The 134,233-nt window shown below is 32.2% G+C and overlaps 8 protein-coding genes and 3 long non-coding RNA genes across 18 annotated transcripts; 5 read left to right on the top strand and 6 right to left on the bottom strand.

Moving 5' to 3' along the window:
- Positions 1 to 19,332: 19,332 nt before the first annotated feature.
- Positions 19,333 to 32,121, bottom strand: LOC143073527 (proteasome subunit alpha type-4-like). Its single transcript, XM_076249150.1, has 9 exons — positions 32,046 to 32,121; positions 28,957 to 28,999; positions 28,477 to 28,639; positions 27,959 to 28,036; positions 26,857 to 26,945; positions 25,416 to 25,546; positions 24,714 to 24,837; positions 20,228 to 20,374; positions 19,333 to 19,465 (listed from the first exon to the last, which is right to left on the bottom strand). The coding sequence occupies exons 1-8, from the start codon at positions 32,046 to 32,048 to the stop codon at positions 20,235 to 20,237; spliced, it is 771 nt and encodes a 256-aa protein (XP_076105265.1). The 5' UTR covers positions 32,049 to 32,121; the 3' UTR covers positions 19,333 to 19,465; positions 20,228 to 20,234.
- A 4,634-nt stretch (positions 32,122 to 36,755) lies between these two features.
- Positions 36,756 to 37,830, bottom strand: LOC143070867 (uncharacterized). Its single transcript, XR_012976748.1, has 2 exons — positions 37,630 to 37,830; positions 36,756 to 37,144 (listed from the first exon to the last, which is right to left on the bottom strand). It is a non-coding gene; the product is annotated as an uncharacterized LOC143070867 (long non-coding RNA).
- Positions 37,831 to 38,687: 857 nt separating this feature from the next.
- On the bottom strand, positions 38,688 to 40,043 carry LOC143073794 (uncharacterized). The gene has a single exon (XM_076249553.1). It carries the CDS (start codon positions 40,041 to 40,043, stop codon positions 38,688 to 38,690), a length of 1,356 nt encoding a protein of 451 aa, XP_076105668.1.
- A 9,567-nt stretch (positions 40,044 to 49,610) lies between these two features.
- LOC143073524 (protein mono-ADP-ribosyltransferase PARP16-like) lies at positions 49,611 to 56,660 on the bottom strand. Its single transcript, XM_076249148.1, has 6 exons — positions 56,462 to 56,660; positions 54,096 to 54,227; positions 53,368 to 53,571; positions 52,773 to 52,941; positions 50,704 to 50,839; positions 49,611 to 49,905 (listed from the first exon to the last, which is right to left on the bottom strand). Exons 1-6 carry the CDS (start codon positions 56,645 to 56,647, stop codon positions 49,758 to 49,760), a joined length of 975 nt encoding a protein of 324 aa, XP_076105263.1. The 5' UTR covers positions 56,648 to 56,660; the 3' UTR covers positions 49,611 to 49,757.
- A 1,460-nt stretch (positions 56,661 to 58,120) lies between these two features.
- LOC143073525 (adenylate kinase isoenzyme 6-like) lies at positions 58,121 to 61,988 on the top strand. The gene is made up of 4 exons (XM_076249149.1): positions 58,121 to 58,272; positions 59,465 to 59,616; positions 60,142 to 60,287; positions 61,458 to 61,988. The coding sequence occupies exons 1-4, from the start codon at positions 58,206 to 58,208 to the stop codon at positions 61,642 to 61,644; spliced, it is 552 nt and encodes a 183-aa protein (XP_076105264.1). The 5' UTR covers positions 58,121 to 58,205; the 3' UTR covers positions 61,645 to 61,988.
- A 5,996-nt stretch (positions 61,989 to 67,984) lies between these two features.
- On the top strand, positions 67,985 to 75,601 carry LOC143073523 (uncharacterized). Its single transcript, XM_076249147.1, has 4 exons — positions 67,985 to 68,051; positions 68,891 to 69,030; positions 73,532 to 73,751; positions 75,253 to 75,601. The coding sequence occupies exons 1-4, from the start codon at positions 68,028 to 68,030 to the stop codon at positions 75,370 to 75,372; spliced, it is 504 nt and encodes a 167-aa protein (XP_076105262.1). The 5' UTR covers positions 67,985 to 68,027; the 3' UTR covers positions 75,373 to 75,601.
- A 4,125-nt stretch (positions 75,602 to 79,726) lies between these two features.
- On the bottom strand, positions 79,727 to 95,152 carry LOC143073520 (nicotinamide riboside kinase 1-like). 5 transcript variants are annotated; one of them, XM_076249138.1, is made up of 8 exons: positions 94,862 to 95,152; positions 90,511 to 90,562; positions 89,265 to 89,355; positions 85,349 to 85,406; positions 83,227 to 83,353; positions 82,747 to 82,818; positions 81,332 to 81,435; positions 79,727 to 80,043 (listed from the first exon to the last, which is right to left on the bottom strand). In XM_076249138.1, the coding sequence occupies exons 1-8, from the start codon at positions 95,112 to 95,114 to the stop codon at positions 79,961 to 79,963; spliced, it is 840 nt and encodes a 279-aa protein (XP_076105253.1). In that variant the 5' UTR covers positions 95,115 to 95,152; the 3' UTR covers positions 79,727 to 79,960. The 5 variants fall into 5 exon arrangements, with proteins under 5 accessions (XP_076105253.1, XP_076105255.1, XP_076105256.1 ...); XM_076249140.1 differs by having other exon boundaries at positions 89,265 to 89,386; positions 94,862 to 94,996; XM_076249141.1 differs by having other exon boundaries at positions 89,265 to 89,386; positions 94,843 to 94,980.
- LOC143073522 (coiled-coil domain-containing protein 124-A-like) lies at positions 93,121 to 105,305 on the top strand. 4 transcript variants are annotated; one of them, XM_076249144.1, is made up of 6 exons: positions 93,124 to 93,197; positions 95,467 to 95,594; positions 96,787 to 96,980; positions 97,811 to 97,979; positions 98,871 to 98,988; positions 99,469 to 105,305. In XM_076249144.1, the coding sequence occupies exons 3-6, from the start codon at positions 96,822 to 96,824 to the stop codon at positions 99,659 to 99,661; spliced, it is 639 nt and encodes a 212-aa protein (XP_076105259.1). In that variant the 5' UTR covers positions 93,124 to 93,197; positions 95,467 to 95,594; positions 96,787 to 96,821; the 3' UTR covers positions 99,662 to 105,305. The 4 variants fall into 4 exon arrangements, with proteins under 4 accessions (XP_076105260.1, XP_076105259.1, XP_076105258.1 ...); XM_076249145.1 differs by lacking the exon at positions 95,467 to 95,594 and having other exon boundaries at positions 93,121 to 93,197; XM_076249143.1 differs by lacking the exons at positions 93,124 to 93,197; positions 95,467 to 95,594 and adding an exon at positions 95,311 to 95,403.
- Positions 105,306 to 108,272: 2,967 nt separating this feature from the next.
- Positions 108,273 to 112,896, bottom strand: LOC143073516 (uncharacterized). The gene is made up of 2 exons (XM_076249125.1): positions 112,774 to 112,896; positions 108,273 to 111,532 (listed from the first exon to the last, which is right to left on the bottom strand). Exon 2 carries the CDS (start codon positions 111,514 to 111,516, stop codon positions 109,420 to 109,422), a length of 2,097 nt encoding a protein of 698 aa, XP_076105240.1. The 5' UTR covers positions 111,517 to 111,532; positions 112,774 to 112,896; the 3' UTR covers positions 108,273 to 109,419.
- A 5,558-nt stretch (positions 112,897 to 118,454) lies between these two features.
- Positions 118,455 to 125,042, top strand: LOC143070864 (uncharacterized). Its single transcript, XR_012976747.1, has 3 exons — positions 118,455 to 118,617; positions 121,573 to 121,687; positions 124,446 to 125,042. It is a non-coding gene; the product is annotated as an uncharacterized LOC143070864 (long non-coding RNA).
- A 5,630-nt stretch (positions 125,043 to 130,672) lies between these two features.
- On the top strand, positions 130,673 to 133,039 carry LOC143070863 (uncharacterized). Its single transcript, XR_012976746.1, has 3 exons — positions 130,673 to 130,784; positions 132,136 to 132,250; positions 132,852 to 133,039. It is a non-coding gene; the product is annotated as an uncharacterized LOC143070863 (long non-coding RNA).
- The last annotated feature ends 1,194 nt before the right edge of the window (positions 133,040 to 134,233 follow it).

The raw sequence follows: 134,233 nt of genomic DNA, 5'->3' as shown, positions 1-134,233 counted from the left end.
ACGTAAGGAACATATCCGATATCAATTGTGAAACGGTTATTCCATAACGATCAACCAACTCGTGATGGCGTCCGTAAAATTTACGAAGGGATGCATGATTTCAACTTCACCGTTTGGAACTCTTGGTTTAATAGCTTCCTTGTGAGCAGCAACCCTCTATCAAGAAAATAATGATAGGAAATGCAAGCACGGGAATATCGTATCAATTGGGAGATAAATACCCCGTATGCAGATGCTGTTGGAATGTTGCTACTTAGAAATGGAAAGTTCACAATTGGAGAGCTGAAATCATCTCTTTTGTCGTAAAGTTTTATTTTCAACCGACCCTCATTGTCAATTTCTAGATGTAAGTCAAGATATGAGGCCGACTTAACTGTATCTGTTGTATCCTTTATCTCTAGCTCGATGGGATAGATGCGTTCCACATAGTCACCAAATTTTGAATTATTTAGTGAAAGAACATCATCTATATAGCGGAAAGTAGAGTTAAAGGATATTGCTAACTTCTTATCTTTCCTCCTAAGAAGTTCCTGCATGAAGTCAGCCTCATAATAATAAAGAAACAAGTCGGCAAGTAGAGGGGCACAGTTTGTTTCCATTGGAATGCCGACAGTCTGTTGAAAAACACGTCCTCCGAAAGTAACAAATATGTTGTCAATCAAGAAATCAAGCATCTTGATAATATCAGTTTCAGAGAATATTTTGTTTGAATCAGAGTGGTCCTATTAATGATGCACCAATTCTTAACGGTAAAATATATCTAACATATGGGCTCTTAATTCTTATACATTTAAACTGACACAACTACTGAATGCATAGGAAGGAAATATCTGATCCAATAACCTTTATTTATATATGATTCACGTTTGCTGGATAATCAACTGTGACTTCACAACATGTGAGTATGTAAAAACCAAAGGGACAGCGATAAGTATATACCATAAGATATTCATTATCTTTGTATTCATCTATTTTTATGGCAAGCCGTTCTCGTCAAAACTATGTTTAAACCCTTTTTTCGAAAAAAAAATACACACTGAGAATTAAAAACATAAAATAACACACTGAGAAATCGAAATTACACACTGAGATTTAAAAAAATAAAAAACACACACTGAGAATTCAAAATTACACACTGAGATTTTAAAAAGACACACTGAGATGAAATAAATTGAAAAACACACACTGAGAATTGTTAATTACACACTGAGATTTCAAAAATACGCACTGAGATTAATATGCAAATTACTAATGAATATTCATGAGATGAATAATTCAACAGATTTATATCTTGATCTCAAGAACTCTTGTCATTATAATGAAATGCGATTCCTTCAACCAACATTCGTAATTAATTTCAAGACTTAACATCGCTCATATTCATAAGTTTGTTGCCTTTAATTCAGATCATTACTACCAGTAATTAAACATGTGTCCCTTTTCAAAGTCTTCCAACTGTTTCCCTGATTTCGCTAGTTAATCTTTTATAGTTTTGTTACGTTTATATGCTATAATAGACACTTGAGTAAAAATTTCACTGCATTCTTTTGCAGATTGTTTCAATGTTTTCTTATAATTTTAATAAAGTATTTCACCATTTGGTTATATTTCGTAATAAGAGTAAGTGGGTATTTTTCTTGTTCTTGTATTTCTAAAGTTTTTTTTATTAATAATTTGAAACCAAATCGAAGGACTAACGAGTTTTGTCCCCTTGTTGTTTTAAGCTTGTAATAGATTCAGATTAAGTATGCTAATAAGTTATGTGCGCATAAAAAGTGCGCACAAATCTCAGTGTGTAATTTTAAATTCTCAGTGTGTAATTTTAAATTCTCAGTGTGTAATTTCTAATTCTCAGTGTGTGTTTTCAGTTTATTTATTCTCAGTGTGTCTTTTTGAAATCTCAGTGTGTAATTTTCAATTCTCAGTGTGTAATTTTCAATTTTCAGTGTGTAATTTTCAATTCTCAGTGTGCGTTTTTCTTTTTTGAAATCTCAGTGCGTCTTTATGAAATCTCAGTGTGTAATTTTTAATTCTCAGTGTGTAATTTTCAATTCTCAGTGTGTAATTCTCAATTCTCAATGTGCGTTTTGATGTTTTTAAATCTCAGTGTGCTTTGTTGTAATTCTCAGTGTGTAAATTTTTCGAAAAATGGTTTAAACATAGTTTTGACGAGAACGGCTTGCCATATATTTTCATATTATTCATATTCATTTGTATCAACCCATTGTGGGCGATCTTTGGCATATTCATATGCTCTTACTTTTAATGAACTTTTAATTTGATATTGGAATCAATTGTTAGTTCTTGCATTTTTAATACTTTATTTCTACTTTTCTGGTTTCTAATGAAATAGGTGAAATAACATAATGCAGATATATTGTTGATTCCTGTAATTTTCTACTTTTCTTTCTCCGTATTTTATGGAAATGTAACGGCATGTTTATTCATTTGTCAGAACACTGTTATGACGTCATTAAATGTTAATCAGCATAGTTAAAATAATTTCATCAATTTTGAACTATTGAATATTGAACATTTAAAACTTTAAGAATATAGATTTCATCGACATATTGACAACAGTGTACACTCATTTTAAAATACCTGTAAAACGTGTTGCTTATATTTTTTAAAAAACCTATATAAATCTAAACTGAATATTGACAATGCGTTCGTTCACCCTATAAATGTTACAAAACTACTTTGCTTAGAATAATAGTATAACACATATACCAAATAGGACCATAGTCAATTAGAGGTACTGATATAAAATCATAACTATTTGATAGAAAGAGTCATGTTCACCATAAGCCGATACCGAAACCGAAACCGATACCGATACCGATACCGTAACCAAACATAGTAGTGCGGTAAATAATTATTGCCTTAATTAAATCAACCCCTTTACTTGTATATTGTTTGAAAGTTGAATACACTAGATGGAGTTATACTTCAATTCATCAGTTCACACGAATCTATCAAAAAGCAAAGTTAAATTCAACCATTATTAAATACACTGATGAAAGTAATATACAATTTAAGGACATCTACATAAATTTTTACCCATTTTTGGGCTTTTTTCGTGGAAAAACTTTTACTCGTACCTCATATAAAGATAAAGTGGACCAGTCTAAATAAATTTTGCTTAAAAAAGCTATAGGTAGGTGGTTAGAAAGTTTTGTCCTATTTTTATGCTTTTTCGTGTCAAATTGTCCATGCTTTCAGTTTTGTAAATTTGTGATTTCTCTGTTTTAAGAACACATTGCATATTATTTCAACTTCATTGTCGTAAATGATTGAAATGATACATATCGAAAAAAAATTGAAACGAAATAGTGATATTGGATGCACATGTTTCTGGGAAAATCATTTCTTGGACCCCTCACCCATTTTCTAAAAGTTTTGGCTAAAAAAAAATCTTGATTGGTAATAAAAGAAAATACTCAAAACCACTTATTGTTAATACACAATTGTTTTACAGAGTTAAGTTTAATTGTGATATTAAATAAATTCATTGATGTTTTCCACTTTTATCACATGTTTTGGAAACAATTCCAGAACGAGATTTCAACAATACTGAAACGTCAGGAGAATACTCTTAAGACATTGATATACTTTATTTATTATGTACATTAATCATGGACAGGTTTCATCGTAGGAAAAGAGCTGCACATAGTTCTACAGTAGGTGCAATATCGTTCCGACTATGTCTATAAAGAGAACCTATTATTTCATAAATTTTCATTCGCCTTATGGAATGTTTCTCATAAACTCTTCTTGCACGAATCTTTTCATTGACAAATTTGCGTTGATCACAGATTATTACATTTTGATTGCCTAAAAAGTTATCAAAGGTACCAGGATTATAATTTATGCCTCGTTCACACGTACATTTAATTTGAATTGAATTCGAATCGAAAGCGAATCGAATTCGCTAATCGCGTTCACACACTCTTCTTCTTTAATTCGAATTGATTCGAATTGGTTATTTCGAATTAGCCAATTCGCATTACGTGTGAACTTCAGCATCAATACACCAGACGCTCATTTCGTCTACATAAGACTCCTCTGTGACTGTGACGCTCAGATCAAAATAGTAAGAAAGCCATACAAGTACAAAGTTGAAGAGCATTGAAGACCCAAAATTCCAAAAGGTTGTGACAAATACGGCTAAGGTAATCTACTCCTGGGATAAGAAAACCCTTAGTTTTTCGAAAAATTCAAAGTTTGTAAATAGTTATCAAAGGTGCCATGATTATAATTTAGTACGCCAGACGCGCGTTTCTTCGTTCGTAAATAGGAAACTTATCAAAATGACCATATAATTGATATTCATATCAACATCGAAGTGCTGACTACTGGGCTGGTGATACCCTCGGGGACGAAACGTCCACCAGCAGTGACTTCGACCCAGTGGTATAAGAAGTTATCAAAGGTACCAGGATTATAATTTAATGCGCCAGACGCGCGTTTTGTCTATATCAGACTCAGCAGTGACGCTCAGATTAAAATAGTTAGAAAGTCAAACAAGTACAATGTTGAAGACCATTGAGGACCCAAAATTCCAAAAGGTGTGCCAAATACGGCCAAAGTAATCTACTCTAACTGTCATACAGTATATGGTGTTGCATTAGGATGTTCATATTGATATATTATATCGCCAACTAAGTAACAATCACGTGGAAACGATTATATCTCGTGTGGACCGATTACATCCATCAATCTGCAAGTTATCGGTTCATTGTTACGACCTAGGAAACCAGATTTGATGTAACTAATTTTTCTTTTCTGTGTCAATTATGACTGGCGTTTTAACACAATGTATATGACAATGCCTGGTTTTCGGTTGAGCAATTTATTCTATGGTAGGTGTCATCAATAGATCCCACTGCGTCTTCAAATTCTGGACACTCATCCTTCATAGATTCCCCATTTTTCAGCTGAAGGCCATGTTATCATTGATATGAAAACTGGATGGAGAATCCGCCAAATTTCATGGATAGCTTTGTGAACTAATGCTGCGAACATTAAACACCAAGCCGTTTGATCAAATGTATCATAACATCTTAACCAAATCAAAACCATCAAACGTGTGTTTTGCCAGCTTATAAGAACCGCTCCTTTATTCCTTTGTCTTGTTCTGTTTAGCACTCTCACGCGAATCATAATTAATATACTTCATTTTAACCATCTACTATTTCACCTATAATTCCAAAGAAGTTGAATTCATGTCTTATACATTTTCTGGTAAATGTCATTTTCTTGATATGGGTATAAACTTTCACAAGATGGTAACTCTTTTCTGCATCAAATGTTATATATGTTGCTGTTCTTCTCGTTGGTGGTCAAACAGCATCACATACATTGTTTTCTTTGTCTCTATAATATTTTGAAAATCGAATATACTATAAGAAATAAATATAAACATTACTGCAATTCACATTCGATATTTCCGATATAGCTTTTTATAAACATGTACCATTTACCATTTACCTCACTACTATATTTGGTTTCGGTTTCGGTTTCGGTTTCGGTATCGGCTTACGGTGAACATGTCTACGATGAAGCCAGCAAATCTGGAAGGTTAATGCTTCTACTACATCTTCCAAAATTCAACCGTATGTTTTAGATCGTTAGCCTGATTTTTTTTTCGTGTTCGGTTGTTCAATGTCTAACTGTAGATCTGAACTCATAGTTTATTGTCGAAATTCGCATCTGGTGCAGGAAAATTGGTACCGTTAATGTTATTCAAATGACTGTGATTGATGATTGTTTCACCTGAAATGAAATTTGTGTCCTTAAACTCTGGTGGATTGTCTCATTGGCAATCAAACTATACATCTCCTTATTTTTTTTATTTTTGTACGTCTGTCTAGAGTTTGGTCTAGGATTAGATTTTGATCTAATAAAACTGGAGCATCACTTGCAGTCATTTATATTTCATACCTTGCTTACATTTTTCAGGGTATTAGTTTCATGTAAGTATGTAACAGAGAATAACGGTAATCAAGTCTTGCATTATAAATGACTTTAAGTGATGCGCAAGTCTTATTAAACCAAACTCGAGTCCTCTGAAGATCAAACCGAGTCCTACGTAGACCGAACCCGAGTCATACGTATTCAAACTTGAGACTTGCGTACTAATATGAAAATAAAGAAATGTGGTTTGATTGTCAATGGGACTCTCCACCACAGTTTAAAGGACATTTGTGTCAGTCTGATTAAAATTAAACCTCTAAGCGCTCCCGTTTCTGATATGTCGCGAGGGTCATATCAGAAACGGGAGCGCTGAGAGGTTTGATCTTAATCAGACTGCATTGATGTAAGCTTAGGCCGTGTTCACATTGACTTAAACTCGATGTTGTGTTAGTGTAACTCACACATAAACTAAACATAAATACGTTCCCATTCATTAAACTCAATGTTTACATGTAGTTTAAATCATGTTTTGTCTACATGCAGTGGATAGTCGACGTAGGCCTTGTGTAGGTTAAGTGTACACAAAACTAGGCATTCAGAACTTTAATTTTCTTATGTATATTTCAAAAAGAAACGATGTTTATATAAAATTGATACTTAATAACACTTATTAATAAAGTTCTTGACAGATTTTTTGTCTTAACTTGATATATTTATTTGTTATAAAAACACTTTACGTAGCCTTATTAACCCCTTATCAAGACTTATTCATCATCATTGCGGATCACATAATTCATTTTAAAAGGTCTTCCCGAATCGACTGGACGTACACACTGACAGAAATATTTGCCACTGGTCTTTACTCAAACAACGATTCACATATAAATGAATTCCTGAAAAAGGGTGATGTTAATTGTTTGTTTGTGTAGTATCTCAGATCCGTTGAAATACAATTAGAAATAAAAAAAAACACCTTACCCCTCCCTTTGCCAAATACCTCTTGGAGAAAAAATACCATTTGAAACAAACAGAAAAGATAGAAATGTAGTGATCCTTCACATCGCAATTCTTTTCCTTCGTGTGTAAGCATGCTGATACAGTCTACGTTTTTAATACGTAATCGAGACATCTTTAAACTACTCCAAATCATCCAAAACGACTTTCTTAAAGGAGCAACAGCTTTACTTAAAAAAAAGGGGGTGGGGTTCTGAGTCAGAATTTTTTCTCGCGCGAAAGTTTATATTTAGTTTTTTTTTCTATAGTACCAATTCACTATTTAACACTATATGGGAAAACTATGGATTCAGAATATTTGTTCATTCAAATCATCTTTGGCCTGATTTTTTTTTTTATCAAATTGTGGAAAAAATCATCCCACCTTTTTTTTAAAGTCAAATGGTCGTTCCCTAACTGCCAGAAAAGTTGTTCGAAAATTTGAATTCGGTTCTACGTAATGAACATTTAAATGACATATAGTTTACAAGTGTGAACAAATCTTATGTACAGGTATCTAAACAAGGTGTATAGATGTGAACAAATTTAATGTGAAACTAGTGTACATTACATTAAACCAAATGTAAACATGTTTACTGTACACGGCGTTTGGTGTGAACACGGCCTTAGTCTCCTTTTAAAAGTAATGACCTTTTCGAATTACAGATAAAATAAAAATGTCTAGTACAGAAGACCAAGAAAGAGAATATTGCACTCTTGTTTGCTGGCTAATAATGACAGTAGGTAAAGACATAGTACGACATAAACTAGATGGACTTTATCTACCTGGTATTGGAGTTGGAACGCTACATCAAAAACTTAATCGTCGTAGTACAGTTTCTAAACTTAACAACTTAAAGGTGTTCAATAATTTAGATTTAAGTAGACTTTACCCATCAACTGGGGTTCTTGTGTGTTCAAAAGACTTTGATATTAGTCTTTTGATTAAATTACTGAGTAATATTTGCTCATTGCCAAAGCCTAACAATGGATGGGATAATTTACCAGTACCAGTGGACATATCATTGTCTGATGACTTAGCAAGAATCAAGTATTACAGAAATAAAATAGCTCACCATGAATCGTTCAGATTATCAGTAGACGATTTCGACACATATTGGAAAGAACTCTCTGGGGCGTTCATACGATTAGGTGGACCATCTATTAAGAACAATATTGATAAGCTTTTGAAGGAACCTTTAACCGATTATGCAAATGAAGCAAAACAAGAACTTAACCAGTAGTTTTTAAAAGATTTAGATGTGAACATGAAATTTGATAGAAAATTAGAAAAGCTTGAAGAAATGTGCAAAAGAATGGACGAAAATCGTGAAAACAATGATTCTGTACGAGAGATTCGAGATCTTTATAAACTTCTGGCAAATGAAAGCGCAATGACTGCTGATGCAATGTCAATTGAACAGAACGAAATTCACCAAATGCATATGCATTCTGTAGAAGAATAGGGGAACGAATACACAAGATGGAGAAATCTTTGGCCGAAAGTAGACGAATGAGAGGAAACAGTTTCCTTGTCTGTCCTATTTTGATGTTATCTTTATGTGCTGTAGTACCAGTCTTTTGTTTCGAGTATAGTCTAAAACAGATCCTGCTCATGTCTGTTTATATAATTATTGGAATGTTTGTAATTTTTGTAATTATTGGATGCATTAATCGGTTCAGCTTTAGACAGTTATCTCTAGGTACTGTTAATGTACATTTCAATTTTAGCAATCACAAATACCACAATTGTACACACAAACTGTTTACTAATAAGCATTTATCAAGACCTCGAATGCTATACACTTCTGAGATCAACACAAAGGTCTAATAAAGGACGACTGCATTGACGTTGTAAATCAAATAATATATAGAGATAGGTGTTTCCTTTTAAAAAATATTCTTAATACGGACTGTTATAGTCGCACATGCGTCAGGTGACAGTATTGCAATTTTTTTATTGAGTAGACGCAGTTATTAGTTCAAAATGGCATACTACTAGTATATCAAAATAAATCGCACACAACAACCTATAAAAAATATTACACTTTATTTCATTTCAATTGCAAAAGTCGATTGTATATATAACCTTTGCGATTGTGTGTAAGAACATTATCTCATGACAATTTATGTAAGAAAACATGGTTGTCAATAAATTTTTGTAACAAAAGACAATCTTTACATCATTAATAAGCTTTTCAAACATTAAATGTGAGACAAGGCCAATAATTTGGTTTTACTTTGCAATAGTTTTCTTTTTCGTTGAAAAAGGTTAATAACTTAATATAAATCAACGTTCCTTTTTCTCAAACCATACTCCAAATCATCAACAGTGTCGTACGTTAAAACTTATATCTGGTGATTCAACCATTGCTAGACAGTGTTATTCAATACATGGCCAGATGAACAATATTTGTTCTTTTTAGAGTCTCTGTTTTGTTAATGACTGCCTTACTTTCCAAGATATACACAATGAGAAAATACAATTAGTCCATGATTGTCTTATAAACTTGACCAGTATATCATGATCCAAATGCAGGACAACAGGTCGAATTAAGAGTTTGGTTTATAAAAAAAGAAGTTATACAATAAGCGTTGTTGGCCTAACTTACATTTTTCTTTGTGTTACACAATGAATATATTTAATTATACTAATTTACAATGATTGTATTCCTAATAAATATTAAATTGATAATTTTAGGGGAGAGACATATGGCAATTCGACCATCTTTTCGACCTCTCATTGATAAATTCATCGGTAGAAACGAAGATATTAGTAAAATAAGAGAAAGTCTACAAAGAAAGAAGCTGGTGGTTGTTCGTGCACAATACGGATTTGGGACGTCTGAAGTTGTTGTTGCTGTAGGACATCTGTTTAATGCTACCTCTGTTGTACATGCTGATATGTGCGACATGGGTCACACACTGTTTGGTCAGCTTATCACACTTCTAGAATTAAATCCATTACCAGACATAATTGCCCAGCTTAAATCAGTTTGTAATCACTTGAAAGATACTTTATTTATTATAGACAACATCGATTATATTATTGGCAAAGAAGATTCAAAATCAGACTTCGAAAGTACAGTAAGAGTATTAACTGATGACAGTATATGCAAAAACGTCAAAGTTTTATGTGCAACGTCGAAGAGTTTTAGTGTATTGAGGGAATTAGGAATTGAGTACAGACTCAATTCTCTAAGTAATGAAAATTCAATAAAGTTGCTGCTTAAACTTTGCACAAAACTTAGTTCGAAGGATGCGAAAGAACTGACAACCGCTTCTATGGGGATTCCTCTTGCCATTCATCTTATACACGACTTATACACATCTGGACATAAGCCAGGTATTATTTAGTCTGGGATAGAAGAGGATATATGCAATATAGAGGCAGTTGTTGGTCTTGAAGAAAAGAAACAACTAATAGCTATTAGCTTACAATACATCAGAAGACAGGAACCGAAAGTACAGGATGCATTAAAAACACTTTCGTATGTTTTCAGTGGGACTTTTGATGAATTTGCAGCAAGAGCGCTTATAACAGGAACGAAATTTACAAAACATGACTTATTATCTAGACTAAACGGAAGCTCGCTTCTAAACTTTGATCATGTACAAAACCGGTTTTCAATTCATCCTTTTTATAGAAGACTTGTTAACGAAAAGGAAATGATATCATCGGAAATAAAGCATAAATAATAAAATGACTTCTTTTAACAGACATGCAGAATACTTTATTCAGCTGATACACACAGCTTCTAATCTCTGGTTTTCAAAAAACTCTTCAAATTCAATAAAACTTTTAAGATGTGAGCATCATAACATTCTCAATTTATTTGAGATGACCATACAGAGTAATGCATATGGAATTGGCAGACCTAGTATGATGTTGCTGTCAGACACATCTGTTGTCAATACATTGTACGAATTCTTTAAAGGAGATGTTCTTTTGAAATTCTATCAAAAGATACAAAATACAGTCGAGCTCAAAGATGATAACGTATCATCTGCGAGATATTTGAATTTAGTTCTTAGCGAATGCTTAGCCCATCTTCACATAAAAGAAGGACATTATGATAAAGCTGAGTTGGCTTTACAGACTTTTGACTTTGACGACATTGTTAACTCTCTTCCGATGGAGCAAGCGATAAGATTTTTTCTTGATAAGTCTAGATTATTTACCTACAGATATAACTTGATTGAAAGTGCAAGGACATTGAGCTCCATCTTCACTTTACTGAATCAAAATATGCTACATAAATCTGCAGACAGCCTGGTCATATGTCTCGGAGAATGCCTATTTGAAGTTTTATTCTTATTTTATACATTTTTTAACAATATCAACTTAAAACACAAAAATTATTCGAAAGAAAAGGATATTTCAAGGATGAAAGAAATGCAAGAGGTAAAGGAAATGAACATGCTCATTAATCAGCTTGAGATAATACGCATACCGTTAGAATGCAAGAGTCCCGTAGAAAAAGTTATTGGTAAAGCATTTTGTAGAAGTGGTAATTTACAGAACTGTTTAAATCAACTCCTCGATGTTGCTATCGAAGCACAAAGTAAATCATTGGCCATCTCTATTCATTTGTTAGGTGATGAGCACACACTAACTGGTAACCGTTATGACCGCCTTGCATTTCTTCTTCATAACCGTAAAAAATATGAAAAATCAATAATGTTTCGCAACAAAGCAACTACAGTCAGAAAAGCCATTTTAGATGGATATCATCCAGATATAGCTTGGTCCCTTTATGGTCTAGGCAATTCATTAGAACAATTAGGAAAATTTAATGAAGCCTTGGATGCGTATCAACAATCACTTGAATTTCGTAGGTCGTATTTAGGAAATCATTATTTGACTGCCCATTCTTATTTCAAAGAAGGCCAATTATACCAGAAACTGAAACAACTTGAAGCATTAGATGCCTATTCTGCAACTGTTGAGATAAGAAAAGTAATAAACGATCATCCAGAATCAATAGCTCGTGCTTTGTGTGCATATGGAGATTTGTTGGTGTCTTCTAATGACAAAGGGCTACTGAAGGAAGCTGAAAAAGCCTACCAAGAGGAACATATATATCGTATGAAAATACCATATGATGATGCGAAGACACCACTATATTTACATGAAGATGAAAGGACCGGGCAAGGTTCACATGGCTGGGGCCATCAAGTTTTGGATACTGGTGATTTAGAACGAGACGAAAAACGTTATTTATTCATCCGCATGCAACATTCTTCGCAGGGTAAAATCATCAGTCAATGTTTTTTTTCAAATTTAGAACATGGTATAGATGGAGTACTTGATGAGTTATTGATGGGCGTCAAGTTGGTTACCTATTCCCTATTCCCTATTCGTTACCTATTCCCTATTCCCTATTCGTTGCCTATTCGTTACCTATTCCCTATTCCCTATTCGTTACCTATTCGTTACCTATTCCCTATTCCCTATTCGTTACCTATTCCCTATTCCCTATTCGTTACCTATTCGTTACCTATTCCCTATTCCCTATTCGTTACCTATTCGTTACCTATTCCCTATTCCCTATTCGTTACCTATTCCCTATTCCCTATTCGTTACCTATTCCCTATTCCCTATTCGTTACCTATTCGAACAAAGTTTGGAGACTTATTGTTTTTGCTCAGTTCTTATTATTTTTATTATTCTTCTTCTTCCTCTTCCTCTTCGTCCTCTTCTTCCTCTTCTTCCTCTTCTTCTTCCGCCACTTTAAAAATGAACTTGTCCGCAGCATTTCTCCAAAACTACTTGTCAGATTTACTTAGGGTTTCATAAAATGTTAGAATAATATGTCTAGGTGAGCCATCAATCGTTCATTTGTGCATTGGGGTCTATTAAGGGGTATTAAGGGGTATTTTGGGGGGCAGAAAGAAGGGAGGGGTTTACTATAGAACCCTATGGGATTTTATTTTCTAAAATTTCCAAATGAATATAACTTGAAAACTGTAAGTGATAGATACATGCAGTCTTCAGAAATGATTAAAGGACAATAAAACAAATCACATAAAATATAGGGGAGTCCCTGGGGGTCATCCCTATCCCCTTTCAATTCGAGAATATGCTTTTAACTTGTAAACGGTCCAGATCCCCACCCCTAAACCATATATATTCTTGTATGGGACAATAAAACTAATCAAATGAAATTAAATAAAAGTTCCTGGGGGTCATCCCCATCCCGTTCAATTTGAGAATGTACTATTATCTTGTAAACGGTTCAGATCCCCACCCCTAAACCATATATATTCTTGAATAGGACGATAAAACAAATCAAATGAAATTAAATGGAAGTCCCTGGGGGTCATCCCCATCGCGTTCAATTTTAGAATGTGCTATTATCTTGTAAACGGTCCAGATCCCCACCCCTAAACCATATATATTCTTGTAGGGAACAATAAAAATAATCAAATGAAATTAAATGGAAGTTCCTGGGGGTCACCCCACCCCGTTCAATTTGAGAATGTACTATTATCTTGTAAATGGTCCAGATCCCTACCCCTAAACCATATATTGTCTTGTAGGGGACAATAAAACAAATGAAATGAAATAAAGGGAAAGTCCCTAGGGGGTCACCCCACCCCCTCTTGTTTGAAAACTTATAAACGGTCAACATCCCCACCCCTAAACTATATATATTCTTGTAAGGGACAATAAAACTAATCAAATGAAATTAAATGGAAGTTCCTTGGGGTCAACCCCACCCCGTTCAATTTGAGAATGTACTATTATCTTGTAAATGGTCCAGATCCCCACCCCTAAACCATATATGTTCTTGTAGGGGACAATAAAACAAATAAAATGAGATAAAAAGGAAGTCCTGAGGGGGTCATCCCACCCCCTCTTGTTTGAAAACTTGTAAACGGTCAACATCCCCACCCCTAAACCATATATATTCTTGTAGGGGACAATAAAACAAATAAAATGAAATGTAGGTAAAGTCCCTGGGGGTCATCACCACCCCCTCCTGTTTGAATACTTGTAAATGGTGGAGATCCAAAAAGCAACGTTACTTAAAAATCATAACGAACCAATAACGTTTTTATTTTACGAATCTCGCTTTATTACATGAAGAAAAGTCCCGAAACGAAGTAATTATCTACGAAACAAAATATTTTCATTAACAAAATTATTCTTGGGCTGATGCAAACTTAAAATTCTATTGTATTTTTTGTTGTTGAAATTTAGAGGTTCGAGCGCATCTGATGAAACTTAAGATCGACATCTTTTGTGTTTAGATGTCGCACCGTCTCCTAGCGTTCATCATGGTAATACATGTTCTATACTGATCATAAACTTTATTTTATGACCTAAAACATTATTGATTTTCGACAAAATAATAGTTATCAAAAATATGCACATGACGGCTTTGTTTTAAGTTTTATTTAAAAAAAAATATTTCTTCAGAACGGACGCCTAACGGATGAAAATAAAAGTTGTCTGTTGACAAAATTGTTATCCGTTGGGAGTCCTTTGATGTACTGACCAAATAAAACGGACGCGTAACGAATGCATAACGGACACACACCGGATATGCAACATACGAGAAACGAAAACGTACCGGACAGAACGGACGTCGAACGTACAGAACATCCAACGGACGAGTACCACATAAAACGGACACCTAACGGAAGCGTACCGAAAGAAACGGATGAACAAGATATACGGAAAAATTAAAGGCGACAATGATAATACATGTAAATCGGATAAATATTCCAAATGTTTCTGTGTAACTGGTTTTGGTTTGTTCTTCAAAATGACGCTAAAGGGCAGTGTCTGGCCTGAATATTAAGAGCTGCTTGATTGTGGAGACGTGCCCTTACTGAATAATAAGAATTCACGAACCTCAAGAAATCTGACATACCAATAATTGTCATTTTCTACGCGAAATTTTCAATTGGCATTTATTCGTTTCAGATCTGTTCATCATCCGTTTTATCCATTATACGTCGGGTAGAAGTACTTTTCACATTCGTTCAACATCCTTTTCCGTTAGAGGTCCGTTAAACGTCCGTTGGTGAATTTATCTGCCAGACCTCCAACGGATGTATAACGGACACGTTACGGATACAAAACGGAAACGGAACGGACGAGTATCGTACAAAACGGACGCCTACCGGACGTTCAACGGACATTTCATCCGTTGGACGTCCGTTCAAAGTTTTGAACATGCTCAAAATTTCCCACCGGACGAAACGGACGTCGACGGATAAAACGGACATGCAACGGATATGGACGGACGTCTAACAGATAAGAACAGACGTCTAACGGACATGAACAGATTGAAAAAAAGTTATCCGTTATGCATCCGTTTGAGCTATCGGTTAAGGTGTGACCGAGGCTTTAGAGATCGGTATTTTTGTTATTTGATTTTTTAGTGACCAGAAGCCGTATTTGATGTAAATGTATTTTTAGAATGAAATTCAAAACAGTGTGGCTGTGGCCATTGATTGACACATTAAATTCATCCATTGACTGGGACAATTTACGTGAACGTTCGTCTGTAACGACCACTGTTCGCGACGTACCAACTATAGACATTTAAACTGTGGGGTCAAAGGTTTCTTAACGCCTTTAATTATAAAATAATTCGAAAAATTAATCAGGAATAACCTTTATGTTTTGATTTATATAATTGATATAAATCAAAACATCGTGTTATTTCTGATTAATTTTTCGAATTACTTTATTAAGGTGTTGAGAACCTTTAGTGACCCCATAGTTTAAGTTTCTTTAAAAAGTACATAGTGAGCAGTGGTCGTTACATACAAACGTTCACCTACATTGTCCCAGTCAATGGATGAATTTAATGTGTCAATCAATGGCCACAGCCACACTGTTTTGAATTTCATTCTATAACCAATCACTACGTTAAATTGCCAGACAAACTTATGTCTATAGTTAAATACACTATCAATTCTAGGATAAAATTCAGGTCGTAGCTAACGATTTTGACAGTCAAAAGTACACGGAATAGTTGCCTACCGACTAGTTCAATAAACGTAACAAGAGCGTGGGCTCCACCTGTTGATAGACAACTTTTTTCTATATATTTATGACCTGACCAAATGACCAGATTAATTTTACTACACATACTAAGTTTCTCCATTTTACACACATCGAACTGTCTACTGGCTCTTACTGTATTTATTTATATAGTTTATTGATGTGTATAAGTCATTTTAAATATTCATTAATTTAACTTTTAACTTATTTTGTTAGAATTTATCTCAATACACATTTATAAAACCAGTATATACATCCAAACAAAACTTTCTTTTCATAATGCTCCTAAGTGCTGACTACTGGGCTGGTGATACCCTCGGGGACGAAACGTCCACCCGCAGTCTCATCGACCCAGTGGTGTAAATAATTATCAAAGCTACCAGTATTAAAATTTAATACGCCAGACGCGCGTTTCGTCTACATAAGACACATCAGTGATGCTCAGATCAAAATAGTAGTAAATCCAAGCATGTACAAAGTGGAAGAGCATTGAGGACCCAAAATTCTAAAAGGTAGTGCCAAATACGGCTTAGGTAATCTACTCCTGGGATAAGAAATTCCGTTTTTACCAAACTATAACTGTTCGTGGCCAAATGTGACAAAACTTACGTATTCGTATCAAACAAAATCTAGATCTTTAGTTGGAAAATTATGTAATTATTTGAAAGCTGTCTGGCAGATTATTCACATCTAATAAGTAGATTATGTGTCTATTGTAATATCTTATTATATTGCTCTCTGTTTTTTTATTGTGTGTCACAATGTAAATATGTTTGTGTTGCTATAGCATGTAACTACTGCTTTGCAAATAAAGAATTCATTCATTCATTCAAGAAAATCTTTAGTTTTTTTTTTTTAAATTCAAAGTTTTGTAATAGGAAACGTATAAAAATGACCATATAATTGATAGTCATGTCAACACCGAAGTGCTCACTACTGGGCAGCGCTGGTGATGCCCTCGGGGACGAAACGTCCACCAGCAGTGGCATCGACCCAGTGGTGTAAATTGATGTGATAATTTAAAAGGACCATTGGACAAGACATTGACTGATGCAAGAATCAAGACCAGTATCGATAGATTGTTTTTTTAATTTGAGAAACCTTTCACCGAATCTACAGAGGAAGGTAACAATGTAATATGAATTACTTGATAAAGATTAGATGAACTCAATAAGCTTCAAGAAATGAGTAAAAGTATGAAAGAAAATTGAAACAACAAATTTAACACCAGAGCTCAGAGACCATTATAACCTTTTAGCCTATGAAAGCGACAAAACTAACGATTCAATGTAAAGTGACCAGAACGAAATCTATCAGCAACATTTGCAAGTCTCAGATAAAATTTGGAGTATTTACAAAAGATGGGAAAATCTATGACTATGAATAGAAAACTGTTGTAAACAGCTCTACAAAATGACTGGTATCAGGTTACAGATGTTTCTTATTTTTCATTAAGTTTGTGCAGTAGTTTATTCAGATTTGATGAATCAACATAATCTTATGAAAAATAACAAACAAACATATTATTTATATGACTATTTTTTTTTTCAAAAGCCAAACATTAAATCAATGATTAACCATTTAACATTATCCGTTCGACCTAAACATGCACGAACTGATTGCCACAGGATGTTAAGCAACGAAAAGTCAACCAATCTTAACATTATTTGTGAAACAAGATTAACAACTGTGATTTCCAAAGCACTTAAAAAATCATCAAATATAACAGGCTTATAATTTTGTGTGCAAGACAAGAACATCCTCTACAAAATACTCATCAGTGACACTCATATAATAAAAGTTATAAGAAAAGATAAAGTATGGTGTTGAAGAACAATTAAGGGCAAAGGATACCAAAAGGTGCAAATGTAGTCTATTCCTATGGTAGAAAATCCAAAGCCCACAAACATAAATGCCAAAAATAAAAGTCATTGCCAGGTGTTGAAAAATATTGCACAACCCTTTCCATAAAGCCAGTGGTCCAGAAACATCAATGGATGTTTATTCATAGAACCAAAAACACATATCAAACCAATCCCATCACTATACTCTTTTTAATTACATAAATGATTATAAACAATTATATCATGCTTACAAGGGGTATTTGCCAAAAATACCGGTTGAGAGGAACAAATTTCCAGAGCCGATAGGTGAGGGAAATTTGATGACCTCGAAACCAGTATTTTTGGCAAATACCCCTTGTAAGCATGATATAATTGTTTAATTCCACCAAATGTTCCACCTCAGTAAGTTTATTATAATCAGGTTTTATATGGAATTTCTACTTGAATGTATAATTTTTGTATACACTGCAGCTGTGCTATTTGCGCAGTCAAATTGCAATGACCGTATAATCATTTCTTATTATTTTTTATGTACAGTCACTAGCTGACCTTTTTATGATAATATGCTGGTTCTCGGCTCGCTACTACACTTAGTTCATCAGTTTGAGTGAAGCGTAATACAAGTGGATTCCAGTTTTATGTGACTGGCATGCGGTTGACAATTCATTTCTGTTGAGTTTTATTTATGACGTCATTAAAAGTACAGGTTCACGGAATTTTTACGTCATTCAATAATGATGCTTTTTATCATTAAAATTTCATCTGGAACCGTATATTTAGAATGACCATGAATTTGTCATATTAGAATAGAAATAATTCATTGAGTTATTTTTAAACATGGTATTCCCCATCTGCCATGGTATTTGATAGCAAATACTCAGGCACATGAAATTCCCTAATGACAAATACCCCGACAGAGAAAAGAAAATCTCAATACATAGAAATTGGTAAAAAATACCATGTCTCTCATCCAATCAAAATACAGCATTATTACATAAGGTGGAATAAGATGTTACCAGAAACACTCCCATATCAACTAACAGAAAATGTACACCTTATAATGGAACATCACTATCAGGCAATGTTTTAGTCTACTAATAGTTTTGAATATTAAGGTAAGCAATTAATAATTTTCAGTAGCGATGCTTTTTAAAACAAGTTTGAACAAAATTAATATTTAAAACAACTGTCTTGTGCAAACTCAAATATAATACTAGCATTTTTCTAATGTTTGCACTTATTTAGATATATATGTACTTTTGCTGTATCAATTTCAATATGAAACATATTTTTAATAGTTTCTTATGTCTGTTGATTTGGTTTGTTTGTTGATTTACTTGTGTGAATACCATACAAACTTTACTCAGTCAGTGGTCATCTTGTTACTCTGAGAGAAATTGACATGACAAAAAAAAACATTTTCAAAGCTGTCACTGCAGCCTTAAAATGAAACCAAGAACAATGGACAGCATGACAGACAGAAAGTTTGAAACAATTTATTTTTAGTTCAATATTGAACTGAGGGTATAATAAGCAATATCATCAACATAATCAAAGATTTACAAAACAAAATTTAATGTAGTATTTATGAACATTCATGTTGTAAATAAACATATGTTAAAGTCTAATAGCACTTAAAAGGTCACTATGTTATTTTCATCGTGTTCATTTTCTGTTTCTGATGTATCTGAAAAACAAAAAAAAATATTTGTTAAAACATTTCATCACACTGAATTAATGCCCATACATCAATCAAGTAATAAGAACACAATAATTAATTCTCAACTAATTTCTATTTGTAGAATGAAGTCATTTTGCACAGCTTTTCATGAAACTTTCAATTTTGAAAGAATTATCTTGTAAATAATGTAAACTTAAGCTTTCACATTTATATACCATTTTTTATGAACATGAAAACACTGAAATGTCTTTTTACCTGCCTTCCCCCAAAAAATAGATAAATTATATGTTGAAATTCCTTGGGATGCAGGGCTTGCACTGGTTTTAATTTAAAACATTGATTACTGAACCAAGAAAAGTAGTTCAAGATACCTTGAATTGTGTAAGAATGTATTTTTGTGTCCTGATTTTTATTGTATTTTCTTTATGTCAGTTCACAGATTAAGATTAAAAGACAGAGGGGTTGAGATATCAAACAAGAGTAAACATAAACTGTCTTGCTCACTTAACATGTATACTGTGCAAATTATTTCTTCTAAAAATTGTCATTTCATAGTAACTGAACGGAAAATGTGATATAAAAGTTATGAATCATCTAGCTTTTTTATCTTCCATAATATAAAATTTTATACAGATAGTTTATACTGCTGACTGATTATGCAGCATTTGTCACAGGTGAATCAAATATTTTTTTTTACACTATACAATTAATACATATTTGTTATCAGTGGAATGGCCTAGATATAATTTGTTGTAAACAAAATCTTACAATGTGACTATGACTTCTCTTTCTTTTTCTCTGCCTCAACCTTTGCTTCCTCAGCTTCATGGATTTTAATCAAATCTTCTACCTGTGCAGCAGGTAAGATTGTTATCTGTGTTTTGTTGTTCACTCTGGTCAATGTGGCAATTTCAACTGTTATGAGAAAAGATAACATCTTGGTTAAAGAAAAGATAATATGGTATATCAAAATAATAAATCAATGATTGTATAATGGAATGTTATACACATTTTTGGGTAGGCATGAAATGGTTTATTCAATGTCATGTTTTGCTTCTGTTATTTTTTTTTATATCTTTTCTGCATGTAATAGGGGGATATTTTAAATGTACCCATGAAAACAAACTCTGTCCAATCTAACCTCCTTCAAATAGTTAAACAGACAGAAAGTCACAGGACATAAAGTCACAAATTTGGTAGGACAAAAAGTCACAGGACAAAAATCACAAATAATCTGTTGACAACTGTTTGAATATGTAAGAGAAATATCTTGAAATATTTACTTTTTTATACATACATTTATATTAAAATTTAGGAAATGTGTCATTATACTTGAAAAATAAAGATTTATTTAATTTTAATCGTGCAAAAGAAAGAGTTCTTGGCACTATGAAGCCATTTATAAGTGCCAAGCCACTTTGACATTTTGTTTTTTTAACAATTATTTAATTATCTTTGATAAATTTTATTTACAAAGTTGGTTTATGTACAATAGTTCAAGAAAAATACAAAAATATTTTTGTAGAAATAAGCGTTTTTTATTCAAAGAAAATAATCAGAAAAAATGAACTGTGACTTTTTGTCCTGTGACTTTCTGTCCTACATTCTTCAAATACTGTGGATACCATTGTACCCAAACCGATTTCCAAGAAACTTTATGGGTAAGGTGGGACAACATGTTTAAATGTTCAATGAATTACAATTTTTTTGTAGGAACATACACAGACTATGTTACTACCAAAAAATTAAATACATACAAAAAAGCAAAATTCTTCAATACAATCAAAGCGCTGTAAGCGCTGAAGGCAGTTAACCAAAAACCAAGGCAACCGTTATTATGAAAACTGTTGCAATGTTGCCTCAACATTAAACATTCATGTTTATCTAATGATTTATTTATTAAGGCAAATAAATAAAGGCAACAGTAGTATACCGCTGTTCAAAACTCATAAATCCAGGGACAAAAAACAAAATCGGGGTAACAAACTAAAACCGAGGGAAACGCATTAAATATAAGAGGAGAACAACGACATAACACCGAAACGTAACACACACAGAAACGGACCAAGCATCAGACAAAACACCACGAGAATAACAAATATAACAAGAAAACCAAATACATGAATTTGGGATAGACAAGTACCGTGCCACGTCTGATCTCAATATCTCAAAAATAAGAGAAAACACAAACGACTCAACGTTAAAATGCATAAATAATTTATATGTTATCAAGGTTTCAAAAGCAATGCATATATCAATGTATATTTTTTATGGTGAGTCTGCAGTGGTACAAGTTCCCAATGATTGCAGTTGTTCTACTTGGTAGTTAACCTTGGTTTTATTTGACTGCTAGAAGTTCAATTTGACTTAGTATGAACATGTAATAGTATGAATGGACTGGTTTCCCTGGAAAGAAAACTGAGTTTGTGTTCTATAGTACAAAAGTTATGAGACACGAATCAGACAAATGTTCACTACAACAGGGATCAAAGGTGAGGTCTGACTGACCTGCCCATAGTAAATGTAAATGATTTGTTATTTTGTCCCATACATATGAGTATATATAATTTAGGGGCGGGGATCTCAACGGTTTTCAAGTTCTCAAACAGGTAGGGGTAGGCAGAGGATTTAGGGGGGCAGGGGGCCTGGCCCCCCTTTTTTGGGAAAAAAATTGGTTGCTTATATAGGGAATCACTGAAGCGTGACTGGAGGGGGCCCCTCTTAGGTCAGTCAGTGGGCCCCACTTATGAAAATTTCTGGATCCGCCACTGGGGGTAGGGTGACCCTAGGGACTTCCCCTACATTTCATTTTATTTGTTATATTGTCCCATACACGAATATATATGGTTTAGGGGTGGGGATCTCATTGGTTTTCAAGTTCTCAAACAGGAGGGGTAGGGTGACCCCAGGGACTCCCCCTATATTTCATTTAATTAGTTATATTGTCCCATACATGAATATATATTGTTTTGGTGTGGGGATCTCGACCGTTTCCAAGTTTTCAAACAGGAGGGTTGGGATGACCACAGGGACTTCCCCTATATTTCATTTGATTTGTTATATTGTCCCATACATGAGTATATATGGTTTAGGGGTAAGGATCTTGACCATTTCCAAGTTCTCAAACAGGAGGGTGAACAGTGACCTCAGGGACTCCCCCTATCTTTCATTTGAATTGTTATATTGTCCCGTACATGAATATATATGGTTAAGGGGTGGCGATCTCAATGGGTTTCAAATTCTCAAACAGGAGGGGGTGGGGTGACCCAAGGGACTCCCCCTATATATCATCTGATTTGTTATATTGTCATACATGAATATATATGGTTTAGGGATGGGGATCTCGACCATTTTTAAATTCTAAAACAGGAGGGTTGGGGTGACCCCTAGCGACTCTTCCTATATTTCATTTGATTTTTTATATTGTCAAAAACATGAATATATATGGTTAAGGGGTGTGGATCTCGACTGTTTCCAAGTTCTCAAACAGGAGAGGTGGGGTAACTCCAGGGACTCCCCCTATATTTCATTTTTTATTTATTATATTGTCCTATACTTGAATATATGCAGGGGCGGATTCAGACGGGGGAGGGTTGCAGGCTTGCACCCCCTTAAATTTGCAAAGCATGGGTTGTTCTCAGCTTGATAAAGAATATTCCGATAATTTTACCTAAATTTTTTTTAGCCTCGCTCTCCTCGTCGAAAATTTAAGTTTGCGCCCCTCTTAACCTAAAATCCTAGATCTGCCCCTCATATGGTTTAGGGGTGGGGAGCTGGACCGTTTCCAAGTTATCAAACAGGAGGGGGTAGAGTGGCCCAAAGAATGCCACCTATATATCATATGATTTACTTACATTAAGGTATATATAATATAGTTGCATTATTTGTGAAAATAAAGAAAGAAACTTTCAGCTACTTTAATTGACCCTTCAAAATTGAGAAAAAACAAATAACCCCTCGAAATTGCAGTAATATGTTTACACTTTAAAAGCATCTCACATGCATTATCATCATTTATCATTTATAAAGAAAATTTAGACTGTGACCATGACCATGTATATTGTTAGATATACTGTTCCATGCTGTCACGTTGTATTGGATTTTTAAATCAAAATTTGTCAAAAAGTAATTTTGAGTTTCTGAATAAAATATTTTTCTGCTTTTTCTTTCTTTTACATATATCTTTTGGTTTACAATACTAGTGTTTATATTCATTTACCATGCATAGATGTATTTTTTACACCTGCTTGGATTTATTTTGAAAATGATCGCCAAACCCGGAATTACCCTTATCCGCTTCCGGAATCAGATCCGATTTTGTAAAATTTTGTCTTCACGGCCGCCATTGTTATGTGTTTACAATGTTGTTTTTGTCAATCAGATACGATTTTACTCGAATTTATACAATATTTGTCGGCGATTTTCTATATAAAGCTAGCGGTTGAACAAAATGAACATCGCCGTCATGAATAATAATGATAAAAATAAGTTTTAGCTCGTTTAATTGGAGACTTTGGTGAACATGGTGAAAAGGTTTGCAAAGTAATTTCTTATTTTCTTTCAAATGGAAGGTGACTACGTACGTCGGTCGTAGCTAAATGTAGAAACCAACTATCCTAGTCGAAATTCCGCTTGCAAAAGTGGAAGGTCGCGGACCTCGGACCACCGCTAATTTGAACACCTGCCTCCAAATTGAAAAGCTACGAAAATGTCTTTTTCTAATTTGAAATTGCCGCCAACAGCATGAACAGTTGAACTTATTATATAATAGACTACTGACGTAGTTGTACTACGTATTGATGACAAACAATATTCCTACGACTTTTGTCATTTGGGAAATCTAAACTACTTGTCTTAAGAGATTTTCGGCGATTAAATATTTCATACAATTGTTCTTTGACATCTTAGCTAAAAGCACAAGTCCTAATGAACTACACAAGGATTCTTAAAAAGCACTACTTCCTATGTGTAACTTTAAAACTTTTGGATAAATCGACGATCATTTAAGGTTTTTCTGGTAATTTTTTTTGTAATCCAGAATAAAAAGTATTAAAAAAGTGTTCAATTAGTTATATATAATATAGTAGCAAGCTAGATAATAACAATGGCAAATATTTCAGGATTTATTGGGTAGAACACAAATCTAGGGTGCTCGCATAATGCAGCTTAACTGCATAAAAATGGTACCGATGAAAACAAATAAATTGGCAGTAGTTTATACATGAGATTATTTAGGTTGATGAATGAATGTTACCTTTCTCAGCTGTCAGTTTAGTCATATCTAGAGTTTTACTCAGAATTTTTATAGCTAAATTGAGGGCATCTTTTAGTTTAACTTCTCCTTCTTTATATTCTTGTTTCAACATTGATACAGCATTCTGAAATTAAACAAATACACAAACACTTTACTTTCCTAGTTCTAAATATATCCATTTATGACTATAAAAAAACATATATAAATGACAATTGCTTCAGGCTTTCAACTCTTGTTTAATAATATTTAAACCTGTTTGCTTTTGCCTAGAAAATGCATTTACAAGTTTTGCTCATCAACTTTTATTTCTAATATCTAAAAATAAATCATAGTATCACAAATCACAAAATATTCTGATTTTTCATTTTAGATTTTCCATCCATTAAACATACATTTTTTCTAAAAAAACAGATATTCCTTTCTGCCAAAAGTATCATTTCAAATGCTTGTACATTTATCTAAATATTTGTATAAATATTTAATGCAATGCACCGCATATTGTTAATTGCATGGTTCTTGCAACTTGATTTGACCAACTTCAACCTATCAATTCAGAAATTGACCAAAATTTTCAAAACATGGGGACAACTTTTATATAAATGGGCTTTTGCAGTCTGATTAGCAAATCCAAATAAACTAACTTATAATGAATCCAATATCTATTATTTTTTTTTAATTACAACATGATTTCTGATGACTTACAGCACTGTTATTTCCTATACATGTGGCTTTCCATCCACCATAATTACCACTGGGATCACTCTGATATAACTGGAATCCATAATGTTTGTCCCATCCTACATACAGTAACGATACACCAAAGGGTCGTTTACCTGAAATAAAACACATACAGTAAGCCTACACCAAAGGGTTGTTTACCTGTAATAAAACACATACAGTAACGATACACCAAAGGGTTGTTTATCTGTAATAAAACACATACAGTAACGATACACCAAAGGGTCGTTTACCTGAAATATAACACATACAGTAAAGATACACCAAAGAGTCGTTTACCTGTAATAAAACACATATAGTAACGATACACCAGAGTCGTTTACCTGTAATAAAACACATATAGTAACGATACACCAGAGTCGTTTACCTGTAATAAAACACATATAGTAACGATACACCAGAGTCGTTTACCTGTAATAAAACACATATAGTAACGATACACCAGAGTCGTTTACCTGTAATAAAACACATATAGTAACGATACTCCAAATGGTTGTTTACCTGTAATAAAACACATACAGTAAGCCTACACCAAAGGGTTGTTTACCTGAAATAAAACACATACAGTAACGATACACTAAATGGTCGTTTACCTGTAATAAAACACATACAGTAACGATACACCAAAGGGTTGTTTACCTGAAATAAAACACTTACAGTAAGGATACACCAATGGTCGTTTACCTGTAACAAAACACATATAGAATGACACCAAATGGTCGTTTACCTGTAATAAAACACATATAGTAAGGATACATCAAATGGTCTTTTACCTGTAATAAAACACATACAGTAACGATACACCAAATGGTCTTTTACCTGTAATAAAACACATGCATTTACAGTAAGGATACACTAAACAGTCATTTACATGTATAAATCATACCCATACAGGAACAATACACCAAATATTCTTTTACCTGGAATAAAACACATACAGTAACGATACACCAAATACCTGTAATAAAATATCATACAGTAAGGATATACTATATGGTCGTTTACATGATATACAAAAACAATCCAGTTACATTTAACTTGAAACAATATATGATTTTACCTGTTATACTTAAACCTCTATCATGGTCTTCAGTATGGTGTTTATAAATATTAAATCTTCCCTTCTATCAAACAGAATCATAGTGCATTTTAAATTCATTATTTATTTGTGAATCAAAATCTCTGTAATTTATATGACAAGTGAAGTCCTGAATACATATCTCAAAATTTTGCAGTCTACTGTATACTAGTACACCATATACTTAAAAACTTTAATATGTCCTTACTCAACTTAAGTTTAGGACTCCTCAATGTAAGTGTAAGGATCTCTGTAATTTGTGATATATGAATTTGTAAAACACACCTAGTGAGCTTGAAACTGTGTAATACAATACAAGTTATTTACCTCCAAACTGTGTATAAGCCTGTTTGATATCACATAATGTACTAACAAGCTGTTCACATGGTATTGGTTCTTGGTACTGTAATAAATATCTGTAATGACAAAAACAACATATTTAAGTATAAAGTGCCTGTTGTTACTTCAGTTCATCACCTTGATTGTAAATTTCATAGTCTAAGTACAAAATGTACTATTACTTACATATTATGCTAGTGACCTAATATGATATATACGGGGTCAGTAAATTCCATATGGGGTTCGAGCTTTGCTCTCTTCCCATATGAAATTTACTGACACCGTATATATCATATTGGAAGAAAGCAAAGCTTGAACCCCATATGGAATTTACTGACCCCGTATATATCATATTAGGTCACTAGCATAATATGTAACGAATTTATCTTACTGACTCTTTATTTGTTGAATTTAGATTAGAGTTTAACACATCTTCTTATTTCTACCTTAAAGTGTTCAAGTGTTCAATTTTAAGAACCTTCTTCAATTGGTCTGCACTAAAAAAAACTATTTATAATCAACAACCTTGATATAACAATATTAAACAGAACTTTCAATACTTTTAAATAATCAAACAGTGCCAAAGTTGTAAATCCACTACTAACCATGTATTGAATTAAGCCCCGCCTCCCTACTAACCTAAAATTTAATATACACGGTCTCCATGCAGATGCTTTTAATCAATCATATTCCTAGAAATGTATAGGAGGTAAGATAAATATAATTACATGGTATACTTCCAATAACAGATCAGTGAATACCATGGTCATTTCACTTGTTTGTCTTTTGAAAATTATAGATATTTCAAGTCTGTATGTAAATAAAAAGAGACAAAGGGGTATATATAAAAGAGACAACAACCCAAGGAAAAAAATTACCTCAAGACATTCAGAGGACAAAATACAGTCTTCCAAATAAAGGAACTCTTATATATAGATCAAATATTTTCATGTCAAGTCTTAAATCTCCTTGTGAATTTATTTAAACAGAAAATCTAAAATCTCCCATTACCACCCAACCTATACCATGTATACCTTATTTACTGGATACACTAAATAAATGTAAACATGTTCCAGTTGAATAGTCTTACCTCTGTGCTATAAGTCGTAGTTCATTGGTCAATACATTTGCATCTGATGTTATTCCTGCTACGCTACAGGCCATATCACTGTCAAATATAATCAAACATATGTTTGTTCATGCTTTACTTTCTTATTCCCTATTTCATGTAAAATCTAATTACAAAACACTGAAAGATTTTAAGTTCAATCACAACTGAACTAATAATAATTATGTCAAAATGACTTCAACCATAAAAACCAGGCAAGAAATATGCAGTTATTTCTTAAATGCACATATCTAAAGGTATATAAATACTTTATTATTTCATTTTCATTTTTCAAACTCATGTCTATCTAAAAAGCTATAAAAAAAAGTCTTGTACAAAATCTTTTATTCTTTTAAAACAGGATACACAGGAGAGACCATGTGTCGGTTAGTGTATGGAAACGTTTATACTATGAAATTTTTGTCTTCATTGTTTCTATATTCTATAATCTGGTATCTTTAAGTCACAATATAATTTTTGATGTGCAGGTTAAAACTTACTCATTGAGATTATAGATTTTTTCTGAATATGAGACTTCATCCAACAATTTGTTTGTGTTTCTTCTCTCTGCGGCTAAAACCACTCCATCACTGGCTAATATCCCTAAACAAGTTCCTGCATGTCCTATAGCTTCCATGGCATACTCCACTTGGTACAACCTCCCTGTATTACATAAATACTCACATCAAATCCATTCTTTTATTAAACAAAACAAATATAAAGTATTGCTTTTTTTATGATATATGCTACATATGTACAAAATGTATGAAAACATTTGTATACGAGAGAAAAAAACAAGAAAAAATTCAGATTGCATTGACATACAATTGTTATAACTTGGTACAAAGCTAAATTTGTACATTCATCTTGCATATGTGTGCAAACAATTTAATATTCATGTACATAATTATGATAGTGCAAACAGTTTAAAATGTGTTTGATTAAATATATATGTAGTATGTTTCACTTTCTATTCTTACCTTCTGGGGAAAAAATAGTTGTTCTGGAATCATATCTCCTAGACTGAAAAGAAAGAAAGAAAATAATTACATTTGAAACTAGACTAAATTATTGCTTCTATTTTCATGAATTGAAGTTTTGCACAGGTTTGTTTTGGGCATAGTACATAATCAGGTCTTCTTGTCGATGCAGTATGAAATCTACATGTAGTTTGAAGCACAGCCAATTAAAAATTAATGTAGAATGGTATGGTTTCATATCAAGTTGATAAAAGGCTTTGAGCTTGAAGCCTTCCTTTTAATTTAAAAACTGTTAGCATTCTTTGGTACTACATGCATGTTCTATGTATTGCCTTAATATAATCATTGGTTTGTTTTATATGTTTTGTTATCTTTTAGATAGTTTAAAGTGCTTGTACTGTACTGATTTGTACCTTTTGTAACGTACATGTACATTGTACATGTATATTTTGAAGAAATATAAAACAATTATTGTTAAAAACCATTCCAAAAATGGTCTGAAAAGTTCTAATCCTGCAAAACAGGAACAAATCTTATTTTTAACAGATAAAACAGGATCACAATAAGTATTAAAGCAATTCCAGGAATAAATCAAAACATGTTTTTAATCAGAATTATTTTTTCTTTATAACAGTCACACTTTCAGATTTCATTATATATATATATATAAACACTTGTTAATTAATTATGACTGAAATATACCTTGTTCTAGATTATAAGTACTGTTCTTATAATTTTTTTGTAAGTTATTACTTTGACTGTTTAGTATTATATCTTTTTCTGTATTTTGTTTTTCGTTTTTGCTTATGTGCTTTGTTTATATGTTTGTTGACACATTTGTTTGTTTTATAGTGATTAAGGTTTGTGACCCCTTCTGTAGCCATGTGAATTATGAAATTTGAAAACTGCAATAGTATCAAAACAGTAAAAATATCTTTTGTACATATTCCAAATGCAAAGGCATTATTTATTTATTGTTTCCTTGCATTTAATCATGTTAATAGTAAAAGGAGATTTTGTGGCAAATAAAAACCAAGATTTTTCCACAGGCTCTTGGGTCTATGATACAGATTTTTTTTTGTTTTTTGTTTTTGTTTTATTAAAATATTAAGTTTTCTTTATTTATAATACATATCTATCACTTCTGTGCATGTCTCACCTAGTTTCGAGTGATTAAAACGACCCAGAGAAAATACCCAATTTTACTATCCATACTAAGAAACAAAAAGGCAACTAACTCGACGCCATTTTTCTGCTATCTATAAATAAATAGATTGACCTACCTGGATTCCCCAACGATTTCTCTGGGAAAACGTGCCTTCCTTGCTGTCAGATCGCACACATATTTATCAAATTGGTATTGTTTGTAACATTTTTAGTCCATCTCCAGCATATAATAAAAAGATTTTAACTATTTTGACTAATTTCAAATTTACGTGCCCAGAAGTTGACTGTTTTTCCCGAACTTTTGTTAAAGGGAAGTAATATTTTCCCAGACTTTTTCGGAATATCTCTCCAAGTACGTATGAAAATAACAAAGTGATACGATGACTTTCGAACTAATACTATATGTTAACAAACAGATATGATGAACAACGAACAAGATCAAGCCCCTAATTCGATTATTAGTGGTCATAATCTTTTAATTTTCAAAAATCACACAGTTTTGATTTTATGTTAGAAAGGGGAACTGCAAAATTTGGAAATATTGTCCCCCCTTTTTTTTTTTTACTTCAGTTAACATGACCCATGTTTTGTAATAATTAAAACAAAGTCAATAACATTTTTGTGGAAAGAAAATATTAGTAAATTCCCTTGCACCCCCCCCCCTTTTTCCACCAAATAAATAAAATTATCAGATCAAATGGTCAATGGCTTAATTTTTTTTTAAGTCCTCTCATAAGTCAATTTTGGGTGAGTATTTGTATATTTATAAATTATCATGAATCAATGTTTTTATGAGTAACTTCCTTTGGTTGAATTGTCATCATTTCAGACTGAATATGATGACAGATTCTTTTCCGGCAATTGGAAAGTTGCGCCTTTTTGGTAAAAGTTCGGAAATCATCGTATCACTTTATTATTTTCATACGTACTTGAAGAGATGTTCCGAAAAAGTCAGAGAAAATATTACGTCCCTTTAACAAAGGTTTGGGATAAAACAGTCAACTTCCGGGCACGTAAATTTGAAATTAGTCAAAATAGTTAAAATCTTTTTATTATATGCTGGAGATGGACTAAAAATGTTATGAACAATACCAATTTGATAAATATCAACCATGTGTGCGATCTGACGGCAAGGAAGGCACGTTTTCCCAGAGAAATCGTTGGGGAATCCAGGTAGGTCAATCTATTTATTTATAGATAGCAGAAAAATGGTGTCGAGTTAGTTGCCTTTTTGTTTCTTAGTATGGATAGTAAAATTGGGTATTTTCTCTGGGTCGTTTAAATCACTCGAAACTAGGTGAGACATGCACAGAAGTGATAGATATGTATTATAAATATAGAAAACTTAATATTTTAATAAAACAAAAAAAAAAACAAAAAAACAAAAAAAAAACAAAAATCTGTATCATAGACCCAAGCGCCTGTGGATTTTTCCTGAGACAATTTATTTTATCTTTTAATATTGATTGCGGACTTTCACATTTTGAATTTCACATTCTAAATTTTCTTCAGAACAAGGACGTATGTTAGTTATACCTCCTTGTTCAGAGTATGATATTTTTCTAATTTTTGTTATTTTTGTTATTTTACTTTTTTCTACTTCTACTACTGTTATTTTTTTTATACTTGAATGTGTATTCATGAACTACACTACTAGTCAATCATTAACATTAAAGGTTCACCCTAGCAAAAAAGCTGAAGGAGAACTCAGGAGTAAAAATTAACAAAGTTATGTCCAACCGGCATAGTCCCCCCTTTTTTTCATTTCCCGTGTTAATTTGGACCTCATATTCAGAACTCCTATAGAAATTGTATTTTAGTGAATCTCATGATCATATGCATTAGAAATTTAGAAAAAAATCACTAAATTTCTGCTAGGAAAGTGTATTTTACTTCTTTTAACGATGATAAAGCAGACCTACCATCTTTGAAATACAGAGCTGTAACGTTTAGTTTCGTATTTAAACAAGTGTAAAGTGTAGATTTCTATTGTAATGTTAGTCTCGATGCACCAGAGTTATCGTTCTTACAGCCAACAATAACGTCTGGTGTCAATTGTAGAGATGTATGTTATATTCATGAGCCTCGCACCCAATTTTTGGATTTTTTTTCTAATACGCGATTGGGTGGTATTTACATGTTGGATAATAAACTCCTCCCTTACTTCAATAACAACAACGTGGTCGAAGAGCACGTGTATCGTACTGTTTTATTTTAAAGAGGAGGGTTTTATCTTTTATTCATGTTATTTAGATGCATTTAGGAGTGATTTGTGTTAAAAGCGAGATGAACAAAATATTGTCATTGAATGTGTAAAACTCCTGTATTTAGATATAAAAGAATCTTAATAAGGATTCTATAAGTATTTCCATATAAATCCTTGGTTAAAAAATAATATATATTGTTTTTGGTATAAAAGAAACATAAATCTCGAACCCATTCTCCACCTCATCAAAAGATGAATGATTGAACCATTTATTTGAAAAAGTAAGTTTTAATTTCAGCCTATTGGTGGCACCACTCTCGTTTTTTTTTTAATGCGGAAAAAATATATGGGCTGATTATATAGGGAATAACCACAGCAGACTGCATCGGCCCCTCTGAGACAGTCAGTGAAAACTTCTAGATACGCCACTCACGGCCACTTCATGTATATTGACATACACGCTTTGTGTATTATATCAACAAAATCGGGGTTTTAATGGGGTCACGGTGGGGGTGGTACACAAATCACTGATTTGTCAGTATCAATACAATAGCGAATGTATTGTGTTTATCTTGACAACAACTGATAGTGCTTTTACTCCCCCTTCCATTTCGGAAAGATGATTGATTTGTTGTTAGGAAAATACGTTATGCATGCATTTTCCAGAGGATGCTAGCTGCATGTATATGCCAAGCAGCTATATATATATACCGATTGGTCATTATTGGTATCAAAAATAATGTTTTACCTTTGATTTATTTATTTTCTTTCTTTCAAATTTCAAGATATGTATACTTGACTGTGACGTTAAACCAAGGAGTTGTATATATATACATTATCCTTCTGGAAAATGCATGCAACAAATCAATCATCTTTCCAAAATGGAAAGGGCCTTAGTAAATAGTTAAGCCTCATAGATTTAATCATATTGACTTTATTTTGTTTTCAGTTTTGCTATTTATATCCTGACCGGTAGAAATTGGACATAACTGCTATACCTCAAATTAAACATCATGGTGCTTTTTGGGGTATATAATTAAGTAAAAATAATTCGGCTGGCCGGGGGGTGGGTTGCATTTGAAATTAATAAAATGAATATTTTTCACATTTACATATATTAAGATTTAATAAAACACTTAGAATTCAATATTGTAAATCTTCTATTTTATACGGATCTTTTTTCTAAATGCTAACATTGTCTCGCTGTTTTACACGGCTAATAGTTCCATGCGATGGTAAAGGCCCTTCTCTATATCTTCGGGAAGAAAGTGGGGGGATTTATCATCACACGAAAAAGATGCAATTGTTGCTCCTTGTTGACGGCCTCACTGGTTTTGAGAAGAAAACAGTGCTGTCCATTTGTTTGTATATGGGTGAAGTGATTATCCCCCAAAAAATAGAGAAAAAGTAAAATATGACAATGATGACCAAGAAGGCAGAGTAGGGAATTCATAAACAAGGTAAAATAAATTAGTATGACCGCTGTGGAAACTAAACTTGAAATTGATAGAAAATAGCAAATGCAAGTTATTTGTAGTATATTTTAATTCATATGACATAGAAAAACGGGAAAATTTAGAAATTTTTAGGTGAAAATTTTACGGATATTGGAAAAAGGGCTCAACTATTGCTCGGTCCACAAATATCTATGAAATGACCTTGGTTAAAGTATTGTAGTCCACCATACGACATCAACGAACAATGAGCAAAATTATTACCGTATAAGTCTAAACCAGGCCGGACATAACCAAATGAATAAAAATTTTAAAAAAAGGAAAGACCAACGGAAGAATGAATGACAAAGTAATTAACGAGAAAAAGGCATGCAGCTCACCTTAGCAAATGGCATACACAATCATGCTGTAGAATATTTCATTTTTGCACACACATAAGAGCAGAAGTCTGGACCTCTCTTACTTTGGAGCATAAACATTCTGCAAGTCATATCATCATTGATAAGTTCAAAGATTAAATTAGTGAAAATTGTTACTGTAACTAATAAGACAAGAGTGCACACGCTGAAATGTCTCGCCTTCTATACTAATCATTGATATTATGTTGATAGTCCTAAGTATAAAGCTAAGTTTTATTACAACTGTCACATAAACTTAACATTAACCAAGATAACTAAACAAAGACCAATGAACCTTGAAAATGAGGTCAAGGTCAGATGAACCATGCCAGGCAGACAAGTACAGCTAACAATGCTTCTATTCAACATATATAGTTGACCCATTACTGATAGTTTAAGAAAAATAGACCAAAACACAAAATCTTAACACTGTGCAATGAACCGTGAAAATGAGGTCACGGTCAAATAAAACCTGCGCGACTGACATAGAGATCATAAAATATTTCCATACACCAAATATAGTTGACCTATGGCATATAGTATTAGATAAAAAGACCAAAACTTTGACCACTGAACCATGAAAATGAGGTCAAGGTCACATGACATCTGCCCGCTAGACATGTATAGCTTACAATCATTCCATACAACAAATATAGTAGACCTATTGCATATAGTATGAGAAAAACAGACCAAAACACAAAAATTTAACTATAACCACTGAACCATGAAAATGAGGTCAAGGTCAGATGACACCTGCCAGTTGGATATGTACACCTTACAGTTCTTCCATAGACTGAATATGCTAGCCCTATTGCTTATAGTATCTGAGATATGGACTTGACCACCAAAACTTAACCTTGTTCACTGATTCATGAAATGAGGTCAAAGGTCAAGTGAAAACTGTCTGACAGACATGAGGACCTTACAAGGTACGCACATATCAAATATAGTTATCCTATTACTTATAATAAGAGAGAATTCAACATTACAAAAATTTGAACTTTTTTTTCAAGTAGTCACTGAACCATGAAAATAAGGTCAAGGTTATTGGACATGTGACTGACGGAAACTTCGTAACATGAAGCATCTATATACAAAGTATGAAGCATCCAGGTCTTCCACCTTCTAAAATATAAAACTTTTAAGAAGTGAGATAACACCGCCGCTGCCGCCGGATCACTATCCCTATGTCGAGCTTTCTGCAACAAAAGTTGCAGGCTCGACAAAAACCACACCAGTGTCATTTATCAGGCTTTTTTTATAGATGAAGATCAATGCATGGAAGTATGGGGCATGGACTTTGGAGGAATGCTCAGAATGTGAATTAGTAGGAGACATTGTAAATGCAGTACGAATCCAGACCTCTTTTTTTTAGACTGTTAATTACATCTTTACACTTAAATCGATTGGATGTGTGCTGATTGATACTTTAGTCTTCAGAAACAGATTTTTTACAAGTTGTTATTGACTTTGAACTAGCTGTCAGTAACTGCCTGTAAATACAATACAAGTTCAGTCCTAATCAACTGATTTTCATAGTTCAACTTCATATATGGTACTGTTAAATCTTTGTCCAAGGTTAGAAGGGACTTTGGCGCTGGCCAACATGTTTAAGCCCACAACTTTTGAATTCTGAATGTGCCTGTCCCAAGTCGAGAACCTGTACAACAGTGGCAGTATATCATATTTGTATTTAATTCATTTTTAACATAAATCAGACCAAGTTTTCTCTCTGGAATTGTTTTACATTTCTATTTTGTGGCCTTTTATAGCTCACTATGCAATATAGGTTTTTCTCATTGTTGAAAGCAATATGGTCACATTTATTGAGTTATTAAGTTCCATGTCATTTGCTCGCGTAGTGGAAAGTCGTCTCATTTGCAATTATAACCGCATCTTCTTAACTTAGTTATTTATGTATAAAAAAAAATATTGACAATTATATGTAAATGTTCACTGCAAAAACTTAAAAGACTTAATAATGAAAAGATATATTTGTAAAGTTTGCTTCAAATAATATCTTCCTTACACCAATTTTAAGCAAATCTGCCATCTTCATTCTAGGACTGTTTGACTTATTTATGCATGAACCCAAAAATGCAATCTTCATGTTTATACAAAAATTGCAAAAGACTCAGACCCTATCAGTATAATATAGCAACATGAAATAAAATATTCTGCACTGAATATCTTCTTTAATTTGATCATAAATTATTTTTTTCAAGATTTGTAAAATAAGAAATTTCACCAAGAGATTGATATCTAAAACAAGCTGAAATGTGTTTCCTGCTTAAATGATTTATATTATCAGTCTAACAGATAAAAGTTTACTACAAGTTTAAAGATATTAATGATTCATAACAATAAGGTCTGACAGATAAACCAAGCCTGACAGATTGTACACCTTACATCATTCCATAAACCAAATAGACATTTAGAGGCATTTTGTTTCTAGTATCTTAGATGAGGATCCACCATTTGAAAAGTTACACTGACTTATTAACCATGAACAAAGACAGATGATGCATGCCAGCCAGACATGTAAACTTTACAATCAATCTAAATAAAAGCATCTTTGGGGTTTATTATATTTATTTACATGTAGGTAAATGTTATCACTTTTATAAAAATTGTAAACTCAACACAGTTTTAATCATTTTATAGTTCATATTTTTTTGTTTTGCACCATTGAAAATATCTACAGCTTGTTCTTGTTCAAAGAATTAACTGTCATCGTTGTATGAATTTCATCAATGCATCCAAACTTGATTAAGTCATCATCCACAGCAAATTGCAAAAATCACTCTTAGTCCTGAATCTTCTCTTTTCTACTGTTGATAGTAGAATTAGCAAGCAACAGTTGTGTAATGTAATCTTAAGGGCTAGAGTTATAGCTCTGAAGAACATTGTAAATATCAGTTTCATGTATACACTTCATGAATGGTTCTCTGCATCTTATTTCCCTACAAAGATATGACACAAGTACAGACAACTGCTTTATTAATTGGAGACAAACATTATGTATTTAAAGAATTACTGCATGCGTTTACTCTAAAATTGTTTGATATTTGACTGTAGGGAACATTAGGTTTGATTAGACAGTTAAAAAAAGTATTTTGATACATTGTATGTTCCTTTGGTTATTCTTGTAGTTGAGTTGCTGTCTCGTTGGCATATACCCACATCTCTTCAAACAGTGTAAGCTCCATGTAATGATCTTAAAAAAGGTTCATACAAAAGCTTAAATCAAAAAGGTTATTGTGTATAAATTAAGTGCTTTATTTCTTCCAATTAAAGAAATTATAAAAATGCATTGAACAAAGTTAGATCATTATATTTTTCTTAAAAATATGTCTAAATAAAAAAGTTAATTATACTTAATGTTTTTTATGGAAACTTAAGACAAGACCATATATACATATACATAATTAGTTTCTTAAAGCCTTACAATTTCAGCATTTAAAGTCTTGAAGCATGGAAAGTCTCCTGTCCTTTGACAAATGAAATTATTCTCCTTCAGTTGTCCATAGAACCACGGTAAATTTTCGCAACTCCATATGTTAAAAAGAAGTGCTAGAAAATACAATAATGGAATAATCATTAGTTAAAAAAATATAAAATTTTATGAGTAACAATTTAAAGGTAAATTTTAATATTAAGGTCAATGTATACAATGAACAATGTCTCCAGACCTGTTTAATTTGCAGGGTTGCAAAATAATGAATAATAGAAATTATGAATAAATAAAATTATATTCACTCATAGCTAAATATGGTTGTGGTTAGAACAAAAAAAAAAGATAGCAGCTAGTATGATAATATATCTTTTAATTGATAAGATCTGAAATACAAAAAATCACTGACCAGTGAGTTGTGGAATGCATATGCTTGCAGACTAGGATGAAAAATTTTGTCCTGCATTTTTTTTAGCTGTAATCTCTGTCCTGCCTTTTTATTTTTCACTCTGTTCAGTCCTGCCTTTTTTTTTTTTAGTTTATCCTGACTTTTTTTTACCTAAATTGTCGTCCTGACTTTTTTTTTTTTGCAAGTGTCTCATCCTGCCTTTTTTTTTTTTACTCAAAACTCCTGTCCTGCCTATTTTTTTCAAATTTCATCCTAGCCCTCCCCCCCCCTCCCCCCCAAAAAAAAAAAATCAAATGGTAGCTCCCTTAAAATAAACAATTATAGATTTATCCTATGATCACTAAATTTATCAAATAAAGGCAACATGCAGTTGTATACCGCCGTTCAAACAATCTTCATTTTCAGCACTCATTAGGAATAATGTCCACTTTGCTACATTCCATTGTTTGTTTTACTTTGTCTCCAAGATGTGCAAAATTGATCTGAAAATGATCTGAAAATAAAAATTTATAAATGACAAAATTGCCTCAATCCTCAATCTTAAGGCCTGTTGGCACGAATTGTCCCAATGTACGGTTTTACTCTCTGGTGCGTTTTCCTCGATGTATTTTCTTCTCTGTGCTTTAAATTTGGTATGCGCTGGTTAAGATTGGGATTGAGGAACAGCAGTATTAAATCTGCCCGTTCTGTCAATGTAATGTGCCACTGTTTGTAATTTGGCTTTTGTCTCTTCTGTGTTTTCGCCGTCCAGTCTTGTCAGCATAGTAGCTAAATTCAAGTTTCTGACCCCGACCTCTTTGGATATTTGGTGTAGCATATCTTCTCGTTCTTTTTCATAGTAGGGACACTCCAGAAGGAAATGTTGAGGCGTTTCAGGTGCTCCACAGTTGCATGACTCTATGGCGTTGGTTTGGCCTACTCGGTTCTTGTAGTAATTCAGTTCTGTATAGCCAGTTCTTAGTTGGGCGAATATACTGAAATGTCTTTTAGTTAGGAAATCATACATAATTGAGTGTTTTGTAGTTGGTATTTTTTCATAAAGGTCCCTGCCTCTCTCAGATATTTCCCATCTTCTCTGCCATTTATTTCCTGTACTTTTGTATGCTGCTTGTTTGACGTCCTGTAGTGTTATGACGTTATTTTCCGGTGGTAATTCTTTTGCTTCCTCTGCCGCTGTTTTTGCAAGGATGTCAGCCTCATCATTACCAACTATGTTGGCATGTCCTGGTGTCCATGCTACAATTACATTGAGTCCTTTTTGCCTAAGATGTTCAATATTTTCTTTTATTTCTCTTATTACGGAGATGTAGCTGTTTGGGGCCCAGTTCAGTGTAAGTAATCCCACGGCGCTTTGACTGTCAGAGAAAATTTTGATTCTTTGTATTGCATTGTAAGTGTTTTCTGTAATGCAGTATTCTAGGACCATGAGAATTGCTATGAGTTCCGCCAGAAGGATGGATCCTCTTTGTGCCACAGGTCTATGTAATCTGGCAGCAGGTTTAATGTGTTCAGCATAGATAATTGCACCTGCTCCACAGGGTCCTGGGTTCCCTAGGCATGATCCATCTGTAAACGATATTGCTTGTTCTTGTGTGCAGTCTCCCATGAGTTGGTTAATGGTTTCCTGGCAAAGTTCCTGTTGCTCATTTGTCCTTGATTTTGAGTTGCCTAGTTGACTCCAATATAAAGGTTTTGATTGAGTCATTTGAGTTTCTCCCAGTCTGTAGGTAAACTCTGGTTCTATAAGATTGATGTTTATCTTTGTCTGTTTTTCCATTTCTGCTGCTTGGCTTAGTGCTTTGCCCATTGGTGTTGGATACTTGTCATATGCGTCATGTTCTTCATACCTCACAAGTTGCTGTTTGATTGGTTCCTGTGCAGATTTGGATTTAATCTTTGCAATCTCTTTAATGGCTATTTGTTCTAGTCTCAGGTCTATTGGCATAACTCCTGATTCCACTTCTAGTGCTTCTCTGCCAGATGTTGTAGGCATATCCATGCATAGGATAAGTGCTTTTCTCTGTACTCTGTCAAGTTTTTGCAGGTCTTTTGGTTCTGCTATTTGCCAGGCCGGACTACAATATTCCATGACTGATCTGACTAGACTGTAGTATAATTGTAATAACTTTTCTGTCTTTAAGGTTCATCATAACAAACGGACAAATATGGCTGTATTTACATGCCAAAAATTTCTCTGAGTACAGACTTACCTGTGTAGTTGGAAAAGTTTTAATGCCTGGCATCCACTAGATATAATAAAGTTAAATGCATTTTGTGTTTCAGAAAGATAAAATCTCTATTGGATTTTGATGGGCATTTTTTTTCCTTCATGCAAAAGGTCTGAAAATTGACAAAGTTGTGATACAACTATGAGATGCTCCCTCAGGTAAAAAACCGGTTTGTATTGTTTTGATTGTCCTTAATTGACATGGACAAGAGGTATCTTCACAACTACAGGTGAGATAAAGAGTTCGTCTGAGTCAGTGAGTGGACAGTATCAAAGTAATTCAGGTGTTTGTTTATTTTTACACCTTCTGCAGAAAGGAAAAAAAATGCCCAGCATAAACCAAAACAAATTTTATCTTTCTTTAACACAAAATGCATTTAACTTTTATATATCTAGTGGATGCTAGGCATTAAAACTTTCCAAACAGCACAGGTAAGTCTGTACACAGAGTAGTTTTTGAGGTGAAAATACGGCCATATTTGTCCATTTGTTATGATGAACCTTAATTTGCTGATCTGTCGCACTTCTCTGCAACTGTTAAAGGGACTGTAAATAACAAACAGACGTATCTACAAGAAAGTAATGCATGTACTTGAGTATGCAGTGTTTTATTTCTTTAGAGGTAGTTCTTATTAATAGAGTATTTGAAAGTATATTTACAAAAACAAAGCTTCAGATATAATGACCTAGCTTTACAAATTTTTCAGGCATGGTGATTGCTACTTCCTCCGTTTGTTTTCATCTAGTTTTATCGCAAATGAACGATAAGTCTAGAAACATTCCGAAAATATCCAACTCGTGTGTTTGCATATTTGGACACGCCCTCACATTACAATCATTCGAACTGATTGGATCCAGACTCTACATATGCATATGGAGCGTCTGGATTATCGAGACTATTGTAGTGTCGCAACACTGAAAATCATGTTAGATAAAAGATTCTAGTTTTTATCAATGAAATTCCACATCGCCAGTCAAGAAAATTGATGTTCACTATTATGAGATATTTTATCATATTAAAATTGATGCAATATATATTTTTACTTTTTAAAATACATACTTGTTCCTTTTAAAATAATTAAGTAACCTCATTTTAGAAAATTAATCTATAACTCTATCCTTTTATAAAAAATAGAATTATATATATATAACTACTATCACGTACTATAGACACTTATTTTGTTTTTGTACAACTTTTAAATATTGTATGTTTAAGTTTTAAAACAAAAACAAACAAAAAAAACATATATATAAGACCCTCACATGTAAATACTGCTATAGTGCACGTTTCCTTTATTATAATAAAAAAAAAATAAAATAAAAAGATACAAAATAAAACAGTCTGTATATATATATAAAAACAACTTATAAATGAAAGAAAACCTCCTACATAGTGTGCTGTACATAGTTATCTACATACAACCAGAAAAAAATCTTTCAAAATTTACCCCAAATACTCTAACCCGAATAATTCAGTCCCTCCCCGTAATCGATCTCTCCTACTTGTTAATGTAGTAAGCGGAATATAACGACTGAATTATTCGGGTTACAAATACTCTAATAATATATATATTAGAGGTGTTCCTATTTAAAGGAAGCTAATACAGAGAAGAAGAAGTTGTCTTTTTTACCCGTTGTCAGTGGCCAAAATAAGTAGCAAAAACGAGAAATGTATAAATGATGATAGTATGAGGAAGGCGCTACATTAAATGTCAGCTTTTCAAGACTATGTCCTACATTGATTACCAGTTGTTGGTTTGCTTAACGTCCAGTGGCAAATATTTCATGCATGTTCAGAACGAATGTCCTACATATAGTTTTTGACAAATATGATAAACCTAAATTGAATAATAATATTCAACCTTTTAACCCATGTGTTGCTTTTTTGTAGCATTATATATTTGTTGAACTAAACTTCCTTCTGACATGGTCCCAATCTAATTAAAATTAAATCCTTTAATTGCTCCTGTTCTGATATGTCGAGCAATTAAAGGATTTAATTTTAATTAGATTGACATGGTCCCAGAATTTAAGTACTAGATAACATTATCTTATTTTTCAATGGCAGTCTTGGAACTTCGGAACGGCATGCATCATTCGAGGCCTTACAGTGTACTCATAAATATTATATATATGCAACTTATATATATCAGAGACATATATATGTCTTTGTATATATAGAATGATAATACCAGTAATGATGTTATATCCTAATGAGCCTCCTCATAAGGATTTTCAGTTGACTGATGAGTTCAGTGGCGGATCCAAAAAGGGGGGGGGTTTCCGGGGATTGGAACTCCCCTTTTTTTGGCCGATCAATGCATTTGAATGGGAACATATAGTTGGAACACCCCCTTTGTCCAAGGTTAGGACCCCCCCCCTTTTCAAAATGACTGGATCCGCCACTGTGAGTTACTATAGAAAGTATAACAGAAGAGTGTGGCATGATTCCCAATGAGACAACTCTCCACAAGGGACCAAATTACACTGTCAGATTAACCATGTCATACAGACATCTATACACCTCACAATCATTCAATAACAAAACATAGTAGTCATATCGCTAATAGAACATGAGAAACAGGCGGCAATCCACAAAATCTTAACATTGACAAATGAAACATAAAAATGAAGACATGGTCAAATGAACCCTGCCAGACAGACATGTACACCTTACAATCATTCCATATATACACCAAATACAATTGACCATGCAGTTGCTTATCATTTATGAGAAATAGACCAAACCACATCAACTAAATATAGACGGCAATGAACCATGAAAATTAATGGGGGCAAGCCAAGGTCAAATGAACCTTGTCAGACAGACATGTTGCCATGATCTTTCAATCAGTTTCATTGAGGTCTGGAGCTGGCATGTCAGTAACTGCTAGTATAGTCCTTTGTTAATTTGTGTATCATTGTCATTTTGTTTAGTTTCTTTTGTAACCTATTCTGATATTGGACTCGGACGTCTCTTCATTTGAGTTTGACTATGCGTATTGTTGTGCATTTGTTTTTTCTACATTGGCTTTAGGTATAGGCCAAGGGGGAGGGTTGAGATCTAAAAAAAAAAACAACATGTGTAACCCCGCCGCATTTTTGCGCCTGTCCCAAGTCAGTCACTGAGACTCTGGCCTTTGTTAGTCTTGTATGATTTTTAATTTTAGCTTCTTGTGTATTATTCGAAGTTAATTTAGTATGACGTCCATTATTACTGAACTAGTAACATATTTGTTTAGAGGCCAGCTGAAGGACTTCTCCGGGTGCGGGAGTTTCACGGTGCATTGAAGACCCATTGGTGGCCTTCGGGTGTTGTCTGCTCTATGGTCGGGTTCTTGTCTCTTTGACACATTCCCATGATAGAGTAAAAGGAGAAAAGCCTGATAATTGTTCAGAGAAAACTGTGCCATTTTGGAATGATTCAGTTGTTCAATACTGTATATGACGCATTGATCGGGTAATACATGTTTTTCCTGTGGTGTAGTCCGCGGCTTCTTTTGTCGTGTTATGTATAGTCTTTTTGTCGTGTTATGTATAGTCTTTTTGTCGTGTTATGTATAGTCTTTTTGTCGTGTTATGTATAGTCTTTTTGCCTCTTTGAAATCATTTACTTTGCTCTGCAACTGTTCATTTCATATTGACTTTTGTTTTCTGTTCAGTTGCTTCCAAAATGTTGGGTCTCGACCCGCACACGCTGAAATCGGTATCGGAATGTGTTTGTAATCAATTCATGCTACAGTAGTAAAAGAAAAGCAGAAAAAGGGGCACCAGACATATCTGTTTAACTAGATACACTAGGGTAACTCTGAAACTCTCACTCAATTATAAAAAAATTGAAATTGGAAGCCAATGGTGAACAAGACATAAAACTTATGGAGCTATATATGACCAACAGGAACCTAAATTGAGTAGCCTTTATCTTTGACCAACCTTGACAGAAAGAGTTAGAACCTCAGTTATTAATCCAGCAAACAATTTAGAAAAAAACCTATAAAATTTTAATGATGTCAGTACAAAAGGGCAGACTACGGAGCCGATGTCATTATAACCTTGGAGACTAACATTCCACCAGCACCGATACCGACCTGGTAGCAGTTAATGAAAAGAACTCTGTTAGATTTCGAGTGTGGCTTCGGAGCGTTTTTCTGGATATACCTTAATCATGAAAAGCACATGGTTGTAAACTGTTTTGTGTATCGCTGAAGCACTTCCAGATGAATGCGCTGAACTTTTAGTTCACTGATTATTCATGAAAAAAGAATTCAAGACACACCAACAGTAAAAAGAAAACATTAGCCGTTTTTGTTATAACTCTCCAGAATTTTCGGTTTTAAATGCTCAAATTCCTCTTTAAAATTTTGACTTAACTTTATAGCGCCAACCGATCGAAAATTGGTATTACTGCACGAGTAAACTTATCTCGAGAAACTTATATCTGGTCTTTAATAGACTTGATTGATTCAGAATCTTGTTTTGTTGTTTAAGACATGTTTTGTATCTAATGTCTTACTTCTAAGATTTGACATCAGAAATCAAAATGAATCTCTCTTTCTATATATATCATTACTGTGGAATAAAATAGGCCAATAAAATACGTTTAAATTAGAAATGTTTAACTTAATAGCTTCAACACCTCGTCAGCTTTTATTTAATCAGTTTCGTTGCTTCCTTTACCTTCTGAAAACGTTATTTATTTTGGTCAGGCTGAGTATGCAGTGATAAAAGTTGGTATATTTCGAATTGTTTGACATCTATGAAGATAGAAAATGTGCCTTTTCGTTGATGACATGTATCAAATCTAACAAATAGAATCAGGGCCGTAACTAGGGTTCGAATTCAGGGGAGGCAGGGGTTTGGGGGCCGCCGATTGAGCCCCCTTTGTGCCCCCGCCGATTTTTTTTTCTCTCAATCATTGGCTAAAAATTACCCGTTTCCCTTCGATTTCCTTACTTTAAGAAACATCAGTATTGCTTGCACCTGGAAGCAACTTTTATGCAAAAACAAGCTGAGATTGCTGTTCGGGGTGAGCCAAGGCTAGTTCCGTCTTGAAGGCTGTACTTTGACCTATACTTGTTAACATTAAATACATTGTGACAGTGGATTTTTTTCTCAAATGATATGGCTAAAATTACCCGTTTTCCTTCGATTTCCTTACTTTAAGAAAGATCAGTTTTGCTGGATCCTTGGAGCAATTTTCATGCAAACAATTATTATCTGTATTTTCTGTATTTAAAGATATTTTTTTTAGAAACTTGTAAGTTCAAAAAACATATTAAGCAAGATTATAAAACGCAAGATATTTTTTTTTATCGAGGATCTTGAATTTCAATATTGTTGAAAGATGAACAGACATGTATATATAACTACAACCAGGGACTTTCTATACTAGTCTAGTATATACTTAGTATAGAAAGTCCCTGCTACAACGAATGGGAGTGTTTACCTACTAAGGCATTGACCATAATGTTCTCTTACGATCGGGAAACTTAAAAAAACGATCCAACAGCTGATTCAGCAGGTAACGAATTTCCGATATCTTAAAAGATTCACAATACAAAAGGAACATCCTCTGCTTAAATAATCGAGCTCCCAAATAGATGTGAATAGTTAAGTTTTTATTCAAAATTATCGAAAGCAAAGTTTCATATGTGTTCTCATACGAATACTGACCCCCTCAATACTGAATAACAGACGGACGGCCACACGATAAAAAAAAATAAAACAAATACTGAAACGTTTACTTTCGATCAAAAATCCGAAAAATGACAGACATATCACGTATCATGATAACAGTGGTTGTTTATAATATAAATTCAAGTTCTTCGTGTACATATTGTCAATATTTTATTTTTTTACTTCAAAAAAAAATTTTGGTGTAGAAAATTCAGGGAGTTGCCTCCCCTGCCTCATAGGTAGTTACGGCCCTGAGAATATAATGTTATTTAAGGGCATACGATACAGTTACAGGGAAGGTAATGACGTTGCTAACGTAAAATGTTATTTTCGCGACGTCAAACTATGAAATATCGGGAAAAGATGCATTTTTCGACTATTTTTTATCATTCAAACTGATTTAATTTGAAAACGAGTGCATGGACCCCTATTTTTTAAAACGACATTTTGTTTCATTTTGCAGGGAGATTATGTGGACCAAATTTTATTAAACTGTAAATAGAGGATTTTTTTTAATTTTGATAAATATACAGCAAAAAAATACGATTTTTTCTTAATTCATGACCATTTGATAAATATGAGTTATTTCTGAATAAAAAATGCATATTTTTTTAGGATACTTATAAAATACAAAAATTACCGATTATTTAACAAAAAAACAATTTGTGTTTATCTTTTCAAACAAAAAAGTTATGTCTTTCTTTCGAAAAAGAAAATACGGATACAAATCTGAATTTTAAGCAAATATACAAAATTTCGACCTAATTTTACTCAAAAAGTAGCACATGAAGGTATATTTTTTATTACATATTTGATTTAATCAGGTAGAAAATAGCCTACATGCAAATTTTCATCAACTTGTAAATACAGGTTCAAAACTGTATCGTATGCCCTTAAGTGCAGTAATTGCTGTTCAAAACTGTGTAAGGCTAGAACAAGGATGTCAATTCCAAGTATAAATAGCCTTCTTAACTACCTTCTCAAATAGTAACTATGTCGATTCTTTCTAAGGATAAATTTCTATCAAAACGATTTCACTGTGCTTGTTGAAGCTTGGACAATTATGGTAGAATAGTCGCAGATTGCACTTCAATACAATATGGAAGGGTGAATAAATGTTTATTTGTATTACTATTTGGGTATGTCTTCTCAACTTTTCCTATGATCCATATTCATTACAACTATTTCCCCACGAGTATGTGCTTAAGAACGGGTTATTACAATTAACAGGACCGATTCCGACTTTTTCATGAAAAGAACCATGAACTATTGTAACTTGTAACCCAGTGATAGTCTTTACTTACCTGGTATCGAGTGTCCCTGTGTAACTAAAAAATGTTGAAAAGGAACCGGTTTGTTTCCCTGATCACTCGAATTAAAGCTTAAAAAGTATAATTAATCTATCACACAACTGAGTGAAGATTTTGTCAATGAGATATTAGTCTCACTCAGGCAGTACAATTTAATGATTTTGAATATGTCTTACATGATTTCTTTAAGCCATATTAAGAAGAATTTTAAGTGTTATAAAAAAGCATCACCAGAAAACACAAACCCTAAAAACCAAATATCTTAAAATGGTCCTCAATACAAATACAAATCAAACTAAAAGAAGTATGCAAAACGAACAAGTCTTCAAATTAGAAATGATAAAAAGAAAAACAAAACAAAACAGAAAAGCAAAACGCAAATCAAACAGAAATACAAAACACAAAACGTTGTACATTTTTCAGTATAAAACTTCTCCATTTTATTAAATTTGTGTTCTAAAAATTGCACTACATTGCACTACAAGTAATATTCATTATGTTAAAATGTGAATACATAAACTAATGCAGTTAAATCCTGGGACTATTATACTTAGTATAATGTTCCCAGTTAAAACTCACATTGGCTACCAACATTTAGTCATCACATGTACAGGAATTGATTATATTAATCTCCCAATATTAAAGGTAGCAGATTTTCAATAATAAATGCATCTACCAATAACATTTATGGTACACATTTTTCTACTTAAGGTTATTTTAAATAAGGTATTTAAAGCTAATTTAAAGAGGATATATATATGCAACATTAGTTGAAATACTCCTACTCTCTTTGTAGCAAAATGGATATCTTTTAAATATCTTTAAAGTTAATGTATAATAAATGCATCTATCAAATAACATTATTGGAACATATATTACTGCACCAGATGAGCATCATAAATAAATATCTATTCAGTAAGTTATTCCAAGTTCTGTATTCTCATTAGTTCCTGTTCATACAAATTTGTTTGACTGAGAAGTATGAAGGCTGAATTGCCTCTTTATGCTAGCATATAATGTTACAGTGGCGGATCCAGGGAGCAGGTTCCGGGGTCAGAAGCCCCCTTTTTTTGTGACGATCAATGCATTTGAATAGGGACATATAGTTGGAAACCCCCCCTTTTAAATGGCTGGATCCGCCCTGTGTTATAAATAGATATGTTCTACTGAAGCTATGGTAACACCACTTAAAACAAAAATAATAATAAAAAAAAGGATTTCAAGAGAATTGAACATCTTCTTTCCACTGGAAGTCCTATTTTCACCAAAAAATCAGATATATAGGTAACAATGAAGACAATTTACTACTTTGAATCATGTTTGTGTGTAATATGCAGATTTCTTATTCTAATTCTCTTCATGCTGGTTGGCATATAAGGCTGTTACAATATTAAAACATAAACATGCACAACGTGTAATACATTTGAGTCTTGCTTATATCACAGTTTAGCTATAAATTAAAATGAACCAGTCAAAGACAAAAAATGATTATGAATTCACTGATAACCAGAACAATTGTTCTAACCATAGTATGGACATGTTAATATAATCTAGATCCAAAATGAACACAAAAATACATATCAAATATATCAGACTGATTAAAATGGGTAAAAAAGTAACCCTGCCATATTTGTTGTTGTTTATGCTGTGCTTAAATTAAACTCCTTGATTAAAACTTAGTTAAATGATTCATGAATGCTCTGCTTTCGGATAAAATTTCAACCAAGAAATACAGCTGTCTGAATAATTGAAGGTAAATTTTTTTTAAATTATATGCATCAAAAGCACTTATCATGATTTACATCAGGAATGCTCAAACCCAAAGGCAAGTATGTATAAATACCTGAATATATGAAAGGGTCATAATATAATTCCCCAACCATTTAGAGGGTTGTAAAATGATAAGATTGATAATCTATCCTTCATTTTCTGTGACCATCTGATCAGAAACCGTACAACTTTACCATGGTTTACTGTCTTGTTTGCGTCCAGGTTTAGGTTCATATCTTAACATTGTCAGCATGGTCAGATTAAGATCTACTCATTCTTACCTTCCATGTCCTTATAAAACCTCTGCAGCTTAATCGAGCATGCTTTAGTAAGCTAGTATATTATTAAATGATCTGCTACGATCAACATTAATTTTCAATGCAAAAGAAATGCTCTCTCCTATAACAAATGTAATTGTGCAAAAAATTATGATCCTTAAAGCTGAAAACAGTTCCTCTACAAACCAATTTTTAAATACAATTCAGTTTTGTTTATAGGGTAAATATGAAAAGAAAAACTTTTAGGAAATGTTGCCTCAGACAAATAAATCCCCAGCAACAGTATTCTGTCACCAGGTAAAACAATTCAAAACTGACATGATTACTACATTGCTTATGTCATATAAATGAGACTAGATAGTATTTAGGTGTTGATAAGGCACTAACAATTTTGTTTAGGATTTTTTTTTTATGCAAACAAATTATTTTGTTTTAAAGAATCATGTACTTTATTATCTTGCTTTAAAATACTTTCTGAAATAATATTTAAATGTTCGAGAATTGGCTAGTCCTACTAGTCCTAATATTAATATATACAGGAACATCATAACAGCAAACTTATGTTGATGTAACCATGACACCCAACAACTCGTCAATGACCTGGAAAACAAAATAAATTTCTGATTAATAATAAAATAAACATGTTATATAAACATGATAAATAAGGCCCTTAGTTTTCTTGTTGAAATTATTTTACATTGTCATATCAGGGCCTTTTATAGCTGACTATGCAGTATGGGCTTTGCTCATTGTTGAAGGCCGTACAGTGACCTATAGTTGTTAATGTCTGTGCCATTTTGGTCTCTTGTGGACAGTTGTCTCATTGGCAATCATACCACATCTTTTTTTTTATATGAAGCTTTCTATTTCAGAAATGATAGTACACAGCATTTTATTATCACAATGACACCAATGAAGAATTTTTTTTTTAATATTGTGACTTAACTTTTACCATTGAAAGTTCTTGCTATTTTCATGACAAAGCACTGAACCATGTACATGATTCAAGTTGTGAGACATTACTGATGGTATTTTTTAAAATCCTAAATTTGAAACCACAAAAATAAAATCATAATACCAAACTAGTCAGTAGTGTATTTATATCAATTATATTGAGTTTGCTATGCTTGAAATACCTCTCTAGACTAACACTGGTCATGAACAACCAGACAAAAGATTAATATTGATTTTGGTAAAAAAAAAATGAAAATAATTATAACATATCTGGAACTCTATCATGTTTGCTATACAAAAATGAAGCCACATTTAACCTGCAGTGGAGCAAAGGTTATATCATTGATTTGCTTATCAGACGTAACATTTTCAATAAATCATACGTCTTTCTTGGATACTTTAGAAGAAATCATTGTTCTGTATTTGTATGTAATTTCAACATACCTGGAAGGGGCAGATTTCTGTGCATAAACCAGTAAATATTTAATGCGAATAACTTCATTGTTTTGTACAACATAATATTTATCTGGAACCTCTCCAGCCATGCTTCCTGTAGCCCTTGATCTGTTCTGATTATCGTCTACAATAAAGACAATCATGATGTTCAAATGAAATTTCGTAAGTATCAAGAAATGAGTTTAGATTGTTCAGGTTGTTCATATTGTCAATTTCACTCCATTCAATAAAATGCATTTAGTATAAGCAAAAGGTGAGGCTTGATTACAATGTATTAAGTTGGACATATTTTCTTGGACAGTCAATTTTGTGGTTTTATCCAAGTCTGCATTCAACCTAATAGAAAATTTGTAATTTCGTTGTTTAAATTCATTGTTCACCTGAACTGACAAAATCCAGGAAAATTGGTATCTAACAAATAATAATGAATCCACAGTACCAAAAATATTGGACAGTACAAAAAAAAACAAATATAAAAGCTGAGACAAACAATGCAACACATGGTACAGAATGTCATTAATAGCAATTATAAACAATAATTAGATATAGGAAGATGTGGTGTGAGTGCCAATGAGACAACTCTCCATCCAAATAACAATTTAAAAAAAAAGTAAAAAATTATAGGTCAATGAATGGCCTTCAACAGGGGAGCCTTGGCTCACACCGAACAACAAGCTATAAAGGGCCCCAAAATCACTAGTGTAAAACCATTCAAACGGGAAAACCAACGGTCTAATCTATAATACATGAAAAATCTTAAAGCTTCTGTAAAAGATATTCCTTGCTTAAGGATGTTTTCTTCTGACGTTCTGAAATCTCGATCTGGAATTATTCCCAAAACAAGTGATACAAGTGGAAAATATCAGTGAATTTTGAATATATTATAATCAAACATAACTCTGTTAAAAAATTGTGTACTTACAATAAAAAGTTTTTGAGTAATCCAGTTTTTAAATTTTACAACCAATCAAGTCAGTCTTTTTCAGAGATGGGTTCCATTACTTTCAATGTAATTGATTAAATTACAATTACTTTGTCATTTGTACAATTAAATTAAATTAATGATTACATCTGATTACAATGAATTTAAAAAAAAACCAACATTTTGAATGATTTGAATGAATAATTCTTTAATATACTACAGCATTCTTAGAAAGGACTATGTTTCATATATTATAAAATGATAACTTTAAACTTCATCTATTTAATAAACCATAAAAGTTTACTACATACATGAACATTGTGTCACTGGTTTTGATTATTTTGACTTCAATTGAATATAGCTTTATAAATAGTTTGCTGTTAATAGTCTTCTAACCTCTTCCAGACTTTACTTACAGCTGATTAACGATTACAATTACCCCAAGTCTGGTCTTTTTAGCCAAAATTTTGAGAAAATGGGTGAGGGGTACAAAAAAAGATTTTTGTGAATCATATACATCCCATATCATTTTTGTCTTTTCAAGTTTCTTAGATATGTATTTTTCCAATCATGTATAACAAAAAATTGAGATAATATGCTTTTTGTACTAAAAATTAAGAAAAATCACAAATTTAGAAAATTGACAGCATGGTAAATTTGACACAAAAAAGCATCAAAATATGATAAAACTTTCTTATATTTACACCTACCTATAGTTTTTTTTAAGTTAAATTCATTCAGATTGGTCCACTTTATCTTTATTGAAAGTATGAAAAATAGTTTAATTGTGGAACTTTGATTTTTTTCATGGTTATATGCCAAAAATAGGTAAAAATTGATGAAAAATGAGAAAAATCATCAAACTGAGTATTTTTAAAGTGCCATAGCAAAAAAAGAAGTGCACCACTATATGACTTTTTCTTCACCAATTATTTTTTTACAGTATTATAAACCAAAAGATCAGGATAAGAAAAAAAAGTTTAGTTCTATAAATTTTTGGCTCCTCGTAGGTGTACATCCTTTAAATTTGATGTGGGTGAAGATGAATAACCTCTAAATAATCAACTTGACATTGTAAGTTCTATACTTGCTCTCAATGAAACAAAGATGTTCTATGGAACAGATGGAAAATTACCTGTTTTTGTTTGACATTTAACAGCTGAATCATCAATCATCTCACATAAAGCCACACAGCTGATTTTCTTCCCTAGAGTACTATGTTCCCAGCCTAAACCCATAGGACTGTAGTGTAAAGACACTGACAATTCACTGGAGAGATATGTTCCTTCACCAAATACAGAAATCTAGTTAAAAAAAAAACCAGAAAAAAACAATTGATTTATTATGTTTCAAACGTATATAAGATATTTAAAATAGAAGTATAAATAGTGTTGAGAAAACTGAATATTTAACTTTCAGTTGAAGTTAAATTTGCATAACCTTCGTCTCACCAGGAGTAATATTGCTCTTAAGTCTGTCTGATCATACCAATCATACATTCCAAATTATCTCGTATGATGATAAAACATGCTTTTAGGTAATCACTTTTTTGTCTCTAATACAAATTCCAATAGCAAATACAAGTGAAATTATGTAAGTCCACTATTCACAATTAAAAAGGGAAGGTAGAGCTCACACTAATCATAACAGACATGTGTCACACTGTGGTAACATTAAATTCTGGTGCATTTAAGTGTATCCATATTACAACTTTTTGTAAAAGGTGTTACCTTATTCATATGTGAAATCAACCCATTGTGAAGTATAGAATGAAAATTTTCAAATCTACTTCCATGATATGCATACATCAGTGCTCTCCCATCTCTTTTTGCTTCAAAGGCAGCTCTTGCTGATTCACTGGGTAAAACTTCAAATATGTAGTCTGGCTTGGTACAAGTACCTGTGTCTTTGGTTAATTTCTTCAGATCCTCAAACTACAAAATAAAAATAAGTAAAATTGAAAATCTAATCTTCAGCAATCAATCACTGTTATAAATAAGGTATAAATAACCACAATTATTTGCCATTTGAAATTAAAGCCAACTGAACAGAACAACTGCACATATGCAATTGTAGTATCTTTTAAAAAATAAAAACAGCAAAATATGTCAGACTTGGTTCATGTATGGATTAATTAAGAATCTTCATACTTTATAAATCCCTTGATTCATAAATATGTGTTTAGTATAAGCATTTTGGTGTCAGCCCATAATTTCTTGATTAGTAACATCTTTACTTATGGTGTCAAAAAGTTTTTGATAACAAAATAATAACTTTACAGATGAAATAATATTCATAATATTGATCTATGGATAATGAAAATTTTTACTAACTGAAGTTATGGCCTATCAGGTGTAATACCACCATTGATTCCCCCCTATAAGTCTTGTTAGATTTGCACTTTTCAATGTAATGCATATTAGTCTTATTTAATTTGTTCTTTATTTTGACAACTTACTCCAATATCCTGTGTAGAACATATCTGAAACTGCTTATCTAATACCCACGAGACAAGGTCTAGGATTTCTTCACAAATATCAGATTTTTTCAATAAATCTTGTAAACTGGTAACTTTATCTGCACATTGCTCCTAAAAATGTATAATTTGAATACAATACATGTACAATAGTTATCAAAGGTACCAGGATTATAATTTAGTACGCCAGATGCGCGTTTCGTCTACATAAGACTCATCAGTGACGCTCATATCAAAATATTTATAAAGCCAAACAAGTACAAAAAAAAAAAAATGTACAAAGTTGAAGAGCATTGAGGACCAAAAATTCCAAAAAGTTGTGCCAAATACGGCTAAGGTACATGTAATCTATGCCTGGGATAAGAAAATCCTTAGTTTTTCGAAAAATTTAAAGTCTTGTAAACAGGAAATTTATAAAAATGACCACATTATTGATATTCATGTCAACACCGAAATGTTGACTACTGGGCTGGTGATACCCTCGGGGACGAAACATCCACCAGCAGTGGCATCGACCCAGTGGTGTAAATAGTTTTCAAAGGTACCAGGATTATAATTTAGTACGCCAGACGCGCATTTCACATGTATAAACAAGAATGTGTACATAGTACACGGATGCCCCACTGGCAGTATAATTTTCTGTGTTTAGTGGACCGTAAAATTGAGGTAAAAACTCTAATTTGGCATTTAAATTAGAAAGATCATATCACAGGGAACATGTACATGTATACTAAGTTTCAAGTTGATTGGACTTCAACTTCATCAAAAAATACCTTGACCAAAAACTTTAACCTGAAATTTGCACTATCATTTTTGATGTTCAGTGAACCATGAAAATCGGGTCAAAACACAAATTAAGCATTTAAAGTAGAAAGATCATATCATAGGGCACATGTGTACTGAGTTTCAAGTTGATTGGACTTCAACTTCATCAAAACTACCTTGACCAAAAACTTTAACCTGAAGCATGTGAAGCGGGACGAACGGACAGAAGGACGAACGGACGCACAGACCAGAAAACATAATGCCCCTCTACTTTCGTAGGTGGTGCATAAAATGTACAATGTATATAAAATTAATTACCAATATCCAGAGTTGGCGATCTACAATGTATTTCTCTCTCATATCGCATGAATATAAGATGGTCACAGATTTTAATCTAAGGTAACTTTTCATCATTAGAAAATATTGACAATTTATCACTACAGTCATGATAGTCCTCATCATGCTCACAGTGGCGGATCCAGAAATTTTCATAAGTGGGGGCCCGCTCCAGTCACGCTTCAGTGATTCCCTATATAAGTAACCAAATTTTTTCCCAAAAAGGGGGGCCCGGGCCCCCTGCCCCCCCCCCCTAAATCCGCCTCTGGCTCATTATTATAATAAATTATTTTGACTTTGGAAAAAATGTTTATTGGGAAATAAAATATTTGAAATATTTGAAACATTTTCAGATAAAAAATATAATAATGTTAAACTTATTCAAACCTATAAATTAGACAAAAAATAAACATTCATCAAAGCAGAATGTAGAAATAGGTTTGGTCTTAACAAGCAATATTGAAATACACAAAATGTACCAAATACGTAAGAAAAAAAAAAGATTTAAAAACATCACAATCTGTGAACATGGTGAACCAATACACAATCAGATTATCATCGATGTGAATATCATAACAGATAGATTCAAGCAAATTATTCATGTGTGATGCTAAAAAAGTAAGAAAATGCAGTTGGACAATGTTTCCCGATATTCTTTACACAATGTTACTGAATATAAATAAGAAGATGTGGTATATTATGTTCTGTTTTTTCGTTTTATTTTGAACATGTTTAAAACGGGGGATGTGGATTATATAAGTCAATATCAAACCATGTGATGAGTTTGACATTTTAAACTTTTATCTTTGTAATTAAACATAATTAAATGATGCAATTAATCATCTATCTTGATCAAGTGTGTTCTCCTGTCAGCCAGTGTCAGGTATGTAGATCTACCTGTAAAAGCGATTAGCCATCTTTAGCTGGATATCCCTCAGGGCTTTAAAACTGTTACAAGGAGGACACTTTGGATTTATATAATACAAAACCCCTAAGCTATCAAATGCAATTGGTAAGAAAAATGGCGACAGCTAGAGAAACGAAAATAAAATTTGGACAAAGGTGTGGATCATTTGAGGAAGAAAGAAAATTATTTGATGATAGCGGGGTCATTTGACGTGGCTGGCGGAAGACATTTTAGAGATCCCTGACCATCGTAACAGTTAACTTAATGTCTCATGTTAAAACCCAGTCATGCACTTATATAGTATTTTGAAAAAGTATGAAAACACAATATTATGATTTACCAATCGTTTGATATCCTTTTCACCATTATCTAAACAAAATGATGGTGGGAAGGGTCGGAGCACTGTGTCGAATCTGTAGCTTTGAAGAGCACCAACAAATAAGCTCCATCGCAAGTCTGCAGAAAGTGGGTCATACTTTATTTTATCTTTCAGCAACGAGTGTTTGTCAACTGTTTCACTTGACATTTTCAATTAGGCACTGGCTACGGTTACATGGAAATGTAACAATAATAAAAATATTATTGTTACATTGGAGACTAAATGCCGGAATGCATGGTTGGGTAAGGACCTGTTTAATTACGAATGTAACAATAATTATTGAGGCTACGGTTACATTGCGTTATTGTTACATGAAAAAAAGCAATGTACGATGGGACTAGTAATATATATATGTACGAAATAATAAAAGTCGAGGACATTTATTACATACATTTATAACATACAATTTATTTACTGTAATTTTTTATTTACAATGCCAATTTCTACAAATCCAGTAAGTTGTTTTTAAAGTCCGACACATTTTTGATGAACGAAATTACGTCCTCCACGGATACGTGTATAGTATACGTACATACATAATTTCTTAGTATTTAAGTAACAGTTAGCAAACTTTGCTTTTGATTATCAATTTGCGTCAAGTTATAAAGCTGTATGAAATGTATGTCTTGATATTGTTTCAGTTTCGTTTAAAACGCATCCCAAGTTTCATTTTTATTTTCACCAGAAACAAAATTGGTCCAAAGTATAATGGCAGTAATAAGAGTAGGTGTGCAGTTACAGTTCTTCTATAAAAGCATGCAAAACAAAACATTGATCAACTTGCTTGCTAGGTTTGCTTGGTTGTTTGCAAACAATAGGTAGGCGGAGTTTCAGTCTGTTTTTATATTTACTGGGATTGATTGGACAATAAGAATTGACATGAAATGAATTTAATGTTTATTGTCCAATCATATTCCAGTAAATAGTAAACACACTGAAATAGACTACCTACCTGTTGTTTACAAACATCCAAACAAATAAAGCAAGCAAGTTAATCAATTATTTGTTTTGCATGCTTTAAAAGAAGAACTGTAAATACTTTAAAAAAGTGAAACCATTGAACTATATTTTTCGCCTTTGACAGTCACACTCCTAATCTTGAGTAGTATCTTTAAGAACATCAAAACCATTAATACGTAGTTAAACTATTCAATTTGTACACCATTGGTTGAATAATAATATTTTATTATTTATCAGTATTGAATTACAAGTATTGTTTAGTACATATGAAAGAATGAAGCAATACAACTATAGAAGATTTAAGTTTAATCAATCTAGCGTACATTGCTGTTTTTCATGTAACAATAACGTAATGTAACCGTAGCCTCAGTAATTATTGTTACATTTGTAATTAATCGGTTCCTCACCCAACTTTGCATTCCGGCAATTAGTCTCCAATGTAACAATAATATTTTTATTATTGTTACATTTCCATGTAACCGTAGCCAGTGCAGAAACATTTTTTACTGTTTACGTTTACTTCGGTCCACTTCCGGTATTCGGGTAACTTCTTGAGTTTTCCATCAAAAAGGGAAAATAAGGACCATTCAAAGTTTAAAACACGCTGGAGGACATATTTTTTCTTCATTAAATCATTCTTTATATTTATAATTATTTTACATATTTTCAATTTCTTGAAATGAATTTCATTATTCAAAATATATGAAACTGATCGGGACTGATTCCAACTTTTGTTTTTATCCCGATGCACATCGAAAAAAACAAAACAATGGCCACAGATCGGCCATGTGGTCCGAACATATTGATAACAGGTACCTAGATTATATCTAATATTTCTATTTTCAATGACTTACTAGCACCTATCTTTCAATTTTCCTCTCTTAAGAGGAAATATTCTTCTCTCCTCAAATTTTTCAAGTTATATTTTTTGTGAAATTAGTTTACAACAGCCAACAGTCAACACACATGTATACAAATTTATCAGGCTAGCATATCTATTATAGTAAACTTCTATGTCAAGTACAGGTCTTCAAAAAAGTAAACTTCTAATGACTAGAATAACAAGCACCCAGTGAGTATGTAATAGGATAACAGGCATATTACAGAGCTCCAGATAAGCTGCGTATTTGCGTAATCACGCAATACAATGCAATTGCCCATTGCAGGGTTTAATAACCCAATTCATTCACAGGAAAACCCAGTTATATGCCAAAACCATGAGTGCTCAACCCTTTTATTGGCTACCGTTTGCGTTATTTACCCCCATCTGTTTACAGTCGTCGCGTAAATCTATTTTTATAATATTTATAATTGGAGATGTCCTTTCGTTCTAAAAATAGATCATTGCATCAAGTAGCTGAAATGGGTCCCTGTTGGAATATTCCGTTGCTCAAAAGGTACACGTGTTTTTGAAAACATTTCGATCTTCTCGGCGTTTATCCAATTAGCGTGTATCATGTTGTCATATTTTTCTCAAATTGCTCGGGGTTCATCATAAGATATATTGAATTAAAACGAAAGTGAAAGTTCGGTAAAAATATTGAATAGAAGTATGTTTTCAGCTTCTTTTGAATAGCTGAGGGAAAGTTATGACGATAACAAGACTCAGCCAGTGTTTTAGGAAGCGTCCATCGAACACAAGGGCGTGTGTGTGTACCTTAACGAGAAAATTGCTAATACACACGGGGTTTCGTCAAAAAAGAAATCAGTTGGAAAAAGTGAAAGGCCAAATCAATTATGACATGTTATGTAGTTGGAAAGCATCGGAAACCAATAGTTCAAATAAGGGACAACTTAATCCAGATTTATGTAAATTGAATAAAACAAAAACATTGAAGTATAAATTAGAGTTTATTTACTATTTTTTTTTTTTCATTTTACGGTTAATAATTGAATATAAAGGTATATATGTAAAATAAATTCTGAGATGAGTGCCTGTGTATGTATAGGCCTCTTTATGGAAGCAGCACTACATCATGTTGTACATAGTAAATTTTCTTGTAGGAACTCCTGGTACAGGAAAATCAACTTTGGCAGAAGAACTAGCACAAAGGGCAAGTCTGAATTACATTAACATTGGTGATTTGGCAAAAGAAGGCAACCTGTATGAAGGATTTGACCCGCAGTACAACTGTCCAATTATAGATGAAGATAGGGTAATTTGACTTGTTGATAGAATTTAAATAAGTAAAACTTACAACAGTATTCTAGCGGACTTGTTGGTTAGATAGTTTTACAAATTAAGAAAAAAATACTTGTGAGTTTCTTGTTCAGTTATCAGTCATATGCAGTATGGATCGATATCCCCTCTTGTTATTGAATTCATATACTTCATGAGTGTATACATTATGAACCTTGTATGAAGTTATGTTATATTTATTAAAATTCTTTGTATGAAACCTAATAAAAATATTATTTTAAAACTCTGAATACATTACTGTACAATGTACATGTATCTCATTTGCATTATTGGCAATAATATTGTGAGGTCAAGGTGATTTGAAGTTACTACATTTTATTGTACATTGTTTATTGTAAAAATAATAATATTAGATATACCAAAAAGGTGATGTTTATGTATTATACATGTAGCTTCAATGTATAAGCTTTGATACTTGAAAAAGAAACCATGAGGGCTTTTTGCTTGTTGACTTAATATTAGATTTGTTTGTTTACTGCAGGTTCTAGATGAATTAGAAGATCAAATGGGACAAGGTGGTAATGTCATAGATTATCATGGTTGTGAATTTTTCCCTGAACGTTGGTTTGATATTGTGTTTGTTCTCAGGACAGATAATCCTATTCTGTATACCAGATTAGAAAGCAGGTGAGACAAAATTACACAGCTATTTCTACAAATTATCACAAGTAAATTAAAGTTGAACTGATTTTTATTGTCTCAGTTGCCAAGAAAGTTGCAGAGTATGAGACATGGGGTAACAATTTATAAACTATTTGACAGCTTTATCTTTCAGGGGATAGAGGATTTTGGATGCTTTGTACATTGTCTAATAAGATAACTATATTTGGTATATTGGATCCTTGTAAGGTCAACATGTCTGTCAGACAGGGTTACCTTGACCTGGACCATATATATTCTTGATCAGTGATCAAGAATAAGTTTTTGTGGTCAAGTCTGAAATTCAGATATTATAAGTAGTAGATCAACTATATATACACAAAAAAATGTTAAATTTGGAAATAATTGCTTTTTGTTTGACTCTTGTCTGTGACCAAAGTCTTGGATGGCAGACATATGTGTTGCTTTTAAGGCCATGATGATGGCGACAGGGTCACAATTGTTAAGTTTTCTGCTAAAGTCAATATAAAAAAGAAGATGTGGTATGATTGCCAATGACACAACTCTCCACAAGAGACCAAAATGACACAGAAATTAACAACTATAGGTTACTGTACAGCCTTCAACAATGAGCAAAGCCCATACCTCATAGTCTGTTATAAAAGGCCCGAAATGGCAATGTAAAACAATTCAAATGAGAAAACTAACGGCCTTATTTATATAAAAAAAATGATAGATCATTTGATCTTTTTTTTTTTTTTTATTTATCATATTTTATTGAAATCTGTACATTTGTAAGTTTAAAAACATCATTTGATCTTAATGATCAGTTTGATAGATCAAGGATATTTAAAAAAAAAAATGCATTACTATCATAACATATAATCTGCTCCCAAGATCATGTTCCAGCAACTTTTAATTGATGAGCAATGTTGCTGTCCATTAGATTGTCTTTTTCTGAATTATCAGTCATCAGACTTATTTCTATGTCAACACTGTTTATTTTAAGAACATACACATATGAACAAATTGTGAATTGTAACTTTTGTTGAAAAACTTTATGCAGCTATAATTACTTATTCCAAAAAAATATGTGTAATAGATAGATATTAATACCAGTTAACAAGTTAATTTTCTATCAAATGGATGATAGACAGAGATATAGCCTTAAACTAATTCTTAATATGTTTATTTCAGGGGTTATAATGGAAAGAAGTTAGAAGATAATATACAGTGTGAAATATTTCAGACAATTTTAGAGGAAGCTAGAGACTCATATAAAACAGAAATAGTGCATGAACTGGCCAGTAATACTCCAGACGATATGGAAGATAACTTAGATAAAATTCTATCATGGATAGAGCAATGGAAAAATACACACTAGCAGCAAATCATTAACATTTTTGCCTTCTGTTAATTAATTATAATACCCCTGTCAAGTATGGGGCTATATTGATCAATGTAAATGTGGGGTTGTCCGTCCACAAATGTTCTGATCTGACTGGATTGTCTTGAAACTATCATGGAATAATTAATATCTATTGGCATTTATCCTCTTTCTCTTATTTTTTTTTTTTAATATAAATTTTGGATCCTTTGCATTACAAAACTGCCATATTGATACAAAAAGGGGGATATAAATTTGCAATAGTGATATAAATTTAAGAGGATATACATTTTAAGCTCTGTTCATGTTTTTCTAGTTTATTATAATTTACATGACAATATTATTGGTTTCCCACATATAGACTAATGAAGATCCCTTTTGTGTTTATGCTGGTTTGAGCTTTACAGTAAATGTTACAAGCAAAATATTATAATTTTCAGTTTAAGACAATGATATTTTAGTGCAAACAGGTTATCTTCATAACTGTTATTATGTATTTTAAAGTGTTTTCTTGAACTTGTCAGTTTTTGCTAGTACATATAATGTGTTTTAGGATATTTTTTATTCTCTCTGCAAGGAAAGGAATTCTAATATATTGAGGAATGAGAATTAATCATTCAATTTGTTTATATAATGAGCAACATCAGATAGAAGTCAACCTTACGCAAGTGCCCCATGTATACATATACATATGTGATACTTTGATTGGCTTTGGAACATTAAAATACGAAATAAAAGGTGAATGTTGTTATATTTTGTAGGGTTTTTATGTCAACTCAATTTTCAAACAATTTCAAAATTTCCATACAGATTTTTTTCAATCCACAAAATAATTAAACAGATGTATGAATATTCATGTGCATAATGTTGATTTCTATCCTATGCTGCTCAATTGTTGTTAAAGGGACTTATTTAAGCACTTGTATTAAATTTATCCTGTTTATGAGATATGATACAAAGTATAACTATTTTTTTTAACACCTAGCCCTAGGTGTGATGTGAGGTTTTGCCATCAATTGGTAATCATTTGTCAATCTCTTTATCAAAATGATTTCCAATGAATGCAATGAGCCAAGTTGGGAAAACTTTGCCCATAATTTTCACTAAAGGAGGCTGCCTTCTTTAAAAATTCTTAACTAATAAGTTGACATGGCTTCCATGACAAAAGTAATATAAAGAGATAAATCTGACATGAAATTCAAAAGAAATCTACACAAGGCCATTAAGGGCATACGATACAGTTTTGATCCCGTATTTAAAGTTTAATGAAAATTTCCATATTGGCTATTTTTTACCTGATTAAATCAAATATGTAATAAAAAATATACCTGCATGTGCTACTTTTTGAGTGAAATGAGGTCGAAATTTTGTACATTTGCACAAAATTCGGATTTGTGGCCGTATTTCGCCTTTCGAAAGAAAGGCATAATTTTTTTGTTTTAAAAGATAAACACAAATTGTTTTTTGTTAAATAATTTGTAATTTCTGTATTTTATAAGTATCATAAAAATTTATGCATTTTTTTTTTCAGAAATAACTTATATTTATCAAATGGTCATGAATTGAGAAAAAAAAACGTCATTTTTGCTGTAGATTGATCAAAATAAAAAAAATTGCACTATTTACAGTTTTATGAAATTTGGTCAACATAATCTCCCTGCAAAATAAAACAAAATGTTGTTTTAAAAGTAGGGGTCCATGCACTCGTTTTCCAATTAAATCCGTTTGAATGATAAAAATCAGTCGAAAATGCATCTTTTACCGATATGTCACAGTTTGACGTTGCGAAAATAACATTTTACGTTAGCAACGTCATTACCTCCCCTGTAACTGTATCGTATGCCCTTAAGGTGGTACCTAACACCTTGACTAAAATTAATTTGGCTCTTTAATTTTCATAAAAATTTGACGAAATTTTTATTCCGATCATATTACAAAAAAATTTTAAATTTCAAAAAATGAACCACACATTTTGTCTGAAAAATTTCATTGGATACAAAGCAATTTGGAAAAAACTTATTTTAATCATTGAGGAGCTTTTAAATAGATTGTGTTTAAAACATTCAGCTGATTTTACAGAGTTATCTCCCTGTAGTGTTATGTACCACCTTAAAAACTAGTTTTCAGGAGATCAACAGTTTTCTCTTTTTCAATAGAGTTTGACGATTTTAATAGCAAAAGTGCTTTAAAGATGTATAACATATTAAATCTGTTTCCTGGTGAGCAGTATGATCTTTTCACCTGTTAATCAACCAATCATACAGATTTAACTTTGATCTTCTCACTGAGAATACCTTTGGATTCTGTTTACAAATCTATATTTTTTGTTGAATGAAAAACCATAAGTACAAAAAAGAACAGATGTGAAATTTTAAGAGTTCATTATGTCTGCTATTCAAAATGATAGATTGGATGTTGGGATACTATTTGTATTAAGTCTAAAATCTAGTCAAGGTTCCTCCCTGCCTCTTATTTGGATTTTTTTCAAGGGGAGGAAGGAATTAACATTTTATGAAGGTGTCTGATGTTTGATCATCGTATCAACAAACAAAGGTTGAATTTGTCGCTGTGACAGTCTGGCTGACTGCTAGTAATCTTTTGCATCTGATATTGTGACCGTAAGAATATAGGTACATTTTAGTAACTTTTCAGCACTGAGCTGTTGTCACATTCACCATTATCCAACGTCCTCCATCTTCTTTTTATTAAAATGTCAAGTTGTGTATAAGGCTTTAAAAGTATTGACATGTTTAGGTGGTTCAAACATGTATTTTAGTGCTTGACAAATATATTTTCTGTTTGACAAGTTAAGGCAGCATGCATGTTGTATTTGATGAATATCTGTTATTGATACGGTTGATAAAATAATAAATTTCTCTACAAAATATATTGTGATGTTTTTATTGTCTACCTACTAATGGCAGTATGCTTACCTGTTACATTGCTATGCCGGTGACCAAGTGATGCATGATATCAAATGTTTGTCTATCTACTCAAATTGCATTAATTGGCATCCACATGTGTTTGAAAACAAAGCAAAGGAGCCTTTCTTTATATCTATCTGTAATTCATTATTCCATGTCAGAACATTCCATTTAATTACCCTTTATACTCATAAAAAAAAGATCAGGGGAATTCTAATGGAAACAATCTTTCATTAATGATTTCTGCAAAACTGTTTGCATATTTTACTAGTTTAAGTTTGTCGTTAAGGTTAGTTGAAGGGAACCACTTATCATAAGTTATGGTATTTGGTCTACAGATTTATAAGCATTGGCATTTCTCGTGTCCATGGAGGTTATTTGGCCCTGCACATTCAGTCATAGATTCTTAGTGTTGGATGTTTTAAATGAGATATATCTTAACATTTTTTTGTGAATAAATTACCAAGATATTACTTTTTATACGACCGCAAAAATAGGAAATTTTTTGGTCGTATATTGGTATGACGTTGGCGTGGTCATCCGAAGACATTTGGTTTTTGCACTATAACTTTAGTATAAGTAAATAGAAATCTATGAAATTCAAACACAAGTTTTATGACCAGAAAAGGAAGGTTGGGATTGATTTTGGGAGTTTTGGTCCCCACAGTTTAGGAATTAGGGGCCAAAAAAAAAGGTCCCAAATAAGCATTTTTCTTGGTTTTTGCACAATAACTTTAGTATGAGTAAATAGAAATCTATGAAATTTTAACACAAGGTTTATGACCACAAAATGAAGGTTGGGATTGATTTTGGGAGTTTTGGTCCCAACATTTTAGGAATTAAGGGCCAAAACAGTCCAAAATTAAACTTTGTTTGATTTCATCAAAAAATTAATTATTGTTTTTTTTTTATATGCCAAATCTAACCGTGTATTTAGATTCTTAATTTTTGGTCCTGTTTTCAAATTGGTCTACATTAAGGTCCAAAGGGTCCAAAATTAGATTTAGTTTGATTGTAGCAAAAATTGAATTCTTGGGGTTCTTTGATATGCTGAATCTAAACATGTACTTAGATTTTTTATTATGGGCCCAGTTTTCATGTTGGTCCAAATCGGGTTCAAACAAAATTAAACTTTGTTTGATTTCAACAAAAATTGAATATATGGGGTTCTTCAATATGCTAGATCTAACCATGTATTTAGATTTTTAATATTTGGACCCGGTTATCAAATTGGTCCACATTGAGGTCTAAAGGGTCTAAAATTGAACATTATTTGATTTCATCAAAAATTGAATTCTTGGGGCTCTATAATATGCTGGTTCTTAGACCACATTCATTCTGTGTCAGAAACCTGTGTTGTGTCAACTTTTTAATCACAATCCAAATTCAGAGGTGTATCAAGCTTAAATGTTGTGTCCATACTTGCCCCAACTGTTCAGCGTTCGACCTCTGCGGTTGTATAAAGCTGCGCCCTGTGGAGCATCTGGTTAGCTCTCTTTTTCTTTCAAAAACTTCACATTCGTTAAACACTAAACTCTCTTCTAGTTAACAAAGATGATAGGACCAACCTGAACTTTAAAGAGGCAGAACCAATTTCAGATGGATTTATTATTACACCAGAACCAATCTAAATAACTCTTTGAATCTTTGTTTAATGGCCTAATCACAAGTACGAGCTTCAAAGAGTACTTTGAGCCTTACATCATTATTGTTTATATATGAACATGTGTCTAAAATATAAGGACAAATAACCTAACATATGAATCAAATGCAAAATAAATATCAACATTTTAATACGCCTAAACATACTGGTAGCAGCTGACTGGTAGATGATAGAACAAATGATTTTTTGTTTGCCTGTGTCCACATCTGCGTTTATATGGACGTCTACTGCAGCAAATTCTAAGAAAATTAATACACTATTGAATATGCATCTTGGTTGTCATAAAGATCAGTTGACACAAGTTCACGACTTTGTGGCCATATTTTGTTTGTAAGCTTCATTTATAATATATAGTTTTACGTCCGAGTTCATATCTCGTATACTAGTACTAAGGTACCTTCTTTCATATAAATGGTGTTGTAATGCATCAAAGGATGTAAAGCATATAAAAAGTAGGTAACTGTGATCTATATTTGATACTTTACTTGATTTATCTCACCTGGTTCAAAGCTAGGTCAAAGACAGCTGTATTCATCACTTGGTGTCCGTTGTCCGTTAACTTAATTACTATAAAAGGTAGAGAGAAAGTGGAAACAAAAAAAAATATATCAACGTTTCAAGGTCAATAAAAAGAGTCATGAATTATATTCTAGTCTACAGTGTAAAATATTTCCATTGTTGAAGATGCAAATAGACCTAAGTGAGCGACATATGATTTTTAAGGCCTCTAGTTGGGTTTTACTTCAAGATTTCTGAAACAAAACAAATGAAAAACTCACTTGATATATTTCAATCATCCGAAGCGCTTTTATGAGAAATGTTAAATTCGAATATTTGAAAGCCAAGGATGTTTAATAAAATCATAACTCTAGAAAAGCTTTATAACCAAAATAGACATAAAAAGACATGGTTGTCGTTTGTTTTTGTGTTTCATAAGTGTTTCTTGTTTCTCGTTTTTTATATAGATTAGGCCGTTGGTTTTCCCGTTTGAATGTTTTTGCACTAGTAGTTTTTGGGACCCCTTTTGGCTTGCAGGGACCTTGCAGTTCGGTGTCTAGCATCCGTGTTGAAGACTGTACCTTGACCTATAATGGTTTACTTTTATGACTTGAATGGACAGTTGTCTCATTGGCTCTAATACCACATCTTCCTATATATATATAAAAAAAAAAAAAAAACAACTAATCTGATGTGTATGTATACGTTGGAACAGCACTATATCTACATGAAAGAGGGTGAAAATTTCATTTATTTTTTTGGCATTGCCCTCATGAACAACGCTCAAAGAATTTGTTTGGGAAATTACAGATCTGTTTATACCCTTTTTGTACTTTGAAAGTTGCCCTGTGGAACTTCTCGGTGTTAGGCGGAACACATATACGTTGACAACATCGATAACAAATGGAAAAAGAGAACAGAGGCACAAGTCAATCTTTGGTTCTGATTAAAACTGCCATTGCCTAGAGAACTCAATTGAGTTATCTTTGCATAAATTATATGGATGTAAGATGTCTGGTAATGGAAGTACATTGACGGTCTGAGCCATTGACAACCAGGACAATAGAGTGTTAATGTGTTAACCTTTATTATATTTAAACACATCATTTAAATGGTAAACATACACGGGTTAAAGGGTTGCGTAAACTGGGTACAATGCCTCACAATTAATAACAATTAAAGATACCATCTGAAACCCAACAATGGATAAAGTATCAAATTATTAACCGTAACTTTGTTTAACTGATAGTCACTAATTGATAAGTTCAATGTTTGGCGTTTGAAAATTTTGACAAATGTTCAGTTGTTTCAGTTCCAAGGTAAGACATTTACTTAACAGTCCACAAAAAATCAACACTGGCTTAATTTGGACATCTTTCTTAATCAAAACAACTTTTTTGTGAGATATTCCGGTATAAACAAGTCAAACTTTTAGATTATCCGATTTGGCTACTTGTGCACCCACTATATTGTTAACATAATCATTGAAGGATACAGTGCAATTCAGCATAATGCCAGCATAGATAATTATACTAAATGTATGTAGAAATATTGTCATTTGCCAGCTCCCAGGACCTCTAACAAAGATTTCGGTGACTGACTATAGCGTCTTCATACAGATCTATATATAGTTTAGTGATCGTTTAGATTGCAGAGAAGCTCTATCAAAAGTATATTCCGTATACGTTGTTACTAAATTGCTTCAATTGTATCATTCAATGCAGCAAAAATGAGAGAGCTTAGAACTTCCCAGTTTTTGAGAGAGAATAAAATCCAGGTCTCAAGGAATAGATGTATTAGTGTTTAAGTAAATATAAGCCGAAGTTCGCTATAACAGTATTGGCGTGAAGACATGGGTATATCCGATTGTCTCTTTTTACTGTTTTCCTTTTTCTCTCGTTGTACATGGTTGTGTCTTGAATAGGCTTACGTTGATCCATCAGTCACCTGCTAATCTTTTCGCTCTTGCTGTCTATAGCTATACAGCTAACGACACAGAAACTATTTCTACTGTTAAAACGACACACGAGAAACATATTTCATTCCTAAACAGAAAATATCTGCAAATCTTTGACACCATTAAACATTTATAAGAAATTGAAAATATGCATACCCGAATCACGATTTTCTGAAATATCTATGTTTATGGTATTTACAGGCAATAGAAGTTACAGATTCACTATCAAGTCGTGTTACATTAGGGAACAATCCTATCTACATAGAAAGTGTAACAGATGAAAGCGTAGATGATGTAACATCACTGTTGTCCGAATGTCTGCTGAAGAGGAAATATAAAAGGTAAACATTTTCGAATAGAAATGATTATTTTTTATACACAAAACGGTGATATATATATATACTTTTAAAGCTTGTTTTTATCCGACACAGACGCTTGGATCTCAGCACTGACTCCTTTATGGGTGTTACATACATTATCAATATGATTTCATTAGATCTATTTCAGCTCATATTATTTTATTTAATGTGTTTTTCGGTTGTTCCTATTACTAACACAATGTAAAATCTTACATTTTAAATAACCTATTCTGATTAGGGACGACATAAACATGATTATAATAAATATCAACAATAAATCCTCTAACTTTCATTTTTTTATTTTTCTTTCATATCCTTTTTTTATTCAAGCGTCTCTGAGAAGTCTTTCGTGTCAGTCTGTAGACGATTTTTATCTGTTAAGTTAATTGTACATATTGGAAAAGCAGTTATAGGGAAAACGGTTGAAGGAAGTCAAATTAGGAGCGCTGTGATTGGATGTAAGGGTACAATATATTTTTTATTTATCTATGAATAACTGCAGTGTGTATATTTACAATATAAATTTTGAAACCTATTGAAATATTTTCTAGAGAATTATTCGAAAAGACTTGCAAAATTTCATAAATTTGGTGCAAAATGACGGTGGGCATGGATAACATCAACAAGCTCCGTTGGAAGTTGGTCATGATACTATTTGGCTTTAATTTTTAAAACACAATAATAAAGTACTAACATATAACTGTTTTATCCAGGTTTTTATCTTAAAAAGTGGTAAATTTAGAAAATGTTAATATTGTCGCCTATGGCAGAATAAATAGTACCGTTTTCCCTATAGTCGCATGTTTTAGCCTAAATGCAATTATTGTTGGTTTCACCGGATTCGGATACAAAACAAAACGCCCTAATCGATCTATTCAATATAAAGCTTTTACAGCTCGTCTGACTTACAAAATGTTAGTCCTAGTTGGTAGTATATCTATGGTGAGTTGATTTGACACCAAAACAGTTTCATCCTTTTAAACTTCAACTGAAGAGAGAGGATACTAGTGTTTATAAAAAAGAAGATGTGGTATGATTGCCAATGAGACAACTATAAAAAGACCAAAATGACACAGACATTAACAACTATAGGTCACCGTACGGCCTTCAACAATGAGCAAAGCCCATACCGCATAGTCAGCTATAAAAGGCCCCGATAAGACAATGTAAAACAATTCAAACGAGAAAACTAACGGCCTTATTTATGTAAAAAAAATGAACGAAAAACAAATATGTAACACATAAACAAACGACATCCACTGAATTACAGGCTCCTGACTTGGGACAGGCACATACATAAATAATGTGACGGGGTTAAACATGTTAGCGGGATCCCAACCCTTCCCCTAACCTGGGACAGTGGTATAACAGTACAACATAAGAACGAACTATAAAAATCAGTTGAAAAAGGCTTAACTCATCAGATGGACAAAAAATACAAGTGGACGTGGCCGATTACTTATACATCCCGACACAAAAAGACAATGAACAGATGATCTGAGAGTTCTCGCAGTTATCTGACAGCTAGTTAACAACTAATAAAAAAATCATGCATCTAAGACTAAACTATCAATCCGTACACATCCAACATCAAATGGATTCAGTGTAAAGACGTTTGTTGTTCACGGATTCAGAAGCCTTTCAAGTTTATCAACGTTTTTATAAATATAAAATTCATCTTTTACAATATCGAAATGATAAAAAAAATTGTTCAATAGTAGTGTTAAATGACAGTATATACAAAGAAATGCTACTGCATATTTGTTCTTATACAATTTTTGATATTTCCCTATTTTAATTGATTTTTGGTCACTGATTCTGTAGCAATTTTGGAACCTCTAAATTTAGATAGATCTACTTGATATAATATTGAATTTTAGATTGATCTGGTTCCATACAATATTTTGTTATTTTCCTGAAGAAAGTTTTTTTTTTCAATTTTATTACTCAACATCTGTTTACATTTTCATCGTACTGTTGTAGAAAATCGATTTATACAGCGGAATATATACAAATATAAGTATCATCATTACCCTAGGTCAATATACTTCTTTATACAAAGACTATATTTGTATAATATAATATTGGGGGCAGTTAAAATATGCTGATCCTCCATTCTCATTTTCATACAAATAGAGGGTCCTAATTTGTTAAATAAATTGAACATATTGAAAAAGCAGTTAACCCATCATGTTTAAGCGTAAATGCAATTGTTTTTGGTGCCACTGGATTCGGATACAAATCAAAACGCCCATATCGACTTGTGTAAACTCGAAATAAAGCTGTTATTGTCAATGTCTGCTAGGCTGATTTTTTACTTTTTTCACTTTCGGACAGGGAAGACTTTTGAAGACTTTGATTATATAAAGAACACAGTACTTAGAATTTGCACATTCTTGTCGTATTATCTGTAGAAAAAAACGTTATCAATTTTAAACATATTTGCGGAAGAATCATTCCGTCAAATGGTTATTTGGATTAAAGATATATAAAATAATACAACCTTAACAGAAAGTGAAAAGCCAAATAAAATCATTACCACATAAGATATATAGTACCTTAAGATTATACTAGGTAAACTAAAATTATCAACTATTATGATTACTTTTTTTGATCAATTTTGTTCAGTTTTGCCATATGTAAGGAACTCTACTGTATAGTACCTACAGCATATGACAGACTGACAGCAAAACTTATGTTACATAAGAATGAGAACGAATCAGAACAAGACCTATGCAGAGAGCTCGCTTATCTAACCATTTAGACACATTACAAAATCATATTGTTCGGAAGTTTAAATCTTATTTATGTTTGGTCTACGTTCCATAGAAAACCGACTTAATTTATTATTCAAAGGTGTCGTTTAAATTTTCTATATCGTAAAACTGTCATTCGTTTAAAAAGAAAGCTCGATAGCATATGAAATGAATTGCATTTACAACTTTTGTATATGAATTAAGTCATTTGTGAAGTACATGCGCAAACAAACAACAAAATCGATCAACATTTTAAATCAAACATTTTTTGGCCAGCAACGGTTGAGTGACAGGTGGATTATTTCTATGCTGGAAACTTCATGTAAAATACCAATGAATTAAATTATAGGATTTATGTTGTACTCCAAGGTAAATCTTATAAGTATACTTATATACAATAGTTAAAATTGAAAATAAATATACTATAACTGAACGGATCGTAGTTGTTTAGTCGAACCACTTGGTAAGTTCAGAATGTTTGTAAGAATATTGAGTTGAAGGATTTTTGGGTCATGTAAGAGTTTTTCTTACTTTATAATGCACATGTAGGCATATATTTGGAAAATACATTTTACATGTATGTTATTGTGTACACCATGTTCAGAAACACGTTAACATGGAAACATTTTAACTTGAAGGATACGATATTTACGTTTTTTTAAGTTTTTAATCTAAATAAAATCTTGCATATTTACTTCAGTAATCGGAACAATAATACTATATATATATTAATTGAATTTCAAAAAAGCTAGAATGAACAACATTGCCTATGAAGGAAATAATGGCATGTTTTCTGGTTCTCGAAATTCGCATTCAAAAATTATTGGAAACGCAATAAAAGCCTTACATGTACATTGTTTTATATTGAAAGATATATAAATATATATATAGATGTATTGAATTTAATCCGTGCTTATATAGATTAAAGTAAGGTAGTTGTTTCGTAGGAGTCCTCCAAATATTTATGTTGCCAGGAAATTGAAACATTACTAATGAAAAGTGACAGTAAAACACAAGTAAATTACAATTATTTACTAACAAATCAATGCAGTTCTGACGGATATTTAATGTCTTTGATAGTTTTTATCAGCTCATCTGACTGAAAATTATATTGAAAATTGTTGAACCTTCATAATCATGCCAAAGAATTAGGGGGAAATCAATATAAGCAATCGATAAGAAACAAACATGTAAAGCGCATTTACAAAATTATAAGTTCAATACTCTTCGTAGTTCTTTATCCGATTAATTGATTATGAAAAAACAAGTTGAAGGATCTACAGCTTTTCTATACAAATCTGTAATCTCAACATGTAACTTTGGAAAGTCTGTCGTCTCGTCACCATAATTGAAACATATTCTCTCTGTGATTAAAAGAAGGTAGTTATAATTTTATTGTTCCCTAAAAACAATTACAAACAAAGTATGTGTACTTTACAAAGTTATTCTTTACTTTCAATATTTTAGAATGACTGTAATAAGTCGAGGGTTTTTTATTCATCATTTTTTGTGGAGATTTAATGCAAAATTCTAACTTAAAACTTGAGCAAAGATTCGCTAACACTTCAAATATCTTCTTAAAGGAAAGAAGAGAAGAGACACATTTTCCATATGATATTAATTCAACAGTATTGTCATTCCAATTGTATTCGAAAGGTGAATTTCTCTTTCATAAAGGGACTGCTGAAAGTATTTCAGGCGTTATCTCTATTAGATCTTTATTTCAGAACATCTACAATGTCATCTCAGCGATCGTCAGTGCGTCCCCCGAAGCCTAAAATGCCATGGGGAACAATTCTAAAGCCAGAATTTGGAATGGGACATCAGAAAATGACAGATTATGAAATAGAACAAACTGTTGATAGACTTTATAAAATAAAAGAATACAAAGAAAGATACTATGAACGAACAGGAAAAAAGATGTCTGATGATGAAATATCAGAAATGGTTCGTATAAAGCACTTGTTAAAATATTGTTGGTTCATTTAGATTGCTAAAGAAAATATTTCCATACGAGGCGCAGATTTTGTATAAAATATATTGTATTTAAGGATATCCAAATATTATATCGTTCAGGATATATCCTAAAACATTTCAGGACCTCCATCATACGATTCAGAATATCCATAATTCTTTGAGGACCACCTGACATATTTCAGGACCTCCACCGTTTGATATTATGATATCTTTAAATAAACTTCAGATATTCTAAAATCGATTTCAGGATATCCTTACTGAATCGAATTATGGAGGTCCTGAAATGTTTCAGAATCTCCATTAAATAAATGCGGGCCTCATCTGAAATGTTTCAGAATCTCCATTAAATAAATGCGGGCCTCATAGTTTCAAGCAACTGTTTTTGTTTTTACCGTGAACGCTATGAAACTTTCTCTACTTCAACTATAGTTCGTATAGTTTTAAGATCTTTTAACCTATATAGCATATGTATCTGGTATGATTTTTGTGAAATGTGTATAATTAATATTTATATGCACTAAATACATTATCACGAGTTTATGCATTGTTAATTGTTTTTTTTTGAATTTTTGAAACTGGAACACCTTACGTCTAAGTGTGTTTAAAATATGAGAATTTAGGTCAAACCGGGAAATATGAATTTGACAGCTTATGATTTTGTCTATTGAAGGTGTTTAAAATACGGAACATTTATATAATTATTTAATTGATAATAGTGTTTGTTTTTCAAGACTTCTATACGGAACTAATATTTGATTCAGATATAAGCCTCCCCTGAACATTGGTTGATTTATAAAATTGTTGTTTGCCTGAACACAGTAGCAAATATTTCAAGCATATTCAGGACGAGAGCAATAATTCCTCGAGTAAATATCTACAAAGCAGGGGCATATTTTATAGCACGTCTCTAAGAAATTTAGTAAGGTGGGGGAAGTTAATTTAAAAACCAACAGAAAAGAGAATACGTTGAATTATGGCAGAAATTGTCTTCTTCTGAAAAGGCTACGGACCATTCCCATGGTTGTTTCTACGGTTTTTAAACAAGCAGAGAGCATTGCACTCTCCCACTAGACTAGAGAGATCATGTATACTGTATGGGCAAATTTATAATGGCCAGTGAGGACTGGACGTGGCTGCGAATTTATTCATCTTGCAAAACTCAAAATGGGATTTACTACAGGACGGCATGAGAATTATGGTAGCCGTACATGATTTCTTTGTCCTAGTCAACTTTTGGGTTCTTAAAAAAAAAATCCTAAGTAGTTATAAATGTTCATATCTGAATGAACATCAGGTAAACATATTATTTGTTGCAACATCCTCTTCTTTAATAAATAATTGAGTCCTCATCTTTTATGTGAGTTGTAATTTTAGAACAAGGCTCCGTGTTGAAGACCGTACTTTGACCTTAAGTGGTTTACTTTTACCAGAGACATATAATACAATTGTAATTTATTCTTGTCTTTTTCAGCTAGGAAGAATGACGAAAGTAAACAAAGAGAAAATAGTTGACAGTGACCGACGTGTTCATTCATCGATATATAAAGATATGGGAATTGTTTCCTCATATGCTTGGAAAGGATATAATTGATAACAGAGAGATTTAGGATTCAACGATCATGTTCTTCCCATATAATTATCTTAAAATGATTGAAATTCATCAACTGAAAGGACAGAAAAAAGATTCAATGCAAATGACATTATATAAGTGGAACATTTTTATTTGATTTGATCAATTTATGATTGATTAAATAAATACTTCAAATATGTACACATTAAAATTTAAAGTAATCACAGAATCTAATAAAAATGTTACATCAGCTTTTTTCAATATTTGCTGATCTGTTTTTCTATCCAATAAGTACAGAATAATATTTATTTTCTCCATAGGTGTGAAAATTGGAAATAAAGTGCTACATTGCAAAAATATCACATTTTACCAATAATATTCAGTAATGGTAATTAATACTTTTATAATAAATAATGTTAGACATTGCACAAGTGTTTGTTACACCAACAAATAATAGTAATATACTTATTACTTGTGTTGCTATTAGACATGGTGTTTGTAATTTGGAGGTTTTTTCTTTTTTCAATTTCAACAATATTCTCTACAGTATTTTAAAATAGCACTAATGTGGAAAACAACCTATCTATCTTAAATAATTCATTTATAATGAATTCAGTTATAAGACTACATGTATAGGGAAGGGTTGGGATTTCCCAAAATATGTTTAACCATGCCACATTTTTTAACCTGTCCCAGGCCAAGAAGCTCTTGCCTTTGCTAGTCTTGTGTACTTATACAATTGTTAGTTCATTTGTATCTTCAGGAGTTTAATGTGTTGTCTTTTTCACTGAACTAAGATACATTATTGTAATGGGGCTAGTTGATGCCTGCCTCTGGTTTAGGGATTTTATCATAAGAAAAGACCCATTGGTGGCCTTGGGTTGTTTTCTGTTCTCTTTGAGGCATTCACCATTCCATGTTATAAGAACTATTTAGACAGCAACATGATATAACAAATATAGCACCATTGTATCATGGTGTTATAAGCATGATCAGGTCCTGGAGGAAAACACTTTAATTATATGAAAAATGAAGAAAATAAATGGGGAATGAGTCCATGTGACTCAGATGATGCCCTCGCTTCCATACAACATGATAAAGGGACATAACTATAAAACAGTAAAATTGATACTTCCTTAATTCAACCTTAATTTCTGTGTCATTTGGTCGCATGTGGAGAGTTGTCTCATTGGCAATCATACCACATCTTTTTTATATTGCATTGTGTATTGTGGAAATAAACATTGTATATAAGATTCATAAGTTTAATTTAGACAAACTAAAGTAAGAGAAAGGAAACCAGATGCTCCGCAGGGCGCAGCTTTATACGACCGCAGAGGTTGAACCATGAACGGTTGGGGCAAGTATGGACACAACATTCAAGCTGGATTCAGCTCTAAATTTGGATTGTGATTAAATAGTTGACACAGCATAGGTTTCTGACACAGAATGAATGTGGTCTAATGAACTTAAAATACTTTTTTTTCCTTTGAGCAATTCACTATGCTGTTGAATATTAATCCTCTTAAAAAAATGTTTGAAGAAATTTTCTTTTTATTTATGAAATCTGAAATGAGAAAAATTTAACCCCCCCCCCCTCATTTTTTGTTCACATCCCCCTTTCCCTTTTTCCAAAACTGATCTCAATTCAAATTTCTAATGGAGTTTGCAACAATAACTACTCATTTAAATACATCATAAAATATTAAAATGTAACAAAAGGTGCTTGTTATCACTGAATGGTAAAGATTGTTTTAATTTATCAGTTGGTAGTTAAAGTGAATATACATTGTATATTGTATAAAACAATGATTTAAGTTGATTCAACTACTATTCTGGACAAAGAAAGATAACTCCAATCAATTGAAAATTTCTTGCTATTGCACAATATTGTGCAATTAGATATTTCTTGCTATTGCACAATACTGTGCAATTGAAAATATTTGCTATTGCACAATACTGTGCAATTGAAGATTTCTTGCTATTGTGCAATACTGTGCAATTGAAAATGTCTTGCTATTGCACAATACTGTGCAATTGAAGATTTCTTGCTATTGCTGAATACTGTGCAATTGAAAATTTCTTGCTATTGCACAATACTTAATATAATAATTTTGGATCCTGATTTGAACCAACTTGAAAACTGGGCCCATAATCAAAAATCTAAGTACATGTTTAGATTCAGCATATCAAAAAAGCTCAAGAATTCAATTTTTGTTAAAATCAAACTTAGTTTAATTTTGGACCCTTTGGACTTTAATGTAGACCAATTTGAAAACGGGACTAAAAATTAAGAATCTACATACACAGTAAGATTTGGCATATCAAAGAACCCCAATTATTCAATTTTTGATGAAATCAAACAAAGTTTAATTTGGACCCGATTTGGACCAACTTGAAAACTGGGCCAATAATCAAAAATCTAAGTACATTTTAAGATTCAGCATATCAAAGAACCCCAAGGATTCAATTTTTGTCAAAATCAAACTAAGTTTAATTTTAGACCCTTTGGACCTTAATGTAGACCAATTTGAAAACAGGACCAAAAATTAAGAATCTACATACACAGTTAGATTCGGCATATCAAAGAACCCCAATTATTCAATTTTTGATGAAATCAAACTAAGTTCAATTTTGGACCCTTTGGGCCCCTTATTCCTAAACTGTTGGGACCAAAACTCCCAAAATCAAACCAAACCTTCCTTTAGTGGTCATAAACCTTGTGTTTAAATTTCATAGATTTCTATTTACTTAAACTAAAGTTATTGTGCGAAAACCAAGAATAATGCTTACTTGGGCCCCTTTTTGGCCCCTAATTCCTAAACTGTTCAGACCTCAACTCCCAAAATCAATACCAACCTTCCTTTTGTGGTCATAAACCTTGTGTTTAAATTTCATCGATTTCTATTTACTTAAACTAAAGTTATAGTGCGAAAACCAAGAATAATGCTTATTTGGGCCCTTTTTTGGCCCCTTATTCCTAAACTGTTAGAACCAAAACTCCCAAAATCAATCCCAACCTTCCTTTTGTGGTCATAAACCTTGTGTCAAAATTTCATAGATTTCTATTTACTTAAACTTAAGTTATTGTGCGAAAACCAAGAAAATGCTTATTTGGGCCCTTTTTGGCCCCTAATTCCTAAAATGTTGGGATCAAAACTCCCAAAATCAATCCCAACCTTCCTTTTGTGGTCATAAACCTTGTGTTAAAATTTCATAGATTTCTATTCACTTTTACTAAAGTTAGAGTACGAAAACTAAAAGTATTCGGACGACGACGATGACGCAAACGACGACGCCAACGTGATAGCAATATACGACATAATATTAAAATTTTTGCGGTCGTATAAAAAACAATTCAGTAATTTTTTTCGTTTGTAAAGGGGCATACCTCTAGATTTGTAAAAGTGACGCCGCCAAAATTCAAATATGAGCTATTAAGTCTGATATGAAAAAATAAATGGGTGTTATGGGGCAAAATATTTTACATTGTATTGTATGGAAAAACACCAAGGAGTCTGAACATTTGACACAGATTTCAAAACCTCACCGAAGTACATCCTTAAGGGCTTATGAGATCTCACTTTGATTCTCTGATATATTTGGCCATATTGAACAAAGTTGCCAAAGAAAAATATCATTATAAAGGCTCACAAGTGGATAAAATGATGAAATATCAATTGTATTATACACTATATAGTATAAGGGTTTCTGTAAATTGGACCTAAAGAAAAGTAAATACATACAAGTCGACAGAATTTTTTAATCTAATGAAAAAATCATATTTGTGCGCAGGGATTCAGAAAACATTTTTAAACCTGCCTCATTCTGTATGTTCCTGTCCCAAGTGATGAGCCTGCAATTCAGGGGTTTCAGTTTTCCCCCGTAGATCTATATCATGTTTTTGTTTATCATTTTGTTCATAATATCAGGTTATCAATTTTCTCATTTGAAATGTTTTAAAAGATCTATTATTTCTAGGTCTTTCATGACTTACTATAAGTATGGGTTTTGCTCATTTTTGAAGGTTGTACAGTGATTCAGAGTGTTAACTTATACTCATTTGGTCTCTTGTGAGAGTTGTCGTATTTGCAATCCTACCATCTTACTTTACATTCAACTATGTAACTGTCAGAGTTAAAATGTATCAGATAGGCCAGACAGGCACACAAATCAGAGAAAAATAGTAAGTTGCTTTTTTCTTCTTGGCAAATTCAAAGTAGAATAAGGGAAATAACTCTGCGGTCTCCCCTTATGTCAGCAATACTTCTCAATGCTGCTAAATATTTACAGCTATTTTAAGATCAAATGGCTCAAAGGTTTGGAGGCAATAGAACAGAATACTCTTGAAAAGAGAGAGATATGATGAATAACATCAAGTGATAATAATGTTTAATACAGTCATGGTTAAGTGCATGAATAAATGAAAAAAACAACCTATGTTGTAAATGTATATAAAAATACAATACACTATCACATTGCTTCTCCTTGATGTACAACATCTGTATTCAAAGTTTGGTTTCAATAAGAAGATGATTTGACACTATTTTTTAAGAATCATGATTGACTTTGTGGACAACTACAGTACTATAGCTTAATTGTCACAGCATCATAAGGATTCCAGATAAATGTCAATGTCATTTTTTACTTGTGTAAATATTTCTTCTTTGCTCATGTCTTCTTTTATAAAATCTGAAATAGATATGACAATATTTCCAGTAACAAAGATAAAGTGCTATAATTTACATTTCAAATGCAATGTTTCAAATTTGGGTAACAAAATTTGTTGTTTCGATCTGAATAAATTAGCCTATATTTAAAAACTAGATGTGTCAAAGCGACACGAATGGCCCCGTCCCAAAAAGTTGAAAAATCTGCAATTTCAATAACACATGTGGACACAAACATGGTGGTAGTTTCACATATCAAAAATCAGCTCAAAATCTGGAGGGGTATAAAAAAAATCCGTATAACTATGATTTTCAATAATTTATCATAGTCCAAAGCCTGTAATTTCAGCAAAAATTAGTGAAGTGGAACAAAACTTATACTTGATCTGTAACTCATCATAGTTAACTTACATATCAAAAATCAGCCCAATATCTGAAGGCGTTTAGAAAAAAAGTCTGTATAACTGTGATTTTCAACAATTTCTCAAAGTCCAAAGTCTGTAATTTCGGCAAAAATTAGTGGAGCGGAACGAAACTTTAACTTGATCTGTAACTCATCATGGTTAACTTACATACCAAAAATCAGCCCAATATCTGAAGGCGTTTAAAAAAAAAACTCCATATAATGGTTTGTTGCGGAATGACAGAATGACTGAATTACGGAATTTCGGAATATCGGAATTATGGAATATGGGAATTAAGGAATATCGGAATTACGAAAAATCGGAATTTCAGACAAGGGTAAAACTATATGGCACCGACAACTTTGTTGCGGAGGCCATAAAAAATAAATATCATCATCACACAGAGGAGAGTACATTAATGATACAACAAGCATGATAATCTGCTTTATCTCCCCTTTAACCACTTTGGATGCAAAAAACAGACCTCAATTTTATTTAGAAGGCAATTGCCATTCTATTAGAATCTAACAGTATAACAAGTTTCGTGTAATTGCACGAGAAAATGTAGTGCAATGACAAGGTGTGTCCAGGACAGGGGCAACATTTCTGATTTAAATGGGCATGACTATGAAAGAGAACATCTAAATACTACAACCAATGTAGGAGGAGTTGCAATTACAAGGACAGTTCTAAAAAGGGTCAAAATTTCTATAGAGAAAGGAGCATAATTCAGAATTCTGGATAAACTAAACAGAAATCCTTCACATGAAGACGTTAGCACATTATGATCAAGTATTTAAAATAAGTTATAGTGAATAAAAAAAAAAGAAGTTATTTTGGACCGATTGACAGACAGGCTGATTTCTATTTACCCTCAAACTTTGAAAATATTTCTATTTAACTCACTTATATCATCTCTTTCCATTATTTCACTGTAAGCCTGTATATAATGAGGCCAAACAACTTTGTCAAAATATCCTGGAACATCAGGAGGATTATAATCTCTTGTTCTGCAAAAAAGAATAAAAAGGATTTTCATAGATACAAAATATGTATGCTCAACTTGATACAATTAAATATGAACAAAAACGAAAACATAATGGTAAATGATGTCCTTGTAGGTCCACAGGAAAACTGCTGTAACATGTTGCAAAGAAGGGCTTTAAGTTTTGATCCTATGAGGCCGGCAGTGAGGTGAGGACATTACCTGCTTTTAACTAGAAAATTGATTTTCCTATTCTATCTTTAAATGGTACATCACAGAGATTAATGACAGAATATTTAATCTGCTGGAGAGAGTAAAAACATTTAACGAGATCAGTGTCTTTTGACATAGAATAGTCATTAAACTTCTACTAACTTAATACAAATTTTGGTAAACCAGTGGAAAGGATGGTTGTAAATATAAATAAATTAGGAATGTGTCCAGGGGGCACAGATGATGCCCTTGATTGCATATAACTTTGTAAAGGGACATAACTCAAGAAAAGTAAAGATAACAATATAAAGTATTTGTACTTGATTTGTGTTTGGAGGTAATTAGCATTGTGTTTAAGTTTCATAAAATTTTGTTGAGGCAAACTAATGTAAGAAAACAGAAACGAAAAATTCAGCAATTTTCCCATTTGTAAGAGGTCATAACTGTAGAACATTAAAAATGACGCTACCAAAATCCAAACTTGATTGTGCTTTGAGCTAATAGGCATTGTGAATATTTTCATAACATTGGTTGAGGCACACTAAAGTAAGAACCAAAGAGCAATTTTGGAACGTAGACGAACATATGCACAAGGGTAAAACTGAATGCCCTCTATGCTACAGAGGGGGCATTAAAAACACATTTTTTATTCAAAGCTAGCACTCATTGTATCTGTCAGCAATGTAGAATCTAATTTTATGCATTGAAAACAGTACAGTATTTTGTACAAAACAATCCTTTTACTTTTACATTACAATCCTGCTTTAACTACACAATACTAAGGCCTAAATTAATATATTGCTTGTTTCCCCAATCCCGACCCTGCCAAGCTAGGTGTGGGTAGGTAGGTAGGGAGATAATTTTTTGCTGGACAAATATCGGTCGATCTGGCAAGCCTGAAAATCAGAAATGAATAAAATAATATTTGACTTAGTTTTGACAATAAAATTTATGAGTCAGATTGTTTTTGCAGGGTCTGTCGAGATTGGGGAAACAAACAGTATTTTATTTTAGGCCTAATTACAATCTAATTCTATGCTTGGAAAACAGTACAATATTTTGTATACAGCAATCCTTTTACTTTAACATTACAATCCTGCTTTAACTACAAAATACTACTTACAATCTCCTTTGTTCACATGTTTCTTTTGATGTAACAAGAAAATATCTTTTATCAAACAATTCATTTAATGGCCTAAAATAAAAGAAATATAAAACTAATTAACCTTATTACAATTATGGTATGAGATATTCTGTTTAACCATAACTAGATATAAACAAAGATTGAATTATCAAATGTTTTCACATCAGTACAGATGTTACATATCAAATAACTGTCTACAACTTGTACGTTTTCCCTTTGATTCTTTTTCTTTTAAAGTAATTGTTCCATTTATTCTTTTGGTCTTTCAAAAATGTCTAATTATTAAAAGAAAACAGACACAGATTATCTCTGTCAATTTATCAATGAAAGGCATGCTATGTCATTCATAGAACTGTAAGACTATCTAAAATCATAACTATTTGGAAAAAAAAGTGAGCTTTACCATCAAGGATGACAGTTTATCAATCTTAAACTTCACCAAATATATTATATATTTACCCATAATTAAATATAGTAAAACCTTCTACCAGTAATATAGAGGGTTTATCTTGAACTTCTTCCATCCATATTTCTTTTATTTTTTTTACATCTCTGACCATAGAATCCATGTCTAATGAAGAAAACACTGAAATGAAAGAAACATGTACATGTATTCATTTTTTTTTATAGCTTGTTATGTCAGTGATAACTATTACCTGGTATATAAAAGTACTGTACCATGACAATCAAACTTTTTGTTAGGGGTTTATTTTATGTAAAAGATTCTGGGATGACTATTCTCAACAGTAATATTTTTCCAGAATGTTTTAGAATAAGAAGACTTTTAATGCTAGAGGTAGAGTTATACTGATGTTGAACTATAGAAAAAAAAATGCAATTTTATAAGATGCTAACATTATCTACAAGGATACCATATAAAGTTTGTCTTTGCTTTCACTGTGTTTATATCTCTTACAAAATAAAGAAGTATTTATTCATACTCTAGCATCTGTGGAAAGAGTACACTGTGATCGTAGATAACATTAGATGGAAAGAGTACACTGTGATCGTAGGTAACATTAGATGGAAAGAGTACACTGTGGTCGTAGGTAACATTAGATGGAAAGAGTACACTGTGGTCGTAGGTAACATTAGATGGAAAGAGTACACTGTGGTCGTAGGTAACATTAGATGGAAAGAGTACACTGTGGTCGTAGGTAACATTAGATGGAAAGAGTACACTGTGGTCGTAGGTAACATTAGATGGAAAGAGTACACTGTGGTCGTAGGTAACATTAGATGGAAAGAGTACACTGTGGTGGTAGGTAACATTAGATGGAAAGAGTACACTGTGGTGGTAGGTAACATTAGATGGAAAGAGTACACTGTGGTGGTAGGTAACATTAGATGGAAAGAGTACACTGTGGTCGTAGGTAACATTAGATGGAAAGAGTACACTGTGGTCGTAGGTAACATTAGATGGAAAGAGTACACTGTGGTCGTAGGTAACATTAGATGGAAAGAGTACACTGTGGTCGTAGGTAACATTAGATGGATTTATTTGTGTTATTTGGCTGCTCTCACACTATCACATACCTCCAGTCACCTCTAAATACCTCTCACACTATCACATACCTCCAGTCACCTCTAAATATCTCTCACACTATCACATACCTCCAGTCACCTCTAAATATCTCTCACACTATCACATACCTCCAGTCACCTCTACATATCTCTCACACTTTCACATACCTCCAGTCACCCCTAAATATCTCTCACACTATCACATACCTCCAGTTACCTCTAAATATCTCTCACACTATCACATACCTCCAGTCACCTCTAAATACCTCTCACACTATCTCATACCTCCAGTCACCTCTAAATATCTCTCACACTATCACATACCTCCAGGTACCTCTAAATATCTCTCACACTATCACATACCTCCAGTTACCTCTAAATATCTCTCACACTATCACATACCTCCAGTCACCTCTAAATATCTCTCACTATCACATACCTCCAGTCACCTCTACATATCTCTCACACTTTCACATACCTCCAGTCACCTCTAAATATCTCTCACACTATCACATACCTCCAGTCACCTCTAAATATCTCTCACACTATCACATACGTCCAGTCACCTCTAAATATCTCTCACACTATCACATACCTCCAGTCACCTCTAAATATCTCTCACACTATCACATACCTCCAGTCACCTCTAAATATCTCTCACACTATCACATATGTCCAGCCACCTCTAAATATCTCTCACACTATCACATACCTCCAGTTACCTCTAAATATCTCTCACACTATCACATACCTCCAGTCACCTCTAAATATCTCTCACACTATCACATACCTCCAGTCACCTCTAAAAATCTCTCACACTATCACATACCTCCAGTCACCTCTAAATCTCTCTCACACACCTCCAGTCACCTCTAAATATCTCTCACACTATCACATACCTACAGTCACCTCTAAATATCTCTCACACTATCACATACCTCCAGTCACAGTCACCTCTAAATATCTCTCACACTATCACATACCTCCAGTCACCTCTTAATATGAAGGCAAGCTTTCAACTGTGGTATCAATCATGAATACTTATTAAATTACTTACCTTCCCAATTATGGTGTTGGACCTCTGGTATCCAAGTTAAACGTTTATCACCTGGAGGCTAAAACAAAAAGAAACTGACCATTAGGTAGTACAAATTTTAAGTTTTATTGGTCATTTTGTCCTTGAAATATTTTAACACTGGTATATATCATGTCATCTCTCCCTTAAATATTCTTTGGCAGTATATATTTGTTTGGTATGCTTTTCCTACAATTTGCATGTGTTTGTTAATAATTGCATTAATCTCTGAACCATAATACAAATTATTTTTGGAAGAATTATTTTCTATATCCAAGAAAGTCATGTCTAAGAAACGATCAACAGGTTGAAATACCAACCCCACAGTCAATATGTCTATCCTTAAATGTCCCTCATACTCCATCTACAGATTATACTTGCATATATTTATGTATAACTAGGAACATTGTGCTATTACAATCAAATGATACCCTTGTTATAGATACATGTATAACCTGGAACAGTGTGCTATTACAATCAAATGGTACCCTTGTTATAGATACATGTATAACCTGGAACAGTGTGCTATTACAATCAAATGATACCCTTGTTATAGATACATGTATAGCCAGGAACAGTATGCTATTACAATCAAATGATACCCTTGTTATAGATACATGTATAGCCAGGAACAGTATGCTATTACAATCAAATGATACCCTTGTTATAGATACATGTATAACCAGGAATAGTGTGCTATTACAATCAAATGATACCCTTGTTATAGATACATGTTTAGCCAGGAACAGTGTGCTATTACAATCAAATGATACCCTTGTTATAGATACATGTATAACCAGGAACAGTGTGTTATTACAATCAAATGATACCCTTGTCATAGATACATGTATCACCAGGAACAGTGTGCTATTACAATCAAATGATACCCTTGTTATAGATACATGTATAGCCAGGAACAGTGTGCTATTACAATCAAATGATACCCTTGTTATAGATACATGTATAACCAGGAATAGTGTGCTATTACAATCAAATGATACCCTTGTTATAGATACATGTATAACCTGGAACAGTGTGCTATTACAATCAAATGATACCCTTGTTATAGATACATGTATAACCAGGAACAGTGTGTTATTACAATCAAATGATACCCTTGTCATAGATACATGTATCACCCGGAACAGTGTGCTATTACAATCAAATGATACCCTTGTTATAGATACATGTATCACCAGGAACAGTGTGCTATTACAATCAAATGATACCCTTGTTATAGATACATGTATAACCAGGAACTGTGCTATTACAATCAAACGATACCCTTGTCATAGATACATGTATAGCCAGGAACAGTGTGCTATTACAATCAAATGATACCCTTGTCATAGATACATGTATAACCAGGAACTGTGTGCTATTACAATCAAATGAAACCCTTGTCATAGATACATGTATAACCAGGAACTGTGTGCTATTACAATCAAATGAAACCCTTGTCATAGATACATGTACTGTAAATTCAGAAATTATTGCGTTCATTTATTATTGCGATTTTGTCATTTTAAATTAAATGCGATTTTAATTATTACGATTTTGAGAAAAGTCATGCTTAATTCAGTTAAGATATTACAAAATGCGAGTTTTAATTATTGCGTTTACAACTCTGTCGCATTATTCGCAATAATAAAAACCTCGCAATAATTTCAGAATTTACAGTATAACCAGAAACAGTGTGTTATTACAATCAAATGATACCCTTGTTATAGATACATGTATAACCAGGAACAGTATGCTATTACAATCAAATGATACCCTTGTTATAGATACATGTATCACCAGAAACTGTGTGCTATTACAATCAAATGATACCCTTGTTATAGATACATTGTACATGTATAACCAGAAACAGTGTGCTATTACAATCAAATGATACCCTTGTTATAGATACATGTATAACCAGGAACTGTGCTATTACAAACAAATGATACCCTTGTTATAGATACATGTATAACCAGGAACTGTGTGCTATTACAATCAAATGATACCCTTGTTATAGATACATGTATAACCAGAAACTGTGTGCTATTACAATCAAATGATACCCTTGTGATAGATACATTGTACATGTATAACCAGAAACAGTGTGCTATTACAATCAAATGATACCCTTGTTATAGATACATGTATAACCAGGAACTGTGCTATTACAAACAAATGATACCCTTGTTATAGATACATGTATAACCAGGAACTGTGTGCTATTACAATCAAATGATACGCTTGTTATAGATACATGTATAACCAGGAACTGTGTGTTATTACAATCAAATGATACCCTTGTTATAGATACATGTATAACCAGGAACTGTGTGCTATTACAATCAAATGATACCCTTGTTATAGATACATGTATCAGTGGATAAGTGATGTACAGGGATCTCCATGGATGAAAATTGAACGATGGAAGAACTTTCACCATTACAAACCGTGTCTACACTGTACAGTGTAGCTTGATCGGAAGTATTTTATCCCTCCATACAAGGAATGGTGAACATGCTAATTCATTGCTTATTTTAATTATATTTATTCAGTTTTTATTATAGAATTAGAAGTATCAATATTTTCATTTATTGCCGTTTTTAACCATTCAAATGCCAAGTCTTCATGGTCCCCCCTTAGTCGAGAATGACCAAAAGCTGTCATGAAGGTCCCCATGTAGATTTCTTGTATTTTTGGTAATTATTATGGGGGTTAAAAATCATATGATGTGGAGCTTATTTTTCATGGACTCTGACAAATTCAGAACCCATTACCAGTATGGCTGATTTGCAGCAACAACAAAACGATTCGTACGGGTTAGTAAAAGGTTAAAGAGATTTGTAAAGCAAACGTTGACAAAGGAAAAGGTTTTTAATGACTTTATCTGGCAAATTGATGCTGTGCAAAATGCATCTTACAGTCTTTCGAGTCTGAATAGAAACCGGAAACACAGATGTATCAATTTGATTGTTATATACGAAAGGAATTCGGAATTACGATACGATATTTCTTTACAGGAAATATTTAAGTTTTTACTTTTAAACTTTTAAAGTAATTCTAAATTATCGTTACAGCAGTACTCGAGTTATTTGCAATGAAATAATATTTACTGTTTTGCGTCTTATTTTGTACTTCTTAAAAAAGGAGGATGCTGACTGCGTAAGTCAAAATAAAGCAGGTGTTCGACTTGTTATTAAAACTGTTTTCTTTGTAACTGGATTATTAATTTATTTATTTAATCTAAATTATCATAATCATTTGCTGAAACTTAGTTGATTAATTCAACAAATGGATCGTCTATCCTCAGATAGTATTCTCCTGTCTGGTTTGTTGATCTACCTGTACAAGCTCAGGTACAAGTGATTAGTGATCTTAATCCGGACATCCCTCAGGCTTTAGAACTGTATTGATTATAACATAAAAAGCCTAAGGGTTATGCAATTACATGCATTTGATTATAATTGATAAAAAAATGGCGTCCGGCTACAAAAATTGATGAAGTTTTGAACGATGGCGGAAGACAATTTAACGATGGCGCATGACAATTTAACAATGGCGCGAGTCATTTGATGATGGCGCAAGACATTTGAACGATGGCGGGGCGCCATCTTTAAACAGGCCATGGAGATCCCTGGATGTATGTGATAACATATCACAAGGTACATACAAATGTAGCATGTACACAAAAAGCTTGTTTCAAAATTTCCAATAGCTCTAATTTGTCGTTCCTGGGATAACTATGACAAGTATTTCATGGCAGATGAATAGACTGCAGCTGCCAGAAAAAAGAAAGGATGGTTGGATACATGTATATAAACCAGTATACCTACTCTCCTTTAAATCAGGGGTACAATAAATTTATGTTTTATTCTCATGTTAGTACTATGATTCTTACATGGAAATAGTCGTCTTGACATATATGAGCTGAACCTGGCAGTGATTTCTTTAAACAGGATGTTAATGAAGTCTTTCCACTGTTAGATGGTCTGAAACATACAATTAACACTGTTAGATGGTCTGAAACATACATCTACATGAATAGCAGATTTCAAAGGAAAAATAAACTTAGTTTACATTTTAGAGATACTCATTAGGAAAATGTTACAAATTACCATACATAGTTATCAAATATTTAAATTTAATGAAATCTGCATGTATACAATAAGCATATATCATGTATATTGTTACAATATTATTCCACAATTTGCTTATCTGAATGCAGCTAGCCTATAAAATATTAACGGAGAACGTGTCCATGTGACACTGATTATGCCCACACTTATCATTAAACCAAACAATAACAAACAGAATATTGTAATCTTAAATCATTTTGAATATTATTTTAGTAACAGTCTTCATAACGAACCACAAGTCTGAAAGCCCAGACCAGTGAAAATGTTGTTCTGTCAGTAAAATTTGCCTGAAAGAGGCATAACAAGCCATAGAAATTCAAATAAGTTCTAAGGAAGACATATTTGTAGGCTTGCAAGCCAACATGTTTTTTGAAAAGAGTTTGCACAAGGTCATGTTTTTCTCTTACGGTTTCTGACATCTTTACACTAAATCCATTGGATGTTGGGTGTGTACAGATTGATAATTTAGTCTTAGATACATGATTTTTTTATTAGTTGTTAGTGGCTTTGAACTAGCTGCCAGTTAACTGCAAGTACACTTAGATCTGTTCCTAGTGACTTTTTGTTGTTGGGATGTACAAGTACCCGGCCACGTCCACTTGTATTTTGGTCCATCTGATGAGTTAAGCCTTTTTCAACTGATTTTTATAGTTCGTTTTTATGTTGTACTGTTATACCACTGTCTCAGGTTAGGGGAGGGTTAGTTTTCTCGATTGAATTGTTTTACATTGTCATTTCAGGGCCTTTTATAGCTGACTATGAGGTATGGGCTTTACTCAATACTCATTGTTGAAAGCTGTACAGTGACCTATAGTTGTTAATTTCTGTGTCATTTTGGTCTCTTGTGGAGAGTTGTCTCATTGGCAATCATACCAAATCTTCTTTTCATATACATGTATATTTACAATCTTAATTTGTGTTTTTGGCTTACTTCCCTCATTATTTTTACCCAATTTAATATGTGTATGTCTATTTTTTCATACAATTTATAAAACTTGTTCAACTTACCCTGAGATGCCAATAATAAAAACATTTTTCAGCTTTATTCCGTTTTTAAGACCTGCAAAAACAAGTCTAATCTATAGTCTTTATAATGAGAGATTAAAAGAGAAATACAAAATGTACATGATTACATATCATTTGTTCTCAGTATAAAAGACACCAGATGTAATAATTATTTATCCCAAAGGACACTCCTTACAGTTTACAGATCTTGAAAGACAAATATTGATATCTTCTTTTTAATTATTATCTGCTTCAGGTGTATGGGATGGTAATACATTCACTTCTTCTGAACTTTGGTGGAAAGTAAATTAGTTTCTCATTTGCAATCATACCACATTCATTTATTAATTTATATAAAAGTCACGGTTAGTCCAATTCATGGTGAGTTAGCTGGTAATATATATAACTTTCTTCCAATAGATAAGATTTGCTGTTCAATGTTGTGTTCACCATTGTTCATTGAAGCTATGAAGGTCTTATGATTCGTCAAAATCTCATCCTTGATATGTTTTTGAATGTGGGATTACCTGAGTGCTAATTTGTTCTTAATTCTTTAACAAGATACATGTATCACAGTATGTTATATTATGATTTACATACAAAGACAATATTAATCATGTTAATTGAAGCTTTGTCCATCAAAACAACAACATTTTAATTTCAAGTTTTTTTTGTCTCTGAAAACAGACTTTGGTCAATCATTCACACAGACATCAACTTGAAAATGGATGAGTTGAAACAGACTTTATAAACAAACCTTGACTTGTTTGTTCATGTTATTATGAATGAATTATACTGACCGGCTTTAGAAACGCAACACTAGATTATTCTTTTCAATTTTCATTTTTAATTATGCATTTTTCTGTAATCAAACTTATGAATAGAAAGTTCTGTCATTACTTAAATTTTGAAAAAAAAATGCAGTTCGAAAGTTGAATTGATTACGTCATTTTCGATGTTCAAATATTGTGGTATACACTGAAACCCTGGTTTTCCCCTTACCAATGAACGTGTCACCGTCAAAAGCAATGACTGCCTGTAACAAACGCCAACATGATTGTCAGAAAGGTCAGCCATTTCTGTTCGGCATGTTTTTGTTTCTGTTTGCACCTTCTGATTTTGCCGTTGTTCCACCCATTACAATGTGTTTTGTCAATTATGCGGTTTAAACTTTAAGGCTCTAAATGTTTTTCGGCAGTCGATTCTTTGCCAGTTCAGTTAATGGGAAACATTTATGGCATAAATCTGTGCAAAATTTCATTCATCAATTTGGTTAGCAGTTGACGTTGCGGCCGTAGATCTGTCTCACAAATGACGTTGTCTAATCAAATTCTATCGACGTTGCATTGTCACTACATGTTGATCTAGTCTTTGATGGTCTTCAACAAATCCAGTCTACCGGTATCATTGTCGGAAGGACAGTAAGACGAGTTTCTGACGTCAATTTTTTGTGTTGCAGCACGTTCACGTTTTCCTGTTTGCAGAATTCTAATGAGTTGATTCAGCTTTTAATTCCTGAGTTTTGGCAATATGGAGATGCAACATTTTTTAAATGATTAAAGTGTGTCCAAGGATTGAACGAACTGTTTCACAAAGAAAAAAAACCGGAAAAAATCTTTTATTGGCTCGAAATTTCTCTTTCTGAAATTTCGTGCGATCTAAAAAATCTGGTATGTTCAATAACCACAGGTAAGTGAGATGTTTATTTTTCGAAAGGGAAAGACATATGATGAGCATGAATAGTAGTTGTATGAGGATCAAACATTATTTTGTGAAAAAAAATCTACAAAATGAGTGTTGCGTTTTTAAAGCCAGTCAGTATATTATGAATGATACAAATTTTTTTTTCTCATGAAAATATAACTATTTTGAAAGATACATCTTAACATCATAATGTTAAATTAAAAACATTCTCAAAACAACTATTAATTCTACCCTGGGATTCAACCATTATTTGAGTACAAACAGAACCAGACACAGGGGCTTGTTAAGTGGATCAGACGAGGTTTTACTGTCAATGGCGATCGCTATCCTATATAAAACACCTATATAGCGATCGCCATTGACAGTAAAACCTTGTCTGACCCACTAAACAAGCAAATGTGTGGCGCACAAATGTGTTTTGGGAGGGAATGGACCTAATAATGTCTAAATCTGCAGCCACTTACCAGTATCAACACTAGTCTAAAAAATTATTGTGTCTTGAAAGGCTATTATGTATTTATTTTCCTTTGGTGCCCTTTCAAGACATCCTAATTAATATGGGGATGAAGTCCCCAATAACAGTAGAAAATTCAATAAAAAAAAACTCGGGAAAATTTTCCCGATATTTTCATTGTACTAATGAACTCAAAATCGTTCAATTTTTTTTGTCGCGTTTTTGAATTTCCGGATCTGCGCTTAAATCTACTTCCGTTTCCGGTCTTGTTTGCATGAGACTTTGAATAAAATGTATATTTATCAGTCTAAGAAAGGAACTCAATACTAATTCATTTTTAAAAATTGTTTGTTATAAAAAAAAAACATTACCTGATGACAGCATTTCTTTGTTTACATTGAATATGATGTCACAACTAAAATCCCTAACAACAGAACCAAAATCAGAGTTACGTTCTTTGTTTACATTGAATATAACGTCATAACGTCACAACTAAATCTCTAACAACAGAACCAAAATCGGAAACGTTACGGTATTTCCCTTTCTCTTTTTAACATGTTTGATTTATAAAATCAAAGAGCAGATTGCTCTGAGGGATACGATTGCCGTTGTTTCATTGACACATGTACATGTATACATGTAGCTGGATAATATTATTTTCAAAACTAATTCAACTGTACGTTTAAAATAGTTACAAAATAGCCAATCACGGATAAAAGTGTATGAACAATGTAATCAGGCCTATGTTTTATTTTTGTACTATCAATTCCAAATTTACTTTCCACAGCAGTCACTGAGACTCAGACTCACAGGCACTTGTTTCTATCCATTGAAAGACCCACTATCAACATATATTTACTCGTAAATATACGTTGATAGTGGGTCTTCCAATGGATAGAAACAATTGCCTGTGCTCAGACCACAGGAGTTTGAAATCCTATCAATAAGGGGGTAAAAATATACCAAAGTCGACTATCACAGTAGAGCTTCTCTCGCTTCTCTCTTCGATGTGCTCAGACTGAGAGAAGGTATTTCACTTCGTATCTTATCACCTATTTTCCTACATTAATTCTAGGAGGAGTCCTATTCCTAACTCTTTAAATATTTAATTTCCTTTGGGTCAGTGATCATGACTCCTTTCCGTACACCTTTATCGGTTTAAAATGCGATCGTTTTTAATACAACGTTTATTGACAGAACGAGCTAATACTCAACGTGTTGTTTTGATTTAGAATTCACGGAAGTTACTTCCGGAAGGGAGACAACTCGAAACGATAATATGGAAGACTCCATTTCGTCTGAAGGGGTGTTCTACGATGAGGACAACATTTATTTTAATTTAAATGATGCATATGATTTAAAAATATGCAACAACAATAACCTTCAATAGCAGAAATACATAGAAAAGATCCCATGAGTTATAAATTAATTAATTGAGTGGAGAATCCACAGCAACCATTCAATCTAAAACCCCTTGAAGTCAAGAAAACTTTACGCATGCGCATAATTTCCAAAACAAACCCTGGAGCAAGAACGTATATTAAATGTTTATTAAACGACCTAGATGGTTCTCTGTTTCTTTATGGAAGTACAATCTCAAATATCAGTTTCATAACGGTAACATATAAGAAAAACTCCACTTCAGTTCTAACATGACGGAAATAGATTTATCGGAATTCAGAGAACTCTCGCATTTTTTCAAAACTGGGAATTCCCTCTGACGTGTTTCTAAATTTATAAAAATACAAAATATAAATACTGCTTAATTCTGATTTTCCGTGTTGTTTAAAACACGCATATAAATCAAGGGAATTATCAAACATGAAGATTATGAAAAGAACATTATAGGAAAGTTGTTGAAATTCAATCCCTTTGTTTGTTTTTATCTTTTAAAGCAAGACAATCATAAGAATCTGAGATGTTCTTTAATGTTTAGAATAAAACGATTGACGTGAGGGCAATGCTCTGAGCCACCGGTATAAGTCTACAGATTGCTTGAAAGCAATCGTATCCCAAAAAATCATACAGACTTCTTCCCCATTCACAGGTTATGCCTGCCTCATATTATTTGGACCGGTTACCCAGTATCCACACCTGCTCTGAATTGATGAAGGAATTAGGATTACTGTTAAACACCCTACTCATATCCAGAATAGGTATGATGTGAAAAAGAATACCCTGACATTTGCTTCTTACTACTGGTAATTTCATCTGTTTCATCAGTTGTTTCCACCCATTCAACATCAGTTGTCCCCCCTTCCTTGTCCTGTACGTTTTCTGTCTTCGTGTTCAATCTTTCAAGGAATGCATTTAGCAATTGTTTATTTAGATGGTCAGTTTGAGTTATTTTACGTTCAACTGCACAATTATGTGAACTATTATTGTCATTTGAGGCCAAATTCTCATTAAATTCAATCCCATTATCTATTTTCTCGTTTTCATCGTCCATGTTTAATTTTCTAGAATAAATTTATATTGAATGAAACGAAACTTACATCAAGATATATATTTCTTATTTATCTTAAATGAACAAAGATTAAACAAAATAAATGTAAAGAAAAGTAAATAATGGATGTTTTTATTTTATATTCACCCTAGAAATAATCAAAACAAAAACTTAATATTAAATTCTTTTTCTTTAACAAATTGCACAACAACTGTCAATAACCAAAATTTAGGCCTGATTCAGCTGAGCCAGATTCCTTGCACTTACAACTGATATAAACGTTGAAAACAAGGTACCACATCATAATAACATAACTAGAATTCATTATATTTACAGTATAATTAATCTATTATAGATCTAACACAAATGAAGATGACACAGAGATTTAACTATTGTAAAACTGTGACTTAATATGGAATCTGCCTGTCATTCTAGTTTCACTTCCAGATCTCATGCTTTTGAGTTGTTTCGGCGAATAACCAGGTCTGTGATGAATTGTACCGGCTATACATTAGCTAGGACTATTAAAGTTTTTTTGTCCAATTTAAGTAAATTTTGTTAATATCTGTATTCATTAATTTCATGAATAAAAAAAAATGAAAGGTACATTTAAATATATAATATATTTGTATGTGATGTGATAAAAGCTCTTTATAGGGTCATTTAATTGGAAATAAAATATTGTTTATATTCTTATATACAAACATATGACATGTATGAATAGTCTTTTCTTAATGAAGAAAAATAATATGCATCCGTCATTCTATCCCATATACATGATATAGGGTAAATGGTCTGTTCAGCTACAAAATGTAGTTCCTTTAGTTATTATATTTTTTTTTATAGCAAAAATGGTTATCTTAATGTACATTAATCATGTAAGGTGTTAGTAAATATAAACTGAAGGTGTACATTTTGTCAGGACTTTGGTTTTCTTTAAATTTCCCCAAAATGATGTGTAGTTGAACTTAAATCATTGTTTAGTATTATTAAGCACACGTACAGAGTACATGATTTGTCTGGTCAACTAATAATAATAATAAATTCATTATTTTCAGACGGTATTAAATAGTAAACACAGTTAACAAAACAGTTAATCCACCCTCTGGCCTTTTAATCTACATATAAGAATACACAATTTAAAAAAAATATTACAAAAGTGTACATGTAATGAAGCAAAAACCTAATACACTGCATAAAAGAGTACAGGTGAACAAATACCATTTACTTAATTAAGAAGACCACTGGACGTTAAGCAACAATCAATCAATCAATCTTAATTAAGAAGTATATTTATAGTAAAATTGTTACATTAAAACTACAAAAAGTTCTCTTCTCCTTGAAGAGATAATTAAGCTGGACATTTGGTTGTTAATATATATAAACATTTATACTTTTACTTTATTTCAAAGTGAAAGGCAAGGAAATCCACAACAAGGTTCCAGAATACATAAATGTTCTTTTACCCCAAGTAGTTTCATGTCTTTTAACAATTATATATTATTCTGGGAAGGTCTTAATGGGTATTTATTAACAACTGAACAACCGTAAAATACATTGTAGTTCAGATAAATATTATGGTGCTAGATTATTCATACACTAGCTTACATACCATCACTGTTCTAAGGTATCAAGATAGCAATTACACATTGTATATGCAAGTTATTATTTTCAGATATCTGTCAATATTAAAAATTTCTAGTTGAAAGAATGCCAAAGAAATTTAAAGGCGAAAACTCAAAGGCTGCTGTGGCAAAAGCAAGAAAGCAAGAAGTGAGGGATGCTGAAAATGCTAAAAAAGAAAAAGAAAAAGAAGATGAATATTGGAGAGATGATGATAAACATTGTGCCAATAAGCAAAAAAGAAAGGTTGGACTTAAAACTCATCTGTTGATATGCTATAAAAATATGAATAAAAAATCAATAAGGCTTCAACAACAAACTCAAAGAGAGGTGAGACTTTCACCTCAACTGTTGAAATGAATACAAATATGAATAAAAATCTTTAAAAAGGGAGATAAAAATCAATAAGGCAACAACAAAAAGAGGTGGTACTTTCACCTCATCTGTTGAAATGAAATAAAAATATGAATAAAAAAGGGAGGTAAAATCAATAAGGCTTCAGCAATGAAGATAGATGGGACTTAGACTTCATCTGTTGAAACGATATTCAAAATATGAACAAGAAGAGGGGAGGCAAAAATTACCAAAGCAGCAAGAAAGAGAGGTGGGACTAACCTAAAATGTTGAAATAATATGAAAGTATTGAGCATTTTGGGAAAAAATTAAAGGAAAAAGCAAAGAATTGGCAACTCAGAATGATGGGAATCTCCCTATCAGTTGAAAGGATGAAAGGATATACAAATATAAAATAAAAAGATAGGATTGAATAAAGGGAGGTAAAAAGCAATGAGGAAGTGACAAAGATAGGTGAGAATAACTTTATCTTTTGAAATGTTTTAAAAATATTTAAACAATAAAAATGGAGGTAAAAAAACAATGAGGCAGCAAATCAATTATCAATGTCTTAAAAAATAAATAGTAAGCATACATGTAGGTAGGTGGTCACATATTTTGGAAAGGTAGATTTCTTCTGACATTACTACGTTGGCAAGTAAAAGTAGCACCGCAATTTTCATTATGTCTGCATGATCATGATTACATAGATAAATCTGATGGTTAAATCTATTTTTTGATAGGAAGACAAAGAGAAGAAAAGAGTAGAACAATTGGAAAAGAAGAAAGAATTACAGAAACTTCATGATGAAGAAATGGAATCAATAAAAGTAAAAAAGCCAGCTACAGTAGACAAAATGACTAGAACACAAATTGCTGAACGGTTAGAAAAAGACAGAACAGCAGCTGCAGGTAATGTTCATTTTATAGGATTGGACATCCATATGCAAATAAAACTATATAAAAGGTACATATGATCTTTGCGCCCTATGCAACACATGGCAATAACAGGAATTTATGTAAGTAAAAGGTCAATATTTAAGATTGGATATGTAAATAATACTATATTAAAAGTACATATTTAAGGGGATACCAAGCAAATAAGAAAGTTAAGTCATTTGATGGTTTTAATGAAATTATTCCTGTAAATAAAATTGTGTGGTTCAAATTTCTTGTAATTTTTATATTTTGTCAACAAAAAGCACCCGTCCATGTGGACATATGTTCCTCTTTCCTTTCTTGTAAGAGCTCTCACACCTACAATTCTTGCCAGATTTTCTGAAAACTTCTATCAAACTAAAAAAGGTAAATATATCATCAATGTATCAGACAAACTCGAAAATCAGTGCATAATTAATTGCTTTTTATGGGAACTATATGCATTTCCCTTTAACATGTAAATTATACAGAACATAACCATATTGATAAATAGCTTTTAACTGCAATATAAAACATTCATACATTTACTTGTAAATGATTTCAATTTTCAATTCACTTCCTTATAACGCTTTAATTAATTTTTCATGTCAATTAAAACTGTATGTATATGTACTGATAGATTTATACATGTGTCAGGTTGAGTTTCCCTTCTCCCTTCAGCATCATTCATTTATAGGTACTGTTACTGAAAGGGTATGCATCTTTTATTGTTTAATTTATGGTTGTATAGATTTCACTGATATTTCTTACCTGTTGAGTAAAACTGTTTTTGTTTTGCGTTCCATTGAATACATTTCTGGGTTTTAGCAAACAAGGTTTTATATTAGTTCTCATGTAATCTTGTCATATATGTTGTTGTTTCAGCTGCAGCAGAGAAAGAGAAAGAAGAAACCCATTTGGATAAACCATTGGAGGAAAATCTAAACAAACTACAGTTAGAAGGGGAAGCAAGGAGTGTGGAAGCTGCTTTATCTGTTTTAAGGTTTGTAGTATTAAATGAATTCTAAGTGAGAATGCTGCTTAAAGGTCCAATTTGATCTCTGGAATCGTTCAAAATACAATACTGATTTTGTGATGTAAATTAAGGTCATTTATTTAAACTTTACAACTTCTTATGAAAAAAGAAACTTATTTTGTTTTAAAAGTAAAACATTCTGATTTCTGTGTCATTTGGTCTCTTGTGGAGAGTTGTCTCATTGGCAATCATACCACATCTCCTTTATTATGCTTCATAGGATAAAGTAAATTTTAACAGTTTCATTTAATCATGGAATTTTTTCCCATTTTTTTGTGACCTAAAAGGTTGCTGCATATAATTGATAAAAGAGTACTATAATAAATATAATATAATAAATTAAATAATTTCATTTCATTTTGAACATTTTTTGGACCGCATTGCAACACAATAGCACACTTATTGGCTTTTGTTTGGAAGTTATATGATTGTTGTTAATTCTTTTAGTGAAAAAGAAGCTGCAGTTGATCACCATCCAGAGAAAAGAATGAAAGCTGCCTATAAGAAATATGAAGACACTAACATACCTATCTTAAAACAGGAGAACCCAAATATGAAATTATCACAATTAAAACATATGTTGTGGAAAGATTGGATGAAGTCACCTGATAACCCACTCAACCAATCAGCAGAATCTTAGCGTTACATAATGGAAGAGAGGAATTAGTTACAAGGAACCATCATAAAGTTATACATGAAACCATCCACCTGGATATGAAATTTCAGACGGACTTGAACATGCAATTAAAAGATTTATGTGTTGCAAATGTCTGGATACTATTCAGTGTTATCCCAAAATATTTAATTTAGCATCCTGGTAAACAGTGGAAATTGAAATACCATCTTGTTTCTAAAAATTATAGCATCACATTCATAACATAATCTGTAACAAAAACATTTCAGATAGCATCACATTTAAGATTATAGCATCACATTACCATGATGCTAAAAGGCCCTGGGGAGAACACTGACTATTTTCATTGCTTTACTGTTTATAAATTATGATATCCTCTGTCATTGTATGTGTAAAAAGTCTTTTACTGTTATGAACACATTAATTGTTAATTATCAGTCAGGGGCGTTACTTAAACAAGTAACTTTTTTTTAGTTACTTATATAGGTAATTTTTGTTTTTAAAATATATAAAATTACTCAATAGAGTTATTTTAAATTTCAATATAAGCAGGTACTAAATGTAGTTTTCATGAATTTTTACATCATTTTATATCATAAATTTAAGAATTTGTAAGATTTGAGAAGAGAATAGACATAAAGGGTTACTTTAAAAATAATGACAAAAGTGTTACTTGGATAAGTTATTTTGTACATCTTTGAAAGAATTAGTAATAACACTTATTTAAGGAACATATGTAATTGTTTTGGGTTACAAATTATAAATAACTTTAAGTCTTAATTAATTCATAAGTTTCTATCTATGTATATCTGTCTACCTTCAAGATTTTGAAGGATAACGATATTTTAATAGTCCGAAGAGACCAATCTTTGACCAAGAAGCGTCGATATCAAAGATAAGTGCGTCAAAAAAGCAATTAGTGTTTCAGAAGGATTAGATTTTATATTTCATGGGAAAAATAACCAGATGACTGTAAAAATTTGTTAAAACTAGTAAAATTTGTATAATTGGTCACCTATAAAAATAATATTTAGAAAAGTTACTTATATAAGTAATTTTTAAAATAGCCTCGTTTTCAACATTACTTATATAGGTAATTTTAAAAGTTACTTGTTTAAGTAATGCACCTGACTGTTTATGATGAGTGTATACAATGATCTTAAACATCACTTGTTCCATTCATTGACAACATTTGATTTTGTCACTTTTAATGGGATTCCTCCATTTTGCATTTACCTTTGAGTTCAGTATTTTTTGTTATACTTTTTGTTAAGTCATATTTGGTAGTGCTTATCAGTTACATTTGGCAAATTTTATAAAGGAGTAGGTTCAATAAGGTCCTAAAATGGCCCCCTTTTTTAGCGTAAATTTCAAAATAGGATTTATTGACCAATATCACAATAAATTATAGCTAATACAGTGACTAAATAGGAAATAAGCCACTTTGTTGAAAATTTGTGTTCCTGCATATTATTATGACGTCACAAGTTGTACTCATATTGATTATCCACGTAAAAATTAATGAAAATGGGTAGATTTCCATTGATTATTGAACAGGAAACATAGAGCGCATATGTCGACAACAAAGATCTTTTAAACTAATGTTTGTGAAGACATTTCACATGTCTTATTTGAATATTTAGCTTGTCAACGCCTGCTCTCTATGTTTCCTGGTCCTAAATTTGGTTGAAATCCAACTGATTTTACCAAATTTCACCAAAATCTCCTATCCTTACCTTTTTGGGATGTAAAATTTAACTTATTAGAATTAAACTTTGACAAAAATAGGTCAATTTAACTTTTTCACATGTCTTGAAGTCAACTTATAATAACATTTTTTGTCTTGTTATATTGAACTTTAAAATCAGGGCCAAATATGGGCCTTACCGAACTTACTCCTTTACATCTGGATCATAAATATTATCATTGCTGATGATATGTAATATTTGGATCTTGCATCTACAAAATTCAAATCCTAAAGTTTGATATCATGTACCCAGGGTATGTTGCTTTAAGGATGTACACCTCTGAGGAGCCAAATATTTCTAGAATTAAACTTTTTTTAACCTGATTTTGGGGTTTATAAGACTCTAACAAAATAATTGGTGAAGAAAAAATCATATGGTGGTGCACTTCTTTTTTTTACTACAGCCCTTTAAAAATGCCCAATTTTGATGATTTTCCCCTTTTTCATCGATTTTCCCCTTTTTTTGGGCTATTATCTTGAAAAAAATCACAGTTCCACAATTAAACTTTTTTTCATACTTTCTTTTTTTGAAGTGGGCCAATCTGAATACATTTGACCAAAAACAACTATAGGTAGGTTTAATATAAAGTTTTATCATATTTTGACTCTTTTTTGTGTCAAATTTACCATGCTGTCAATTTTGTATTTTTGGTGATTTTTCTCAGTTAAGAACAAAATGAATTTTATTTCAACTTTTTTGTTATAAATGATTGAAAAAATACATATCTAAGAAATTTGAAAAGAACAAAATGACATGGGATGTACAAGATTCTGGTAAAATCATTTTTTGTATCGCTTACCCATTTTCCCAAAATTTTGGCTAAAAATACTGACTTGATTGGTCGTAAAATTTAAAAACTAGATTACTCAAAAACAATTCATTGTAAATACACAATTTTTTCACAGAATTATGTTTGATTATAATGTTTTTAAAATACATTGATATTTTCCACTTGTATCACATGTTTTGGAAAAAATTCAAGAACAAGATTTCAATGAGACTGAATGAGACTGAAAAGTCAGAAGAATACATCCTTAAAATGTTTTTTCTTTGTATGATGAAGATAACATAATTTTATTCTGATCTTAGAATATGATGCATATAATCATTGTTGAAGGTTGCACAGTTACCTAAAGTTGCTTACAGTGTGAGTAAATTGGTCTCTGGTGGATAGTTGTCATATTGGCAATCATATAATATATCCCTACTATATAAGTTACAATGTTTTTATACGACCGCAAAATTTGAAAAATTTTTCGTCGTATATTGCTATCACGTTGGCGTCGTCGTCGGCGTCGTCGTCGTCCGAATACTTTTAGTTTTCGCACTCTAACTTTAGTAAAAGTGAATAGAAATCAATGAAATTTTAACACAAGGTTTATGACCACAAAAGGAAGGTTGGGATTGATTTTGGGATTTTTGGTTCAAACAGTTTAGGAATTAAGGGCCAAAAAAGGGCCCAAATAAGCATTATTCTTGGTTTTCGCACAATAACTTTAGTATAAGTAAATAGAAATCAATGAAATTTTAACACAAGGTTTATGACCACAAAAGGAAGGTTGGGATTGATTTTTGGAGTTGAGGTCACAACAGTTTATGAATTGGGGGCCAAAAAGGGGCCCAAATAAGCATTATTTTTGGTTTTTGCACCATAACTTTAGTATAAGTAAATAGAAATCTATGAAATTTAAATACAAGGTTTATGACCATAAAAGGAAGGTTATGTTTGATTTTGGGAGTTTTGGTCCTAACAGTTTAGGAATAAGGGGCCCAAAGGGTCCAAAATTGAACTTTGTGTGATTTCATCAAAAATTGAATAATTGGGGTTCTTTGATATGCCGAATCTAACTATGTATGTAGATTCTTAATTTTTGGTCCCGTTTTCAAATTGGTCTACATTAAGGTCCAAAGGGTCCAAAATTAAACTTAAAGTTTGATTTTAACAAAAATTGAATCCTTGGGGTTCTTTGATATGCTGAATTTAAAAATGTACTTAGATTTTTAATTATTGGCCTAGTTTTCAAGTTGGTCCAAATGGGGGTCCAAAATTAAACTTTGTTTGATTTCATCAAAAATTGAATAAATGGGTTCTTTGATATGCCAAATCTAACTGTGTATGTAGATTCTTAATTTTTGGTCCAGTTTTCAAATTGGTCTACATTAAGGTCCAAAGGGTCCAAAATTAAACTAAGTTTGATTTTAACAAAAATTAAATTCTTGGGCTTATTTGATATGCTTTATCTAAATATGTACTTTGATTTTTGATTATGGGCCCAGTTTTCAAGTTGGTCCAAATCAGGATTCCATATCAAGTATTGTGCAATAGCAAGAAATTTTCAATTGCACAGTATTGCACAATAGCAAGAAATATCTAATTGCACAATATTGTGCAATAGCAATTAATTTTCAATTGGAGTTATCTTTCTTTGTATAGAATAGTAGTTGATAATATATGTTGGAAATTTGCCAGACATGACTATGATGTCATTTTCTATTTTTATTTGCCAATAACTTTATGTAAATAACTTCATTGGAAATTTGCCAATATAAAATGTTGCTGATGAAGCTTTTTTTCCTTATCTTATCTAAAATGTTTTTAGATAATGTATGTTGGACATTTGCCAGACATGACTATGATGTCATTTTCTATTTTTATTTGCCAATAACTTTATGTAAATAACTTCATTGGAAATTTGCCAATATAAAATGTTGCTGATGAAGTTCTTTTTATTTTTTTATACAATAAACAATGTATATTCACTTTTACTACCAACCAATCTTTACCATTCAGTGATAACAAGCACTTTATTTTACATTTTAATATTTTATGACGTATTTAAAAGAGTAGTTATTGTTGCAAACTCCATTAGAAATTTGAATTGATATCAGTTTTGGAAAAAGGGAAACGGGGATGTGAAGAAAAAAAATGGGGGGGGGGGGGTTAAATTTTTCTCATTTCAGATTTCATAAATAAAAAGAAAATTTCTTCAAACATTTTTTTGAGAGGATTAATATTCAACAGCATAGTGAATTGCTCAAAGGCAAAAAAAAATTTTTTAAGTTCATTAGACCACATCATTCTGTGTCAGAAACCTATGCTGTGTCAACTATTTAATTTTAGATTGAAATAAGTTTGAAGAAGAAATCTTTAATTGATTTGTAAAATCTTGACATTTGTTTTGTGTAAAAAAAACCATGTAATGTCAAAAATTTGATCACAATCCAAATTCAGAGCTGTATCACGCTTGAATGTTTTGTCCATACTTGCCCCAACTGTTCAGGGTTCGACCTCTGCGGTCGTATAAAGCTGCGCCCTGCGGAGCACCTGGTTCTAAATTAAATTACTATCTGATTTTATGTGTCTTGACTTATGCATTTTGAATCTCTGACCCTTCTTTAATTAACATTAATAATTTTAAATGAAAATAAAGCTACACATCCTTTGCTCTTGGTGAATAAAGAACGGCTGCCTGCTTTGTTTGAAATTGATCTTTTTAATTTTAATTTATTATATATGTTGCAATGAATATTACATTGATTTCCCAGTTAGATAAAAACCATTAATTTGACATGTGAAAAAAACATGGTTATTTTACTCTCTGACTTCATACAACAATAGGCGTTGTCAAGACATGGAAAACATTGATGGACAAAATAGTAATCTTATTGTCATTAAAGTTATGATTGCCTTGTTTTTATAAATTATCATGCCAATATACTGCTATCAAATACATATCATATTTATCACATATTGATACATAGTAACTCATTTTGATGAGGATATTTTCAAGTTGTAACAAGCTTGATCAGTGTATAGAAAGATGTTATGTTTACTATTTTAAGTGCTATTATTGTGTATAAGTGTTAAGATAATGTATGACTGAATAAATTACACTTGTCTACTTTGTAGTTAAAAGTCTGATTTGTTACTTAGAATGGTACATAACAATATATGATCTTCCAACTCACTTGGTTTAGGTCCAGTATGAGTTATTGGTACCAATTTGCAGCTGTTGCACATCAATCAGTATGCGGTTCTGCATGAGTCTTTTAAACTTGCACATGTTAATCATGTTTATTATTGCCTCTAAAACTCATTGGTGAACTGAGTTGAACTCACAAGAACATATTACAATGAGACCCCCGTGATACCAATATACGAGCGCAAATTTTGTTGCGGTCGTATAATAAGGGGTCAAAAACTAGCATTTTTGTAGTATCTGGACAATAACTTGTGTGTAAGTGATCTCTCTGACATTGTACCACAAGGTTCAATATCACAAAATGAAGGCTGGGATTGAGTTTGGGGGGTAATTGCTCATTATATGCGGGAAATAGGGACCAAAAACAAGCATTTTTATAGTTTCCAAACAATAACTCCTTATAAGATTATGGATCTCTCTAAAACCGTACTACAAGGTTCCATACTACAAAGGAAAGGCTGGGTTTGAGTGTGGTGGTAATTGCTCCAAAGGGGGTTTCAAAAGGTTTGGGGGGGAGGGGGGTTCCAATTTTTTTAAGGGGTTCAATTTTTTTTAAACTTTCAAGAAGAATCTTTAATTGCACAGTATTGTGCAATAGATTTGTAAGATCTTGAAATTTATTTTGTGTCAGAAACCTGTACTTTGTCCAAAATTTGATCATAATCCAAATTCAGACAGAATCAAGCTTGAATATTGTGTCCAAATTTGCCACAACTGTTCAGGGTTCAACCTGTGTGGTCGTATCAGGCTGCGCTCAGCAGAACAATTTATTGTCACCTATGCAGGTAGCAGACAAAAATACTAGTGTTGTCAACGACCGAATACCAAAAACGCTAACCGGTTAACCGGACTTTTTTTTAAAAATTTTGATTTGATATAAATATGTATTTAAATTATTAAATAATTATGTTTCATTTAAAAATTGTCGTCGTGGTAATTAATTTAACAGATCAATTGTCCAATATATTGATTGCTATTGTTAATTCAAAAAAACATAAAATTAATTAGACATTCAAAGTTGTCTCTCAGGGGCAAGATCCTAAGGAAACATAATTAGTATAAATGTTTTTTTTAACAGTAACTTTAAATCAGTAATACGATTAAATTAAAATACTAGTCCGACCAGTGCATTATTTTTTTTTGTATGAAGCTTTGTATTTCAGAGACAATCGATCTTATTACTTCATATTTTGTATAAAGATGGCTTACAATACGAACTATCAATCTGTAACATGTTCTTTATCCTTGATCTTAATTTCGATGGTTCAGTGAATGCTTAAACAGCATATTGTTTTTCTCGCCGGAACTCTCCAGGTTGGCATTCGTCAATCAAATCCTCCTTTTAATATCAGAACAATTTAAGTTGGGGACTATCTTATAAAGAGAGTGACTTGGGTCTACATAAATGCCTGTACCAAGACAGATCTGCATTCTTTCGATGGGTTTAAACGTTTGATTTTACAATTTGTTAAGGGATTTTTTTCCGTTAATAATTTGCCTTGGAGATGTTTTTTTGTTGTTATTTCACTTTTTGTCAAAACATATCACCATTCATCATTCATACTGGTAAATTGTGCCAATATTTACCCAATATGATGACATTGCTTTCTAACTGATTTAAGATTTCCACTCATCTTAACCTGAACCTAAAAAAATCCCAAAATAGGAAGCGACATTTGGGGGGAGGGGATACATGATAAGTATCGTACAAATTGTTGCATTTGGCGTCCACTGAATACTGATATCATATCTTATAGAGAACCTGATTTAAACGATGGATATATATTTGCATTAAAACATTGGTCAACTTTCAGTATCAGGATAATCTGTAATGTGATTATTTGATAAAGGCAACAGTAGTATAACGCTGTTCGAAATTCCTAAATCGATTGAGAAAAATAAAATCCGGGTTACAAACTTAAACTGAGGGAAACACATTAAGTATAAGAGGAGAACTACGACACAACAGAAACACAACACTAAAATGTAACACACACAGAAAGAAACTAATATAACAATGGCCATTTTCCTGAACTTGGTACAGGACATTTTAAGAAAAAAAATGTTGGGTTTAACCTGGTTTTGTGGCTAGCCAAACCTGCTCTTTTATGGCAATGTTAAATATAACAGTAAAATGACATCACTACATAACAGGAATACAGTACAACATTCAGGACAGAGAATTATAACAGATTTCTCATTATGTGGAAACTGCTTTCCTTCAATCTTGGATAGTTTTACAAGTATTACAGAAATATCGAACTCCAAGATCAATTCAAAGAGAGAGGAGCCTATATAATTGACAAAAACAAATAATTGTCTTAATCCAGACTAAGTAAAGCCATTTCTCGATGACAATGGTGTGTAACATGGTTTTATAGCTAGCTAAACCTCACACTTGTATGCCAGTTGTTTTTAAGTGTTCCGTTTTGTTGACTAAAGTCGGCGAGCAACCCAAACAGATACAAAAGGTAAATTTGACAAAAATTTGGATCCACCAGCGAAAAACTGTAAACATACAACACCAGTTGCTAAAAGATTTAAACAAACTTACAAATAAATCTACCAAAGATGCCAACAAAACTGTTTTATTTTATCTCACAGTAAATAAATGCAACAGAATTATACCGCTGTTCAATAGCATAATTCGATAAAGCAAACACAAATCTGTGAAACAAAATAAAACCGAGAGAAAGCACATCAACAAAAAGATGAAAACAACGAAACAATAGAAACACCGAACTACAACAAAAGCAAACAATATCATACATAGATGCAGACTGTAAATTTGACAAAGATGCCAACAAAAAAACTCTGGGCGGCAAACCTGATTATGTAGTGACTTAAGGGAAAACTGAAACTTAATTCCTGATGGAAAACCTTTTTTGTATTGGTAGGAGTTACAATTTATGACAAAAATCAGCATAGACCCATTGAAACAACATCTGTTACACAAATTTAATAATACTTTTAGATATTTGGATGATATTTTGGCTCTCAATAATGACGACTTTAGTATGTAATGACACAGGTTATGTTCTTCTCATGTATTATCTATTTATTTATGTACTATTGTCATTTTGTTTATTTTCTTTGGTTACATCTTCTGACACCAGACTCGGACTTCTCTTGAACTGAATTTTAATGTGCGTATTGTTATGCGTTTACTTTTCTACATTGGCTAGAGGTATAGGTGGGAGGGTTGAGATCTCACAAACATGTTTAACCCCGCCGCATTATTGCGCTTGTCTCAACTCAGGAGCCTCTAGCCTTTGTTAGTCTTGTATTAATTTTAATTTTAGTTTCTTGTGTACCAAAAAGTAAAATGTACAATTTGGAGTTTAGTATGACGTTCATTATCACTGAACTAGTTTTTATATTCGTTTAGGGGCCAGCTGAAGGACGCCTTCGAGTGCGGGAATTTCACGCCACATTGAAGTGACCATCTGCTGTTGTTTGTTTTATGGTTGAGTTGTTGTCTCTTTAACATACTCCCCATTTCCATTCGCAATTTTACTTATCAAAAAATGCGGGTAATCATGGTAATATATTTGTAATCCCAAAAATGGACAGCCAATATATTAATCTATTCCTTTCAAAAAGGATCATAAATAGTAGCATTTAGATTCGCCGTTTTTTAGCAGTCCGTCCTTTAGGTATGAACAATCTCGGCTGTCTTTATATGGTCAAGATTGTTATCCCGTGTTTTTTAGGTAATAGGCTGAGCGAATGTGTTCATGAGACTTGTAGACTGATTCTCGTGAATTTCTTCAATAGCCAAAGCTTTCACGGTACTGAGTTACCTGCTACATTGAAGACCTGTTGGTGACCTTCTGCTGTTGTTTTTTTTTCTCTATGGTCGGGTTGTTGTCTCTTTGGCACATTCCCCATTTCCATTCTCAATTTTATGGTATTACCATAAAATAATTAGCTATGAAGTTCAACTGTAACATGTTATAGAAGTATCAAGTTATTGCAAGTATTTTCCTGGTGGTATAAACACTATTTGTCTGACTACATCGAAACGCACACGCTATAATGTTTTGTTACTAAGATCCTTTCCAAGCACATGCAACATGATTTTCAAAAATGCTCTGCGCCTTAAACAATGAAAATGGTTCAAGTTTGTAACAGTTTTTTCGTCAACACGATCAAGTTCAACGAATCCAAATTTAAAAATGTCTTCTCTATTTGGTATGAAGTAGACGGGTAGTGATTGTGACACAATGCGGTCATCAAAGTGACGCAAGATTTTGACAGCTATATCGATTGTATACTGTTTTTCTATCGACAGATCTATGTCTTTTCGAAGAAGACCCTCTTTCTTACAGTCAGTTAGAATGTGAAAGAAACAGTTTTTAAGCATATAGCTTGTTATTGAATCTTCTGCTTCGAACAAAGGAAAATAATCTGAGGTCGAATCAGGATCCATCTGAGGGCACACGGATTTGTGACGTAATAATTTGCATAATCGGTAACTTTCCCGGATGTATACTGGCAAAGACTGCATTAAACAGATTTCTGCAGGAGAACACGAAATTCTCATTAGTGTATCGTCCTGAAAGTAAGGACTCTGCAGTAAAAGTAAACAACCCTCTCTCCGGATTTGCTCTGTCACCATATCTAGCTTTGTGAAATCGGTATCGGATGGCCACCAACCAAATTGTCGAACAGCTGGTACAATATCGAGACTTATTTCTTCATCTTTGTACATCTGTCCAAACCATTTCAGTTTCAATGTGAACACAGGTCTGTCATACTCTTGTAAATGCATTACGTCTCCATCGAAGAATATATTTGGAATATCCCACGTATTTTTATCTAACACAATTCTTTTCAGAAGTTTCGAGAATACTAATCGTACTTCTGTCGCATTTAATTTTTTGTTACTGTCAAAGAACGTATGGTATTTTTCCGAAAAGGTGTTGACGGCTTTCAATTCAGCAAACCCCTTTTTATTTGGAACTTCCAACATTTCGCATAATTCTGAAAAATTTTGAAGACAAAATACAAAGTCAAATTCTGTTGGATCGCCAATTTTCGTTCCCTCAGCAGAACTACCAGTTCGAAAAAGTGTGCAGCGAAATCTTCGGTCGAGTGTACCCATTGAATCACATAAGTTTTCAGCTAATTTGACAATAGTCTGTTTTATTTGTTCACTTTCTTTCTCATCCCAAGATCCTCCAAGGCCAGGTAAGTTTAAAATTTCGTATATATCTTCTATCGTTCCCGGTTGGTTAACAACATTGGATAGATCTCCGCTTTTGTAAATATCAGTAAAATGAACAATATCGACTTTTTTCAAAACTTTCTTCCGCATGTGTTTTTCGTGTAACATAGTTACAGTTTTAGATGGTAAACGTAACTGTAAAATACTTTCAGGTGTATTCCCCTCATTATCCTTGATGCCAAGTGTCGCACCATTCTTAATGATTTCATCAAATATATCTTTTTGACGGAGAATTGCGGCATAATGCAAAGGTGTGGATCCAAATATGTCTGGTTTTTGTAACATAGTCGGTTTCATTTTTGAGATGTAAAATTTGAAAAGATAGTTATGATTTGGCATGGATAAACTTGAGTGCAATAATGATCGACCACATCTGTCACTTATATTGAGGCTGGCGCCATTTTCTATAAGCATTCTGATTACTTCGATATCATTTGCAAGAAATAATGGTGGTCTACCAAAAATGTCTGGCTTGTTCACATCGCTGCCGGCACTTATCAAGGTTTTCATAATTTGCCTTTCGTTGTCATTTTGTTGTTCAACAATACCTTTCTCGAAATCGCCTAAATACATGCCTTCTAGAAGTCTACTTGGAACAAATTGTTTTGCTGTAATTTTGTATAATGGTGTTATTTGCAAATTGTCGGCAATATTAACATCACAACCCAATTGTGTGATCTGCTTAACAGTTTCCCAGCTTGGATCCATGGTAGATAGATACTCCAATAATGGAGTATTTCCGTATATATTTTGCTCATTAAGTAATGGCGCTATTTCATTGGTCGATATTTCTGATAAATATTGTTGCAAAACAGCTTCTATTTCTTCTTCACAGTCAGCATTCATCAATATTTCATGAAGGATATTGTTATTTTCATTATCAAATCGAGCTTCCGCCATGCTTCGGTTTAAAAATCTACAAGTCAAATATATAATGTAGATTAGTAAAACATTTTTGAAAGTGTTGTATATATATATAGTTTGTTCCTTAATCGATTAAAATAATGACAACATGTTTCAAGTGCATAGTTATGGGTGTCACATTAGAATTTCCTGGGTCATCATTAGGAACAATTATAACATTTTTATAATTCTTTCCCCTTTCTAACACTGCTTAGATACACAATTAACTGAATCACTTACATTTTAATATTCAGAAAAAAGTTTGATATGTATGATGACCGTTTACTTTTCTGCTATCTTCACAAACCTGTGATCCCTAGTGATGGTATAGCATGCAGTGAATCCAAAATATAAAAAAAATCTCAATAATTCTCTTTACCTGTATGTAAAGTTATTTCATATTTTTCTACACTTGATTCATATGTCAATTTCGGAAAGCATGTTCAGTAGATACTGTATGTTTTTGTCCAACAGTGTTGAATTCTCATTAAAATAACTTAAGTACCACACAACAGAGCCGCCTAAATGACTGAATATGAAACCTCCGTGCCACCTTCATAAGAAGCAATTAAGTTTATCAATGTTCAAAACTCGTAAATACATTTTGAATATACAAACGAAACGAAGGAAACACGTAGTGTGATCGAGTAACCTGATATGTTTGCATCTATCATCCGAACTAAGGCACAATTTCGAAATAGAGTAGTTAAGTCCTGTTTTATTTTGATAAGCATTAAAATGTCAATGTTGTGTCTTCTTTGTTCTACGTGAACAAGAGTACTTCGAATTGGGTATATGTTTTGTGAAATGTCTATTATCTAAGGTTGTTAAATATATTTATATTTTCTTTGACTCAGTTACAACTAATTTTCTAACTTTCTAGCAGAAAATAAATATTCACCGAGATTACACAATTACGTAACTTGAAGTTCGTATTTTTTTGCTTTCTATTTTGAAGCCATCATATTCTCATTTTGGTTCACTCCACAACTCCTTTTTATAGCACTATTAAATAAATTCAAGCCACACAGACACATATTTGAATCCGTTTCTTAAATCTACTGTAGTACAAATGGTATATAAAAGAACACTTATTTTTTTTATAGATTTATGAAGGAAGTTAACCGCTTTGGTACACATTTATTTGTTAAAATATTCCCGTTCCTGTTAGTAATACCAATTTCAATGCATGAATGCCATTAAAGATCATCAAATGTTCAAGACAAATATTCAAACACATTATTGAGCACATACCTTAAAACTTTCTACTACAGAATCATCTCCAAATATATTTTCGTTGAGTTAGTTGGAGTCGCCAGTTACTTTCTAAATTTCAAGCAGGAAATAAATATTCACCGAGAATGCACAATCACGTCACTTAAAGTTATTTATAACATTTATAACAGAGAAAGAACGGTAATATTTAAATATCCCCGTTATAGGTACAGGTATTGAATGGTAATGCAGACATGTTAAGGTTTCAATGTACTCAGTTGCAAGGCAAAAGAAGAAAAATACCAAACCCGAAGGAAAATTCAAATCGGAAAGTCCCTTATCAAATGGCAAAATCAAAAGCCCAGACACATCAAAGGAATGGATAACAATTGTCATAACCCTTACTTGGTACAGGGATTTCCTTTTGTAGCAAATTGTAGCAAAACTTTTCTTTTGTAGAACAGTTGAATTCAATTTTATTATATTGACAACTATGTGTGAACAAAACAAACAGACACATCAGGTAAAAATGTCAGAAATGGAGGTACAAAAGTCAACATTGTGTTTTGGTTGCTCTGCTGATAACTTCCCATTCCTTTACATAAACAAGACAAAAACATGCAAGAGTAAACAGTGGGAAGCTTTTGTCTGTTTCCGAAGATTATAACTTAATTCAAGTTTTTACCGAAGATTATAACACAATTTGTAAATTTATAGTTATTAAAGTTACCAAGATTATAATTTAATACGCCAAACGCGCGTTTCGTCTACATAAGACTCATCAGTGACGATCAGATCAAAATAGTTATAAAGACAAACAAGTACAATACTTTTTTAATTTTCCAGTTCAAGCTGCCGAACAAGTCTCCTTGCTATACATTCTCCGTTAATCCTTGCTGCATATGTATATGTTTTGTATTATTTTATATTCATGAAACTCTCTGGAGGCTACAATTATTATTCCAGTAAAACATTAAACAACAAACTTACGGAGCCACGCTAGGGACATGCAAAGAAAAAAAAATATATTGTGCGCACAACTTAAATATATTGTGCGCACAAAATAAAATAATGTGCGCACAAAATGATATAATGTGCGCACAAAATAATATATTGTGCGCACAACTTAAATATATTGTGCGCACAATTTAAATATCTTGTTCGCACAACTTAAACATATTGTGCACACAATATAATATACTGTGCGCACCAAAATAATGTGGTGTGCGCCAAAAATTAGGAAAGCAGTTTTCCCTTGACCATGCATGACCTCATTTTATGGATCATTGAAGGTTAAGTGTTCGTGGTTTAGACGTAAACTTAGATACCAAATGCAATAGTTCTTTTATATTTGGTTGTATGGAACGATTTTAATGTCTAAATGTCCACTTGACAGGTGTCATATGACCTTGACCTCAATTTGAGGGTTAAGTGGTCCGGCAAAGTAAAATATTTATGTTTTGGTGTATTTCTCGGATACTGTTAGCATTTAGTTAGATATTTGGGGTATGTATGTTTGTATGGTGTAATTATGTATCTTGCAGTAATATTAATCTGACCTTGATTCTTGTTTTGTCTGTTTTCAGATACTATAAGGAATAAGTGACCTGTATTTGTTTTATGGAATGATTGTAATGTAAATATATTTGTCTGGTCGGTATCATCTGACCTTGACTTTATTTTCATGGTTTGTTGGTCAATGTTAAATATGTCAGAATTTGTCTATAATTTTCAGATACGATAATAGAGGTATAGTTTAACTGTATTTTATGTACACAATAATTATAAGGCGCGCATGTCGTATAAGGTTTGTTTCTCAGATACATTTGGTTCTTCAATACACTAAGAAAATCCCGCACCCAAAGGCGTGCTTCAGCTGGTCCATAAACAAAATGGACGTCATACTAAACTTATTAAGTGTTTCTTGTTTCTTATAAAGATTACATTAGACCGTTGATTTTCACGTTTGAATGGTGTTACACAAGTAATTTTGGGGATCCTTTATAGATTGCTGTTCGGTGTAAGCCTTAGCTACGTGTTAAAGACCGTACTTTGACCTATAATGGTTTACTTTTCCCTTCCGTTAGGTGTTGAGTATCATACCATCATAAAAAATATGAGAAGAATATAACCCGTATTTGTATGAGCTATGGTGTATATGTATATTGTTGTCTCATTGACAATCGCATCGATCGCGATCAATCGGGCCACAAATTTTTGAATAAAAATGATGCCCCAAAACGGAACATATTTGGAAAAAATGAATCATAATTGTTTTGTATGTTTTCGAAATATTCCACTGAGGCATACATGTTCATTGACTATTCTTAATCAGAATAAAACTATAACTTGACCTGAAACATTTGTACACAACTATTAAACATATTAAATCATAAGACGCATACTGTTCTATATCGGGAGCTTGTTATTAAGTGATTGTCGTTTTTTGGTGTGGTTCATATTTGCTTATCGATTTGGTAGAGCCTGCGACTTATGTCGCAGAATGCTCGACATAGAGATAGAAATCCAGCGGCGGTGGCGGCGGCGTTAGCTATCTTCTTTAAAGCTTTATATTTAAAAAGGTGGATGACCTGGATTCTTCATACTTTGTCTATAGATGCCTCATGTTACGAAGTTTCCGTCAATCACATGTCCAATGTCCTTGGCCTCATTTAAGGGGTGTTCGCGGGTATAAACCAATTTTTTTTCTTAATATAGGATTTCGCTATATTTTTCTAAAAATGAGCTTCATCTTATACTAAATCGAAAAAAAAAAAAAAAAATGAAAAAAAATGGGGTCACCGTTCATTTACGCTCACAATTTGCCTTCGAAAGACGCATACATTTTTGTAAAAGTGCTTTTTTCTGTTGAACTAATAGGTGAAATATAGGTAATATCGAAATAAAAAAGAACTAAATTACAGAAATCGCTAAAATTTTACAATAATTTAGTTTAAGTACAGCTTATTTGAAAGTAACAATAACAAAAAATATAGGTCACCGATGAGTTCAAAAAGATATTTCAATTTTAATGCCAAAAAATGGCATTTTTGCACCAAAGGGAGATAATTTGAAGCTTTTTCAATGATACATACATTTTAAAAGTCATCTGGGGCCTAAACGAATTGATTTATTTGAATGATTTTTGTACCATATGATAAAGTAAAAACTAATAAGGTAATAGATAAGATTTGTAATGAAAATAGAAATGTTTAATTTTTTTCTGAATCTTTATACCCTCGACCCTCCTTAAATCGTTCAGTGACAACTTGAAAAAAAAGTTTATATTTTTTTTAATGTTTAATTCTCTCTAATTTTAAGTAAAAGGATAACTTTATCTATTATATGTGTACCTTGCAAGGTCATCATGCCCGTCAGACAGTTTTCACTTGACCTCGACCTCATTTCATGGATCAGTGAACAAGGTAAAGTTTTGGTGGTCCAGTCCATATCTCAGATACTATAAGCAATAGGTCTAGTATATTCGGTGTATGGAAGGAATGTAAGGTGTACATGTCCAACTGGCAGGTATCATCTGACCTTGACCCCATTTTCATGGTTTAGTGGTTATAGTTTTAAGTTTATGTATTTTGGTCTGTTTTTCTTATCTGTATGCAATAGGTCTACTATATTTAGTGTATTGAATGATTGATTGTAAGGTGTACATGTCTAGCTGGCAGGTGTCATCTGACCTTGACCTCATTTTCATGGTTCAGTAGTCAAAGTTAAGTTTTTGAGTATTCGTTTTTTTTTCTTATACTATCTGCAATAGGTCAACTATATTTGGTGCATGGAATTATCTTATGAACTATATCATGTATATGTCAGTCGAGCAGATTTTATTTGACCTTGACCTCATTTTCACGGTTCATTAATCAGTGTAAAGGTTTTGTGTTTTTGTCTTCTTTTCTTAAACTATAAGCAATATGTCGACTATAGTTGTTGTACAGAAGAATTGTTAGCTGTACATGTCTGCCTGGTATGGTTCATCTGACCCTGACATAATTTTCATGATTCATTGGTCAATGTTTAGTTTTCTTGGTTAATGTAAATTTTATGTGACTGTTGTAATACATCTGTATATTTAGGACTATCATTTTAATATCAATGATAAAAAAAAGAAGGCGAGACATTTCAGCGTGTGCACTCTTGTGTTAAAATCATTTCGGGCCTTTTATAGTTTGCTGTTTGGTGTGAGCCAACGCTCCGTGATGAAGACCATACTATTAACAATAATTGTTAACTTTTAATAAATTATGACTTTGATGGAGAGCTGTCTTATTGGCACTCATATTGCATCTGCTGATTTATATATGTACTCAGTTTTATCTTTTATTTGATCACAACTTAATGGTGAATTTCTTAGACTGAACACACACATCACATTTCAATAACGAACAGTACATTTTAAGTCAAAACCGTATTTAATCTTGATCAAACATAGTCATATTAAAACAAACTTGTACGTGTAACGGACGTAAAGACTTTTAAATAAAATGACCATCTCCATCGTTGATGGAGCATAACAAAATCAAAGTCGTGAATTGAGAAACATGCCAGTCTTGTGTCAATCAACTTAAACAAATCTTGAGATTTTCAGACATAAAGTATAATGCATAAGTGCAAATAGTAGTTTTATATTTGGTACATGAAAACAGGTAAAATCATATTATCAACGTCGACATAAGATCGATAGTGTCCTCGCTGTATTGCCAAGTCTGTTTCAAACCGTTCCAATAAACTATGATAGAAAGTGGAGGCTTCAAACGAATCTGTTGGTCAAGTTTCAGACGAAATAAACGTAACTTCTTCAGTATTCATGACAAGGAGTCGATACAAATGTACTAATGATTTTTTGCTAGAGTATTTTCATGTATTCTAGCCCCATTGCAAAAGAAAACCTTATGCATTTCTCCATTATGTCACAATAAAAAGGAGACATTGAAGCCCCGTACCATGTGTAAAGTTAGAGAATTTAACGCACACTATATCATTTTGTGCGTACAATATATTTAATTTGTGTGCACAATATGTTTAAGTTGTGCGCACAATATATTTAAATTGTGCGCACAATATATTATTTTGTGCGCACACTGTTTGTTTTTCTTTGCATGTCCCTAGCGGGGCTCCAAACTATATTTTTATACTTTATACTGTTGAAGTTAATCTTCTGGTTTCTGTGTAGTGTTTTGCAGATATAGAAATAAGGAGCTTTAAAGGGAGCCAACACTTAGTCATGAGAACGTTTATTAGCATGATAATATTGTGCCGTCAAACTAAATTTATAGCTGTAAAATATTTAAAACAGACGACATCTTTAGTTTTTGATGTTGGTTGTTTTTGGGCAACATATTTCCTCAAGTTTGAATTGTAAGTTATTTTTCTTCATCATTCTATGATAACAATATTATATAATAAACATTATTGATACCTCTTCAACCCTTTTGTATCCCTCTTAAGAAGATTAATATCACATAGGTTTTTAATGAAAACTTCCTACTCCCGGATACGACCTTTTGCGAAAAACATAACTATGCATTTCAAAATGACAGCATGTCACATGAAGATTACGCCAAGAATTGGATAATATTTTCGCTTTTCCAAGTCATAATGACACTTTAATAGCGTTTTAATGTTTTTGAAACAGATGGGATGTTGTTTTTATACAAATGTTAAAACTACATGAACGGTGATCATTTATTATAAAGATAAGAAACATTGTTCGAATAAGACTCATTAAAATACCAATCATTTGAAAATTATTTTGTCCTGCGAAAAGATATACTTCTAGTTCAACAATGAAATATAACATTTTCTTCTTTGTGATTGTGATTATTTCATTTCGAGAATGTCATTCATGGTGCAGAGCGGAGCAAGTTTCAGGTAGTTAGTTTTGTTATATACATATGTGCTTTCGAATATTAATTAGAAACAAGTGTAACTAATCAATCTATCTTATTTATCTAAAATGTTATGAATAACTTAAGTCGGCAATGTGAAAACATGTCACCGTTAATTAATATAAATGTAAATAAACTTCTCTAATAAAAATTTAAAATAATAACTGAATATTTTTTGAGTGTTTAATATGCGTGTATAATTCTTTTCTTAAAGATTAATTTAATAATATGGACATTCATTACTTTTCTAGTGCTGTAAATTTGCCAAAAGAAAACTACATCTGTAATTGAGTCTTCGTCTGAATATTAAAACTGATTTAAGGTTTATCACATGATAGATCAATATAATACATAAGAACTGGAACTCAGAATAAGTATAAAAATTTTAACTAAATGTTGGGCCTCATACACAGGAAAATACTTATCTAATACCAAAGCTATAACAAATTTTCAAGCACAAGGGTCACATGGTTATAGAAGATATGTGTTGTTTTATTCGACACGGCAGTAAACACCTTGAAAAAGTGGGTGTCCTTTTGGCTATGCGGGATGTATAATATGTAGTCGATATGCAGCACCTACCTGGTACAATTTTTGTTAGATAATTCCCGTGGTAAACATGCATGAAATATTTGCCACTTTCGTAAAGCAAACAAACACTCAATAAATCAATCGAAATTTTCAGTTAAGATTTGTCTGTGAAAGTGGGCTATGATGAACGAAAATCTATGACTAACGGGACCATTCAAACTTCCCAATTACGAATTTTCTATTTCTCAGCAGTAACATACACTAATACATATCGTATGGATTTACATATTTCAGTTGATATGTTATGCTCGTGCGTCTGGCGTACTTAATTATAATCCTGGTACTTTTGATAACTATTCACACCACTGGGTCAATGCCACTGCTGGTGGACGTTTCGTCCCGGAGGGAATCATCAGCCCAGTAGTCAACACTTCGGTGTTGACATGAATATCAATAATGTGGTCATTTTTATAAATTTCCTGTTTACAAAACTTTGAATTTTTCGAAAAACTAAGGATTGTTTTATGCCAGGCATTAATATTATATTATCGGGGCCTTTTATAGCTGACTATGTGGTGTGGGCTTTGCTCATTGTTGAAGGCCGTACGATGACCTATAGTTGTTAATTTCTGTGTCATTTTGGTCTTTTGTTGATAGTTGTTTCATTCGCAATCATACCACATCTTCTTTTTTATATAGATTACCCTAGCCGTATTTGGCACAACTTTTTGGAATTTAGGATCCTCAATGCTCTTCAACTTTGTAATTGTTTGGCTTTATAAATATTTTGATATGAGCGTCACTATGAGTCATATGCAGACGAAACGCGCGTCTAGTGTACTAAATTATAATCCTGGTACCTTTAATAACTATTTTCCCTATACGGATTTCATGTACAGGTATATACGCAGCAACTGAGCCAACAGAGTTATTAAAAGGAAAGATTAAAAACGACATCCAGTAAATTTTATGGACACCATCATGAATTGGTTGATCTATACGATATGTCTGTTTCTAAAGTAGCTAGACATTTTTACCAAGTAATGGATTGTGGTTTACCATCTTTGTCGTTTGTTTTTTTTTAGGTAGCGAGCGTGACCTATTACTTTTTTGTTGAGTGTGAATTTGCATTGCTATTAGACATGTATCGGTATTTGTACATCCAACATTCATGTATTTAGTTTAGAAGTTTTATTTGTTATTATGATTTGATATTGTTTTATGTCTTATATTTTGTGGTTTTAATTCTACTTTTGTTTCTCTATGTATGTAAATAAAGGCAACAGTAGTATACCGCTGTTCAAACTCATAAATCCATGGACAAAAAACAAAATCGGGGTAACAAACCAAAACTGAGGGAAACGCATAAATATAAGAAGAGAACAACGACACAACATTACAATGTAACTAACACACACAGAAACGGACCAAGCATCAGACAAAATCCCACGAGAATAACAAATATAACATCAAAACCAAATACATGAATTTGGGATAGACAAGTACCGTGACACGTCTTATCGCAATGTCAATTTACACTCAAAAATAAGAGAAAACAAACGGTAAATATGATTAATCACCTATTTTATTTAGATGATTTTGTAGTTTTTATAGCAACTATGTGCATATGATTATTTGTGTTTCAGCAGTTTGATGCAGAAGAAAATAATGGATAATTGGTATACAACTAGTAGAAAATATGCCAAAAAAAAGTAAAATCACAAAAATACTTAACTCCGAGGAAAATTCAAAACGGAAAGTCCCTAATCAAATGGCAAAATCAAAAGCTCAAATACACAAAACGAATGGATAACAACTGTCATATTCCTGACTTGGTACAGTTACTGCTCACACAATTTATTCACAAAACAACATTTTAAACCAATTTTAGACTGGAGAACTATTCGTACATATATTAATTTAGAAATTAAATTAAATAAACTCATCATAGATATCAGGATTTATATTTTGTATTAAGGCCAGACGCGCATCAGTGACGTTCTTATCATAAACAGTTTATAAGGCCGAATAAAGTACGAAGTTGAAGAGGATCAAGGACCAAAATTCCTAGAAGTTTTGCAAAACACGATTCTTAGTACTTTTGTTTTCGAATATCAATGTGACGATCAATGTTAAACCAAATGTGCGTCTTCAGTTCTTCCTGCTACTTAAACTAGAGATAAAGATGGTACTATGTGAGTTTTGAATTTTTAGTTTAAAGGAAAGCTACACGTAATCTCTATTCAGGCAATAAATGCATGGGTTGAAGGAAATGGATTATGGACGTAACTCTGAAAATCTAAAACCATTTATACCCATACACTACATCTTACATTTTATTCAATTTAATTTCGTGTTATATATATATAATGTAATTTGATTAATAAAGGTTTGTTTTTCTTTTTAGAAAATTCCTTGGGTTGTTATTATGAAGGTAACTTCATACGAAAAGGCCAGACTATCAGCCTTTTTCCACAGTGTGTAAAGTGTACTTGTTCTAAAACAACATTGTCATGCTGTTCGTAAGTCTTTACACTCATCGACTCTATTATCAAAAATCTTGCAATTAAAAATAATCACAAGTCATAACTTACAAGTGAAAAGTAAACTCACAAAAATACTCCATTCAAAACGGAAAGTACATCCTTAATCGATGGCAAATCAACAGCTCAAACACATCAAACGAATTGATAAAAACTGTCATATTCCTGATTTGGTACAGGCATTTTCTTACGTAAAAAATGGTGGATTTAATCTGGTTTTATAGCTAACTCAATTGATTTTGTAAAGGGTCGCATGATAGTTAACTATTATAGTTTTGATAATCTTAATTTTATGGATAAGAAAATGCTGTTTTTGTTTTACTTACCGACAGTTAATAAACCATTAATTATCTATTTGCAACTGGGCTTAAACAAGTCGTATATAGTTTTTGGATGAAGAGTTGTCTCATTGTCACTCCTGTCGTTTGTTTTCTCCTACATTTGAGTGTGAATTCACATTACTATAAGACGTGTCACGGTACTTTTCTATCCCAAATACATGTATTTGCTTTTGATGTTATATTGGTTATTCTCATCGGATTTTGTCTAATGCTTAGTCCGTTGCTGTGTGTGTTACATTTTAATGTTGTGTTGTTATTCTCTTCTTATATTTAATGCGTTTCCCTCAGTTTTAGTTTGTTACCCCGATTTTGTTTTTTGTCCATAGATTTATGAGTTTTGAACAGCGGTATACTACTGTTGCCTTTATCTGTCACATCTTTTTATTACTACTCTTGTATTTGGATTTCTAAATAAATTGGGGATTTTACTGACCTATATTTTAAGCATTTGTGGAAATTTACTATCTGTGTTCCAATAGTTTAATAAACACGTTCTTGGTTTATTCATGTATGGCATTTATGAACCTGTTAAAAACTATATATTACGTTTTTAAATAATTATCTGGATTATGACAGAATATTTTAAAAAATAAAATACATGATATTTCATTCAAAAAAGGATAGTAACAATTCAGATTTGTAACAATAAATGTATAATATAAAACAGTAAAAGTAAAATCAGCTAAAGCTTTTTTTCTAATTCAAACCAATTTGTAATGTTAAGAATTTCAAAACCAGACCATTAACGAGTAAAAGAAATACAAAAAAATAATAATCTAATGATAAAACAACAAATATAGAAATATGAACATATGATATGATTGCAAAATGCAAATGAAAACTCTCTACTTAAGGCCACATCATTTATTAGTTTGAACCGTCCGAAAAAGTTTCAACAATGAACAAAACCAATACTACATAGCAAGCTATAAAAGGCACCAACGTGACAAATGCAAAACAATTTATATGAGAAAACAAACAGCCTGATTTATATATAGAACAATAAACGAAAACAAATATGATATACTGTAACAAATGACAAACAATGGAATACTGGTTCCTGCTTGGGAGAGGCAAATACAGAATGTGGATGGTTAAACATTTTCAGGGCCCTAAATTTTCATTTTTAAAGAGATTTGTATAACGATATAAGAACATTCAAAGCCCCAAAACGACTAAAAACATTAAAACACGTTAAGTATAGATTTAAGAATACTCGTAGCTATTGATAGTTATCATAGGTACCAGGATTAAAATTTAATACGCCGGACGCGCGTTTCGTCTACATTTGACTCATCAGTGACGCTAAGATCAAAATAGTTATGAAGCCAAACAAGTACAAAGTGGAGGAGCACTGAGGACCCAAAATTCCAAAAAGTTGTGCCAAATACGGCTAAGGCACAGTCGCATGAAGATTTTATAATTAACGAAAAAATGGGGGAAATGAAATATTTTTAGTAGTAATATATAGAATAATATTTTTCCATATAATACTACTAAAAATATTTTGTTTCACCCATTTTTTATATTATTCTATAAAATACTACTAAAATTATTTTATTTCCCCCATTTTTTCGCTATATTTATGAAATTTTCAGGCGACTGTGGCTAAGGTAATCTATTCCTGGGATGAAAAATCTTTAGTTTTTCGAAAAATTCAGAGTTTTGTCAACAGAACATTTATAAAAATGACCATATAATTGATATTCATGTCAACACAATGATAGCCATTTCAAAACCAATAAAGACAAACAAAATAAAACTATGTATCTAAAATAAAAATATTCATCATTACATACCCAATGGATTTAGTTGAAAGACTGCATAAACAGTCAAAGAAAAATATGATATTGTGACATGCCAACATATATGTATCAACAGAATATAGGATAACATTATTTTCATAAATTATTGTGAACTGTTTTTTTCAATTTATTTCGTCTTAATAGAAAAAAAAAAGATTTTTGATGTTTATAACTTTTCCATATGCTTTATAATAATAATACAAAGCAAATTTCATGAGTGTCTTGAACTGTGATAATTTGAAATATATACATTAAAAAATTTGAAGAAAAACCCAAAGGGAGAATCGAAACTCTTCAGTGAAATTCAGCTACAAAATCCTAGCAAATTAGATAACGGAAAGAAGAAAAACGAAAAAGAAAAACAAACAAGCACCGTCTACAAAACACTACCCAAAAATATTAAGACTATGCAATACAACTCCTTCCGAAAGGTAGACTGATTCTACTCAATGTGTTGGATATCCATCGTTTCAAGTCTACATTTTTTTAATACAACTTGTATTTATATATAGACCATGATCAACGTCTATTCAAACAATATATGGAAAATAAAAATTGTAAAAAGAAATTTGAATGTATATATCATTGTAGAATAGGCATTGAAATTACAAGCGTGGGGCCAGAATGTAAAATTATTCAGGAAGAATGTGGTCAACGAGCAGTTTTGAGGTCGGATAGCAGTAAAGAATGCACTTCAATAGGTGGAGCAGTTGGCAAGTAAACCAGTGTGATTCTTATTCATTATTGGTGGAAGCGTTGTGGTATTTTGGAATTAAACCATGTTCCAGACCGTATGACATTATTACATTATATATATATATAATGTATATATTAAAGGAGAACTTGTATAGTTTTGTTGGAATATATTTTTTAATCATGACAATTAATTCGTTTGATATGTTTTATCATTTGAATTTTCCATTTGATTAGGGACTTTCCGTTTTGAATTTTCCTCTGAGTCAAGTAATTTTGTTATTTTACTTTTTATAACAGTAACCTCACAAATTTGTTCTTTCCTCAGACGTGTGCCCCATCTTATATTGTTCCATATACGTGTAACATCTTTATCTTTCACTTTTCAAAGCTTTGTCCTTTTCAGCAAGTGATGCTCTGTGTGTTGATATCCGAATTAACAAAATGTCTCCAAGGAAACATTATGTTGGATGTAAAATAAATCTATAGTTTATATATTCGAATCAAATTGATATCAGTTTAGGCCACTGGAAATTGTATAAGTGTTTACATGAGATTGTTGATAAGCCCAATTAATATTACTTTCTATTTTTTTGGTATTGCTTAATAATTTAATTTTGGATGTAACGCGTCTTCTGATTGGCTGACGTTATTTTGTTATGAGCCCATAGACATAATTTAGTCATGTGACCGTGACGTCATCAACGTTTTTTCGTGGTTTTCTACGGTTTAAAATGGAATTTAGAATTAAATTATAAAAAATGACTGTAATATTTTTTCTGTCTATTCGAAATAACATAAAAAATATTACAGTCATTCCTTAATTAGTGAAAGCTGTCCGAATGGTCTTCTCCTATCTCAATATACACATATTAATCAAAAGGCTTTTTGGTGGTTCGTCCAATAAGTAACATAGCTTTGGACACGAAACGTTTAAATTGATCCGAGAACTCTAAGATCCTGGACTACATATATTTGGTGTATTTATTTTGCTTTAACACCTTCCTTGACAAAATAATTACGACGTTTTGACTTTTTTGTTGTTGTATCTATGATGAAGTTCGTTTAAACGTCTGCGTCAATACCACTGATGGTAAATACCAGTCCAATAGTCAGCACTTTTGTGTTAACATGAATTATCATTAAAATGATCACAATTACAAACATCAAAAAACTTGCGAAATACTAAGGATTGTCTACGACAAGATTAGATTATCTTAGTTGATGGTTTTTTTTCTTCGTGTCTTCAATACTCTTCAACTTTGTACCTTATTTTTATTTATTTTTTTGTTTCAAGCGTCACCGATGAGTCTTTTGTAGACAAACCTTGCGTATGCATTACTCAATTTTTATTCAGATAATTTTGATGAGTTTATTACTTCGTAGGTCTAATTTTTGAATTCTGCCAAAACGTTTAATTCCATTATATTTTAGTAATACCTTTTCTGCATCCATTGACATTCATCTTCCAAGAGATCGAATAAAAATGTATGCATTTCACCCCTTTTTCTATTTTCTTAGGCATGATATTTTGACCCCTCAACCATGCAAAATTAGTGAAACCCCTCGTGTTATAAGTCAACGTTTAAATTGAAATATCTATTGCTCCAATAAGTATCTTGAACGCAAAATAAAATTGGAAAATATTGTTCAATACTTTAACATAGCCATGGTATTTTTGATTTTTTGCACTAGTTTAAAAGTTGTAACAATAAGTATCATGAAATAAAACAAAATTTGAAAGCTTCTATTTCTCTTTTTTGAATGAAAAACACATTTTTGTAGTTTTAAAAGAGTTCATAACACTTGTTTTGAGCAATGATATTTTGCCGTTAATGTTGCACCAGCCACTAATTATTTCCAACTTTTGAAAGGTTAAAACGACAAACACCGCCTCGTCCAGGGAAGATCAAACAATCAGTTATTTTATTTATTAATATTACTTTTACTGTTAAGTCTGTTGTGATGTACATTTGACGTGACTCTGTACTTATGTATCCCGTCATACTTTGAACCAAACAATTACTTCATTTATTATCATTACTTTTACTGTTAAGTCTGTTTTTTGTTATATCTATTTTACGCGGCTCTAATTTTATGTCTACCTGTGCGAATTTCAAACGCGCAATTTTACACCAGTACTTAAAACCTTCCATCCTTTATGGGTGGATTTTACATAGATAAATGAAATCGTATAATATAAGCAAAATGAGGATGTTAAATTTGATGTTTGCCTTTTTGTGCTTCTTGGTTACATTTGTTTTTTTTATAGTGATTAAGATGATAACACAATGCTGACTGTTGTACCCCTATTTTTGACATTTTTACCTATTGTGTCCTTTTAGTTTTGTTCACGCATCGTTGATAATATAATGGAATTTGATGCGACTGTCATAATAGTGAGAGGTTTAGCTAGCTATAAAACCAGGTTCAATCCACCATTTTCTACATAAGAAAATCCCTGTACCATGTCAGGAATATAACAGTTGTTATCCATTCGTTTGATGTGTTTGATCTTTTGATTTTGCGATTTGATTGGGGACTTTCCTTTTTGAATTTTCATCGGAGTTCAGTATTTTTGTGATTTTACTTTTTCAGTCGTCACAGTTGCTTCAGTCATTATAGATGAATTTAGGATTAATCTTGGAGTTAGCCGAACCAGTAACTAAACAAGGTCCAAAATCCAAAGTATATGGTTTTAATTAAATAAATAACAGAATTTTGAATGTACAAAGACTAGGAAACTTTATATATTTACGTCAGACATGGATAGTCCAACTTAACTTTAAACAGTTGGCAACTACTCTTAAGCTGGAAGAAGTTTGATGTTCTAATTTTTGTAGATTTTTCACTACAATCTATACATTTATAGACCTATTTTTACAAATTCTTAATTTATTGTATCTCTAGAATATAAATGTAGTACATTATATTTATCATATTCAGAATTCCTTCTAAACGTCATAAGCAGTCTGAGCAAGCCATTTCTTGTGCAATGCAAAAAAGGTGTCGACAGGCTGAAGAATCATACGTGTTCATGAAAAGATATCATAACAGTGATGCACAAACTCATTATTAATTAAATATTCGTTAAATGACCTTAAACTATTTTGTACCAAGTCAAGAATATGGCAGTTGTTATCTTAAAGTTCGTTTCTATGTATGTTGTATGCTATTTGTTTGTTTTTTTTGTGCATCAATTTCCTGTTGTTTCGTTGTTTTCCTAATCCAAGTTAGGAATATGACAGTTGTTATCCATTCGTTTGATATGTTTGAACTTTTGATTTTGCCATTTGAGTTGGGACTTTCCTTTTTGAATTTTCCTCGGAGTTCAGTATTTTTGTGTTTTTACTTTTATAGTTGATATGTTGTCCTCGGTTTTAGTTTGTAACCTGGATTTGTTTTATCTTCTATCGATTTAGGACTTTTGAACAGCGGTATGCTACTGTTGCCTTTATATATATGAAGCTATATAAACTACATCACCGTAAACATCAATATATATGACATCCCGTTATCTACATCGTTTCGACAGGAAGAGCCAAAACGTTTAAAGAAAATATGTGTATCTATAACAAAAACTAAGAAATGTGTTAGGTAAATTGTGTACCAACTATTTGTATTGTGGCGGTCCCTGTCATTTGACTTTGATCTTTTTTTAACCTCTATGTATCTTTTTATCCTTCTTGATTTTTACAATCTTCGTTACATTGAAATACACATATTTAAAACTATTGTACTAGTATATTAAATTCAACTTAGGTCAATCAAAACACTAATATATTAACATAAGCGGTATTTTTTACCTTGGCATATATGTGGGAGTAGTTATCAAAGGTACCAGGATTATAATTTAGTACGCCAGACGCGCGTTTCGTCTTCATAAGACTCATCAGTGACGCTCAAATCAAAAATATTTATAAACCCAAACAAGTACAAAGTTGAAGAGCATTGAGGAGGAGGCTTGGCTAGTCATAAAACCAGGCTCAACAAAATATTCTGTCTTAAAATGTTCTGCCAGGAATAAGGCAATTGTTTCCAAATAGTTCAGTGTATCTGCCGTTCCGTTGTATATTCTTATAGTTGATGTGTTCCCTCGGTTTTTATTTGTGACCTGGATTTGTTTTAGCTCAATCGATTTATGAATATTGAACGGCGCTTTTGTTTTTATGATAAATGTATTGAAATTTCAGTGGTCGAATCAGGTTAATTTGGATGATATTGCTTTTAATTGGCAATTTGTATATTTGTCCGTTATCTTACTGCCTGATATTTGTTACGATCATGGACAGTACTTGATACTCGGAAATATTTGGCAATGACATCACTTATCAATCCAGCAACAACACATCTTCAGGTTCACTCCCGTTAATGTATCAAAGAAATGCATGACGACACACTGTCGATAAAAAGAATAATGAATGTTTTAAAAATGATGAGTAACGGAGACATAACACTAAAAAGGGCCAATACTTGGTAAGGCAACATAACGTTGCGATGTGCATTGTGTTTAAATGTAATATCAGTTTTAGTTCTATTATAATCTTAATTCAATCCTATTTCTATCTTATTTTTTAGAAATAATTTTTCAAATATGACGTCATATTTGTGCTGTTTCAGCAATTCAAATGTCTGCATGACGTAATATTGTATCTTTTCAACACTTCGTATGTGACGTCATGGTTATGATTTTTTGCGTTCAGGCCTGGTTTGTCACTGAGTCGGGTGTGTCTATTTTCTGTGTTGGTCTTCAATGCATTATGTATTATGGTTTTGTTTTCTGTAATTAGTTAACGTCAGTTTGACCATGTAAATCTTTTATATTCATTTGATAAAATTTACTGTTTGCAATAGCATAAATTGTTCTATATAATAAGGATGTTTTTATCACAAGCAAAAAAACCCTAGCCGTATTTGGCACAACCTTTTTCAACTTTTGATCCTCAGAGCTGTACAGCTTTGTCCTCCTTTTTTTGACTTTCGAACTTTTATATCTGGGCGTCGCTGGTGGGTCTTGTTTGGACGAGTCGCGTTTTTGACGTAATGAATTTTAAACCTGATGCCTTTTGTTATCTATTATTCATGTGTTTCTATGCCTAATACGTTCTGCTATTTATTTGTATTGTAGTCCTATATTATTATGTTGTCATTTTAATGTTATATTTAACAGTGCCATCAAAGTGCGAGGTTTGGCATGCCACAAAACCAGGTTCAACCCACCATTTTTTTCTTTAAAAATGTCCTGTACCAAGTCAGGAAAATGGCCATTGTTATATCATAGTTCGTTTCTGTGTGTGTAACATTTTTACGTTGTGTTTCCGTTGTGTCGTTTGTTTTCTCCTATTTTTGAGTGTTAATTCACATTACTATAAGACGTGTCACGGTACTTTTCTATCCCAAATTCATGTATTTGGTTTTGATGTTATATTGGTTATTCTCATCGAATGTTGTCTAATGCTTAGTCCGTTGCTGTGTGTGTTACATTTTAATGTTGTGTCGTTGTTCTCCTCTAATATTTAATGTTGTGTCGTTGTTCTCCTCTAATATTTAATGCGTTTCCCTCAGTTTTAGTTTGTAACCCCGATTTTGTTTTTTGTCCATAGATTTATGAGTTTTGAACAGCGGTATACTACTGTTACCTTTATTTAATAGCATGACTATATTAAGGGGGTACAGGAACACATAAGGGAGTTGATTCTACAAAGACACCTGACTTTTTAATCACATGCCAACATACATCTGATGAGAGGATTGTCTCATTGACACTCATATCACACCTTCTTATATCTATATAAAAATTCTAAGCTGCCAAGTTTTGACGCAGACGACATGTTTAGCCTTTGCTATTAATTATTTTATGTGTAATACATTGGAACAGTTTTAAAAAAGTTTCAATTACAGCATGTCACAAGAAGATTAGACCAATAACTGTATCGTATTTCCGCATTCTCAAGGTAAGATGACATATTAATATCGTTTTAATGATAAAGAAACAGATGGAATAATTTTTTTTAAAATAAAACAATATTAACGTTGATCATTTTTTATAATGTTATGACGAATTGTATGAATAAGTATATAAAAATCGCATATTTCAAAATACCAATCATTTGAAAAATATTTTTTCGAGCGCACAGACTTCTAGTTCAACAATGAAATATAACATCTTGTTCTTTATGGTTGTGATTCTTGCATTTAGAGAATGCTATTCTTGGTGTAAAGCAGAGTCAGTTTCAGGTAATGTTTTAATATAGAAATATACTGTTGAAAATTACCAGATCAATCTGATACCGATTTCCTTCATTTTGAATGGTAGAACTTACTTATCCGGTTATGTGGAACAATTCTCCGTTTACAAATGAGAATGAACTTCCATATTAAAACTTCAAAATTATAACTTTTGTAATTCATTTTTTTTTGCGGGTGTTTTATAAATAATAGTATTTCGTTTGAATTTAGATCATGGAAAATTGATTATTTTTTCTTTGTCAAAACAACTGCCTCTTTTATGGAGTGTTTGTTTGATTTTATAACTGATTTAGGGTTAATACCTGCTAGTTTGATTAAGCGTTAGGCTACATACACCGATAAATGGAAAATGGAAATCTATTTCCAACGCTATTCTAAATGGGGAATAGAAGTATGGTCACTTGTGGTTTTCATACATTCTCGTGGTTAGAATGCTTGATATAATTCCACTTTCATACAGTAAACAACTAATTTATCAATTAATCAATCTAAATTTTCAGCTTTGTTTTGTCTGTGGAAATCTTGTACATGTGTTTTATGTGGAAGTTTGTTAAACCACATCCAGCTCACGATGAACGTAGTCAAACAGAATGCTTAATATAACTCATTTAATAATGAAAGAAAAAGCACCGCTTAATTAAATTAGTCCAATGACAGCCTAAACACTGTGACATTAAAAAAAATAGAAAAATGATCTTATTTAATTCGAAATTATCTAACACCAGTGATGCATTTATTTCTTTCTAAAAAAAAAAACGTTTCTTCTCTTTTGGGGGACAAGGGGGTTGGAGGTGTGTGGGTTCGCCATGACAACTCTTATTTACAATGACATCAATATACTTATATAGAATTTGATAACATAATGATTATTAACATCAATAAAAACACACAGCAACGAGTCTACAGAAAACCTGTATAAAAATTTTAACATCGCATATTATCCATGTTAACTGGATTATAGAAAGTATGAAGTTTTGTCGCCTGTTATAACTAGCGACTACAAAAAATAAGAATCAAAACAAAAAAAGTAATTACGCATATTGTTGGTATACTTAAATATCAAGCATCTGCAAAAATATCAATTTTTTAAATATAGAAATGAAAATAATAGCAAGAAAATCTTCAGTAATTTTTTCTACGTAAACGAGAGATAAAGATATGACTATGGGGTTAAGCCGGACCTTTTATTGTTGACTATGTAGTACGTGCTTTGCTCATTGTTGAATGCCGACGGTGTACCAGTTTTTGATTTCTGTGTCATTTGATCTATTGTAGAGAGTTGTCTCATTGGCAATCATACCACATTTTTTTACTTGACAGAGCTTTGTTTTTCTTACAGAAAATTCCTACGGATGTTTCTATGAAGGTAACTTCATACGAAAAGGGGAGACCATTAGTTTTTTCCCACAATGCGTAAAGTGCAGTTGTTCTAAAAAAACGTTTTCCTGTTGTTCGTAAGTTTAAAACTCAACGACTCTTTTAACAAAAATCTGGCGATCAAAATTTCTCGCAAGTCATAACTTACAAACATTCTCACTCAATTAATATTTTGGTCACATAAAAACTATGAAAATCTGGAAACTCTAAATTTCACCGTCAACTGTCATCATCGATTTGCAACTGGACGTAAAGCAAATAACAAAAAATCAACTAGTCTTCTTGTATTCAAGTAGTTTTATTGAGATGATTTGGGGTTTTTGAGACACTGATGATGAATTGCAAAGTTTATATTAAAAAATATGCGGAAGAAACCAAAGGGAGAATCAAAACCACTAAGTGCAGATTCAGCAACAAATTATGGTGAAAAAAATGAGAAACGACGAAAAACAAACAATGGTCTATAAAAAACTAAATAAAAATATAAAGGGCTAATTTATACGAACCCTTCGGAAGATAGACGGATACTACTGAACATGTCAGTTACCCATTGTTTCAAACCAGTGATTATTTTCTAAATACAACTAGTATTCATATATTGTCCATGATAGCCGTTTATTCCTATGATATATGTAAGTAAAAATTGTGAAATAAATCTGTGTGTATATGTCATTTTAGAATAGGCATTGAAATAACAAGCGTGGGGCCAGAATGTAAAATTATTAAGGAGGGCTGTACTCAACGGGCGGTTTTGAAGTTGGATAGCAGTAAAAAATGTACTTCGGTTGCTGGAGTTGGCAAATAAACAAGTGAGCAATGATTCGTTATTGGTGAAAGTGTTGTGGTTGTACAGGATTAAAGTCATGTTTAAGTGTTTAAGAACAAGACAATTTTAACATTATAAATATATGTATAAGAATATATTAAAGAAGAAATTATATTGATTTTTTGGAATATATTTTAAGCATGAAAAGTAATTTACAACGGTGACCCGAAATATGTGTTCTTTCTTCAGACGTGTGCCCTGTCCTATATTGTGCCATATACGTCAAATATCTATGTTCGTTCTTTTTTCAAATCATTGTCCTTTTCATCAAGTTATGCTCTATGTGTTGATATCAGAATTAACAAAATGACATCACTGAAATATCATGTTTGTTGTAAAAAACATCATTAAGACTAGCTTGATATCATTGTTGATAAAGGCAGTACCAAACACAAAAATGCCGTTATTCCATTTGTTATGAATCTCCAAATTAAAATTTCAAAAGTTATTGTGTACATGGTATTAAATTTGTAAAAAGACACAAAGTTATAAAATTGTATCTTAAGTTTTTTCAATGAAAAGAGAAGAGTAAAGGAGTATCACAGTAAAGGGAGCCAAGAGTTGTTCAGTCAACGAAACATCAAATAGCACGACTATATTAGGGGGATACAATACACATAAGGGAGTTAACCCTTAGAAACTAGTTGAACGGTTTAATCAGTAACCAATCAAGTTTCTTAATGATGCCAATTTGTGTCTGTCAAACTGATATATGTCAAATTAAAATCTTCCTGTAAATTTTGTGGTCAAATGCATTGACTTTTGTCAACAGGTCAAAGTTGATATTTAGTCAAAATCAAATAAATTAAACGAACCACTATTGTTATTTAAAGTGTTTGGTAGCCTCTTAAACCGTCTTATCAAATTCAAGATGCAAAGTTTCGATGCCGACAACATCTTTATTTGTTTGCTATAAGTAATCTTATTTGTAATGCTTTTGTTCAGTTTTGATAAAGCTGCCTTTCTTGACAATTAGATGATTAAAATTTTTTATAACAAGCTTATTGGGAAACCTTTTAAACCTGACAAATGCCAGCCTCTGATAATTACAGCATGTCACAAGATTATACCAATAACAAGAATGCATTTCCGCATTCCCAAGGTAAAATGACATATTAATATTGTTTTAATGTGCTGAAAACAGAGGAATATCTTTTTACAAAAAAATAAATAATATTAACACTAATCATTTTTTATAATGCTAAGACGAATTGTACAAATAAGTATACAAAAT

Source organism: Mytilus galloprovincialis, chromosome 4 (genome assembly GCF_965363235.1).
Source record: "Mytilus galloprovincialis chromosome 4, xbMytGall1.hap1.1, whole genome shotgun sequence".
Lineage (NCBI taxonomy): Eukaryota > Metazoa > Mollusca > Bivalvia > Mytilida > Mytilidae > Mytilus > Mytilus galloprovincialis.
The sequence above is the reverse complement of the archived record's forward strand: the minus strand, read 5'-3'. Positions and strand labels throughout refer to the sequence as shown.

Coding starts and splice junctions, on each gene's coding strand:
- LOC143073527 (XM_076249150.1), bottom strand. Junction 28,640..28,956: donor AACTATTTTTTCCCCAGAAG/GTAAGAATAGAA, acceptor TATGTAATACAG/GGAGGTTGTACCAAGTGGAG. Junction 20,375..24,713: donor TAAACTGACAGCTGAGAAAG/GTAACATTCATT, acceptor TTCTCATAACAG/TTGAAATTGCCACATTGACC.
- LOC143073794 (XM_076249553.1), bottom strand. CDS start 40,043: ATGGATATGCCTACAACATCTGGCAGAGAAGCACTAGAAGTGGAATCA.
- LOC143073524 (XM_076249148.1), bottom strand. CDS start 56,647: ATGTCAAGTGAAACAGTTGACAAACACTCGTTGCTGAAAGATAAAATA. Junction 54,228..56,461: donor AAAAGGATATCAAACGATTG/GTAAATCATAAT, acceptor ATACATTTTTAG/GAGCAATGTGCAGATAAAGT. Junction 50,840..52,772: donor TAAATGTCAAACAAAAACAG/GTAATTTTCCAT, acceptor TCTTTATTGTAG/ACGATAATCAGAACAGATCA.
- LOC143073525 (XM_076249149.1), top strand. CDS start 58,206: ATGCACATCGAAAAAAACAAAACAATGGCCACAGATCGGCCATGTGGT. Junction 58,273..59,464: donor TCCGAACATATTGATAACAG/GTACCTAGATTA, acceptor ATTTTCTTGTAG/GAACTCCTGGTACAGGAAAA. Junction 60,288..61,457: donor TATACCAGATTAGAAAGCAG/GTGAGACAAAAT, acceptor TGTTTATTTCAG/GGGTTATAATGGAAAGAAGT.
- LOC143073523 (XM_076249147.1), top strand. CDS start 68,028: ATGTTCAGTTGTTTCAGTTCCAAG. Junction 68,052..68,890: donor TCAGTTGTTTCAGTTCCAAG/GTAAGACATTTA, acceptor TGGTATTTACAG/GCAATAGAAGTTACAGATTC. Junction 69,031..73,531: donor CTGAAGAGGAAATATAAAAG/GTAAACATTTTC, acceptor TCTTTATTTCAG/AACATCTACAATGTCATCTC.
- LOC143073520 (XM_076249138.1), bottom strand. CDS start 95,114: ATGGACGATGAAAACGAGAAAATAGATAATGGGATTGAATTTAATGAG. Junction 85,407..89,264: donor GTCAAGACGACTATTTCCAT/GTAAGAATCATA, acceptor TTTTTGTTTTAG/CCTCCAGGTGATAAACGTTT. Junction 83,354..85,348: donor CCAACACCATAATTGGGAAG/GTAAGTAATTTA, acceptor CTTTCATTTCAG/TGTTTTCTTCATTAGACATG.
- LOC143073522 (XM_076249145.1), top strand. CDS start 96,822: ATGCCAAAGAAATTTAAAGGCGAAAACTCAAAGGCTGCTGTGGCAAAA. Junction 97,980..98,870: donor AGACAGAACAGCAGCTGCAG/GTAATGTTCATT, acceptor TTGTTGTTTCAG/CTGCAGCAGAGAAAGAGAAA. Junction 98,989..99,468: donor GCTGCTTTATCTGTTTTAAG/GTTTGTAGTATT, acceptor TAATTCTTTTAG/TGAAAAAGAAGCTGCAGTTG.
- LOC143073516 (XM_076249125.1), bottom strand. CDS start 111,516: ATGGCGGAAGCTCGATTTGATAATGAAAATAACAATATCCTTCATGAA.